This window comes from Typopeltis vanoorti, chromosome 24 (genome assembly GCF_054136105.1).
Source record: "Typopeltis vanoorti isolate ZY-2024b chromosome 24, IOZ_Tvanoo_1.0, whole genome shotgun sequence".
NCBI lineage: Eukaryota > Metazoa > Arthropoda > Arachnida > Uropygi > Thelyphonidae > Typopeltis > Typopeltis vanoorti.
The window spans coordinates 64,670,975-64,815,153 of NC_143572.1; the positions used below are offsets into that span (position 1 = coordinate 64,670,975).

At 36.4% G+C, this 144,179-nt stretch overlaps 1 protein-coding gene across 1 annotated transcript; it reads right to left on the reverse strand.

The window, feature by feature from the left end:
- Positions 1–10,617: 10,617 nt before the first annotated feature.
- Positions 10,618–116,622, reverse strand: LOC150093330 (uncharacterized). Its single transcript, XM_090413598.1, has 9 exons — positions 115,374–116,622; positions 95,142–95,235; positions 72,658–74,213; positions 59,423–59,601; positions 56,557–56,684; positions 39,850–39,981; positions 26,538–28,060; positions 16,163–16,341; positions 10,618–10,758 (listed from the first exon to the last, which is right to left on the reverse strand). The coding sequence occupies exons 3-9, from the start codon at positions 74,163–74,165 to the stop codon at positions 10,700–10,702; spliced, it is 3,708 nt and encodes a 1,235-aa protein (XP_090269724.1). The 5' UTR covers positions 74,166–74,213; positions 95,142–95,235; positions 115,374–116,622; the 3' UTR covers positions 10,618–10,699.
- Positions 116,623–144,179: the final 27,557 nt, after the last annotated feature.

Here is a 144,179-nt window from a genome sequence, read left to right on the forward strand (position 1 = left end):
ACTTGTCATTCTGGCACTATAAATGACGAATAATAAGAGGGGTTAAATGAACAACAATATAATATTTTTGGTTTACAGATAAGTGTTGATCAGTTTTATTAACTTAACCAACTAGTTTCGCCAAACTTTAACTGTTGACGTCTTCAGGGCACTTACATATAGGCTGAAACAATCGCACAATTATGTGTAACTATAAAACTGACTAGAATCATTTCTTGTCATGTTTGAAGTGAACATGTGTTATCCACATTTCAACCAACTGCTTGTTATTTATTGATTTTTATTATTGAAGGTTTTCCTTCTTCAACCAAGGCTCAGTATACCTTCAGAAGTGCTAATGATACTTGGACGAATTGTGTCGTGAGTTAACCCTAGTAGTTATATATTTATAATTTTTTCGGAAATCTTTTTTAATAATGGAAAAGTGTCTTAGAACTAGGACTTTGAAAAGAAGAGCAAATGAAACAGGTGATGCTGACCCTAATTGTGATACACGTTTTGTAACGGCGAGTAAATCTGATACTATTAAAGTAGAAGAAACAAGCAGTTCAAAGAAAAAGTATAGAAGGAAATATAAACAGTTCATATTTGGAATTCGTGTTTACTTGGTGTGGAGATGAAAGTGAACAGAAACCTCAATGTGTTTTGTGTTATGAAGTGTTGTCGAATGAGTGCATGAAACTCATTTAGAAACTAAACATTGTGATGTGAAAAATAAGCAAATTGAAGAAAAAGGCAATTTCAGCGATGCATAGAGACATTAAATAATGGGAAAGATGTAGTTTCGGTCATGAGTCCGATTAATAACAAGGCACTGGAAGCATCCTACCACTTAACTTTGCGCTTAGCAAAAACAGGGAAACCTCATTCTATCGGGGAAAATTTACTACTTCCAGATATAAAAGATGTGGAAAAACTATGTTTGGCAACAAGTTACTAAAAGATGTTGATTTGATTCCTCTTTCAATGACACTGTCGGTCGCAGAATTAATGATATGGAGGGTAACGTAGAATCTCAGTTAATCGAAAGAGTTAAGAAGAGCCCTTATTATGCCCTACAAATAGACGAGACTACTGATGTCACAAATGATGTGCAGGTAATATGCTATGTATGATATACGCGTGATAATAACATTCATGAAGATATTCTGTTTTGTAGAACTTTGTCTTCCCGAACAACTGGAGAAGAAATATTTCACACTCTCAATAATTGCAAAATACACAAAGGGATCCAATGGAAAAAATGTATGAACTTCTGTTCGGACGGAGCTCGCGCCCATACAGCAGGCATAGTTGGGGATTGTTTCTATGGTCAAGAAAGGAGCTTTGGATAAGAATTGGGTATATTGTTTCATACATAGGGAAAAGCTGGCCTCCAAAGGAATTCCACCAGAATTTAAAACTGTGATATACAACACTGTAAAGCTAGTTAATTTTATTAAGGCTCCACCGTTAAATAACAGGCTATTTTCAGTACTCTGCGATGAAATGGGCAGTGAATACATACAACGTTTGCTTCATTCAGAAATTCGCTGGCTTTCCAGGGGAAAAGTACTATCAAGATCATTTCAATTAAGGCACGAAATTTTACTGTTTTTAAATGAATAATTCTAATTTTGCATAACTCCTTGTTGACAAAGCATGGTTATCAACACTATCCTATCTTTTGAGACATTTTTTTCGAAATTAAATGAACTAAATCTCTCCCTTCAGGGAAATTCTTTAACTGATCTTGATGCCTACGACAAAATAAAGGCATTCGAGGGAAAAAAAGAAAACAAAATGGTGTTGTGCATTAGTTATATAAAGAACAGATAATCTGCACCTTTTCCAACATTGGAATCCTTTTTAGTGGAAAATTATCTTTTTGTTGATTGAGTTTCTGAAAGGGTTTGTGACCACCTCAAAACTGTGAAACAGAATTTTGAAACATATTTTTAGAATAACTTGTATAAGAAATTTCTGTGGGTTCCAGATCTATTTCGGGCTTACAGTCACAAGAACGACCTTTCATTATTGAAAAAAAAAAAAAAAAAAACAGTTAATTGAGCTTTCAAGTGACAGTGGGCTTAAAATGCAATTCTTATTTTGGTTTGGCTCTATTCTGGATCGCGCCTTCAGTGAGAAGTGAATTTCTTGAATTGTCTGAAGAAGCATTGAAAATATTCATGCAGTTTTCTACTACCTATCTTTGAGAGAAAGGATTTTCATCGCCCCTTCAAATAGAAACAAAATACAGAAATCGTCTTAGTGTACGTGCCGATATTTGATTGAAGTTGACCAATATTGAGGCAGATATTCAGCAACTCTGCAAAGGCCGAGGAGCTGAACCATCTCATTAAAAGTAAGTAGTAACATAATTAATTATATCATATTATTTATTTGGACTACAGTTTCCGATTATTCTCGGTATTGGTTTTGGAAGTAATCCATTTCCAAAATCGGGGATGAAACGAAAGTTACGCAAAGTGATGTCACGGTGAGGCTCAGCCCTACTTGGCGAGGAGATAGCAGCCTGCATCCCGCTTAGGAAAGTTCCGTATCTCGCGGTCGCTTGCAGATATATGCGCCCGAACATGTGGACGGCAATTTGCGATTGACATTGTGGTCTGGACTGTTTATAGATATCGGGAAGGACCTCACATAACAGGATGTCTTAAATTTTTTTTGCTGGTCAGAAACTCGTGAGGAAAAAAAGGCGATTCGTATCAGCCGGATATGTGTGTGGGGGGGGGGGGAGCATTAATGGCTTTGGAATGTTCTGAGTAAATTTGGGTATATGAAGATGATGGTTTGGACAGGACAAGGGATGTCATCCATGATGGAATCCATGGATGCCAACTTCATATTGAGTATTATGATGAATGGAGCAAGATAAGAATAACATTTTTCCCTCGTCTCACAACGCACTTAGTGAATGGAACAGTTTACTGTGGGCAGATGAATGGAGATAACATATAAAATAATGAAGTTGCTGTGAGCAGATGAATTGGGATGTCAGCGTGACGGCGCTGACATACCCATTCATTTGACCACAGCAAATCGGAAACTGATATTTATTATTTGCTTAATAAAAATTAAAATTTTGTTCAGTGATGATACACTTTTAATCGTTTACTTTCAACTTAATTAATTATGTTTCCATACGTATTCAAAACATACTTTTAGATTTATTATGTTATAAAAGGCACAGTTTTTCCAAAATTTTGGTAAAAAAAAATTACATAACTTAGTGGTCTGTAGAATTGTTTTAGGCATTTTACTGGTCCTTGGGCTTAGAAAGGTTCAGAAACGTTGGAATAAAGGATATTTGGCTTAGTGCCACGGAAAAGCACTTAGCAATGATGTGCGTTCGCCTTTTATATCAAGGTTGTGTCCTCGTGGTTAAAGAGATTAAAATAATGGACTACGATATCAATATAACGACTACAAATTTTGAGAATAAACCAATTGATTTTGGATTAATCTAAAGTACTGTATTCGATCGATTATTATTACGAAAATTTTTGTTCGGTTGATTGGAATTACAGCAGAAGCAACTAATCATGAGGGTTCGGTGTATTATATCTGCCATTAGCTGTCATCACAGGTTAGTTTACGACTGCGGGATTAATTTTTTCTCCTAATGTTTTTGATATACGTGGCTTGCACACCGAAATGTGTTTTCTATTCGTTTGTCAATAGCTCACTTGAAAGATAATCTCTCATTTCTCTCAATTCAAGATTTCCATTTTAATTTAATTATGTCTCTCGATACATAAAAAATATTTCATAATCTCCCCTAAGAGATGTAAGAGACGTACGTACTTGTACATACTTGAGGAGAACCCATTCACTATGTCTGACGGAATCGACTGATTAATTCAATGACAAATGAGCATTTACAATGACCAGGATGAATTTGTGAGATAAATCCTATCCCCTTGTTGAGTGTTAGCGAATAAATTGGTTAATGATGGATGGATCATTTGGTAATTGCTGTCGTTAGTAATAGCGAAAAGCTGTTTAATCATAAGCGTTAATGTTGTGTTTGATTTCCATCCATAACACTAGGATGTGTTATGGAGGGGCAAAAGTGCTAATAATCACAGATTCGAAAGTGTTATTCAACCTACAGTAAATCAGTTTCATGATTGGGTGAAAAGTCACAGTGAATGGAAAACGTAATGACATTAGACTTCGTCATCATCACACGAACGGGCACGCTGCCCGTTGGTGTCCGATGCCTCCTTCACTATCTTCCTCCCTCTTTCTTTGTCCAGTGCACAGTGTCGCACTTTCTGTACACCCATTCCACATCAGTTCTTTATGTCGTCTATCCATTCTCTGTATGGTCTACTTCTTCCATTTACACCATCCATAATACCAAACACGAATGTCTTTATCTTCCAATCTTCGCTCATTCTGCAAATTTGTCCTAATAATTACTGCTCCAATTGTATAATCTTCTGCATTAGATCCTCCTTTGATTGCATCTTCCGACAGAACTGTATATTTTTGAATTTTTATAATCATTCTACTCTTAGAATATTTCTGTAACAAGTTCTTTCAAATGCCAAAATTCTTTTTCTTGATTCCTTATTTATTACCCACGTTTCAGATCCATACAGTACACCGCTGAAGATGCATGTTTCCAATACTCTTAGTTTTGTTTGCAGACTGATCCCTTTACTTTTCCAGATGTTATCCCTGGCCTTCAGATTTGTTCTTCCCTTTGCAATCCTGATCTTTATTTCTTTTTTACAGTCCAAATCATATGTCATTTTACTTCCCAAATATGTGAATTGTTCTGCATTTTCCATATCAATTCCATCCACTTGTATTTTTTGTTTCATGATCTTCTCACCAAATACCATTGTCTTCTTTTTCTCCAAGTTCATAACAAGTCCACATCTCTTCCCTTCCTCATTTAACAGTTTCAGCGTTTTTTGTAATTCTGTTTCGTCTTCTTCCCTAATAAGAATGTCATCTCAAAATCGCAGATTGTAAATTCTCATCTAATGCACTGATATTCTTTTTGCCCTTTCCTTCATTTTATCCATTGCTCTTTCTAAATATACGATGAAAAAGCTTTGAGATATTGGGTCCCGCTGTCTAGTACTTCTGCTTGTTCTCAACCGTTTCCCCAAATCCTCACCTATTCTAACTTCTGCCACTGCATTCTTGTAAACATCTTTTAACATAGTCATTAGTTTTCTGTCAATTACTGAGGATACTAGCACTGCCTTCTGTAAATCAACAAAGAAAGTATAAATGTTTTTGTTTTTTCTCCTAGTTTTCTCTGCTATTAACCGCATTGTCAAAATCTATTGAATTACTTCTATCTTTCTTAAATCCTGCTTGCTCATCTGCAAGGTATGCTTCCAATTGCGTTCTCACTCTTTCTGTCGATATCATTATAATCATCACTTTACCAAGGTGACTTGTCAAAGCAATTGTTCTATAATTTGTACATTCTAGCTGATTTCCTTTCTTGTATAATGTCACTAATATGGATTTCACCCACTTTTATCTTTATTCATCAATACTTTGCCTTTTTCGTCTTTAATTGTTATCTATTTTGGTTAGCATCTTCTATTAATGGTTCCAATCATTTTGTACACCTCCATAGTTTTGTGCTCTCCATAGTACTGTTCTATATTACTGCACTGGGCTTCTAACCATTTCATCTTATCCATTCTGACTGTTTATTTTAACCTGGTTACAATTTCTTCTATATTGCTGCTCTATTTATTCTGATGTATCCTTTCTTGTCTTTAACACTCTCTTCTCTTGTACTAACTTCAGTATTTCCTGTCTCATCTACGTGTTCTTGATCTCCTCTTCTTCTGTTATTGTTTCCTCGACTACGTCTTCTATCGCCTTCATTACTCTTTTCACTCTTAGATTCGAATTTTTTTCTTTAACCACACTTTTTAGTTTCTCCTCTAACACTGTTCTGTATTTTCCCCTATTTCTGTTTCACTTATTCTTGCTGTATCTCTTCGTTCCTGATGATGGAATTTATATTCTCTTTTTAATTTCAGCTTGATGTTTGCAATCACCAAGCTATGATCCGAATTTATATCCTCTCCTTGAAAAGTTAGACGCTGCTGTACCGATGTTCTCTTCTTTTAATTGTAATCGTATCCATCATGTTCTTGGTTTTCCCAAGATTTGATCGCCAGGTTCATTTTCTACACTTCTTTTGCTGGAATCTCGTGTTACAGACAATCATCTCGTGGTCCACAGCAAATTATAACATTTTTTCACCTTGTTCATTTCTTTCTCCGAAATCATATTTTCCCTTTCCCAAACATCATTTTCTATTCAAACTTTAGCATTTCAGTTTTCTTAAATAATTACCGAATTTACTCAAATATAACTCGCCCTCGCATATTTCTTGCACCTTTAATTTTATTTTACGATAATAAAAAGTTTCGCATACGAAAAAAGGTTAAAACTTTAAGAAAGAGACAGTGAATGTTGTTATGGCAGTTTCAGATATATTAGAATTCGGTTGAAGAAAATCAACATTTCAACTCAGCAATCGTTGGCTTGCCTTTTGTCGTTGAGTCCTCCCTCTTTTGTTGTTCTCCTCTACTGGAAGCAACCAGTAGGGGAAATGTGGGAATGAGAGTATTGACTTCTACTCTATCTTGAATTGCGCGCGGAGGATGGGAAGGGGGATTAAGATTAAGATACCATCATTAGAATTGTTGTGCAACTTAATTTTGAGAGATTGGAACACGATTTCACCAGAAATAATTAATTCAATTACAGTCATCAGATTGCAAGTTTAATTTTGCAATCACAAGTTTGCAAAAAAAACCTAACACACAAAGAATTCATTTTCACATTTAAGGTAAAGAACATATGGAAAACCTTTTCAGTTGATTGTGAACAGATTATTTAGATCATTTTAAGAATGAAATTAGAAATCAAAACCTCAGATTCATCAGATCCAACAGCAGATAATTGATCATTGTAAAATCTCTTATTTGCATGATTTACTGATTATATGAATATTAGTCTGTTGCCTAACATTGTGAAATTCATTCCAATGTCAGTAATGTGTAATTTTACCAATTTATTTATTTTTTTATTTTCGTGTGCATGAAAGGTTGCAAATTTATCTTAATACCATAGATGGGTCCGCGCGGTTAGCCTAGTGGCTGTGCGCTCCTTTGCAACCATATGCCTGGGGAAGGAGTGTCCTAGGTTAGATTCTCGTCGGAGACGTGAGGAGCTTAAGGATTTTCCTCAGCCATAGCCAAGTTAGGCGATCTTGGGAATGGACAGCAGAGTTTTTTCCCCAGAATACCATGGGATTAAGGAGCAACCAACCTATTCCGCTGGATTATTGGTTACGGAAGCTTACGCAGTAAAATGTGTAGGCCTGAGCTAAAGCGCAACATACGATGACGATGACCACGATGACCATAGATGGACTAAATGTTAGATGGTGATATCAAACCAGCAAACTGAACATTTCCCTAATTTTAATGATTTTTAAAAAATATAATGAAGAGTTAGTTAAAAAGAATTAACATGCAAATTGTACTGAACATATTGGCATTCTTACTAGTATTAAATTATGATTCAGTGTACTTTATAAAGAATTAACATAAAATACTAATTGTTCAGGAATTAAATAACTAAAATGGATTTTTTCATGTGCATCTCATTCACGAAAATATTGCAGATATAGACGCAACCATGCAGACTCTACATGTTAATCAAAGAGAAAACCAGTCATCCAAGTCAAAGAAGATTACAGATCATAAACATGATGCACCTTCATCAAACTGCTAAAACATAACTGATTTATGGAAGCTGTTTTCCAAACATTTATTCATTAGTGAAAAGTAAGTCATTACAGTCATGGCCTTTTTCTGAACAATAGACACAAGTGGTACCCATGAAAGAGGAGCAAGGCAAAAAAAAAGATATCCCAAATAATTTTACTCCAAAAGTAACTGGAACCGCATCATTCATATCATCCAAAAATAGGGGCGAAGGGGATGTTATACAAAAAGGTGGATATAAAATGACAACAAACTGAAAATAAAAATAAAAGTAATCACTTGGTTCCCATTGGGATATCGATATAATGAAAATAGCACAAAAAGCAATAACTACAATAATCTTAGTTTCTCCTCTTGAATGTTAGATATGAGGACTGTTTTTTTAAGCCATTTCGTTTGCCGAAACTTCCAGCCCATTCAAATCATTTTTGAATGGGCTGGAAGGGTTGCACACTTCCAGTTAGAAGTGTGCAACCCTTCCTAATGCTATTAAGATTGAACAACAATAGCCCAAGGACTTAACCCTCAGAAACAACACTTGTCACCTGAAATCTAGCACATTTATGGTGATCCGACCATATACCACTTTTTGATATGTCTCTCAACCATCCACTTATCTCAGTCAAGAGATTATATTCCAATCCCATATTCTCCAGTTTATGCAACACTTTTTTGTGGTATCCTATTAAATACCTTAGCAAAATCCAACGTTAACAGAGTGTATCCATTTCCTTTATCCAACTTGTCTACAACATTGTTATAAATTATGAGCAAACTGCTAAAATTCCTTCCTTTAGTAAACCTATGCTGCTCCTTGCAGAGTACAGATTGTCTACCCATTTCTGTATGCAACTTCTCTAAAACCTCTCAGAACAGCAATTAGATACACCAGTTTTTACACCTATTTTGTACAATGGAACTATCACACATTCCGTCCATTCCTATAGTAACATATCTGAGCCGAGATTCAAGTTATACAAAAACGTGAAAAGTCAAGCCAATTCTTATGAACATTCCTTTAGCAAATGCGCTGATATTTCATCTCTCTCTCTCTCTCTCTCTCTCTATGAATTAAAGATGCCGAGAAATGATATTCTTGGTTTAATCCTTTATCCACGGCCGTCGCCAGATTAGATCGCGCCCGGAGGCAAACAATTAAATATCGCCCCTGATGGATTATAAGACAAAAATATAAGAAAATCTACAACTTTTGTTTTCTTTTTATTACAAGAAAAACATTAATGCAAAACGATTGCCTAATAATATTAATTAAATGTTTGCTCTACGGAGGATATCGCACAATAAAACTATTTATAAGCTCTTCTAAATTTAAATTATAAGCGATGTCCCCCTCTATCAATGTAGTTGCACCAACCAATCTTTCTTGGGTCATTGCTGTTCGCAAATAATTTTCAATCTGATTAAGCTTGGAAAAACTTTCTGCACTTGCTACGCTAACAAGAATTATTAGCGTAGCGACGGCGCCTACCGCAATATGGCTGAACAAGCGTCCTTATCAAGCCGAGCCGTGAGGCAGGCTGCCTCTATGCTGCACTCTGTCGACGGTACTGCCTTTATCCAAGTGTAAACAAACAAAGTATGCACGAGAAGTCACTTCACAACTGGGCTACTTGTATATAGAGACTAATAACTTGACATCAATTGCCTTAGTATCCCATACTGCAAAGCACATATCGGTATGGACATATATAATGCTAAGCATTTTGGGAACGGCAACTACCCAGACTGGTTCTGTCCTTTGTTACCGTCTGGTTCCTTTTCTGGCCATTTCTGCCATCTGTCTGAAGTTCAATAATTGTGACCCTTTCTTCAAAGACTGTAGCTAAGTTCTTTTTGGTTTGCGTCTTGATCGTCTTCATCCAATGATTGCATTCAACACTATAGTTGGTAATGTGTAAAAGGACATTCTCTGAAGGTGTCCAAACCATCTCAATTACTGTTTAAGAATTATAGCTATGATATGTTCACTATAGTTTAATTCGTGTTTGATTTGCTCATTTGTTTTGTGTTCTGACCAATGAGTCTTATTTATTTTTCTTAAGCATTTCGTTTCGAATGCTCCTGTTGTCTGTATTTTCTTTCAGATTGAGTATCCATGTCTCTCCTCCATACGGTTTCTCAAACTAAAACTCCATGGAGTTTTAGTTTGAGGCTTTTGGAGATGCAGTTATTTTTCCTTTTTTATTTTTCTAGTTTAATCATATCAGACCATCTTTTGATAAGTCTGCCTTTTACTGTTTCTAGGTTGTGAGTAATGTAATTTACGTACGTAAATCTAAATTTACGTACATAAATTGATCTATTTGTATATTATAGATCTGGTCTAACAAGATGATGAACTTGTTAGACCAGATCTAACAAGTTCATCATCTTGATGAACTTGTTAGATCTGGTCAAACAAGTTCATCAAGACTCTTTACATAGATTATAATTCTATTTAACCAAGGAGAAATTATATATCTAAATAATGCTATGGTCATATACGGGAAAATGAATATGGCATTCCTTGAACCTCTAGAATAAATTTAAAAAAAATTACTTTTCAAGCGATAATTTAGAGAAACGTGAATTTTCGAAAACCGAGTGAAGACCACATGATGGCAGTGAAATGGTTGAATATTCAGTATCACCAAACATTCTCAGCGCATATATATAAAAAAAATCAGGTAAATTTACATTCAGTATAAGGATTGCTTTCTCAGTGATAAAAGTACTTTTAAACAACTGCTTAATTCTAAATACTGCAGGAAAACTAATTTCTTTATACACCCGTACAGTTTCATATTTAAAGCAATTGGTACAGAATTCATTTAATTTGGAAGACGTCTTTATTTCTAATTTCAACTGTACAAAAATAACACAAAGTTAAACTCAACTGCACAATAACATTTTTAAGGACTTGTCCAGACGGAATGCTTCGAATCTTTCTTTTCACAATGACTGTTGGTCTCTGAAATAAGAAATAACCAGACTTCGTGTATTTGCATAGTTTACTGATTTGTAAGAACAAAAATAAATTGTTATAAAATACCAGAAAAAATTAAAAATCATAATTAATTTGTTTCTTATTGTTTTCCTGCATTAATGTGTTTCTGTTGATAGACGACCCAGACGAATTCCATCATACCAACATTCCATTCTTCCTGCAATCGATGTTCCATTAACATAACGTCCTGCATGCAGAAATTGATTCATGGAAGTCTTTTACATAATTTATAGAATATGGGAAGGATTATAAACTACTAGCTTGGATAACAGAAGGGCTGACTTTCAGACATCAAAAAGTGAAGTTTGGGGATGTGAATGTGCAAGATTCAAGATAACCAGTGGTGTGACCAAGGATCAGTCACTGGTCCATTGCTTTTCGTTCTTCATTTAATACCAATGGAAAAAATCTGACAGAAGACATAGAGCAGTTTGGTGATGGTGGAATGATGGGCAGGATAATCCAGGCTTACTAACATTCTTCACTAGAAGAAAGATTTGAATAGTTAAATTTATGGACTAGACAAAATGGCTGTTCGGTTCAATGTGAATAACTTACATTATGCTCTTTGGCATAATGTGGCATATCCAATGCCGTATTATGTTGGCAAAACTATGCTAAAAGAAACTGATTGGGGCAGGAATCTTGGAGTGTTAATATATAGGAAGTTAAACTTCAGGGACCATATAGCAATGATTCCAAATGCAACTCAGATGATAATTGCAATGCAGAGACGAACCTTTACATGTAAAGAAATCGTTTTGCCTCATTACAAGGTCCCCCGATACTACTTCACCTCCTCTCTCTCTCTCTCTCTCTCTGTATATATATATATTTTTTGGGGGGGGGGGGGGAGTGAAGTCTAGCAAGACAAATGTAATCATCACGCTCCTGGTATTCAGACCTGGTGGTTAGAGATCATGTACGTTATCCTGGGCCAATCAAGGGCCTAAGCGCAAATAGTAGGATTGAATTCGAGAAAAGTTATGATATTCCATTTTATATCTCGTAATAATAATAATATCATTCGGGAGAAAACATTTTAGACACAACAATTATGGGAAAATGACACATTTACACAATTATGTAAACAGCATTAGTAATACTGTTTACAAATACCTTGTTTTTTTAATAAATATCAAAATATATCTTTTTTATGACAATGAAACCAAAACAAGATTGCACACCAAGTATCGCGAAAGGGCACAGGGCTAGAGCGATCTTGGAAAACTCTATTCTTGAAAAATAAAACTGTTTCTTTTTTAAGTATTGATGTAAAGGAGCCAATGTGAGTGTTTCATTACCTGTGGAATGAACACTTAACCATATTCGAAAAGGTAAAATATTTAGTTTGCTAAGCTAGTTATCAAACACGCTATGCATTAAATTCTCAGATTATTAAGGATTGAAGTCAGTACTAATGGTGTTTTGATACATTTTCACATCAATTTCCTCATTTACTAGTTTCGAATATAGTTAATTCGAATATTTACTAGTATACCGGATGACTTTCCTGTGAACATCGTACAATCATTCAGTTTGGACTTAACACAGGATAATTTTTGAACTGGTTGAAAGAACCGACATGGGAAATCCATCATCTCCTATTCTAGTAAAATCTTTATGTATTCCTTCAAAACTATATTTATGGATCTGGTACATCAATTAGATGTTTTCTTTTATTAATATGTAGCAATTGACCTGGAAGCATTTCTTCAATGGGTATTTTTTATCCTCGAAATAGAGGATATCCTTCTATTGGATTGTCCATCTTCAACGTGAAATAATTCTTTCTACATCAGTTTATCGGTACCCCAATTTTTTATGCTCTTTTGAACCGTGTATGTAATTCAACCGTATATTGTACGACATCTGTCTCCAATATATGGTTTGAATTAAGTACACCCAATTCTCCATTTACACGGTAGACTGGTTCCAGAAAAAAAAAATGAAAACCTAATACGAACAATAAGTAATTTTTAAATAAAGCATATGAAAATCATTGAATAAAAATATTTAAATTTAATGGAATATATTTTATTTTAAATACGAGGGCTGTTTGAATAGTTTGGTAAATTTCTGTTCTTTGATACCAGTGTCGGCACGTATCATTTTTTCATGATCCCTGACAAAATTTCAGCCACGTGTAATTCGTAGTTCTCGTTTGGCAAATATTTAAAATGAGCGTGTTCGCATTTTTCATAAGAATGAAGAAAAACGAGTTCCGTGCAGTGATAAAACACTTTTATTTGAAGAAGTGGACTGCCGCGTAGATCAAAGCCGACTTAGATTCAGTTCATGGGGACTCTGCACCAGCATTATAGAATATTTATTTTTTGATAAATTAGTTTATCCAAAAATCCAAAGTCACTTGGTCGGTTTTGAAAACTGACAGTTCAGCTCAGATGCGAATTTATAGTTTGAACCTGAAGCGGTAACTATGAGAGCACATAGTTATGAGGTGTGCAACTCGAATTTCCCGTTATTATGATTATTATGAAAGCATACATACTTTGCGTAAGACAATATTATCAAAAGCGTGTAAAAAAACAAAACGTTGTTTTCCCGTATTGTTTATTATTATTATAAATATATCTGTCATGATACCTGCTAGCAGACTAGTCGTTGTATAATTACGGATTCGGCATAATCAAATGACGCCAATAGTAGCTTCCATGGAGACCAGTATGCAGGCGCTGCATAGGAAATGTGCGAGACCCTTGCGGTCAAAGATATAGATAAACTATCATTTTGTTAGGTAAGGTTCCTCCCAAACCTTACATATCTATTTCACCAAAATACGTGGCCTAAATTCAACCTTAATGGTGTCCAGACTACCCTCAGTGTACCAAACCCGACCTACTCTTTCTGGCAGAAATTCAAATCTCACCTCACCTCCCCGACTTCCATACTCAACCTTACAAACTACATACTCTTTAACTCCTTTCTCCCCAAGAGTGGTCCCTGCACATATATCCTCTCCGACATACCTTGCAAGAGAGCACTCAACTCAGAGTTGCCCGACTTTCACCTTCTTTGGTTGAAAATATTCCCTTCCCAACTTAGCCAAATTAATTTGCTGTCTCTATCGCCTCCCACCTAATACAACCAACCACTCTGAGTTCTTTAATTTCCAATCCTTAAAAGTTAATTTTCTCCACTCTCACTTTCCCAACAGCGAAACCATCCTCCTAGAATAATGTAATGTCCAAAACCCCAGCCAGCATTCCTCTTCCAGCTGTACATATCTTACTGGAGAGATTCTGAAACATTTTCTGTCGCTAACGACCTTACATAATTTGTTCAGATGTCAACCAGAATGCCTGATAACCCAAACCACTCCCCCAAACATCCTAGATCTCTCCCTCACCAATGACCTTTCCAAATATGCAATGATTATAGTGGGTCCTAGAAAATTCTGACCATAATCTAGTGTTCATCTGCTTCCCCCCGCAACGACGCTTACACAGCCACTCCCATACAAGAGTAGTCTGGCATTATAACAGTGCAAAGTGGGGCAGCCTCCGCAACTTCTATGCCTCATTCCCATGGTTGGACTACTGCTCCTAGCCTTCAAACCCAAACATATGCACCGAACTTATATACAATTATATAACAATTGAAAAACCAAACATGCCATAACTGACTCAAATCAATAACTCGATCCTCCTTTAGAGCTTACACTCAAGCCAGAAATAGATGCAAAAAAAAGAAAAAAGAAATAATAAATAAATAAAATAAATGCTTCCAAAATAGAGTTCGAAAGACCAAAAAGCAAGAAAGTAGCAGCCTTTTCAAACGGCAGCCGAGACGTTTGGTCTCTCGCCAAAGCAATTGGTCGTGACCTCTTCCCAACAACACTCCCACCCCTATCATACCATGATAGCTCTATTTCATCATCACCTACAAAACGCCAGTCTCCTGGCCTCACACTTTGCTTCCGATGCATGTTGAAACAAATTGTTCCAAAATGCATAATTGACAATGGGAAATACCCCCAACCATTCCAGATGCCAAATATACAATGCCAATTACATCCTTCTCACAGAACGAGATCAGAAAAGTGGTCGAAATTAGATAGAAAAACGTCCTCGCCGTGATGACATTTTGCCAATTGTCCTGAAGGTTTTTCCACCAGAAGTGACTCCTATCCTATGTCGCCTGCATTTACTGTCTTATTCCACTGGTATTCAATCCCACGGCATGGAAATTAACCTATATTCAACCCATTCCCAAGAAGGGCGACACATTACTGGCATACAACTACCGCCCTATATCGCTGACAGTTCTGTCTAAAGTAATGGAAAAATTCAATTCCCAACTCCTACACTACCATGAATGCACTCACCTAATAAACGACCGCTAGTATAGATTACATCGCTACCGATCAACAGGAGATCTGCTCACTTATGTCACCCATCTTCGGACAAATGCCATGGAAAAGTTTGGCGAATCTCAAGCGGATGCACTTGATATCTCCAAGGTGTTTTAACGGGTCTGGCACAATGGCTTACAAAGCAAGCTGCTATCGTTCAGTCTCTCTCAAAACTTATGTAGTTGGATTACCAGCTTTCTGTCTGTACGCACACTATGTGTGGTGGTGGATGGCTCCTTATCCTCTTACCATTCAACTAATGCTGGGATTCCAGAGTGTTCTCTTCTTTCAGAACCGTATTCCATATATATCAATGACATATTTCAGCTGATCTTCAACCCAATACAGTTTTGCAGATGACACCACATTACACTCCTCCTTTCATTTGATAAACCTTACTCTACACAACACAGTTCAACCTAAAAAATCAACCACCAGAGCCATCAATTTTGATCTCCAAGCCATCCTCCGATGGAGTTCAGCTAACCTTGTCAATTTCAATGCTAACAAAAACCCAGTAAAGTCTTATTTCTCATAAAAGAGAACCATTTTTCTCGGTGTATTTTGACAAGCCTAAATTTCCAGACAGCTTGAGATTTGTCTTCATGTAACTATCCTGACATCAAGCCTCTCCAGGCATAAACACAACGCAAAGATGGCATCATCAGCTTCTATAAAATTAGGATTTCTCTTTTGCTAAAGACGTTACTTCATCCCTGAACAGCTATTAATCTTTGTGTATGGTTTCCGCATAAAAAACAAACAAACAAAAAAACATTAATTAAGTAATTAAGAAAAAACCGAACATTCTCGTGGATATAATTGCAAACAATTATTTTATGCTTCACATGCACTCACTATCTTAGCTTCATATGTAATTTCAGAGAAACGAAGATAAAAGTTCAGTAGCTTAATTCTCAATGAAAACGTAACTGAGATAACATCAAAAAAAATCAATTATAGCTCAAAACTAATAAGATTAAATATACAAACCTCTCCATTGTGTCAAGTAAGGGATATATCGTTGCCAAAAGGCACATTGCCTCGAACGAAGACCACGACCTACAGAACTAGACTCTGGCTTATCGAAGATTAAATATTCTTTACTTTCTGTTGTGTAGATAGGCCATTTTTGATTTTCCTCGGAGCCATCTGGGGATACATTTGGGTTGCTGAAATAAGCGAAAATTGCAGGAATTTAATTTAATTCAAAACAAAATCTTATCACACAACACGCACTATATTAATAAAAGCAAATTTCAATTTGAATATAGTTCTAACCTCAGTTTAATTTTCTTTGCTAAGATTGTGGAAGAGTGGGGAATGAAGAACGTTAAAATCTAAATTTTGGCACTGTAGAGGTTACTCTGTTACATAAAAAATAATGTGAAAAGCTAGAATTGAGGATTAAAGAGAAACTTGATAACTTGTAATTTATCGCTACGTAAGACATATCTTCCTATCTACTAAAAATACAAGATGCGTATCCTCATCAGTTTCTTCTAGCATAATCCCACCAATATAATACTACACAGTGGATATATAATCATTCTAAAATGAATGACTTTACCTTTACTGACATTAAACTGACATCCATTTTCCCGACCCCATATTTATAGGCTATTCAAATCATTCTGCAGCAACATTTCTGAGTACCTTAATTATCTTTGCGTCATCAGGTAATAGCAGTATGTCGCTTGTTAAATCCTTCCCAATATCATTAATGTACAGATTAAATAATAGTGGACTAAGCACTGATCCTTTTTCGATCTCTAGGGACAAATTCTAATATCGAATCATTTAAGTATTGTTTAAATGCTTCCCATTCATTGCAATATTTTTTCCATCCAGCAACCGATCCCATTCACATGAATTATTTTCATGTGAATGGGATCGTTTTATGACTAAGTTTATGAATGGAACATTCATAAACTGAAACATTCTTTAACTGAAACGCCTCTGAAACTATAATCAAATGAAACGCTTTTTGACCTCCAGTTTAGTCTGTCATTTGCTGATGGAGTTGTCTTGCAACTCTGACTAAATGCATTTTCATTCATCTTATGAGATTCTACTGCTACCCAATCAATATTTCGCTAATTAGAATCTTCCATTGCGATTACTTTTTTCGCACTCATTTTTTTATATTTGGTAATGTATTTCTTCATCACTAGCAACCGATCCACCAGGTCTGTAACAATACCACCACTAACTATTTTGCTTGTTCAACAGTTGGAAACGTTTATGTATAAAGCAAGCACGTGATTTCGCGTGTTGCTAACGAATTCGTATATTGCCTTATTCTTTTCTCCATTTCAACATGACTTGACTCTTCTTGGCACGTTGACAGCTGAGGGTACCTGTTCTGTGGTCGGACAGCATATATATATATATATATATATATGTATATATATTTACAGAATTCATTTTTACTCGGTTGGAATATTATGAAAAACCTTTAATGACTAATACTGAGAGATAAAAAGATGATGATATATTTGAAAAGATACTACTACTTTACTAGTTTCGTTGAATTGATCGACATCTTCAGGTATCACAATCAAAGAAGTATATAAAGAATTACAGAGATTAAAATCGAAATAACAGAACAAGTACAAAAAGCCAGCAGCGTGTTTGAAAACAAAATGCGAGCTTGAGTTCCAAACAAACGTATACTACGCGCTGTCGCGAGTGCGCCAGTACTGAACAGAGGCAACGTGTGCGTCAGAGAGATTAAAACTCAGGCTGTTGTTGATATGAGAGGAATCTAGAGAAATTTCCATAGATTCGACAATCTTTCTCTCGAGTTCATCATAGCACACATGGATGTTAGAAGTTTGAGTCCAGTTCACAATGTGTTGGCGGCCTTCGTCTGAGTTAGCTGAAAAGAGAACATGGCTAGAGAGAGCGCTAGCTCTAGTCCTGTTATAAGAGATGTCTCGACGATGCTCTTCCAAACGTAGAAGGATGGATTTAGCAGGCTGGCCATAGTATGGCTTTCCACAATCACATAAAATCTTGTACACTCCTGGAAACTAAGTTGGAAGATGTTTCTCTTCAGGTTTGCTAAGTATTGAACGAAGTTTTGGAAGCGTAGTGAAGCAAGATCCGAAGTTAAACTTCTTGAGAATCTTTGACAGTTTTGGTGAAATAGAACTAATGTAAGGCAAAGAGATGAAGGCTCTTGGGGAAGAGGGATCTTCAGAAGTAGTTGAATCACTGGGGGAAAGAAATTTGTCAATTTTCTTAGGAGAGAAACTATTATTAATAAAAGTTTTTTTTTAAGAAAAAGGAGTTCATTTTCAATTTCTGTTTCTTCTGTAAGTAATGATTTGGCTCGTTGAGCTAAGATGGAAATAATACCAAATTTTTGTGGGGGATAGTGATGGGAGGAAGCATGAAGGTATCTATCAGTATGAGTAGGATTTCTAAAATTTGAGATTTTAATGCTCTCAGCACATCTGGTAAGTTTCAGGTCTAAAAAGGGGAAGATCATCTGATTCCAGTTCGAAGGTAAAAGAGATTTTTTCATGGCACTTGTTGAGGTGGTCTAAAGATAAATTGAGGTTGTTGACACCATCTTCCCAGATGAGGAAAATATCATCAATATAGCGATACCAGAATTTTGGTTTAAGATGGAAGGAATTAATAGCTTTTTCTTCAAAATCGTTGAGAAATATATCCGCGAGAATCGGAGAGAGCGGGCTGCCCATTGCCAGACCTGAGTTTCGTAAGTAGATCTTATTGTCATATTTGAAGTATCCTGACTTTATGCAATGGGAGAGTAGAGCAAAGAGGTTTTTTGATAATTTGTTCTTGAGAAGATCGAGGTCATCTTGAGCAAGTACATTTGTAAAGAGAGAAACAATATCGAAACTAACCATTAAATCTGTTTTTTTAAGTTTGATATCCTTGCTTTTAGAAACAAAATCTGCAGAGTTTTTAATATGTGAAGAGGAAATTCCAGAAAGACTTCTTAGAAACCTCGCGAGATATTTGTAGAGGTTATCGGTAGGAGAGTGTATGCCCTCAACTATAGGTCTGAGTGGGCAGCTTGTTTTGTGAATCTTGGGGAGACCATACACTCGTGGGATTAAGGGATGAAGTGACCTAAGAGAAAGCCGAATGTTTCTTTGTAACTCCAAGGTGGTTTTAATAAATTATTAGTTCTATTAAGTAGTTCAATCGTAGGGTCACTATTAATTTCAGAATAAGTATCACTGTTTAAAACTTCCAAGATTTTATTATGGTGATCAGACTTGTGTAAGATGACAGTCGCATTCCCTTTGTCTGCCGGAAGAATAACGATGTTATTATTATCTTTTAAAGACTTGATAGCTGTTCTTTCAGTGTAAGAAATGCTGTCTGGTGGAGGGCTAGCTTTATTTATGGTGAAAATTGCTTCCATACTGAGGAGATTAGCTTCTTTGTTTGGTAATAAAGAAGCTGCCTTTTCTATCTTTGTTAAGAGATGTTCTTTAGGGATGGATGTAGGAGCAGTGACAAAGTTGAGACCTTTAGCAAGTATGCTTTCTTCTGCCAAAGATAGTTGATGGGAAGAATTATTGATAACAACTTTCTTTAAATAGGTAGAGTCAAAATGAGAAGTTTTGCTATCCTGATTATATTTAAGAGAATCATATGATTGATTCTCTCTTAAATATATACAGACAGCGCGTAAAATATATATATATATATATATATATATATATCATTACAGCCGAATGTCGACAGAAATCTATTTCCAGCATACTAGTAAATAATTATTTACTAGTATTATAGTAATCAAATTCAAATATATTTTGAAAAAAGTTTCAGAAAACATCAGAGCTAATAATAATGGGAAATAGTTGTTGAATTTCTGGACATGGGCTGGTTATTACTAACACAATATTCCAACATAAAAATGTGCACAAATTCACATGGAGAGAAGAGGCAAGGAATAAGAAAAGTCTCATTGACTGTGTTATTGTTGATAGTGATGTTTTCTCCCTAGTGAAGGACAACAGTGTACAGAGGATTTGAAATTGGAAGTGATCACTATCTAGTCTTGAGCAGGATAAAATTGAATTTCATATTTAAAAAAAGAACATATAAGAAAGTCTTAAAGTGAATAAAAGTTGAAGAAAAAATGAAAACGTTTGAGAACAAGAACGAAATCTGGGAGATTCAGTGGCTAACCCTGAAAAAACACTGATTAATTCAGCCATAGAGGCATGTGGTGAGGTTGTTTGCAAAGATAGAAAAATCAGAACTCCATGGTGGACACAGGAAATTAAAGAGGCAGTGAAGAAAAAGAAGAAAGCATATTAAAAGTTCCTGGCAAATAAGTCAGCTTGTGCTCTTTGAGAATACAGAGACAAATGTAAGAAAGCCATTATTGTGTAAGACTAGCTAAATAAAAGCCATGGGAGGACTTTTGTAGGACCATAGAAAATAAATATCAAGAAGGTGGCAAAATATTCTGGAGCTTGTTGAAGAAGCTTAGAAATGGAGGAAAGAGTGCTGTAAAAGGAGTTAGAGATGATAAAGGTGAAATGAAAACGGGAGAAAAATATATCCTTGAAGTATGGAGTAATTACTTTGAAAAACTGCTAAATGAAACAAGCAGTGATGATAGCACAGTGGAAAAAACACTCAACTGGCATACATTCAGGAATACACATCCATACTTGAATAGAAAAAGCCATCAAAAGCTTGAAATGTGGAAAGGCAGCAGGAATAGATGATATTCGACCAGAAATGCTCAAGTATAGAGGTATAAAAGTCTTACAGTCGCTGCACTGCATAGTTCAGAAGGCCTGGACAGAGGGAAGAATTCCGGATGATTGGAGTAGAGCTCTCATAGTACCCATATATAAAAAGGGAAATAAAACTGAATGTGAGAATTACAGAGTATTTCCCTACTATGTGTTCCTGGTACGATTTACGCAAATGTACTTGAGAAACGGTTGAGAAGAATTATGGAAGGAAAGCTTGGTGAAGAACAAGTTGGATTCAGGCCAAATAGATGCTGTGAGAATGAGATCTTCACTTTACCACAAATAGTTCAGAATTTCATGGGAATATAACAAAGATCTGTATTTAAGTTTTGTATATCTGGGAAAAGGCATATGACAAGGTGCTAAGATAGAATCTATTTAATAGGCTGCACTTATATGGTGTCAATGGGAAATTATATCAAGCAATATTTAGTCTTTATTTGAGTTTTAAGTCAGCAGTTAGAATTGAAGAAAGTACAGGAAGATGGCTTAATGTTAAATTTGGTGTCCCGACAATGATGTAAATTATTTCCTCTGTTATTCATTATCTATATGGATCCCATTTTCAAGGAAATAGGTATGAAACATGATATCAAAATTGGAGATGTTAATGTCAGCTCTTTGCTTTATGCGGATAATGCTATACTTCTAAATAAACCCACTATAGATCTGCAAGATTCCCTGACTAAATTGAATAACAGTTGTAATAGATATGGTATGATGGTCAGCAATAATAAGTCAATACAATAATAAGTCAGTACAAGTGAGGCCTTGATAAGACGTCACTTGTACTGTTGTGTACAGGTCTGGTCTCGTGGTTTCCGTTGTGATTCTGCTATAGTGGAGAGTACAAAGGAGAGTGTAAAAAATGATATCAGGTTTGTGGAATATTGATTATGAAGACAGATTGAGAATTTGTAGACTGAAGATACTAGCAAACAGGAGAAAGAGGGTTATATGATTGAGACTTACAAACTACTGAAAGGGTCATACAGGATTTCAATTGATGGAATTTTTGAATTTATGGAGGGTGGGGAAAGGACATCAAGGCATCCTCGGAAGCTAAGAATGTATGCCACTAAGAAGGGGGTGAGGGCTACATTTTTCTATCATAGAGTGGTGCATGATTCGAATGGTTTCCCATTGGATATTGTGAGTGCACGCAATATGAATGATTTCAAGAATAAATATGATATCTGGTGCGTGTAGCATATAGCCTCCCTCGATGAGTCCCTGAATACCTGGAGGTCTCTCTTAATAATAACAATAATAATAATATATTCTGAATATAGAACAAAAATGAAATTATCTTTCTATGTATATATATATATATATATATATACAGGGTGTTCGGGATAAATTTGACAGTTTCGTAAGGAAAAAGAAAATCTTCTTTGTATCTATTAAATTTAATGAATTGACAAAAAAACATTACAGGCAGAGTTAATTACAATACTATCAACAAGATTTACTCAAAATAACCACCATTAGCATCGATCACAGCTTCAATTCTGCTTCGGAACCTCGAACAAGCTGATGCTACAGTCTCCCTGGGAAGGGCCGCAAAAACTGTTTTAATTTTATCCATTAACTGGGCTTTTGTATTACTGGAAGTGCGATTGGTGTCTTTTTCAACTGCGCCCCTTACAAAATAATCCATGGGGTTAAGGTCTGGGGAGTTTGGAGGCCAAACATTTGGACTGGTGAAGTCGTAGAAATTTTCAGACAACCATTTTTGACTTTTCCCAGAGGTGTGGCAAGGGGCCGAATCCTGCTGCCATACATACGGCCTACCATTGGCTACCCTTGTTATCCAGGGCTTGACTACAGTTAGCAACTCCACGAACAAAGCCCGAATTCCAATGCCAGGGTTCTTCAACACCTGTTCCTGCAGATTTGCGAGGAATTCTGCTGTACGAACGCAATCAGATCGTCTGCTAGGGATCTTTCTTCTTGCTACATCCTCGTAGTCACCATTGCAAGTCTCTAGTTCATGCCTGATTGTTTTTACTGTATTCAGGGAGCATTGGGCAGCAGTCGTAATATCCTTATTTTGATGGCGGGCACGAATCATCATGATACAAGTTATTCTCTTCCATGATTCAGGTGGGTTCCAGCTATCCATCCTTTCTGACATCTTGTATATGAATGAAGAAGGGTCCAAACTTTTAAATGAAGAGAAGTGTGTGTTAATACATGTAACTTACGGAAAAATATAATTAATTATAAATATGTCAAATTTATCCCGAACACCCTGTATATATACATAGAATATAATATATATAAATTATATATATATATATATATATATATATATATATGTAGGAAGTATTTTACCTTGGGTATAAATATGTTAAAGATACCAAGTAATTTTAAACCTGGTTTACTCCATTTCCCAAGTAAGCAAACAGACTAAAAGTCAAGTTTGCGCCTGCAATTGATGCAAGTCTAACTGATCTCACAGGTAGTGCAGGACCAGGCAACTCGTGGCAAAGGTGGAACAAGCTCCGATCACTAATCTTAATATTTACCCTTAATGCCAAAACACATCTCCAAGAAGGGGATGTATGATGTTTTGTATTAAAGGCAAGGGGCCACTACCCAGACCGGTTTCGACCTTTATTGAGGTCTCGTCAGTGGGAGCTAGGCTAGAAATACCAAGATTTAGTCATACCGAGCTTGTAAGTATTTCGCCAAAACAAGTTACCATAAGGTGTTTTAACCTTATTAAATATAAAAATCTCTGGAGGAGATATAAATGTAGGAAGTATTTTACCTTGGGTATAAATATGTTAAAGATACCAAGTAATTTTAAACCTGGTTTACTCCATTTCCCAAGTAAGCAAACAGACTAAAAGTCAAGTTGCGCCTGCAATTGATGCAAGTCTAACTGTATATATATATATATATATATATATATATATTAAAAATACCAAGCAATTTTATATAAACTTGTAAGCAAACAGACAAGTAAGTATTGGTATCTTTAATACGTAATATAAAAAAGTTTCTACGTCTATCACTCATCCTGAGATATTATTTAATAAGGTCAAAGCACCTTGTGACAACTTGTTTAGGTAAAATTCATCAGCTCTGTATTACTTCAACCTTGGCATTTTTAGGTCTAGCTCCCACTGACGAGACCTCAATAAAGGTCGAAACCGGTCTGGGTAGTAACCCTTGCCTTTAATGCATACATCATACATTTCCGCAAGGGGAGATATGCTTTGCATTAGGCAAAAATTCTAAGGAAAGTGATCGAATCTTACTCCACCTTTACCACGAGTTGCCCCAGACTGGCACTACATTCACACGAGTTGCCTCAGACTTGCACTACGTTTAGGTGCAAACTTGACTTATTTGTCTGTTTGCTTACTTGGGAAATAGGATTAAAACCAAGTTTATATAAAATTACTTGGTATCTTTAATACATAATATACCCAAGTTAAAAAACTTTATATATATATATATATATATATATAACCACACCACCACGCAACATGCGCGGAGAAAGCACATGTTGTGTGGTGGTTACGTAAGATATAATCAATAAGAGTGTGCAGCGTGTGTTCTGTGAGGTGTACAAATGCAAAGCACCCGACCCGAATAGGTCGGAGGAAATGAAATTTTCAAAAGACAGGAAATGTTTCCAAACAACATGGGGGAAGGAAGTGGCTAATAACGGAAGAAAAGGTACAGAGAATTCGCGAGACGTTTGCGCAAAGCCCGACAAAATCCGTTAAGACAGCGTCACATGAAATGCAAAAACTCCGTTCCACTGTTCCCAAGGTCGTCCATCATAAGCTGTATCTGAAGTTTTAAAAATAAAGTGCAGGTTTTGCAGGAAACCAAGCAAAATGAGAAGCCACAACGGGTAATGTTTGCAGCTGAAATTCCGGAAAGTGTCGACGAGAATCCAGATTTTCTTTCCCCGATTTGCATTTTGGACGAAGCCACTTTTTATGTCAGCCGAAAAGTGAACAAGCACAATGTGAGGATATGGGGGAGTGAAAATCCAAACTATGTCATGGAACACGTGCATGACAATCCCGAGGATAACGACTGGTGTGGAGTAACGTGAAAAGCTATCATTGGCCCATTTTTTTCATGGAAAGCAATATCCACGGAATGATTTACCTCGGCATGCTGAAATATTTCATCTTTCCCCAACTCGAAGATTTGCAACCTCACATGCTCTTTCAACAGAATGATGCCCGGGCGCGCTGGCATTTGGAAATCCGTGCAACTCTTGACATGGTCTTACCTCAGCTGTGGATCGGACGTGGAATGACGATTCCCTGGTGACCACGATCACCGGATCTACCACCTCTTAATTTTTCTTGTGGAGAGTTATGTGAAAGACATAGTCTACGCAACTAAATTGGACAGGATAGGCTAGAGAACCTTAATCATCGCATTTATGCTGTTGTATCTTGCTTCACCTAACATGCTTCAGAGAACCTGATCGGAGATAAGATCGAATTGACACCGTTATTTATACTAAAGAGACAGACGTGGAAGTCTACTGATTCTTTCACAATATCTTGATGAGTGTTCCTTCTCATTTGTACAATTCCGACACAATGGTCCATACTTAATCTTGAACTTGTTGAAACCAGGGTTGTCAAATGTGAATACCCTGCATTGTAAACTCGCTGTGGGCTAATTGTTGGTTAATCGTGAAGCACTGATCCAGAGAACAAACAACGAAAAACTTTTCTAAGCAACTTCAGGACTCTAATATACATGGGGAATAGTTTTACCACGAACGATGATATTCTTCTACCACTTGAAGATATTTAAAGGCATTCACACCCTTCTGTGAGATTCAAAAACAAAGCGTCTTGATTGGAGAGCAAAAATAACTTCGTATTTGTTCGGTGGAGTCATTCGTCAATCGTCAACCACCTTAAATGGAGCTGATTAACATTCACATGCAGACGAGATCATCCTATGACCTGATTTAAAGCCTACGAAAAACTCCCACAAAATATACTTAAAATCAAAGAGAAATACTTGGAATATCTTTAAAGAGAAAATAATCCAGATAATCTTGAGCCCGGAATAATAATTGCAGCATAATCTCGAGAATCATGTTGGCATATAAAAGAGAAGTGCAGAAGGCTCTTATTCACATGGGATCCAATTCGTCTTAAAGATGGAAGATAACAGAAAGAGAATCTCTCGAGACCAAATATTTGAAAATAAATAAAATAGAATTCGAATATTCAGCGAAATAATCTATGACATGATTGACATCAAATAACCGAGGATACTTCGACCAGTTCCTCTTCATATACAAGCGTTGGAAACTCTTTTATCATTCATTTTCGATTGTTTTTGTTTCTGAAGATCGTACCAGCCAAGATAGTATTTAAACAGGAGGGCTTAAATGTCTGTTTATTTAGCCAACAATCCCAAGAAAAAAAGGAAAATCATGAAAAAAAATCCATACGTTTACTGGTAAGACAGAATGCTAATCACTTAATCACTTTTATGAATTAAGTGAATCAAATATCAAAATTTTAAAACAACACAAAACTGCTAACTATTCACTAATAAATATTCACTGAAAAATAAATACTTTTTCACTACATCAATCTTACCCTGTTCTGGCAAAATTTGCCCACAGTCGCATTAATCTCTTCGACAGTTCTATATCTTCTGATCTACTTTTGAATACTTCATTCAAATATAAGCCCATAACATACATATGCTCAGTACCATGTGGAACTCCCATCCACTTAGCAGAAAAACCTTTCAAAAGACTAGTTCCCTGATGCTGGAAACTGTACAGGTAGACATCATTTTTGGCATTTGCAAACCCCGCAGCAAACTGCTCCGTGGGACATACAAAGCAACGATCGCTAACTGATTTATCTACACCACCAATGAAATCCGATTCTGTCCAATCTGTATATTCCTGGATAATGGCTTCTTCAATTAATTCATCATTAAAAGGAGAAAATACCCTCAAAGCTTCTAGAAATTCTTCATGGGTGATAGTAAGTTCATCGACCATTTTGAAAATATGAGGAAGATGCATAGAGAGGAAGAAACTTCCTTCATTCAAAGAAGTTCCAAGAAGAATACTCGTATTTTTGAATTGCTTAGTTTCCAGTATCGTGTCTGGGTTTTCTTTAATAAATATTCCATCTACTACAGGAACAAATGAAAATTCAAGAATTCCGTGTAAATTAATTTCTTGTTCCACTAAATCTTTTGCTTCCTTCTTGCGTAAGCAATCCAGGACATTGTCAAGGGCATTCTTGTCATGGGGACAGTTAACTAATTTTGCTAGTTGAAGACCTTGTTCAATGGCATTTGCCCTGTCACGCACGGCCCAAGGGGATGTTGCAGTTCCACCCTGTATGATGGCCCGATTGAACAATTTTTGACTGAGGGGTGATAACAAATGAAAACTTACACTTGCACCTCCAGCACTTATTCCAAAAAGAGTAATGGATTCAGGATCCCCTCCAAATGCAGCAATATTCTCCTTTACCCAACGAATGGCTAATGTCTGGTCAAGCAACCCTGCGTTTCCTGGTACATCGGGACGCCCAAAATAAAGGAAACCTAAAGATGCAACTCTGTAATTCATTGACACTGCAATAACATTTTCTTCTGAAACTAAAATCTTGGGATCGTTAAAAAACGAGTCGGTAAATCCACCAACGAATGCTCCTCCATAAATGTAAATCATAACTGCAGCCTTCTTCGGCTGTGGGTGTGGGACAAGTATGTTTAGCTTCAGACAGTCTTCATTAGGATTCTTTGGAGCAAGCATAGCCATCTGTTTTTCCATAGCTTTATTCATTGGAATCTTTGCTTGCATGCATGCATCTGGTAACTCGATTGCCTCCAGTGTATCGGTCCATGGCTCGATAGGTTCTGGTGGACGGAAGCGTTTGTCACCTAGAGGAGGTTTGGCATATGGAATACCAAGAAAAGCTGTAACTGATTTCGCACCTGGTGTTGGTATATTTTTACCTTTTATTGGACCATATTTAGTGTTGACAATCAAGTCTTCAGATATTGCTTGGGTATGAGCACCATGCCAGAAATATGTGGCAATTCCAACAATAAACAAAATGCGACTTCTGATTATCATGGTTGGCAAACGTTTCTAATTTACTGTTAGCGTTTGCGTGGAAATAATCTGCAAGAAAAAAACAAAATCAGTTGAAATATAAGAATGGTTAGGTGAAAATTTTAAACTTATAGTTGCTGTAGCTTTAAGGTTTATGTGATCTGGCATGAATTCCGAACTATGTATACAATGTGTTTATATAAATATAAACTTTATTTTCGTTTTCGATGCAGCTTATTAGTTAGAAATAAAAAAATCCAGCAGACCATTTTATTCTTCAAAAGGAGGCAGGGACACTTGTGGACATGGATTGGTTTTCCACATTCATTGCGGAAGATGAATGCGATCAGCTTCATCTACCTCATCAGAATGTGGAAGATGATCGCATTCATCTTCCGCAATGAATTGTTGTGTACATGGTGTGGTTGTCCTCTCCACATTCTTTGCGACAGATGAATGCCATATCTAGACCTTATGGGGATCTGAAGGCTATAAGACTATGTAACACTGCAGCTACTTTACCTAATCCTAAATAACAGTTTCATTAAAAAGGATATTATATATTCAATTCAGTTTCTTAGTTAGATTAAAACCTTGACAGTTTATGAGAATATAACCTTTGGCAACCGAGTTGCCTAGATGTGCACTGTATAAAAGATAGGAACTCAGCCTTAAAGTTCTTATATTTGGCTATTTTATTAGTGAGTTTTGTTTCACTTGCCCGATATCTGTTTCGACTTGATTGGTCTTCATGTAGGCATGAATCTTAAGACGGCAAACTAACCGTAGATCATCTCATGTCAAAAGCTATCAGGAGTAGCACCGAAGTCAAAACTGAACTCTCAGTAGGTGCGTATAAAAATGGAATGCAAATGGATATACTGCCTAATAACCTTTATATAAATACTTACACTTCCGCTAGAATGAAGTCTTTCGGGCTCTTATTTTAGTGTTTCAATAAACAGTGTAGTGTTGTGTGCTTTTATGTTCGATTATTTTGAGTTCATAAGTTAAATATTCGAGTTCACGGATAGTGGGGTATCATGCTTTTTAATCTCAAATCACTAAATAGAAGAATACGTCAACCCCCTACACACACACACACACACACACACAGATCACTACTTATCCAAACACAGAGAACGATTTCAATCTCTGAGGTATCGGTATATTACCGGCAATATACTGATTTTAAAATCTTAGGCAAATACTTTTCATTATTACGCAGTTTCGTGCGAAATAATTTAAAGTCGCATAATTTTGAAATAAATATATTACTATGGGTAATACAAAATAAAATTAAACTCTGCTAGTGCGATAGCCAAGTTTAATTACAGTGTGTACTTTATTGTTTTGTTCTAACTTATACGGATGTGTCTGTGCTGGTTTTCACCAAAAAAAAAGAAAGGAAGAAAAAGGGGTGAACGTTTCCTGTTATCCTGTTCTGTTTAAACGATATGACATGATTTTTTTGTCATGTTGAAGGAACAACTATCGACAACCAATCCATTTTATTTACTTTTTTTGTGAATGTTTCCCTCTAGGCCTGTGTTTTTCAACCTGTGGTACGCGACGATGGGAGAGATGGTCGCAGGGAAACTTGAACTAATTAAATAAATATATATTTTTTAATTATCTGAACAAATTAAAATTGAATAAGTAAGTAAAAATTATTGAAATCAAATGGAGACTTAAAAAAACAACAACAAGAGTGTCAGAATGTTCAAAGACAGAAGCAATAAAACTATATTGTTGTTCACTTCACCTCTTCTTTTATTACTGGTCATTCTAATTTGTAGTGGCAGAATACGAATAAAAAAAGGTGTAGTGAACCACAATATAAGTTTTATTGCTTCCGCCTTCCCTTGCTGTTTTGTCCGATTTGAATTGAACATGTATTATCCATATTTCAAACAATTCCTTTTTGCATGTTGATTTTTATTACTGAAGGTTTTGCTCCTTCAACCAAGGCTCAGTATATATTCAGAGGTGCTAATGATACTTGGACAAAATGTGTTGCGAGTTATTTTTCCGAAACGTTTTTTAATAATGGAAAAGTGGCTTAGCGTTAGGACTTTCAAAAGAAGAGCAAATGAAACGGGTGGTGCTAACCCCAATTGTCATACACGTGTTGTAACGGCGAGTAAATCTGATACTATTAAAGTAGAAGAAACAAGCAGTTCAAAGAAAAATACAGTAGGAAATATAGCAGTTCATATTTGGAATTCGGGTTTACTTGGGCGTGGAGATGAAAGCGAACAGTAACTTCAATGTGTTTTGTGTTATGAAGTGTTGTCGTACAAGTGCATGAAACCTGCGAAACTCCGACATTTAGAAACTAAACATTGTGATGTGAAAAATAAACAAGTTGAAAGAAAAAAAAGCCAATTTCAGTGAGGCTTAGCGACAATAAATCATGGAAAAGGTGAACTTTCTGCCATGGGTTCGATTAACGGAATATTATCAGCACTACAAAAGGATTAAAACAAATTTTAATGCTTCCAATATTTCGTCTCATTCACAAAGACATCTTCAGTGATTACAAAATACTTTTTGTAACAACGTTGCAAATACAATACAACAGTGAGTGAAACTAAAGTCCTATCTAAGTGGTGCGCCCTCTATGAGCGTTCGCAGGTAGCCTAGGATGTAAAGAGGGATCTCTGATAATTAATGTTTCCCAAATTTCGGGAAGTTTTACGCAACCGTATTTGTTTGAATTAGGTTAATTCCTGAGTTCTTTCCCTTTGCTATCAATTCTGGTTATTTTTCTTGGAAGAACAAAATCTACAAACAGATAGAGGGAACTGCCATGGGTTCCTCCCTCTCACCTGCTCTTGCCAATTTTTTACATAGAAAATTTTGAAAAACGAGCCATAGACTTTTCCCCTCTAAAACCTATCTGGCTAAGAAATGTAGATGATGTGTTCTCTATTTGGCCTCATGGCCTAGACACGTTAGACTCCTACCTCAGTCACCTCAATAGTCTACATCCAAGAATCCAGTTTACGATGGAAAAGGAAAATAACAATAGTTTACCCTTCCTGGACACCTTAGTAACGCAACTTCCTAATGGTAACCTTCGTTTCTCTGTATATAGAAAACGTACTCATACAGGCAGATACATTCACAAACTCTCCCACCACAACCTCCTCAGCAATATGGCATTATTAAAACTCTAACCAATAGAGCTCACAATCTTTGTTCCAGTGAAACTGCCCTTTCAATCGAACTGAAACACATCCACAACACCTTCCTTTCCAATGGCTACAATAATTACATGATTTAAAAAATAATCAAGTCTTGCCCCATTCCCCGACCATCTCTTCAGAAGGACATCAGAAATGCCATCACCGTAACTTACATCCGTGGCTACATCAGAAAAAATACCCAGATCGTTAAAAAAGTTCAACCTCCATACAGCTTTTAAACCCTACCGTAAACATGCTATCCTTATCCGTTCCGCCAAAGATCAGCTCCCTCCTCTCTCAGTGCCTGGAGTATATAGAGTACCTTGTACCTGTAAACTGGCTTACTTTGGACAGACAGGCAGACCAGGAACTTTCTGATTAGAAGAACACATGACATACATCTGCAATCACAATTATGGTCAATCTGGCCTTGCAGACCATTTTTTGGATACAACCCATAGGATTTCCTGGAAAAAAACCACCATGATCCACAATAGTAAATTCAAAAAAGAAATATTCTTCTTTGAATCTGAATCTGCACTAAGGAATCAACCTAATTTAAACAAATACGGTTGCATAAAACTTCCCAATATTTGGGAAACCTTAATTATCAGGGATCCCTCTTTACATCCTAGACCACCTTCAAACGCCCATAGAGGGCGCACCACCTAGACAGGATTTTAGTTTCACTCGCTGTTGTATTGTATTTGTGTGTGTTGTTACAAAAAGTATTTTGTAATCCCTGAAGATATCTTTGTGACTGAGACGAAATATTGGAATCATTAAAATTTGTTTAAATCCTTTCTCAGTGCTGATAATATTCCATTAAACCTCCAACATGAATTCTTCACAGCACTTAAGTCTCAACACACGGGTTGGATTAATAGCAAGGCACAGTGAGCATCTATCTCTTGGTTTGCTCATAGCGAAAACAGGAAAATCTTCTTCTATTGGGGAAAATTTACTACATCCAGCAATAAAAGATGTGGAAAGAACTATGTTTGGCAACAAGTTTGACTCATCTTTCAATGACACTGTAGGTCGCAGAATTAATGATATGGCAGGTGACGTAGAATCTCAGTTAAGCGAAAGAGTTAAGAAAAGCCCTTATTATGCATTACAAATAGACGGGACTACTCATGTTGCAGATGATGCGCAGTTAATATGCTACGTAAGATATGCTCATGATAACAACATTCATGACGATATTCTGTTTTGTAGAACTTTGTCATCCCGAACAACTGGAGAAGAAATATTTCACACACTCAATAACTACATAATACACAAAGAGATCCGGTGGGAAAATGTGTGGGTTTCTGTTCGGATGGAGCTCGAGTCCTTATAGGCAGGCATAGTGGAGGGTTGTTTCTATGGTCAAATAAGTGTCTCCAGATATGAATCGGGTATATTGTTTCATACATAAGGAAACGTTGGCCTTCAAAGGAATACCACCAGAATTTAAAACCGTGCTATAGAACGCTGTAAAGCTAGTTAATTTTATTAAGGCTCCACCGTCAAATAACAGGTTATTTTCAGTACTCTGCGATGAAATGGACAGCGAATATATACAACTTTTGCTTCATTCTGAAATTAGCTGGCTTTCCAGGGGAAAAGTACTAACAAGCTTATTTCAGTTAAGGCACGATGTTTTATTGTTTGTAAATGGACGTAATTCTAATTTTGCATCATTCCTTGTTGACGAAGCATGGTTATCATCACAATCCTATCTTTTGAGACATTTTTTTCGAAATTAAATGAGCTAAATCTCTCCTTTCAGGGAAATTCTTTAACCGATCTTGATGCCTACGACAAAATAAACGCATTCGAGGAAAAAAAAGCAACAACTGGTGTTGTGCATTAGTTATGTAAAAGACAGATAATTTGCACCTTTTCCAATATTGGAATCTCTTTTGGTGGAAAATTATATTTTTGTTGATTCTGAGTTTCTGGAAACGGTTTGTGACCATCTCAAAACTCTGAAACAGAATTTTTAAACATATTTTCCGAATAACTTGTATAAGAAATTTCTGTGGGTTCGCGATCCATTTCAGGCTTATAGTCACGAGAACGACCTTTCGTTATTGAAAAACAACCAATTAATTGAGCTTTCAAGTGACAGTGGGCTTAAAATGCAATTCCGTGATCGTGGTTTGGCTCGATTCTGGATCTCGCCTTCCGTGAGAAGTGAATTTCCCGAATTATCTGAAGAAGCACTGAAAATCGTCATGCAGTTTTCTGCAACCTAATCTTTGTGAGTAAGGATTTTCATCGCTCCTTCAAATAAAATCAAAATACAGAAATCGTACTTAGTGTGTGTGCCAATCTTCGAATGAAGTTGACCAATATTGAGCCAGATATCCAGCAACTCTTGCAAAGGCCGAGAAGCTGAACAATCTCATTAAAAATAAGTAGTAACATAATTAATTATATCATATTATTTATTTGGACTACTGTTTCCGATTATTCTTGTTACTGGTTTTGGAATTAATCCATTTTCAAAATTGGAAAAAATCGGGGATGAAACGAAAGTTACGCAAAGTGACGTCACTAGGTGAGGCCTAGCTCTGCTGGCAGGGAGGATAGCTGCTGCGTTCCGTTTAGCGAAGTTCCGTATCTCGTATACGGAATATGCGGCCGAGCACACTGAATCTGTCACATGAAGATAACAACATCCGTACGGTCATGGATTTTACACACAAAAAAACCACACATCACAACATAATGAATACAAGCAGCACCCAGGACGGATATAAATAGAACCACCACACGATTGATGAATCTGCCAGATTGACAATGACCACTGTTGCGACTTTGGATAAAACAGGACGGATATAATGAAAACCACCTTGATAACACGATTAGTACGAATCACATGCGTACAGTATGTACAACATGCGGTCGCTGGCGAGAAAATGCGCCCGATCACGTGGGTGGCACTTTGCGACTGACATCGTGGGTTGGATTGTTTATAGATATCGGGAATGACCTCACATAACAGGATGTCTTAAATTTTTTTTCCTGGTCATGGGAAACTCCTCAGAGAAGTAAGGCGATTTTTATCGGCTGGAAGTGTGTGTGTGTGTGTGTGTGTGTGTGTGTGTGTGTGTGTGTGTGTGTGTGTGTGTGTGTGTGTGTGTGTGTGTGTGTGTGTGTGTGTGTGTGTGTGTGTGTGTGTGCGTGTGTGTGTGTGTGTGTGAATGTGGATGGGGGGCATTAATGGCTTTGGGATGTTCTGAGTGAAATATTTGGGTATGTGCAGGGAATGGTTTGGACAGGACAAGGGATGTCATCCATGATGGAATCCATGGATGTCAAGTTCGCATTCGGTATTATGATGAATGGAGTAAGATAAGAACAATATTTTTCCCTCGTCTCAAAACGCACTTAGCGAATAGAACAGTTTACATGTCGCAAGTCGAATCAGAGAGTGCGTGAAGATAAAAGTTATGAGGCTAGCTTCACGAGCATGGGCAGATGAATGGGGATTACATATAAAATAAAAAAGTTGCTGTGGGTGGATAAATGGGGATTAAAGGTAAACGTGGTTGGCAGATGAATGAAGGTATCAGTGGGATGGCGCTGACATTCTCCATTCATTTGCTCATGATAACATCGGCACTAAAAATGTTGTGGTGGGGTGAACTTAATGAGTGCAGGCACATGAATGGGGATTACATCTAAAATATAAAAGTTGTGTGGACAGATGAATGGGGGATTTCAGCGGGACGGCACATATTACCCATTCATTTGTCCACGGCAAATCGGAACTACTACCTTTATTTGTTTAATAAAAAATAAAAACTTTGTTCAGTGATGATACACTTTTAATCGTTTACTTCCCACTTAATTATGTTTCCATATGTATTTGTAAATGTTTATGTATAGGTAAAATGTATATGTAAATATAATATGTAAATATTGCATATAAATATGTAAATGTAATATGTATATAAATAAACATAAAAACTTATTCTGATTGTAAGACCATCGGTTTAATACAACTATGTACAAGAACGTCGACTAGTTTCACTAGCATGCTGTCTAGCTTTGTCAAGACTAAAAAGGTGAAAGAAAATAATAAATGCAAAAAAAAAAAAAAGAATACAGTAAACCGTTAACAACGGTTAGGCGACCAAATTTGACAGCTCGTATGACAATGTATGCATGAAGCGAGATGTTTCAGTCATTATTGTGAGTATGCGTTACATAGTTTTTCGTGTACTGTAGTTCTGCTATACTTCATGAAGTAATCAGATTTTTCCATGTAGCTTTCAATACTGCTCCTTGATTTCTCAGGTTATTACCTGTTCGTAGGACCACTGCTGCTTCTTTGAAAATTTGGCATCTCTAATCGTCTTCTATATATGGCATTGAGCTGTTTCCAGTTCATTGCGTGGTTAGAAGTTGAGAAGTGATGCGCTAAACCTGAGTTATCTGACCTCTTGTGATTTACATCTCCAACATGTTCTTTCTGTCTAATTTCCAGACTTCTTAAAGTTTGGCCTATGTAGGAAAGTGCACAAGTGCAGGGTATTCTATAAGCCCCTGCATATTTGAAAAAAGGAACGCTGTCTTTAGGGGATCTTAAAAACTGTCTGATGGTTGCAGTCGGTCTAAACACAACTCTGATGTTGCAAGGATTCAAAATTCCAGCAATTTTAGTGGATACTGAGCCAACATAGGGGATGACAAATGAAACGTACTGAGTTGCTATCCTTTGTTGATGGAGGTTATTTTTATAAAGTAATTTGTTGAGCATTTTTTTATAAAGACCAAATTTGAATAGTCTAAATGTAATATGTGTATGTTGTAAATGTATATGTAAATGTTTGAAATCCCCACATGTACATTAAAAAAAATTACATAACTTAGTGGTCCGTAGAATTGTTTTAGGCATTTTTCTGGTCCTTGGGCTTAAAAAAGTTGAGAAATGCTACTCTAGGCTGTTTAAAAAAAAAAGGTCACTCTAAATCTGTCTTTCATCTCCGAGTGGTTATCAAAAGATCTGCACCTTAAGTTCTTAAGTGGTTCTTAAGTTAATCTTCACCATTTTTTCTATTATTTTCATATCTTAGAAATAGTGATTATGAACTACCCTGATTTTTAAAACCCCTTTAGAAATTGATTTTTAAAGATACAAATTTTTATCATAATTACCACAGACGAAAACAAATAAGAAATATTACATAATTTATCATAAAAAATATACATTTTTAAAACTATTTACAAGAGATTTCAACTATTGGTATTATTTTTTGTTCGTTTGTTTTAAGTAATCATTCCCGCATAGATGGAACCACAAAAAATAGAAGAGAAAAAATTACACCACAGAAAAGCATAAAATATTCTTAAAATAAAACATATTTCTTAGACATAATTTTATTTACTTAAGTGATTCCCAAATTAGTGTCGGAGAGGATGTTTAAATAGATAAAGGCTACACCCATCGTTATTATTTTTAATTGTATGCACAGTAATGAGAAAATGGGTTCAAAAGCATAACACATTTTCAAAATATAAACATAAAAAACTTCCTTTGTATCAACTAATTACTAACAGAAATTCTAACAAAATTTAACGATATATAACTAATTCTAAACAGTTAAACATACGCGTCTACCAGGGTTACCATTCAGTGAACTATATACCGTATTTACTCGAAAATAATTCGCATGTTTTTCCTGAAAATTGTAGTTAAAAAATCGCGGAGCAAAATATATGCGGGAATTTTGGGAAACTAAAGAAGTGTTTCAGGAGAAATCTAAATTGACTTTTATAATTGAATATAGAGGATCTGCGGGCTCAGTCGGTATAGGCGATGTGTTTGGTCAGAAAGACCTGAGTTCGATTTCTGTCCAAGACGTGAGTAAGTTTTATCTGGTCTATTCCAACTAAAGATGAGTTAGCCTGTCTGATACGGACGTAGAGGGTTTTGTTCAGCAGGAAACTCTTTCGTCCCTCAGAACAGGCAAACTGACCTCGTCAAGATAACAAATTTACAGTCATAAAATACATATACTTAATCCCTCATTAACAAGTTTAACTTGTCCTAACGGACGGGGAATAAAGGGGGGGAATGAAAAATGAATGGCTCACATTATTTATAAAATGAATGCATTTATTAATATCAAAATTATTAACGTGATCGGCCGCTCACATTCATCACGCAATATATTTGAATCTTTAGCGACAAGGCTTCTGTAATTAAATTAAAACAAACAGTCTTGTTATTGCTTGTCCTTTTATCATTTCGGAATCATAAGAGCACCATGATTTTTTAAAAAAAAAACTGAAAATGGGTATGACTTGCCAAGAATGTCCTATTCGCTTTCGTTGCTTCCTGGATCGAGAGCAGTTTCCTCGTGTGCATTGCACCCAAACAGTGCCATCTTCGGTCAATCCAGACATGCCAGTGTTTTAAAAACAAAAACTCTTGGCAATTATTGCACAACGGTTGTAATGATGTGCTCTTAATCTTCCCTGCTGGAGTAAGATCATACCCGCCAGCTGTCGTCCATTCCATGTAGAAGTTTAGAACGGAGTCCTTGAACAGTTCGTTGACCAATACGTCCAAGAGCAGTAGACAAGGTGTAAGACCAACAGGAATAATGGCCACATCGTTCTTCACATACGATTTTTTTTTTTTTTTTTTTTGCTATTTCTGCCATAACAACATGCACTATCTATTTCTTAAAGTTTTAACCATTCTTCGCGTCGAGGTATATGCGAAACTTTTTAATTTGTTTTTTTTTCATAAAGTAAAATCAAAGGTGCGAGATATACGCGAAGGCGAGTTATATTCGAGTAAATACGGTATAGTTCGCCCACCGTTTGTAGGTTCCTGCTTCGCGTCTTTCCAAGAATAGTCGATTCATGCTCAAGGGGAGAAAGAAATGAAGGACGTCCGAACTGGTCCAACACGCGAAATCACGTGCTTTATAGTCACAATTTTCCAACTGATTATTGTAGTTAACATAGTTAACTACAATAATCATAAAAGAGAAGTTAATTTTCCGACCGGTAATAATAAACAACTCATCCCACTATACGGATTGATTACCCTATTATCGGAATGGATTCTTCTTTTTCTGAGATGCGCAGAAGTGTCGAAGGATCTCTAATCTGTGGGCGAACTATAATAGTCCAATGATGGATGAACTCTACGTGATATGTTTCTTACGTTAGTTTTTCAAACAAATAAAGAATGATTCCGATGTCTTATTTCAACACAGAACAGCTAATTTCTCTTCCATTTCAAATAAGAGCTACAACAAGCTTATTTCATTCTATAAAATCATTCGAATTCTCTTTTTCTCTCTAAATATGTAACGCATTTCTTTAAACAATCATGAAAAAAAAGAAAAGTGCCAACAACCAATCACTTACTATAAGTATTTACCTACCTCTGACCCTTGATCGTCTCTTAAAGTAGGCTGACTGAGAAGTAGGAGCGAGATTGTACGTACTTCAATGACTAGCACAAATGCAGAAGGCCAACTGTTATCATCGATGTTGAAAGAACCGGTTGTTATGAGGAAACATGTCACGTGATAATCTCAATTACAGCAAAGAAAATGACTGGTATTCGAATATGGGATATTTGTCTTTTTTGCCGCAGAAACGCACTTAAGGACAATTGACATCCAATATTTATAAAGCTTATGTGCTCATGAGTGAAGAAATTAAAATAATCCACTACGATATCAATGATAACTAGAAAAATTTGGGCAGAAACTTTTATTAATCTAAAGTAAAGTATTCCTTTATTACGAAAATTTCAGTTTGCTTGATTGGAATTAAAGCAGAAGCAACTAATCATGAGGATTCGGTGTATTATGTCTGTTATTAGATGTTGTCTCAGGTTACTTTACTGTTGAAGGATTATTATTTTCCCTAATGTTTTTGATATACGTGGCTTGCATACCGAGAAGTGTTTTCTATTCGTTTTTCAATACCTCACTTGAAAAATAATTTATCAAATTTATTTTGCAATAAAATCTGCTTTGGTTGTATCTTCCGATAGAGCTCTTCATTTGAGATTTTCTATACCCATCCTACTCTTAGAATCTTCCTGTAACAAGTTCTTTCAAATGCCAAAATTCTTTTCCTTGATTCCTTATTTATTACCCATGTTTCAGATCCATACAATACACCGCTAAAGATGGATGTTACTAGTTCTTTTAGTTTTGTTTGCAGGCTGATCACTTTACTTTTCCAGATGTTATCCATTGCCTTCAGATTTGTTCTTCCCTTTGCAATCCTGATCTTTATTTCTTTTTTTTAACAGTCCAAGTCATATGTCATTTTACTTCCCAAATATGTGAATTGTTCTACATTTTCTATATCAATTCCCCCAGAACTACCTTTTGTTTCGTGTTCTTCTCAACAAATACCACTGTCTTTGTTTTCTCCAAGTTCATAACAAGTCTAAATCTCTTCCTTATTTCCTTTCTTTTATGATGTCAGTAATATCAATTTCACCCACTCCTTTGGTATTTTTGTTTCCTTCCATGGCGCATTACATAGTTGACGCATTTCTGTAGCCATACTGTCGCCACCATGTTTAAAGATTTCTCTAGTGATTTTATTACGGGAACTCTTGTTGTATTTTAGCCATCCTATTGCTTTTCCTACCTGTCCTCTTAAAATGTCCATGTTATACTCATTATCTGGAGGTGATATCTGCTTCAATTCTTTAATTAGTTCTTCAACTCCATCGAAATCTAGTTTTTCTTCATATAGCTCACTACAGAATCTTGTCCGCCGCTGTGCAATTTTATCTTTATTCATCAACACTTTGCCTTTTTTTTCATCTTTTATTGTATTTATTTTGGTTACCACCTTCTGTTAATGGTTCCAATCATGTTGTACACCTCCCTAATTTTGTGCAACCCATAGTACTTTTCTATATTATTGCATTGAGTTTCTAATCTGTTCATTGTATCCATTCTGACTGCTTTTTTCACCTCATTACTCTTTCTTCTATATCGCTCCTCTATTTATTCTGATGTATCCTTCTTATGTTTAACACTCTCTTATCTTGTACTAACTTCAGTATTTCCTGTCTAATCTACATGTTCTTGATCTCCTCTTCTTCTGTAAGGTTTCATCAACTGCGTCTTCTATAGATCATTACTCCTGTCACTCTTAGATTCGATTTTTTGTACACTTTCTACACTCTTTTTGCTGGAATCTTGTGTTACAGACCATCATTTCGTAGTCCACTGCAAATTCTAACATTTTATCACCTCGTTCGCTTCTTTCTCCAAAACAGTATTTTCCCATGACGTTTTCTCAACCATTCTTTTCTATCCAAACTTTGGCACAGCAAAGGAGAAGAAACCTCCACTTCCATTGAGGTGCACACACACCTACATACTGATTCATTCCTATGCTTATTGCTTTACAAAAATATTTGGGTAAAAATAAGATTTCCTGCTTAGAACATTTAGGAAATGTACAGCTGTTATCGATTTTTATTTATTCATTATTTTTGTGCATGTATGTGTGCGCAGCTCAGTGGAAGTGGAGGTTTCATCCTCTGTGCCCGTGTCTCCCCCTCCTATCACAGACTCTAGCTTAAGTCTAGTCTTCGTCTACAGGAACTTGTTCTTAGATTTTCTGGAACCTGTTCTCAAGATAGTCGATTTTTTGCACAGGCAAACTGCTTTCTTCTCCCAGGAATCCGAATAAAATCCCAAAAATACTTTCTAGAGCTTGAGTCTGTGTTAGGAAAGGGGGGGGGGGAAGAGCACAAGATCAAACCTCCACTTCCACTGAGCTGCACGCACATATACAAAAATAATGAATAAATAAAAAACCGATAACAGCTATACATTTTTTAAACGTTCTAAGCAGGAAATCTTATTTTTTCCTAAATATTTTTGTAAATCAATACATAACGTTTCTCCATCGCTGAAGTTCAGTGCATTCCTATGGCACTGGATAAAATGCGATAATTCCTGAACCTTACCTAGCATTTATTTCTAGGGTTCATATGCCTTCTTCAAATTGCAGGGATAAAAACTAGGCAATTTTTCATTGAGAAATTGTTTTACTTATGTTTCCCCCAAAGATCGATTACTCAAAAATTTCTGAAAATCTATTACTTGACTAAAGTTAAACGCTTGGCGAGTATTTTTCTTCAGGAAACAGGACATCAAAGGTGGTACATGAGTTTGTTTTGTAACAGCAAAATTTTTATATGACTGTAGTTCACCATTTATGAGAAATATAATTTACTTCAGCTTCCTTTAAACATTTCAGGTGGGTATAACATTTGCAGTAGTGTGTGATTCGCATCTCACTGTGAGCCTGGATAGTTGTCATGGACATTGGGGGATGAATTGCAACATGCAATGCAAGACCGTTAGTTTTCTTATTAGAGGCCTGTAATAGCATGAACAGTTTCATATTTGGTTAGATGTAGTTTCCAGGTTATCCAATCATTATGTTCTAATGTACAATCATCCCTAAAGTATTTTGTAAACTTTCTATAAGCGTCCTTTCTTTCGCGTACTCTTCGAATTTGCAAATCAGCCTCTAAGGTTGCACTCTATTTTCAAACTTCATTATCCCACCCCATCATGTTTGCATATTTGAGTAAACAGATCAAATCTGGGTTGACGTCGATCCTTTTTGGAAATATTTCATTGGGATACTTATTATTTCCTATGCACCACGAAAAGGTGAGGACTGGACATTAGGTCAGAAGCCCTGGTTGGTTCTCCGCATTTCTTTAAAGGCTATGTGCATTTTAGTCTTCTCTCTTCTGATCTTTAAAATTGTTTTTGCCTATAAAGAATTGAAGTCAAGTTGAAATGCAAGTAATAATAATTTTATGATCCCCCCCCCCAAACACACACCAAGAAGTAATTTTTCTTCTAATACCTGGCTGCAATGGCGGAACCACAACGACAATGGAAGAAACTAGTTGATTATGGTCGTTTGAAAACTTAGCAGTTGGTAGTGATTATTCATAGCAGTGCTTCACAGTATCACCAACACTAACAGAACAAAATAAAGAGTTTATTAAGCTTATTTATATTTGACTATTTTTAACTATCTTCAGAGCACAAACTGCAGCTACTGTGAAACATACCACTCACTCAAGTAGATTGATAGAAGGAAACAGTTCAAATTAACTAAAAAGGAACTAATGTTCTGAGATGAAATGAAGTCAATTCAAAGCAATCAGGCTAAATGTGCTCTGCAAATCATTCTCTCCCAGATTTTTGGCAAATGGATTTAGCCAAACTCACTGAATTCGAAGAGTGTTTCATATCTGAGACAGATGTCAGTAATAGCCTACTCATCTGTGTTGAAGAATATCCACTATTTTACTTGACCCATGGAGCTACACTCTCTTCCTTCCATGTGTTGACATAAAAATGCTAAGTGGGGATATTAATCACTTTTATGTTTCATTTTCTGGTTGGATTGTGTTTAGTCTTATCCAAACATTTTCACTGAATCTTCTTCTTCTTTTCTTCTTCTTCTGCTGCAACTTCTCCCACTTAAGTAGGGGTCACTGTTGATGATGAGTCTCCTCCACATCCTACTATCTTGGGCTGTCACCACATCCAAGTTCTTCATCCTCAAGTCCTCTTCTACCAGCTTGCTCCATCTCTTCTTTGGCATTTTCACTGAATGCATAATAATAATCCATAATACATACATGCTCTTAAGGCCTGTGGCAGCACAGTGGTAAAAAACACTGATCAGGCATGAAATCAGGAATACATATCCATACTTGAAGTAGAAAAAAGCCATCAAAAGTCTGAAATGTGGAAATTAAGTGCGAGTAGATGATATTCGACCAGAAATGCTGAAGTATGGTGGTATAAAAGTCTCACAGTGGCTGCACTGCATAGTTCAGAAAGCCTGGACAGAGGGACGAATTCCCGATGATTGGAGTAGAGCTCTCATAGTACCCATATATAAAAACGGAAATAAAAACTGAATGTGAGAATTACAGAGGTATTTCCCTGCTATGTGTTCCTGGTAGGATTTATGCAGGTATACTTGAGAAACAGCTGAGAAGGATGGTGGAAGAGAAGCTTGGTAAAGAACAAGCTGGATTCACACATAGTGGCTATCATGATGGGATTTTCACTTTATGAAAAATTGTTGAGAAATCATGGGAATTTAACAAACATCTGTATTTAAGTCTTGTAGATCTGGAAAAGGCATATGACAAGGTGTGAAGAGAGAAGCTATTCAAAACGTTATGGCTGTATGGTATCAGTGGGGCATTATATCAAGCAAAAAAAATAATAATAAGTGAGCAGTTAGAATAGAAGGAAGTACAGGAAGATGGTTTAATGTTAAATCTGGTGTGAGACAAGGATGTACATTATCCCCTCTGTTATTCATTATCTATATGATCACATTATGAAGGAAAGTGACATTAAACGTGATATCAAAATCGGAGATTTAATCTCAGCTCTTTGCTTTATGCGGATGATGTTATACTTCTAAATAAATCCACTACAAATCTGCAAGTTTCCGTGACTAAATTGAATAACTGTTGTAATAGATATGGTACGAAGGTCAGCATAACAAGACAAAGACAATGAAAATAGGCAGAAGCATTGAAAATATCAACTGCATTGTGAATGGAGAAACTGTAGAACACAGTGGTGCACCCAAAGGGGGGAAGCGGTCCTGCCCCCCAATAAAAAGGAAAAAAACATTAGAAAAATTTCCAAAAATCTCTTCCCAATTAATAAAATTAATTAATTTTTTTTATGTTGTGTCGGGTCTTCTATTTCTATACTACTCATGAATTAGCAATCATTGCAGATGCTCACTATGCGATGCGTAGTGTGTATTCTCAAATCGTCTGCTCAACTCGTCCCCCCCCCCATCCAAGATTAAACCCTGAGTGCGCTACTGATAGAACAAGAAAAACATTTCGGCTACTTAGGTGCGATTTTTAGTGAAGATGGTAAATTAAATATGGAAATAGACAACAAAATCATCAAAGCTGGTATGGTACGAAGTCAACTGAATAAATGTATATGGAATAAGACAGCAATTAGCCAAAATACTAAATTAGCTGTATACAAGACAGTGTTCAAACCATATTTTAACTTATGAATCTGAGTGCTGGGTCAGAAGTAAAACACTTGACCAAAGAGTAGAGACCGCAGATATGAGAGTCCTGAGAAAGATTAGGGGTATGAATAGATGGCATCAATGGCAATATCATATTAAAAACGAGGATATCAGGAAAGAACTTGACATTGTCAGCATCCAGAAATGCGTTAGCAGAGTTAATCTCAGGTGGTATGGTCACTTAAACAGAATGGGAGAGGAAAAAGACTAGCAAAACAAGTGTTCTCTGCCAGGTTAGCAGGAAAAAGACCCAGAAGAAGACGAAGATATATGTAGATTTATACATAAAAAGTTCCGTAGAAGACAGAAATATAAAATCTGATAATGTTGGCGTCTTAACAGGTGACAGACTGATTTGGAGGAAAATCCTAGATAGGAAGTTAGAGGTGATGTACGTTTTTCATAGTACTGTCCATATCATGCACACGCGCCTTAGGTTAAATGTCAGGAATTTGATGATAATGATGTATATTTTTCATTGGTAGGGAATTTCAACAATCGTAGTAGTAGTAGTAAGTTGATCATATTAACTATATTTCTCAAATCTTTGGTTAACCCAGATATATGATACGTGTTGAGTGAATCAATGTTTTCTGAGAAGATACATCAAGTGTGCTTGAGAGATTTTGCCATTATTGTTAAAACAATCAATTTCATGACCTTAACTTAGAGGAAAAGGAAAGGAAACTTAATTGAACATTAAAGTTAGTTCATGGATAATATCTGAATTTCACTGCATTTGGTTGAGTCAGAGCATAACATAATCAAAACTTAGCAAAATCGCAAAGAATTCATTTTCACAGTTATGATGAAGAGCATATAGAAAAGCTTTTCAGTTGATTGTGAAGAGATTATTTAGATCATTTTAAGAATGAAATTAGAAATCAAAACTCAGACCCAACAGCAGAGAATTGATCATTGTAAAATCTGTTATGTGCATGTTTTACTGATTATTTGAATATCAATGGGCTGCATAACATTGTGAAATTCATTCTAATGTCAGTAATTTGTAATTTTATCAATTTATTTATTTTAATCTGCATAAAAGGTTGCAAGTTAATCTTAATACCATAGATGGACTAAGTGTTAGATACTGATACCAAATCAGCAAACTGAACATTAGCTAATTTTAATGCTTTTTATTAAATATAGTGAAGAGTTAGTTACAAATCATTAACATGCAAATGGTACTGAACATATTGGCATTCTTACTAATATTAAAGTATCATTTATTGTAGTTTAACATCAAAATTTATTTAAATTATAGGCAGATGATGATAAGGCACTTCTGTTGTACAATAATGTTCGCTGACTCAGCAGAAGTCAATTTTTAGAAAGATTTCTTGTATCAATTAACGATATAAAAATTTTATATGATGAAAAAGGAGATATTTATCCACAATTGAGTGATAAAAGATGGTTGTTATACACTTATCATTTTAGTAGATTTCTGTACGAAATTAAGCAATTTAAATTTAGAGTTACAAGGTAGAGATAAAAATTTAATTGACATGTTGAGTTCAATAAAAACTTTCCAACAATACTTACTTTTATTAAAGAAAAATATAAATGACCGCGAATTTAAACACCTCCCATATTTATTAAAATTTTTTGAACAAAATCGAGAAATGCTTCGCTATGATTTAAAAGAATTTATTCGTGAAATAGAATTAGTTGAGGAAGAAATAAATTCAAGATTTAAAGATTTTAATAAAACTGAAATTTTATTAAAATTTAATTTTAATAAAAATTTGATTATTGATAAATAATTGCATCTTTTATCAATAATCCATTTCAAGAAAACTTGAACATCACAGAAATTTCAAATAAAATTAGTGGGCTGTTTGGTATAAACCAAGCTGAAGTAGAACTTGAGATAATAATATTATAATAATAAACTTGAGATAATATTAACTATTGCGTGAAAAATTCTGTCGTGTTTCGGATCGACATACTTGTCAGAATCCGCTTTTTCAAATATGACGGTCATAAAAAATCAATTAAGAAACCAAATTACAAATGATCATTTGGATGATTGTCTGCGATTGGCCACTTCTTCATATCAACTTGACTCTGAAAGTATTGTGAGGTCCAAACAATGCCAAATTTCACATTAACGTTTTTTTTTTTTTTCTTAATCAGCCAGCATTTCCTGTAACTTGTGAGTTTGTAATCAATGTGTTGTTTTTTCTAACTTTGGTTTTCCAAAATAGAGAAATAAATATTTTATTCCAATATATTTGTTGTTGTTTTTTGTTGTATTAAAATATTTGTTATATTTTAATTTTAATTTTTAAATAATTACAAGTGAAAAATAAATTTTTAAATACACAAATAAAGTTTTTATTTGTGTTTTTTTTAGTTGTTTATTTGTGCATAATCAGATATCAGATTGGGGGAACGTGATCTATTTAAGAGAGTAGATCGCCGAATAACTTTTTATAGAAAAGTAACTCGCGTAGTAAAAAAAGGTTGAACACCGCTATCATAGTGTATCCATTTCCTTTATCCAACTTGGCTATATGTTATAAATTATGAGCAAACTGATAAAATACCTTCCTTTAGTAAGCCTATGCTGTTCGTTGCAGAGTATAGATTGTCTACCCATTTCTGTATGCAACTTCTCTAAAATCGCTAAGGACAGTAATTAGATACATCAGTTTTAACACCTCTTTTGTACAATGGAACAATCACACATTCCTTCCATTCCTACAGTAACATTCCTAAGCAGAGATTCAAGTTATACAAAAACGTGAAAACTCTAGCCGATCATATGAACATTCCTTTAGCAAATGTGCTGATATTCCATCTCTCTCTCTCTCTCTCTCTCTCTCTCTCTCTCTCTCTCTCTCTCTCTCTCTCTCTCTCTCTCTCTCTCTCTCTCTCTCTTTCTCTCTCTCTATAAATTAAAGATGCCAAGAAATTATATTCTTGGTTTAATCCTTTATCTAGGGCCATCGCCAGATTAGATCGCGCCCTGAGGCAAACGTTTAAATATCGCCTCTGATGGATTATAAGACAAAAATATAAGAACATCTCCAATATGCTATTTTGTTTTTATTATAAGAGAAGCATTAATGGAAAACGATTACATAATAATATTAATTAAATGTTTGCTCTACGGAGGCTATCGCACAATAAAACTGTATATAAGCTCTTGTAAATTAAAATTATAAGCTATGTCCGCCTCTATCGATATAGTTGCTAGACAAACCAACCTTTTTTGTGTCATTGCTGTTCGCAAATAATTTTTAATCAGTTTACGCTTGAAAAAACTTCTTTCCGCACTTGGTGCGCTAACAGGAATTGTTAGCGTAACGACGGAGCCTACTGCAATATGGCTGAACGAGAGCCCTTAAGCCGCGCCGTAAGGCAGGCTGCCTCTGTGCTACACCGTGTCGACAGTACTACCTTTATCCAGTGTAAACAAACAAAGTTTGCACGTGAAATCACTTCACAACTGGGCTACTTGTACTGTATATAGAGACTAATGACTTCACATCAATTGCCTTAGTATCCCATAATGCTAAGCACATATCCGTATGGACATGTACAATGCTAAGCATTATGAGAATGGCAACAACCCAGACTGGTTCTGTCCTTTATTGCCATGTGGTTCTTTTTCTGGCCATTTGTGTCATCTGTCTGAAGTTCAATAATTGTGACCCTTCCTTCAAAGACTGTAGCTAAGTTCTTTTTGGTTTGCGTCTTGATCGTCTTCATCTAATGATAGCATTCAATACTATAGTTGGCAATGTGTAAAAGGACATTCTCTGAAGGTGTCCAAACCATCTTAATTACTGTGTAAGAATTATAGCTATGATATGTTCACTATAGTTTAAATCGTGTTTGAATTGCTCATTTGTTTTGTGTTCTGACCAATGAGTCATTTATTTTTCTTAAGCATTTCGTTTCGAATGCTCCTGTTGGCTGTATTTTCTTTCAGATTGAGTATCCATGTCTCTCCTCCATAAGGTTTCTCAAACTAAAACTCCATGGAGTTTTAGTTTGAGGCTTTTGGAGATGCAGTTATTTTTCCTTTTTTATTTTTCTAGTTTAATCATCTCAGACCATCTTTTGCTAAGTCTGCCTTTTACTGTTTCTAGGTTGTGAGTAATGTAATTTAAGTACGTAAATCTAAATTTACGTACTTTAATCTATTTGTATATTATAGATCTGGTCTAATAACTTGATATACAGTACCTCTTTACAAAGATTACATTTATATTTAACCAAGGAGAAACTATTTATCTAAATCATGCTAGGACCATATATGGGAAATTGATTATGGCAATCCTTGAACCTTTCTCTAGAATAAATTAAAGAAACAAAAAAAGTAACCTTTTTCAAGCGGTAATGTAGAAAAACATGGGAGTTTTCCAAAACCGAGTGAAGACCAGATGAGAGCAGTTAAAAGATTGAATACTCAGTATCACCAAACATCCATAGCGCATAAAAAATAAATAAAAAAATCAGGTAAATTTACATCCAGTAAATTCACAAAAGTAATAATATAAAACACTTCAGGAAAACAAATTTCTTTATGTTTATTTTTTACTTTTAACTTAAAATGTATACAACCGTACATTTTCATGTTCAATACAATTGGCCAAGAATTCATTTAATTTGGAAGACGTCTTTATTTCTAATTTCAACTGTACAAAAATAGCACAAAGTTAAACTCAACTGTACAATAACATTTTTAAGGACTTGTCCAGACGGAATGTTTCGAATCTTTCTTTTCACAATGACTGTTGGTCTCTGAAATAAGAAATGTCACCATAACTTATAATATTCAGAAACTCTTTATATTCAAATAGTGATATCACTTCATTTCGCAAAGTGTTACATTATATATAATGAAATTCAACAAGAAGGATATCGATTTAGTCTAAACAGCTGGGTTTTTCTTCTTTTCTTTTCTTTTTTTTTCTTTTTTTTTTTTAATATTATATAATTTAAGAATGGATATTTTTTCCCCGGCACATTAAGATTTTTGGTGAGTACTTCAGTAAGATACTGTATTATGTTGAATTTTTGGTTTACAAATTGTTATTTAAGAGTAATAAACGTTTCAAAATTAATATAAATAATCAAAATTCATGTATTTGTATAGTATATTGATTTGTAATAAGAAAAAGAAATTGTTATAAAATACATGCAAAATTAAAAATCATAATAATTAATTTGTTTCCTGCTGTTTTCCCAGACGAATTCCATCACGCCAACATTCCATTCTTCCTGCTCTCTATGCCCTATTAACATAATGTCCCGCATAAAGGAATTGGTTCATGAAAGTCTCTTCCAATATTCTCTATAATTTAGAGAATATTGGAAGGATTATAAACTATTAGCTTGGATAACAGAAGGGCTGACTTTCAGATATCAAAAAGTGAAGTATGGGGATGTGAATGTGAATGTGCAAGATTCAAGATAACCAGTGGTGTGACCAAGGATCAGCTACTGGTACACTGCTTTTCATTCTTCATTTAATGCCAATGGGAAAGATCTGACAGGAGACAGAGAAGTTTGCTGATGGTGGAAAAATAGCAGAGTAATCCAGGCTTACTAACATTCTGCACGCGAAGAAATATCTGAATAGTCTAAATTTATGGGCTGGACAAAACGGCTGTTCAGTTCAATATGAATAACTTAAGTTATGCACTTTGGCATAATGTGTTATCCAATTTCGTATTTTATTGGCAGGATTATGGTAAAAGAAACTGATTGCGTTAGGAATCTTGGAGTTTTAATAGATAGAAAGATATTAGGTTACCAAGTAATTTTATAAGCTTGGTTATTTAACTCCTAATCCCAAGTAAGCAAACAATTAAGTTTGCGCCTGAAACATAGTTCAAATCTGAAGATGGTACAACACTAGGGCAACTCATTGTAAAGGTGGGTAAAGTTCTGATCACTATTCTTAGTATTTTCCCATAATGTAAAGCACACCTCACTAAAAGATGTATATACTGCAATATATTATGGGTTGGGTCACTACCCAGACCGGTTTCAACCTTTTTTTGAAGTCTCCTCAGTGAGTAGCTAGACCCTAAATACCAAGGTTTTAGTAATACAGAGCTTATCAACTTTACCTATGCAAGTTGCTACAAGGTGTTTTTATTTTTAATAAGAATATCTGGAAGAGATATAGATGTAATTAATTTTTTAACTTGAGGATACTGTATATTAGGGTTACCAAGTAATTTTATAAGCTTGGTTATTTAACTCCTAATCCCAAGTAAGCAAACAATTAAGTTTGCGCCTGAAACATAGTTCAAGTCTAAAGCTGGTACAAAATTAATTACACACACACACAAACATATATATATATATACAGGGTGTTCGGGATAAATTTGACATATTTATAATTAATTATATTTTTCTGTAAGTTACATGTATTAACACACACTTCTCTTCATTTAAAAGTTTGGACCCTTCTTCATTCATATACAAGATGTCAGAAAGGATGGATAGCTGGAACCCACCTGAATCATGGAAGAGAATAACTTGTATCATGATGATTCGTGCCCGCCATCAAAATAAGGATATTACGACTGCTGCCCAATGCTCCCTGAATACAGTAAAAACAATCAGGCATGAACTAGAGACTTGCAATGGTGACTACGAAGATGTAGCAAGAAGAAAGATCCCTAGCAGACGATCTGATTGCGTTCGTACAGCAGAATTCCTCGCAAATCTGCAGGAACAGGTGTTGAAGAACCCTGGCATTGGAATTCGGGCTTTGTTCGTGGAGTTGCTAACTGTAGTCAAGCCCTGGATAACAAGGGTAGCCAATGGTAGGCCGTATGTATGGCAGCAGGATTCGGCCCCTTGCCACACCTCTGGGAAAAGTCAAAAATGGTTGTCTGAAAATTTCTACGACTTCACCAGTCCAAATGTTTGGCCTCCAAACTCCCCAGACCTTAACCCCATGGATTATTTTGTATGGGGCGCAGTTGAAAAAGACACCAATCGCACTTCCAGTAATACAAAAGCCCAGTTAATGGATAAAATTAAAACAGTTTTTGCGGCCCTTCCCAGGGAGACTGTAGCATCAGCTTGTTCGAGGTTCCGAAGCAGAATTGAAGCTGTGATCGATGCTAATGGTGGTTATTTTGAGTAAATCTTGTTGATAGTATTGTAATTAACTCTGCCTGTAATGTTTTTTGTCAATTCATTAAATTTAATAGATACAAAGAAGATTTTCTTTTTCCTTACGAAACTGTCAAATTTATCCCGAACACCCTGTATATATGTAGAGAGAGAGAGAGAGAGAGAGAGAGAGAGAGAGAAATAGTGTATTGGGAATGAAGTCTGATAAAAAGAAATGATAGAGTTGTAGCTGTCATTTTTCTCGATGAGTTTCTGACTATCTGAGGATATCTGGTAATAATAATAATAATAATAATAATAATAATAATAATAATAATAATAATAATAATAATAATAGCATTCGGGGGGAAAATATTTTAGACACAAACATTAAGGAAAAATGCCAAAACTACACAATTATGTAAACAGAATTAGTAATACTGTTCATAAATACCTTGTGTTTTTAAATAAATATCAAAATAGATCTTTTTTATGACAATGAAACCAAAACAAGATTTCACGATACTTGGTGTTCAGAGGAATAGAGCGATCTGGGAACTCCATTCTTGAAAAAGAAAACTTTTTTTTTTGAAGTTTTGATGTAGAGGAGCCTGATTGTTTCATTACCTGTGGAATTAACACTTAACCACATTGAAAAGGTAAAATATTTAATTACCTAAGCTAGTTATCAAACACGCCGTGGATTGCTTTCTCAGAAATTAAGGATTCAAGTCAATGCTATTGGTGTCATACATTTTCATATCACTTTGCTTATTTACTAATATACCGGATGATTTTCGAATTTTCCTATGGACATCGTACAGTCATTCTGTTTAGCCTTAACACAGGATATATCATTTGAAAGGATAATATTTTGAATTGGTTCAAAAAGCCGCCATGGGAAATCCATTATCTCCTATTCTAGTAAAATCTTATGTATTCCTTCAAAACTATCTGGTACATCAATTAGGTGTTTTCTTTTGTTAATATATAGTAATAGACCTGGAAGCATTTCTTCAATTGGCATTTTTTTACCCTCGAAAAGGAATCCCAGAGGATATCCTTCTATTGGGTTGTTCATCTTCAACGTGAAATTGAATTCTCTTTCTACATCAGTTTATCGGTACCCCAATTTTTTTATGCTATTTTGAACCGTGTATGTCATTCAACCGTATATTGTACGACATCTGTCTCCAATATATGGTTTGAATTAAGTACACCCAATTCTCCATTTACACGGTAGTCTGGTTCCAGAAAACAAACCATGTAAAAAAGCTTACAGTGCATATGAAAAAAATAGAAGAATGGAAGAAGTTTTCCAATACGAGCAATAAGTTATTTTCAAAGAAAGCACATGAAAATCATCAAATAAAACTATTTAAATTTAATGGAATATTTTTCATTTTAAATACGAGGGTTGTTTGAATAGTTTGGTAAATTTCCAATAGAAAGCGGCACAGTTCGTGCATTGATATCAGTGTCGGCACGTGTCATCTTTTTCATGACCTCTGGGTAAATTTTAGTCAAGTGTGACGCGTAGTTCTCGTTTGGCAAACATTTAAAATGAGCGTGTTCGCATTTTTCATAAAAATGGCGAAAATAACGAATTTCATGCAGTGATAAAACACTTTTATTTGAAGAAGTGGACGGCTGCGTAGATCTCCGACTTAGATTCAGTTCATGGGGACTCTGCACCAGCATTAAAGACTATTTATTTTTGGATAAATGAGTTTAAACGTGGTCGTAAGTCCATCGAAGATGAAGCGTGCTCCGGACGCTCGACTGAGGTCACTATGAAGGAAATGATTGACAAAATCCATGGTATCATTATGTGCCTAGTGAAAGTGCGTGGGACTGCTGAGCTTGTAGACATCTCAACTGAACGGGTGTATAATATCTTGCAAGAAAAATTGCATATGAAAAAGTTGTGTGCGCCATTGTTGACTGTCGATCAAAAACGCATGCGAAAAGACAATTCAAGACAATTGCAATTAAATAGTTTGGCAATATTTAATTGCAATTCGCAGGATAATTTGCATCGATTCGTGACTGTAGACGAAACTTGGATCCACCACTACATACCTGAGTCCAAGCAGCAGTCAAAACAGAGGACAATGCCAGGTGAAAAAAGCAACGAAAAAAGCGAAGACCATTTTGCCAGCTGGGAAGGTGATGGCAACTGTTTTTTTAGCATTTCCAAGGAATTATCGTGATACACTATTTAGAAAAGGGTAAGACAATAACAGGAGTCCATTATGCGTCATCGTTGGACCATTTAAAAGAAGAACTGAAGAAAAAACGGCCAAGATTGGTGCACAAAAAAATGCTCTTTCATGAAGACAATGCACTGTCCCACACCTCCACCGTCGCAATGGCGAAACTGCACGAATTGATGTTCGTGGTTCAGCATCCACTGTATTCTCCTGACTTGGCCCGGTGTGACTTCTTCTTGTTCCCAAACTTAAATTTTATATGGCTCGATGGGAAAAAATTTTCTTCGAATGAGGATGCTATCAAGGCTGTCAATGACTATTTTGCACAATTTGACAAATCCTACTTTTTATATGGAATGAAAAAATTCGAAACTCGCTGGACCAAATGTTTAGACCTCGATAGAAACTATGTTGAGAAATAAAGGAGATTTTTTTTTGAAATGTGTATTACTTTTTTTACCAAGCTTTTCAAACAATCCTCGTACTTACTTAACGTATATACCTATGTATCTTTCTTAAAGAAAATACAGTAGTGTGTCACTAATAGAACAGAAATTCGAAAATTCCCAAATACACCCTCGCATATAGTTATTAGTTAAATTTTATTTGCCGTCAATTTCTGACGATACCGCATTCTTTTGTGTGAGACCTTGAATTAAATCACTTCCATCACTTGAAACATTTTGGCCGTTCTGTTGATAATGCAATGGCGAAACGTTTTCTTCAGTAAAAGGAACTAAATTAGCACTAATTTCAATAATTCTGATGGCTGATTTTTTTTTACCACGAACTCTGTAATTAATCGATGACATCCTGTTTTGATTAGATCTTTGTATAATTTTTCTTTCAGGCATAAGGTCATGAAAAACGGACTGATTCTCGGTAGTACTTCAAACTTATTTTTGAATTCAGTTCACGTTTAAACTGTACACCTCATTCAGTATTTGGATCATGTGTAAGAAATGACGTTGAAATTTACTAGCCATTTGAAGCTCTTTTTTTAATTAATCCTGCAGTGAGTGGAATCGTTTCTTCCTCATCATCATCCCTTTTTTTCTTTTTCATCGAGATTCTCAAGGACTGCTTCTATTATTTCGCCATCTCTAACAGCCTTGACAACCATCAATTCTTCAATATCTGCTTATGAAAAACCATCAAATCCTTCTCCGCCAACTGCATGTGCTAATCTGATGATCTTGGGATATTCAGTTGTATGCAAAAGAACGAGGTTTTTCCTATTTCACACATTCTAGCCAAGTAGCTTTCCAGCATGCATTAAAAGTTGATGGTTTCAATTCTGACAACGCCAACTTAGCAAGTGTGATGCAATCCAAAATAGAAAATTTCTTCCACACATCAATAACTGTCAGTAAATTATTCTTATCTAGAAAGTATTTTACCTTGGGTGTAATAAATGTTACAGATGCCAAGCTATTTTAAACCTGGTTTTACTCCATTTCCCAAGTACGCAAACAGAAAAATAAGTCAAGTTTGCGCCTGCACGTATTGCAAATCTAGCTGACCCTCAAAGTAGTGCAAGTCAAGGAAACTCATGGTAAAGGTAGAATAAGCTCTGATCACTAATCTTAGTATTTACCCTTACTGCACAGCCCATCTTCTTGAGGAGATATATGATGCTATGTATTAAAGGCAAGGGGCCACCACCCAGACCGGTTTCGACCTTTATTGAGATCTCATCAGTGGGAGCCAGGTTGCCTTTAATACATAGCATCATACATCTCCTCAAGAAGATGAGCTGTGCATTAAGGGTAAATATTAAGAATAGTCATCAGAGCTTATTCTACCTTTACCATGAGTTGCCTTGACTTGCACTACTTTGAGGGTCAGCTAGACTTGCAATACGTGCAGGCGCAAACTTGACTTATTTGTCTGTTTGCTTACTTGGGAAATGGAGTAAAACCAGGTTTAAAATAGCTTGGCATCTGTAACATTTATTCTTATCTAGTTTATCCAAAATGTATTGGAATGTTCTCTTATCTAGTACGTTTCGAAGGCAGCGATCATACCCTGGTCTAGTGGTTGTATTAAGGATGTTGTACTAGGTGGCAGAAAACAAAATTCCATATTCGGATGATCTAAAACAGGAAGCCCAGGCGCATTGTCTATAATCAATAAAACTTTAAAGTCCAGATTTTTTTTCAATCAAATAGCGTTTAACTTCTGGGCAAAAGCATTGATGGGACCATTCGTTAAAAATTTCTTGTGTAAGCCAACCTTTTCGGTTTGCCTTCCAGTGCACTGGTAACATGTTAAAATCCACACCTTGCATTGCCCGCGGTCTTAGGGATCGATTAATGAGTAATGGTTTTAATATACGATCTCCTGAAGCATTGGTGCAAAATGATAGAGTCACGCGATCCTTAGCTGCTTCAAAGACACCAACACTTTTTTGTAATTTCGCTGTATGAGTTCTACTAAATTTTTAAATAGTACATTTTTTTTCCAAAAAAGTCCAGTGTCATCTGCGTTCCAAACTTGATCAGGAGTGTAGCCACCATTTTCAATCATTTTAGACAGTTTTGAAAGAAATTCCCTAGCTGCCAGCTCATCTACAGATGCGTCTTCTCCTTTCATTTTTACATTGTGACGTGAGTATCTTTTGAGAAATTTTGTAAGCCAATGTCTGCTTGCAGAACAACAAAAACACAATTGTTGTTTGATGTTCTTGTTGGCTCCTTTTCTGATTCTGTTTGTACAATAATGCTTTCTCTTTGATGGCATTTCCGTCTAAAGGTATTCCATTTGGTGAGCAATCTTCTATCCACATCACTAGGGCCCTTTCAATCTTCATTTTTATAATGTCTCTCATATACGATGACGACTTGGCATCTAATTTTGTTCCATAAAAAACAAATTTTCTAATGGCCTCTTCATTTTTCTTAATCGTTCTCACAGTAGCTTCGTTCAATCCAAAATATTTCCCTAAGGATGTTGAATCTTCTCCAGCTGCTAAACGATCTAAATTTTGGATCTTAGTTTCTAAAGATATAGTTTTTGCTTTTCTTCTTTTAACTGAATTATCTGAGATTCAGTTAATTACGAATAACAAAATTAATCGTAACATTGCCCTCGTAATTAACGGGGGCAATGTTACGAAAATATATGAAAATAATCAATATTTAATTTAACTAATTTGATATTACGCGTAAAAACTTATATGCCGTTCTAGGAGTTTAAAATTATAATGGAAATACTCTTTTTAACGAAACTGAATTCAAACAGAAATTTTAAAAATAAGCGCCATTTTACCAGTGTTAAATCAAAACCTTTGTTTTAGAAAACAAAAGCAATTTTATAGAATTAAATTGCTTTTGTTTTCTAAACCGTATTATTCCAAAATCGCGTAAAAACAGAATTAGCTGTATTTGTTTATAAGAGCTCAATGTTTCTCTAAAGGACTTCTCATTTTTAACAGGAAACTCAAATATTAAGTAAACAGTATCCTTAGATTGTTACATCTTAAAAGTGACCCAAATAAACTATTGACCATTTCTCTTGTATCCCATAAGCCAAAGTACAATCCAAATTCCAGTTTCGTACATTAAAGATATTGCCCTCTCCTAAAGAACAGTTTGCTCCTTAGTCGCTATCAAGTGTAAATAAAGTCTCCTGCTCTGTAATTTATCCGGTTTTGAAAACTGACAGTTCAGCTGAGAAGCGAGAAGCTGAGAAAGCACAGTGTTAATATTATTCCATCCTATGGGATAAAGCGGAATTGCTTCATCAAAGTAGGTTGAAATATGAGCGAATGTTTATAGATGGCTCTCTGAGGATGCACATGAATCTTGATCCAATGAAGGACTTCTTCCTTAAGTTTGGAAAAACTGTTATTTTGTTTATTGCATAAAATATCTTTTTTGTTCTGTTTCTAACGTTTATAGCTTGGACCTAAAGTGGTAACTATGATAGCAAGTTGTCGTGAAGGCTGCAATTTGAATTTCTTATTATCATGAAAGCATTAGACGAATATCCAAGCATTCACTAAGACAATATTATCAAAAGCGTGTAAAAAAGCAAAAAAGATGTTTCCCATAATGTTTATTATTATTATAAATATACCCGTCATTATACCTGCTAGCAGACTAGTTATTTTATAATTATGGCACTCGGGATAATCAAATGACGCTACTAGTAGCTGCCATGGAGAACAGTATAAAGGAGCTGCATAGGAAATGTGCGAGACCCTTGCGGTCAAAGATATGGAGAAACTGTTATTTTGTTATGCAAGGTTCCTCCCAGAACCTTACTTATCTAATTCACCAAAATCCGTGGCCTAAACTCCGCCCTTAATGTTGTTCATACTATCATCTTCAGTGTACCAAACCCCCACTTACTCTTTCTAGCAGAAATTCAAATCTCACCTCACCCCCCCAGCCTTCAATACTCAACCTTTCAAATCACACACTCTTTAACTCCTTTCGCCCCAAGGGTAGCGACTGCACATACATTCTCTCCGACATACCTTGCAAGAGAGCACTCAACCTAGAATCGCACAACTTTGACCTTCTTTGGTTGAAAATATTCCCTTCCCCACATAGCCAAATTCATTTGCTGTTTCTATCGCCACCCCCACCTAATGCAACAAACCACTATGAGCTCTTTAATTTCCTCTCCTTAAAAGTTGATTTTCTGCAGTCGCACTTTCCCAACAACGAAACCATCCTCCTAGGAGATTATAAATGTCCAAAACATCAACCAACTTTCCTCCTCCAGCTGTACAGATCTTACAGACAGATATTCTGAAACATTTGCCGTCGTTAACGATCTTACAGACAGATATTCTGAAACATTTGCCGTCGCTAACGATCTTACACAATTTGTTCAGATGCCAACCAAGATGCTAACCCAAACCACTCTCCCAAACACCCTAGATCTCTTGCTCACCAAAGACCTTTCCAAACATGCAATGAATATACTGTGGCCCTGGGTAATTCTGATCATAATCTAGTGCTCATCTCCTTCCCCATGCAACAACGCTTACACAGCCAATCCCATACAATAGTAGTCTGGCATCATAGCAGTGCAAAGAGGGACAGCCTCCGCAACTTCTAGGTCTCATTTCCATGTTTGGACTACTGCTTCCAACCCAAACATATGCACCGAACTTATGTACAATTATTCAATTCAGAAGAGAGCAATTAGACATTAATGACCAATCTCTTACCAACTCACTTACCCACTTCGCACAGACTTCTGATTTCCGCAATCTGTATATTCTACAAATATTTCCATGGGAAATGTTCATGTGAAATAGCATCAATAATTACCTTACTTAGTACTGCACTCGTAGGAACACGTACAGCTGCTGTTCAACATCCCTTCACAATGCACCTTGAAACCCACAGAACTAGTTTTTTTTCCTCCTCCTTCATCCAGGCAACTGTGTGCTGTGTAACTATCTTCCCCTGTTGCGTTTCCCAAGGAATTCAATATACAGTCCTTCAAATCAAATGTAAGCAAGTTCCTCCGTTCCCAACAACTATCCATATACGGTAATAATGTAATATAGCTTGAAAAAACAATTTCTATTGTAGGATCTCCGCATTAAAAAAAATATTTAATAAAAAATGCAAAAATTATCGTGATTTAAATGCAAACAATTTTTTTATGCTTCACATGCACTCACTAGCTTAACTTCTTATGTAATTCCAGACAAACGAAGCTAAAAGTTCAGTAGCTTAATTCTCAATGAAAACGTAACTTAGATAACAATGAAAAATCAATTATAGCTCAAAACTAACAAGATTAAATATACAAACCTGTCCATTGGTTCAAGTAAGGGATATATCGTTGCCAAAAGGCACATTGCCTCGAACGAAGACCACGACCTACAGAGCTAGACTCTGGCTTATCGAAGATTAAATATTCTTTTCTTTCTGTTGTATAAACAGGCCATTTTTGACTTTCCTCAGAGCCATCTGGTGAAATATTTGGGTTGCTGAAATAAGCAAAAATTGCAGGAATTTAATATAACTCAAAACAAAATAAAAACCTAATCTTATCACACAACACGCACTATATTAATGAAAGCAAATTTTAATTATGAATATAATTCTAACCTCAGTTTAATTTTCTTTGCTAAGATTGGGGAAGGGGGGGTGTTAAGAACTTCTCATGTTAAAATCTAAATTTTGGCACTGTAGAGGTTACATAAAAACTAATGTGAAAAACCTAGAATTGAGGATTGAAGAATTTCATAACTTGTAATTTATCGCTAAGTAAGATATTTACTTTGTCAATGTCAGCAGAAGTGCAGTATCTCTCTCTCTCTCTCTCTCTCTCTCTCTCTCTTTTCTTTTAATTTTCATGTGTGGCAGTTGTTGTTGTTGTTGTTGTTGAAATATTGATCAAGGAACTAACCCTCTGAGCATGCGTATTACGTTTGTTAATCCCCTATGTTCTTCTGGCAGGTTGCCCACTTTGTGGAATGAAAAACTCGAATTTTTGAGAAGGGACAAATGCTGCCTCCTCTGGCTAATTCCCCTTCAGTTGAAAAGTCCTTATAACGAGGCTTGGTTGCATTCAAATCAATGTCTTTCCAACCTAAAGGCGTCGTTGATATCACCTGAGATAATATGATGATAGGGCAATGTCTTAAGAGTACCTATACTTTCTTCTGTTACATACATGCATAACCTTCTTTTTCACCAACAATAACAACAGCAACATTCAACAATGTTGCTAATGCCATCGTATAGAAGACAAATAAAAAAAAAAAAGTCATGTACCGAATCATGGTCCTCACCGCATAGTGAAAACAGTCTGATAAATAGGATATAAGCACGTGATGTCACGGTTGCTACTTAAATATTCAGAATTGAATTTATGTATAAGTTTAGTCAGAACAATTTAGCAACTTTCTAGCTTGGAGAATTCTAAAAGTTTTAAAAAATAAAAAAATAAAAAAGGGCTCTTTAAATCTTATTTTTTGGAAAATTGGTAGGACATGAGAGTGTTCTGAGGTTGTCGTTTTTTTCTCATATATATACATATACATATATATATATATATATATATATATATATATATATATAGATATATATATATATATATAGATATATATATATATATATATAGATATATATATATATCATTAATAATTATGCCATATCTCATGAATAAATCACTATTGAAAAAAATAATAATATTTTCTTATTAATAAGCTTTTGATAGTATTAAACTTTAAATGGTCAAGGTTGAAACGCTGTCAATGGCAAAGTGGGAATGCAAGAAATGTAAGCCTGTGATAAGATGGATAACTTGATATGGTTTATATATCGCAGCCTTCTCGGTATACCAGGGACAACCCGCTATCTTACTTGGCTGCAATGATATTGTTACTTGCCCATTTGACTCCTACTGAAGTTCTCATTGAAAGTCACACGGGACATTATCTTCACCCATTTCCAGCAGTCTATTCAATATGCTTAACGGTGACCTGCCAGGTGTTTTTAGCTACAAATTGATTTCCATATAGCGAAAGAATGTCTGTAAGATTTTGTACAATGGGCAAGATGGGTATTGATGCTCTGCATTAAAAGTAATGTGCCATACAGCAAAATACATTGGTATCCTAAGTCTAAGGAGACTTTATTTTTGTAGATTACAACTGCAAATTCCGACGAATCTGCTTGTCGCAATTTGTATAACTGACAATTTCGAGTAGAAAACAGATGGTAGCACTCAACAGAATAAAAGGCAAAATGGGTGCGCTTAGCACCAAGTGTTTGAAGGAAGCTCTCGTAAAGGGATAAAGTTGCACAGTTTGATGTCTTGTAATGTCTGAAAGACATCATCTACATTATTTCAAGGAGGGAAAAATTAGTGAAAAGTGTGAAGAAGACTACAAAATTACTGATATTGCAGGATGGTTTGGAATCTCACACAGCATTGTATCCAGACTCTGGCAGCATTTCAAACCAATGGATTGTAGGTTCCAGACGTTTGCTAAGAGGTCGATCTCGCTCTACCGCAGAGCATGAAGACAGGATTTTGGCTATAACGTCAAAACGAAATCGATGCACCATGGCAGGTCAGCTTACCAGTGGGCCCCATTTAAGCACAGCTAAGCGAATATCTCGCGAAACTGTGGCAAGACGTCCGTGAAAAGTAGGCCTATATGTTCGATGGCCTCTGCTCTGCATCCCCATCACTACAGTTCATTGTAGAGCTCATTTCCTCTTGTGTTGCATCTATGGAAATTAAAGAAACACGAATGGGCTCATGGGCTCATGGGCTCTTTAGATATAAGAATCGTTTAATCTTTCCTCTGATTATACACGATACGATCTGGCATAAAAGTTGAGCTGCTTACCATCGCAAGAATGTTCTTGCAAGGGATAGATATGGTGAGGCTGGGGTTATGGTGTGAGGAAGCTTTATATTTAATGGGAGGATTAAGCTACAATTGCCGGAAAATGGGACGATAACTGGTCAATCATATTGCAACGAAATTCTTCAATGTCATGTTCAATATCATGTTCATTGTGCTTTTAGCGAAGAATTCATTTCTATGGATGATATGGATGATGACAATACCACACACGGGCAATGGAGATACTTCTGGAGACAGAGGATATCAATCGAATCGAGTGGCCTACACGCCAGATCTCAATATTGCAACACGATTGGGATGCAATAAGGGGAAATTCCAGCAATGCGTCTCTAGAAAACAAACAAGGCTTATCGTTGCTCTGAAGGAGGAGTGGGCGAGTTTTCCTGAATCACTCCTGGCTAAGCATGGTACGACGTTGTGAGAGCTGCATCTCTGTTCGGGAAGAACATTTTCCTTACTAAAATGACCGCATAGTTTCCTGTAAGCATTGTACATTAATTCCTTAACTACGTCCGTATGAACTTGGTAACTTTTACCAAAAACATATTGCCATTTAATTTGTACAAAATTTATAACACATTTCTTGTGTAATATAATTTATTGATATGCTGGCAATAAATTTGTGTCGAAGAGTCAATTCATGTTGAAGGATAGAAAGGAATAAGGCAGTGCACGATTCGTTCACGTTTCACGTGCTTTATACGTAAAAGTTAACAACTCTTAACAAAAGAAAAAAAAAGTTAAAGAAATATATATATATATATATATATATATATATATATATATATATATATATATATATATATATATATATATATATATATATATATATATATATATATATAGAGAGAGAGAGAGAGAGAGAGAGAGAGAGAGAGAGAGAGAGAGAGAGAGAGAGAGAGAGAGAAAAGATATATATATCTTTTCTCACGAATTATTTCGTCTAGTATGGTTAAAAGATCTGACTAATATTCCCCGGTTATTGTTTTACCCTTTTCAAGATAATTAATAAACAAAATGCCTTTAGCATCCCAAAACACCGATGCCATGGCCTTTCCTGCTGAAGGAACCGAACTTTGTCTTCTTTGGCGCTGAACAACCGACTTCTGTCCACCGTTTTGATTGCTGTTTGGATTCTGGTGTATAATCGTGAATCCAAGTCTCATCCGCAGTAATACATCGACACAGAAAATCAGTTTTATTCTTGTTAAAACTTTCCAAGCACTGTTTAGAGATTTTCATGCGAGTGCGTTTTTGATCTGCTGTGAACAAGAGCAGCACCCATCTTGCAAAAAAGCTTTTTCATTTACAATTCTTCGTGCAAAATATATCCTACACATTGTTTTGAAATGCCTATAATCTCAGCAATTTCTCGCACTTGGACTCGCCGGTCATGCAATACTATATCGTGCACTGATCAATGATTTTTGATGTTGTTACACTTTTCGGATGTCCTTGACGTGGATCATCTTCAAGGCAGGTACGGCCCGTATAAACTCCGCAGTCCATTTCTTAATTGTCGAAAACGAAGGAGATGGGTGCCAATAAACGTTTATGAATTTTGAATGAATTTCTTTTGTCGTTAAACCTTCTTTTATAAAGAATTTTATAACCGTACGATACCAAATTTTATTCATTTCAAGGGATACAGACTACACTTTGGCTTCAGACAGCTGTATAAAACAAACTACTTGATAGAATGATTTGCAATTTCACACGGAAGCTTATGACAGATGTACTAACTTAGAGAAAAAAAAAATCTTGCCAATAATATGTTGCCATCTATGGTCGAGGCCGAGAACGTTTTGGACCACCCTCCTATATATATATATATATATATATCCTTAGATTTTTGAAGCCAGTGTACTTATCCCAGAGAGCAGTTTTTTTTTTTTTTTTTGTTGAGACCTTCGCTTGTATTATAGGTGCGTGGTTATTTGATTTAGAAAACAATAGATGAACATTTTGAAAAGAAAAAAAAATGCCAGTTTTCAAAGTCGCAACTAATAATTCTCTGTCCATCGCCTTACTATTTTAAGGTTTTCAGATCTGGAAGGGAAGTGACATCTTACATTTGAATCCAAAATTGTATATAGAAGAATAAGTATGCAGAAATGATTATACAGCAATAAATAACAATTATACAGAAACGATTACAAGATTATTCCATTAAAAATTTTCACTTTGGTAATTAGAATCGGAATTAATAAATGTTTATTGAAATAAGTGGAGTAAATCAAGTTGATTGATCGCGAGCTCCGGATTTCAGTTACTTGTGCCAACCAGGAAACCGTATTTTCTACTTTTGACTTTCTTCACTGGCACACACACACACCAAATGTTGAAGTCCCCGTTGGTTCCTGCGCTTTTATTAGTATCGGATTGAGGGTCTGCCACTCCGCAGCTTTACTTTCACACTTCAAGTGTGAGTTATAATTATTTTTAGGAAATTGTGAGTGCGGTTTTATTACTGCAATTTTTCAATTTTTATTTATATATTTATTATTTTTAGGCACTGCACTATACATTCCGAAAATACACGCAGTGATTGACGGCTTATGTTAGGTAATTATCTGTTCTTTAGCAAACAGGGCTGTCGTAGACAGCCCTGTTTGTTAAAGAACAGATAATTATGTTTGCTAAAGTGAGAGGAAAGAAATATCATTCCTCTCACTCCAAGAAACAAAAGCAGTATCTCCCAATTGTGACTTCAGTGATATGTTTATCAATCAGACGAGCTACACTCGATAAAATTGTTCTAAATGGAGGAATAGTGCCATCATCTTAACTCAAGTGCCATCTAAAGTGCACAAAAACGCACTTTAGATGGCACTTGAGTTAAATATGTTTCAGTTTTGGACGAAGCACTTTTTTCATGACCACTTTTCATTTAAAAATATTTGTACTGCGAAAAACATTTGATTATCTCATTTATATAGTGGCTGTTTGACCATTAATACTTCGCATTATTGCGAAGCTTTAATTTTTTTTTTTTCAAAACTGTAATTAGTAGCACTGATTCCTGTTTTATCACTGCAATTTCAAAGCTTTATTCTTGATCAACAGGCTGGCGAAAGTGCTCATGCGTTACTCAATTGAGAAGTGAGTAAGTTTTTGAATGTTCCATCCATAAACTTAGTCATAAAACAATTCCATTCATGTGAATAGGATCGGTTGCTGGATGGGAAAATCTTCGCAATGCATGGGAAGAATAAATAGGGTAGGAGTCAAATGGATGTGTAATCTTATTAAATAAGAAATTCGTAAGAAAATAATGACCTCGAAGGAATACCCTGTACATAAGGAGTACGAAACGAAACTGCCTCTGTCTGCTAAAGACAACCCACAAGAATTCTATGGATTTGCTGCAAGTAAAAGAAAGAATTCATATGAAAGAATAACTCTTCTAAATGCAGATAGCATGAGGGTTACAGATGCAGAAGAGGATGTTCAACTAATGAGTGCTCATTTTGTTAAAAGCTATAAATTGGTGTACACGACATTGAGCTCATTGCTACTTCTTCGCTGGATGAAGAAACTCAGGTGTATGAGGACGAGGTATTAGAGCTCTTACAAAAACTGAATAATAAGAATTCAGCAATATGGACTAATGGAATATCAGCACGTATGCTAAAAGAGTACTCAGCTGAACTGGTGGTGATGATTTTGGAAAAATCGTTTAGGCCTCTTATTCAGAAATGGGTTGACAGTGAATCTCTACTTTATAATGAGCAACATGGGTTTACAAAGTGAAGTTCATGTTTTAGCAACTTGCTCACATTCTATAACAATTTTACCATTGAACTATACGAGGGGAATGGATACCCCATGATACGTTTGGATTTTGATAAGGCCTTTGGCAAAATACAGCATGGTAAAATGTTGCATAAATTGAGAATATGGGTTTGGGTTATAGAATACTAGCTTGGATAACAGGATAGAAGACTGATAGATATGAAAAAGTGGTACGGGGGACGTGAGTCTGTAAGATTAATGTAACCAGTTATGTATCACAAGGATCAGTGCATAGTCCACTGTCATTCAATCTGTACATTAATGACATTTCGAAGGATTTGACAAGAGATATACAGCTATTTGTCGATGATGCAAAGATAGGTAGGGGAGTCAGGAATGCTGCTGATATGTAGTAATTGCAGAATGATTTGAATAGTAATTGTGGGCATAGGAAAATGGATGTCAGCTCAATGTCAGAAAATTTAAAGTCATGCACTTTGGCGTGATTAGATATCCAATGTCGTATTATGATGGTTAGATTATACTAGAAGAAACTGATGAGGCTAGGGATCTTGCAGTGTTAGTAGACAGGAAGTTGAAGTTTAGACGCCATGTAGCAAAGATTGCAAATACAATTCAAAACATGATTGCAATGCTGAAACGAACTTTCACAAGTAAAGATAAGGATATCATTTTGCCTCTTTACAATGCATTGATATGATCCTCTTGGACTATTGCTCGCAGGTCTGGTCGACTGGTTTCCGTTATGATTCTGATATTCTGGATAGAGTGCAAATGAGAGTTTAAAAATTATATCAGGATTGTGGAATACTGATTATGAAGACAGATTGAGAATTTCTAGACTGCAAACACTAACAAACAAGAGAAAGAGGGGTGCTATGATCGAGATTTACAAACTTCTGAAGGGTTCATATAGGACTTCAATTGATGGAATTTTTCAATTTAAGGATGGTGGGGAAAGGACATGAGGGCATCTTCGGAAGCTGAGAATGCATGCCACTAAGAAGGGGGTGAGCTAGATTTTTCTCTCATAGAGTGGTGTGTGATTGGAATGGTTTCCCATTGGATGTACTGAGTGCAAGCAATGTGAATGAATTCAAGAATAAATATGCTGTCTGGTTTTTTGGATGTCATTTTGGATGGCCTTCCTCGATGAGCCCATGAATTTCTGGAGGTCTCTCTTAATAATAATAATAATAAGAAGAAGAATATATTCTAAATATAGAAAGAAAATGAAATAATATATCTATCTATTTTTTCTCATCCGTCTAGGATGGGTTGAGTCCCTTGTGCTTCACAACCATATGCCTGGGAAAGGAGTGTCCCAGGTTCGATTCTCGTCGGAGACGTGAGAAGCTTAAGGATCTTCCTCAGCCATAGCCAAGTTCACCACTCTTGGGCGTGGAAGCAGGGTTTTTTCCTTCCCAGTTTTTCATCTGGGGTTTTTCATCCCGCAAGCAGGCAAACTGGCCCCATGAACACACACGGATACAGTCAGGAATATCGCCCTTAGGGGATGCAGCAGAGGAGTGGCAAACCGGTTGCATCAATACGCCAGAAATAATATATATATATATATACCAGGTGATCCAAAAGTCATAGAAAAAATAAAAATTCAATAATCCGAAAAGTATAGACAGTAGCACGATGTGGTTTTCACAGAAATGCACAGAAAGACAATGGATTTTTTTTAATAACGAAAAATTTTATTGCCAGAATAGTTACATTTGTCACCGACAGGTGGCGCTGTAGCGTTCCCGGTGCTGCTACCTGTCACTATTTAAATCGTGAGGTACGTAAATTTCAGATGTAGTGAATACTAAAGTTAAACTTTCAGCATTTAACGTTTATTACTGAAGTTAAACGTTCTGCCAAGGTGAGGCATGTCATCGTTACGAAATAAAGCACTTTTAGTTAAGTTGTATTATCAGAACTCCGAATGTGCAAGAGAGGCAAGCGCTCCATAGTGTAACATTCATGCAGGATGGAGCACCTCTGCACATCACAGGTCCTGTCCAGCACCTACTGCGATCGACATTTGGTGATGACTGTGTCCTCAGTCGCGTTTTCCCACACGAATGGCCACCAAGATCTCCAGACCTTCTGACTTTTGAGTATGGGGCTACTACTTGAAGTCACAGGTATACAGAGGTCGGCCGACGTCATTGGCCATGTTGAAAGAAATTCGCCTTCATGTGACAAGAATTACAGCTAAAACCCTCTTCGATGCTGTGCAGGGTGTCGTTCCACGTCTGACGTCCATTCTCATGAATGACGGCCGTCATATTGAACATTTGTAATCCTAGTTGCGTTGCGAACTGTGCTGCGTCACTGCACAAACTACTGACACAACTTGAGCGCCACCTGTCGGTGGCAAATGTAACTATTCTGGTAACAACATTTTTCGTTATTAAAAAAAAATCCCATGTCTTTCTGTGCATTTGTGTGAAAACCGCATCGTTTTACTGTCTATACTTATCGAATTATTGAATTTTTACTTTTTCTGTTACTTTTGGATCACCTGATATATGTTAAAGATACCAAGCTATTTTAAACCTGGTTTTACTCCATATCCCAAGTAAGCAAACAGACAAGTAAGTCAAATATGCTCATGCAAGTCGTGCAAGTCTGGGTGACCCACAAAGTAGTGCAAGTCTAGGCAACTCGTGGTAAAGGTGGAATAAGCTCTGATCACTATTCTTAATATTTACCCTTAATGTAAAGCACATCTCCTTGAGGAGATATATGAAGCTATGCATTGAAGGCAAGGGACCACTACCCAGACTGGTTTTTCGACCTTTATTGAGGTCTCATCAGTGGAAGCCAGGCTTAGAAATACCAAGGTTTAAGTAATACAGAGCTTATAAGTATTTTACAAAAACAAGTTACCATAAGGTGTTTTGACTTTATTAAATAAAAATTTCAGGATGAGAGATAGATCTAGAAAATTTTTTACCTTGGGTATAATATATGTTAAAGATACCAAGCTATTTTAAACTTGGTTTTACTCCATTTCCCAAGTAAGCAAAGCTCTGTATTACTTAAATCTTGGTATTTCTAAGCCTGGCTCCCACTGATGAGACCTCAATAAAGGTCGAAACCGGTCTGAGTAGTGGCCCCTTGCCTTCAATGCATAGCTTCATACATCTCCTCAAGGAGATGTGCTTTGCATTAAGGATAAATATCAAGAAACGTGATCAGATCTTATTCCACCTTTACCACGAGTTGCCTAGACTTGCACTACTTTGCGGGTTACCCAGACTTGTAGGACTTGCAGGCGCAAATTTGACTGACTTGTCTGTTTGCTTACTTGGGAAATGGAGTAAAAACCAGGTTTAAAATAGCTTGGCATCTTTAACATATATTATACCCAAGGTAAAAAACTTACACACACACACACACACACACACACACACACACACACACACACACACACACACACACACACACACACACACACACACATGTGTGTGTGTGTGTGTGTGCAACCACAAAATATAGGGTGTCTGCATTGGTCCTCCTTTGTTTCAAAGAACAATAAAAAATCGAAATGCGGAAATATGTAAACTTTGGGTTGTTCAAACGTTACAGAGACTCTACAAGTATTATCCAGAATTTCTCCCTGCCTCGCGATGAGGTGGCGCTACTAGAGAGGTCTGTCGTAGTTTTGAACATCCGTCATGGAAGGAGAAAGCACATGTTGTGTGGTGGTAAGCTAAGATATAATCAAAGTGGTGCAACATAAGTTCCATCAGGTGTACAAAAAGGCATTATCCGACCCCAAGAGTATCTGTTTGTAGAAAGGAAATTTTCTAACGACAGGAAACGTTTCAAAATAACATGTAAGAAGGAAGCAGCCAATAACGGGAGGAATAGTACAGAGAATTCGCGAGACGTTTGAGCGATGCCCGACAAAATCTGTTACGGCAGTGTCACATGAACCTCAAATATACACTGATCCACCGTTCACAAGGTCACCCATCATAAGTTGTGTCTGCAAGCGTACGAAGTACGGATGTTGTAGGAAATCAAGCAAAATGAGAAGCCACAACGGGTAATGTTTGCAGATGAAATTCTGGAACGTGTCAACAAGCATCCAGATTTTCTTTCCCAGATTTGCATTTCGGACGAAACCACTTTTTATGTCAGCCGAAAAGTGAATAAGAACAATGTGAGGATATGGGGGGAGGGAAAGTCCTCACTGTGTGTGTCATGGTGTCCGTGCGTGACAATCGCAATGTAATGGTCTAGTGTGGAGTAATGTGAAACGCTATCATTAGCCTTTTTTTTTTTTTTCGTGGAAAGAAATATCGACGGAATGATTTACCTCGACATGCTGGAAAATTTTGTCTTTCCCCAACTCGGAAATTTGCGATCGCTCATGCTCTTTCAACAGAATGGTGCCCTGACACGTTGGCATTGGAAGTCTATGTAACTCTTCACATGGTCTTCCCTCAGCTGTGGATCGAACGTGTAGTGCCGATTCCCTGGTGACCACGATTACCGGATATCCCCCCCACTTGATTTTTCCTTGTGGAGGGTTATGTGAAAGACAGTCTACGCAACTAAATTGGTCAGACTAGAGAACTTTAAACATCGCATTTATGTTGTTGTGTCCTCCATCACCTTGACATGCTTCAAAGAACCTGGTCGGAGATAAGACTATGGAACTGACATCTTGCCTGCTGCTAAAGGGACAGACGTGGAAGTCTACTGATTTTTTTACAAAATCTTCCTGAGTGTTCCTTCTCATTTGTACAATTTCGACAGTTCCATGAAAATTCATCCGAAAAAAAGCAGTTAATCGAAAGACAGTTCATCGAAAAGGTAATTCATCGAATGAACAATTCATCGAACGAAAACTCGTCAAAAATGCAATTCATTGAAATAGCAATTCATCGAAAATTTTAATTAAAATTTAATTAATTGATCCAGCCAATGCGGAATTGCTAATATCATTTCGATTTTTTTTTTTCAAAATGTTATGATAAAAGTGATCCATTTAGAACAAAAACTGAACCGTGCAGACAGCTTCTTGTACCGACAACTTTTACTAATTCAGCTGACTCAGAGAGTTATTGTAATAAATAATTTGGACACGTTAGTTCTTTGTTGCCCCGAATATAGCTGAACTGAAAACTGGAACGATTCGACAATTTCTTGTAAAAGTTTCAAATAGCGAATCCGAATCAGATTCGCTATTTGAAACTTTTATTCATCCCATAATAATTCAAATAGAATTATTATGAAGAATATTATCCCATATATTAAGAATATATGAGATGAATAAAATTCATTCCATAATAATTTTCTGTATTGAAGTCGCATATTACTACTAGTAACGATAACAATAATGGAGCCTGCGTAGGCTGGGCTTTTCCTCCCAGAAACAGGCAAATCAGTCCCATGAACTGAGATGAAACAGTTATCGGACAAGTTAGACAATAAGAAACCATATTGTTCTATAATTATTCCCTATTAAAATAGCATTGCTATCTCACTCTGCACAGTTCAGTTTATGTTCTACATGGATCACTTTTATCATAACATTTTCTAAAAGTTAAAATTTTCGGTGAATTCTTTTTTCTGTGAATTGCATTTTCGACGAATTGTCGTTCGATGAATTGTTCATTCGATTAATTGCCTTTTCGATGAACTCTCCGGATACTAATTTCGACAGCATGGTTCATACATTTAATCTTGAACAAGCTGAAACTAGGGTGGTCCAATGTGAACACCTGTATTGTAAACCCGTTGAATATTAGCAGAACAGATGGGCTAATTATTAGCAACTCAAGAAACACTGTTCCTGAGACTAAACATCGAAAAACCTCTTTTTTGAAGCAACTTCAGGACTCTATTAAACATGAGAATAGTTTTACAACGAACGATGGTATTCTCCAAGAAGAATACTCGTATTTTTGAACTTTGTTTCTGTTCAGCGGAGTCATTCTTCATCCGTCAACCTTTGACCTTAAATGAAGTTGATTAACACTTGCAGACGAGATTATCCTTAATCACGAGTTGCAGACGAGATCATCCAACGAACTGATTTAAAGCCGACGATATACTACCGCAACATATTCTAAAAAATGAATAGAAATAAAGAGCCAAGAGGCTATTTTTCTGGCGACATAAATTAAGTTAAGGGGATAAAAAAAAAACCTTACTATTTTAGAAATGGGTACGAAACTCGAAGATCGAAATCCATCGAAATCGATGGATGGATTTCGATGGATTTCGATCTCCGAGTTTCGTATCGGCTGTAAAATAATACGGGATTCACTATCCCCCTTAACTTAATGAAGAGAAATAGTTGGATGATCTTCAAAGAGAAAATAATCCAGCTAATCTTGAGTCTGGTATAATAATTTGAGCATAATCTCGAGAATCATGTTGGAATATGAAGGAGCTTGCTTTGGACAGAGAACAGAGGTAGGCTCTTATCCACATGGGTCTCAAACTGTCTTCAGGATCGAAACAGAAAGAGAATCTCGAAACCAAATATTCGGTGATAAATAAAATAGAATTCGAATATTCAGCGAAATAAACTACGACATGATTTACATATATCACCGAGGAAACTTTGGACCAGTTCCTCTCCATATGCAAGCGTTGGAAACTTTTTTCCTTCCATTCCGGTTCTTTTTGTTTCTGAACATCGTATCAGACAAGATAGTATTTAAACTGGAGTGCAGACTGTGTTTGTTTCTTCAACCCTCCCAAGAAAAAAAAAAAGAAAAACTATGAAAAAACTCAGTACGTTTACTGATAAGACAGCATGCGAATCACTTTTATGAATTAAGTGAATCAAAATACCAAAATTTTAAAATAACACGAAGCTATTAACTATTCAATAACAAATATTCACTAAAAATAAATACTTTTTCATATCAATCTTACCCTGTTCTGGCAAAATTTGCCCACACTCGCATTACTCTCTTCGACAGTTGTATATCTTCTGATCTACTTTTCAATACTTCATTCAAATATAAGCCCATCACATACATATGGTCTGTAGCATGTGGAACTCCCATCCACTTCGCAGAAAAAGCTTTAAAAAGACTAGGTCCATGATACTGGAAACTATACAGATAGACATCATTTCCGGCATTTGCAAACCCCGTAGCAAACTGCTCCGTAGGACACACAAAGCAACGATCGCTAACTGATTTATCTACACCACCAATGAAATCCAATTCTGTCCAATCAGTATATTCCTGGATAATGGCTTCTTCAATTAATTCATCATTGAAAGGAGAAAATACCCTCAAAGCTTCTAAGAATTCTTCATGTGTGATAGTAAGGTCATCGACCATTTTGAAAATATCAGGAAGATGATTAGAGAGGAACATACTTCCTTCATTCAAAGTAGTTCCAAGAAGAATACTCGTATTTTTGAATTGCTTAGTTTTCAGTGTCGTTTCTGGGTTTTCGTTAATAAATATTCCATCTACTACAGGAACAAATGAAAATACAAGAATTCCATGTAAATTAATTTCTTGTGCCACTAAATCTTTTGCTTCCTTCTTGCGTAGGCAATCCAGGACATTGTCAAGGTCATTCTTGTCATGGGGACAGTTAACCAATTTCGCTAGTTGGAGACCTTGTTCAATGGCATTTGTCGTCTCACGTACGGCCCAAGGGGATGTTGCAGCTCCACCCTCTATGATAGCCCGATTGAACAGTTTTTGACTGAGGGGTGATAACAAATGAAAACTTACACTTGCACCTCCAGCACTTATTCCAAAAAGAGTAATGGATTCAGGATCCCCTCCAAAGGCAGCAATATTCTCCTTAACCCAGCGAATGGCCAATGTCTGGTCCAGCAACCCTACGTTTCCTGGTGCATCGGGACGCCCAAAATAAAGGAAACCTAAAGATGCAACTCTGTAATTCATCGACACTGCAATAACATTTTCTTCTGAAACTAAAACCTTTGGATCGTTAAAAAACGCGTCGGTAGATCCAAGAACGAATGCTCCTCCATAAATGTAAATCATAACTGCAGCCTTCTTCGGCTGTGGGTGTGGGACCCATACGTTTAGCTTCAGACAGTCTTCATTAGGATTCTTTGGAGCAAGCATAGCCAATTGTTTTTCCACAGCTTTATTGATTTGAATTTTTGCTTGCATGCATGCATCTGGTAACTCGATTGCTTCGAGTGTATCGGTCCATGGCTCGATAGGTTCTGGTGGACGGAAGCGTTTGTCACCTAAAGGAGGTTTGGCATATGGAATACCAAGAAAAGCTGTAACTGATTTCTCACCTGGTGTTGGTACATTTTTACCTTTTATTGGACCGTATTTAGTGTTGACAATCAAATCTTCAGATGTTGCTTGGGTATCGGCACCATGCCAGTAATATGTGGCAAGTCCAACAATAAACAATAGGCTGCCTCTACTTATCATAGTTAGCAAACTTTTTTAATTTATTTTTAGCGTTAGCTTGGAAATAATCTGCAAGAGAAAAACAAAATCAGGTGAAATATAGGAATGGTTTTGTGAGAAATGGATATACAGTACTGTATAATATAATATCCTTTATATAAATACTTACTTACGCTAGAATGAAGCCTTTCGGGCTCTTATTTTCATGTTTTAAACATTGTGCGTTTTTATTTTCGATTATTTAGAGTTGATGACTTTAATATTCCAGTTCCAAGGATGGGGGTACCCCCCCCCCACACACACACAAACAGAGAGAGAGAGAGAGAGAGATTACTACTTCTTATCGAAGCACAGAGAATGCCCTCAGTCTCTGAAGAATCAGCATATTACCGGCAACATACCGATTTTAAAATCTTAGGCAAATACTTTTCATTCTTACGCAGTTTCGTGCGAAGTAAGATAAAGTCGCATAATTTTGAAATAAATATAGTACTATGGAGTAATGCAAGATAAAATTAAACTCTGCTAGTGAGACAACCAAGTTTAATTACAGTGTGTACTTTATTGTTTGGTTCTAACTTATATGGATGTTTTTCTTCCGGTTGTCACCAGGAAAAAAAAAAAAAAAGTGGTGAACATTGCCTGTTATCGTGTTCTTAAACGATAAGACATGATTTTTTTTAATTATTGTATGTCTAATAAAAGAACAGTACATGGTGTCAGGATGAAGGAACAACTTTTGACAACCAATCTATTATTTTATTTCCTTTTTTTTTTTTTTAATGCTACACTCTTATGCTATTTAAAAACAGGTCACTCTAAATCTGTCTTTCATCTACGAGTGGTTATCAAACGGTCTGCACCTCAAGTTCTTAAGTGGTTTTTAAGGTCTCGGGACAGCATTTAGTTCACGAAGATAAAGTATGCTATCTTACTTACATTTTTTTTTTCTTTCTGTTCTTTTCATATCTTAGAAATAGTGATTATCAACTACTGGCCTGAGAGTCCTCCTTTCAAGAACATTATTTTAAAAAACCCCTTTCGAAATTGATTTTTAAAGATACAGATTTTTGTCACGATTACCAAAGATGAAAACAAACCACCAATATTATATAATTTATCATAAAAAGTATAATTTTTTTAAACTATTTTCAAGAGATTTCATATATTAGCATAGATAGATCCACAAGAAATAGAAGACAAAAATTTACACCAAGGAAATGCATAAAATATTCTTAAAATAAAACATATTTCTTAGACATAATTTTATTTACGTAAACTGTCCCCAAATCCGCGCGGAGGGGGGGGGGATTCAATAGATAAACGTTATCCCCTAATTGTTTTTATTTTTAATTATATACACATTAATGCGAAAATAGGTTCAAAAGCATAACGCATTTCGCATTTTCAAAATATAAACAAAAAAAAAAAAAAATTCCCTCTGTATCAACAAATTATTAACAAAACTTTAATGATTTATAACTAATTCTAAACATTTAAACATGTGCATCTACCTGGATTACCATTCAGTGCAAGTGAAAGTATACTATATACGGTATTTTTTCGAAAACAATCCGCACGTTTGTCCCCAAAATTGAAGTTAAAAAATCGTGGTGCGAGATATATGCAGGAATTTTCGGAAACAAAACTTTTTCAGTAGAAAATTAAATTGAAGTTATAATTAAATCCTCAGTATTCATTATAATTTTAATTGTTCATATTGAGCCTCTGCAGCTAAGTCGGTATAGATGAAGCTGTTTGGCAGGAAAGACCTGAGTTCGATTCCCGTCCAAGATGTAAAAAACCTTTGTCAGGTCTCTTTCAACTAAAGGTGAGTTAGCTGTTCTCATACGCATGTGCACAGTTTTTCACTCGGAAATTCGGGTGTTTTGTCCCTCAGCACAGGCCAACCGGTCCCGTAAACACACACAAATTTTACAGTCATAAAATACATATACTTAATCCCTCATTAAGTGGGCTCAACCGGTTCTAACTGACGGAAGAAAAGGGAGGAACCCCATACGAGTGGATAAAATTGCTCACATTATTTATAAAATGAATGCGTTTAACTTTTATTTATCAACGTTATTGACGCGATAGGCCGCTCATCTTCATCACGCAATATTTTGAATCTTCAGCGAAAAGGCTTCTGTAATTAAATTCAAACAAACAGTTTCATTATTGCTTGTCCTTTCATCATTTCGGAATCATAAGATCACCATGATTTAAAAATAAAAAAAAAAATAAATAAATAACTGAAAATGGGTATGACTTGCCAAGAATCTCCCATTCGCTATCGCTACTTCCTGTATCTAGAACAGTTTCCTCGTGTACCCATACCGGTTTTTTAAAAAACTCTTGGCAAATATTTCTGGCGAAATCATACCCAAGCTCTCAAAATCTAGTTGCACAACAGTTCTAACGATGATCTCTTAATCTTCTGCCGAAGTCAGGTCGTAACCCCAGCTGCCATCCACACCATGTAGAATTTTTGAAGGTTGGCCTTCAATGGTTTGTCGACCGATAATTTTAATTGGAGTATTACCGTAAATACGGTAATAGTCCAATGACGGATGAACTCTACGTGATATGTTTCTTACGTTAGTTTTTCAAACAAAAAGAATGATTCCGATATCTTATTCTTATTTCAACACAGAACAGCTAATTTCTCTTCCATTTCAAATAAGGGCTAAAACAAGCTTATTTCATTCTATAAAATCATCCGAATTCTCTTTTTCTCTCTAAATATGTAACGCATTTTTTTAAACAATCACGAAAAAAAGAAAAGTGCTACCAACAAACAATAACTTACTGTAGTTACCTACCTCTGACCGTTAATCGTCTCTTAAAGTAGGCTTACTGCGAAGTAAAAGCGAGATTGTACGTATTTGGATGACTAGCACAAATGCAGGAAGCTAACTGTTATCATCGATGTTGAAAGATCGTTATAAGGAAACATGTCACGTGATAATCTCAATTACAGCAAAGAAAATTACTGTTATTCGAATAGGGGAATTTTTAATGCGTTTCCGTGGCTTTGTGCCACGGAAACGCACTTAACGATGATTGACATCCACCATATTTCAAGCTTATGTACACATGATTAAGAAATTAAAATAATTGACTACGATATCAACGACAATTGGAAATTTTGAGAGCGAACTTTTATTAATGTAAAGTACAAATAGTGTTCCTTTATTACCAAAATTTTAGTTCGCTTGCAATTACAGCAGAAGCAACTAATCAATTAATGAGAGTTCCGTGTATCTTATCTGTCAACACCCGTCGTCTCAGGTCAGTTTACGGTAGCGGAATGATTCCCACGCCCCCTAATGTTTTTGATGTATGGGGCTTCCGTACGAAAAAGTGTTTTCTCTTCGTTTTTTAATACTTAAACTTCAAAAATAATCGCTTAGAATTTCTCTCAATTTAAGATTTCCATTTTATTTTAATTCTCTCTCTCTCTCTCTCTCTCTCGACACAGATTTTTTTTTTTTTTTCGTAATGATAACGAGAAGTAATTTTAAATTAAGACTGTGTCATTTCTGAAATGGATATAAAGTTGTTTTTTTTTTTTTTCATTTAACTTCATGTATGAAAGGCTTTGAAAGACAGCAAGGGATTCTTTGGGACCCATTAGGATTATTTAGGAATGACCGCGGAAAGAGTTATGACCATAATTTAAGCCTAGAATGTTTTTTTTTTGTTTTTTTTTTATCGTTTGGTTACAAAGTACTGTAGTCATCAATAGTCACATTATGAAAGCGTAGACAGAACAGCAGAAAATCACACAGCAGTGTAGTAAATAAAAAAATCGTTGATGTTAGTTATTATATAATTAGAACTCCTTTTATTTGATAATGTAAAACAATTTTATCTTCAGTAAAACATGTGAACATGCTAATCAACTGTGCCTAATCCCATGAAAAAGTTCAACAAAATGATCTTATAAAAGCATCAGAAATTGTTATTATCATAATTCAGGTATATCAATTGAGTCAGAACACTTATTACGGGTGGGGGGGGGATCCATTATTCACACGATACCTGTAATGCCTCTTGTTAAACATGAAACCCTCGAAACTACCTCTGGAAACTAATTCCACACATTGTCTTGTCTTAAGCTTTTCATGAACAATTGAAGTTCTTTAGCTGTAAACTTCACAACCGCAACCGTCTCGAAGAAAAGCCGAGTTTCCTGGTGAACCCCCCCCCCCCCCGTGTGAGACCGCTTAACTCACTTTAGTCAAAAGAGACTAAATAAAGGTTCCTCGCGTCTTGGACGGGAATCGAACCCAGGTTTTTTTTTTCGATTAAAAGGCTTCTTCTATACTGACTGAGGTAAGGAGGCTCTAATTCGACACATTATCCGAACAAAAAAAATTTACTCCTAACACTTGCCAATCACACTATTACACAATTTTCATTAATGAGCTCTTTCTTCCTGATATGCATCGAAAAAAGTGTCAATCCTATAAAACGCGTTTAATAACTTATACGCTTCTATCATGCCTCCTCTTTTTCGACTATAGGCAGTCAATCTATCCTCATGAAGAGCATTCCATAGAACTGCCACAATCTTTGTCTCTCGAAGTGGAACCTCTAAACCACTTCCGCCTCCTCACAAAATCTAGATACAAGGTCTATGCGCAGTAGTCCAGATATATCCTTATTAATGTCATACAGGGGGAACACTGACCTATCTATCCCTGCTTAGTGTGTTCTTCACCAAGGCAACATAGTACACACCGTGAGATTTGCTCTTCACAAAGAGTACCATCTAACACTTGGCCACAGTAAACTGCCAACCATTTATTTTTGCCGATACTGGTAGTCGATTTTAGTCTCCCACCAGTTCTCTATCTCACCTTAATTTGCCATTGCACTTCCGAGTTTAGAATCACCAGTAAACTAGATATTTTCTGATCACTGATATGCAAACTAAACAACAGAGGACCAATTACTAAGACCTGTGGCACACTACTGGTCATTTGCCTTCCCCTGGACTCGACATCTCTGTAAACCAGTCTATGATATCTGTCCATTAGCTTCACTCTAATCCAAAGCACCAGGTTCACATTCACCCCATTTGCTCCAATGAGTGATAGTCCTTTTCAAATTCTAACCACATCACAGAGTAGCCATTTCCCTTATTTAACTCAATTGTCAGTTTAATGTCAAAAGTAATAAAAAGTACTAAGGCAAGACTTACCCTTCACAAAACCATGTAGTCCCTAATGCAGTATCATATTCCTATCCACTCAGTCCTGAATTTGCCTTTCACCAATTTCTCCAATACATTAGCCACCACTCCTGAAATACTGACTGTCCTATTAATTTCAACTTCAGTTTTGGAGCCTCTTTTATACAATAGGACTATTGTGGCCTTTTTTCACTCCAACGACACCTTTCCAGTAATGAAGCTTAAATTAAACAGTTTGGTCAGAGTGACTTACAAATCCCTTGGACATTCTTGTAATACAAGTACTGATATGACATTTAGTCCCATGGCTGCGTTCACATTCAAGATCTGGAATATTTTAAGTCCCCTCCATTTCTTCAACCTCTATTCTCCCATCAGTCAATGTCAGATCTCACATTACAACGTCACCACCTATATGGGGCAACTCTGCAAAATTCTCACTGAGTAGTTCAACTATTTGATTTGGTTCTTTTACCTACCTCCCGTTAGCAGTTTTTAAAGTCGTCGTAGCTACCACCAATCAGATATTTCGTGTGGTCTTACACTAGAGCCAGAAACGAACTGTCCTCTGAATCCCCGTCTCTTTTGATTTACTTCCATTTTTGGTTTCAATCCTTCTGCCCATCATGTTCTCTCTGAAGACAAAATATCCCTCGTATTCTATTCGGTCAAACTATTCCAGCAATTGCCCATAACATTTGCCACGTTGAACTAACGATACAAAAAATTGCTTATTCTAAATACTTCTGACAATAGCGTCGATATCCCTTCTTCCAACCTTCTCAACTTTAGCTCACTAAAGTTGAGAACCTGGGGCACTACATTTAGCATCATGCGATCATTCTTCCGCTTACCGCCTCTTACCTGCATCCTCCCCGTTAAATATTCCAATTTCACTGGCTTCAGTTCCGATCAATCACTGAACACTTTATCAAGACTTCTGACATCAAATTCAAGCCATCCACATTATAAATTTTCTTCCTTCTATTACTTACTCCACCACACCCTCGCCCTGCACAATCTGCACACTGACTCTTTCACAATCAGATTTCTGTCTCAGCTCACCTCTATCACACCATGACAGCATAATCGCCAGTTTTACCTTCTCTCCTTTTATTGCATGCATTAGCAACACTTTGGTCTTATCGCACATACGTATCACTTGCTAAATCGTTTAGACCAGCCAAAATAAATATCTTTCACTTTCTCCCGTAGCATCAGAACAGCTTCATTAACATCCTTAATCTTAGCATCAGGAAAACACGATTTCGTCACACTCTCATCAATGAATCATCACACAAAACCCGATCCTTATTCTTACCCTTTCGCTTTTTGATACTAAGCTTTCTCTTCCCTTTTCTTTCGGTTTTGTGTCATAGTGTTCGCGAAGCGTTACGCCACCCACCCAAACTGACATTTTCTGTGGATCTACAGGAAGCTATCAGAATTAAAAAAAAAAAAAAAAAAAAACTTATAAACAATGAAAACCCCATAGAAAAGTTTAGAATTATCAGAATCTGCTAAATAAAATCTTTAATCCTCATGAGGTCAAAGACAAAATAGTGAACAGACTCGACACGAGTATCTTCACATCAAAAAAATTAATAAATTATGGCAGTGGACATGTCATGTGCACTATCCACCAATAATTGTCCCGACACTTTAGCAAATTATAATTGATACTAGCTGGCGAACCTTAAAATCGGTATGTCTACCTTTGGGTTGGATCACCTACTCCACTCCTTGGTTTTGGATCATCTACTGCACCTACTACACATTGGTGGAAAGCCTTACCTACTGAGTAAGGCTTTCCACCAATGTGCAGAGATATTAGGTGGAATATGTCTCCATTTCTCCATCAAACCAGCACTGAGTTCAGTGACAGATCTAGGATGTGCTGCACTGAAACTCAATCGCAGCCTCAATTCTTCCCATAGGTGTTCGACAGGGTTGAGTTCTAGACTCTGCACAGTCCAGGGCAGTCGTTTACCACCTATTTCTTCATGCCATTCCATAACAACTTCAGTTTTATGGCACGGTGTTCCACAAACCTCCAGTGTAGCAGCACCAGAATGTCAAAGTACTGAGCTGCCTTCATGGAACCACAGACGACCAGTGGTCCCACTTTAAATCACCTAAATGCACCTCACACCATTACTTCACTACCACAAACTTTACTGTGGGTACAACACTTTGTGGTAAAAAGCGTCCAACAGGCTGTCTCCACACTCACACCCTGCCATCAGACTGAGCATGGATTCATCGCTACAGAGTATCGTTTTCATCTGGTCAATTGTCCAGTTCGCTCACTCTTTGCACCAGGCTAGACGAGCCGCCATGTTTGTTGTTGTGAAGTTCGGCTGGTGTGCGCTGCTCTTCCGTGGAATCCCAATAAATGGAGTTCTTTTTTGTACCTGGCACTCTAGAATTCATTACGGATGAATTACATTGCGTGTCAACCGTTTTAACACCCTCTTGTCCCTATCAGCGATTTTCAGCGGCCGCCCTGGGTGTTTTCCTACACCAGTGATGCCAGAACATCTCCATTTGTTGATCATATTGCCATTGATTTTGAATGCTCGTTAAGAGACATTGTCACATGGGCAGGCCATCAATGTGACAGCCCACAATGACACCTGGCTTGAAGTCAGTGAGTACGTCGTGTTGCCATACCACCTGTATTCAACTGCTACGATGAAATAATGCTTCCTACTACCTACACTGATTTTTATGTTATTAACAAACCTGGAATGTTCCATAACTTCAAATAACAGGGGTGTCGGGATAATTATTGATAAATAGTGTAAGTAAAATAGGTGGAACAAAAAATATAACGTATATTTATTAATAATAATAATCTTCGTCATTTAACAAGATTTACCTAGATTAACTTTTGTAACTATCTTAGGATAAGCTAGTTCGCATAAGTATGGGTTCTTGTGTGAAATTGTGTATGCTGTAGTTTGCCTGCTGTGGGGTGAAAAATTCCAGTTTCAAAGATATAAAAAAAAACACCTCTTAGTTCACCTTCAGTTGAAAAACGGAAAAGGTTCACGCCATAGCCTAAATTCTAACCCACATCTTTTCAACCAAAGTCTTCGTCAAAACTGATAGTTATGGATTCTAACACTCTGTAAAATGTACAAATCGAATAAAGAGAACTGTGTATGAATTAGATTATATGAAACTGAATAGCAGTCTTGGAGTACAGCAAATATAATATATACAGTGCAGCAAAAAGAAAGTGATGAAACTGAAATAAAATAAACCACAGAAGAGATGAGCATGTTTATAGACTTGCTTCCAAAACAATACATGAAGGATTGAATTCATTTAGAACAGGGTTAATATAATCATTGGAGCATTAAAAGGTCATTTCTTGACCTTTTAATTGAATGACACCTTGTGGTTTCATTCAATTTTGGATTAGACTTCTTTTGATTGTCATTAATAGGCTGCGAATTCGATGTTTAGTTTCAATTTCAGATTAATAAATACACTTGAAAAGGAGCCAACTCAGAAAAGTGGATAACTGAAAATTGCAACTTTTTTTGGCAGAATTAAAAAACAAATCAGCTAACGCCTATTTGTTCCCGTATAGGGAGTAGGCGGCGCCTTTTGCCATATCTAACGTTTGGAGACTGATGGGCAGTTCAATCTCCACTGGTAGCCAATCAGAGAGATAGCTGGCCCAAGGCTATCACTGATTCATCGGTATGCAGTGAAGAAGGCGACAAGCTAGTGCCGCCATCTCGTGGTCCCTAACACAATATTTTTAATGTCTGAAAATAGTATGGGCTCGATGGTCGATTTTCTTGAGTTTACGGGAGAAAAAACCCGCTACCCCGTGCCAGAGATCGACTAACTCGGGAACCAGTCGAAAAAGGCTGAGAAAAATTTCCTCTAGTTGGCGACTAGATTTGAACCACCAAATCCTTTCTTCATATGGTCAAGCACCTTAAGAGTGCAAACACCACTTCTACTGAGCTACACAAGCAGAATTAAATATATTAATAATCAACTAACGCCTATATTACCTTATAGTGAGTAGGTGAGGTATTTGAACCCTATCTAGCTTTTGGAGACTTAGTGGGCAGTTCAATCTCCACAGGTAACTAATCAGAAATAGCTTGCCCATCACCATCACTAATTATAAGCTGCAACCGATGAAGACACGGACAAACATGTTTTGCTATCTGTAGGTACAAATTTCAACAATCTCTGATGAGATATATTTTATTACTGAAGCACACTCATTGATAGGAATTATATTATCATTGGATATCATACTGTGATTAAGTTGTGCATTTTGTGTATTGGTTATTTCTAGGCCATCCCTATATCTTGAAAAAGCATAAATCAGCGATATGTTCGCGCGTGCGTGCGTGCAATAACAAGATTCAAAATAATACTTCGAAGGTAAAAACCAGAAGTAAATATATTTATTATCAACGCATTGTAATTTATGTTAATTATATTCTCAATGGATTTTCATCTTGTCATTAAATTGTGTATCGGTTATTTCTGCGCAATCTCTACCATGCTGAAAACGTATAAATAAATAAATGGGTTTGAAATGACTAAAATACCAGTACAGAATTTATAAAAACAGGTATAGATAGAAATATGTTCTAGATATAAACGCAGATTACAGTGTGTGTGTGTGCATGACTGATATGCAACAGAGCATGCTTCAATTAAGGCAGAACTGGCCTTAACTAATTTTGGAAATCAGTAGGTAGCCTGTCTTTCTCCTAATTTTTCACATTGAATTCGTGACTTTTAATGACTTCCAGAGATCAGAAACGAAGTAAAGCAGACAACTAGCACTAGTAGTGTCAGTTCGATCATCAATTTTTCTGTTAATTAGTGAATTACCGACTTACAACAGCCATTCCATTAACATATTCACCAAATGCCAACTCACTCCCACAACCCATGCTTTTGCTCAACTATTGTTGCTAGTGAGGGTGAGAATGATGCAAATTGCATTTGCTTGCTAAAGAGCAATTCATAGAGAAAATAAAAAAAGGAACTACACACACCGAGTTGATGTAATGCACAAATTTTTAAGAAGCCCATGCCTGTTATTACCTCACCTTTAAAGATGGGCTTAGACCTTCAAGTTTCGCATTTGGTGAGTCATCCTACGAATGTGATGTTGCAATCCCAGCATTTAAAGAATGGTTTTGATGATCTTTCCTTGTTCTCATGTTACCATTCAGTGAAGTCCTACGGCTTGGCATCATTCAGTTCATGGTCTAGTACACCTCTCTACACTGCTGAAAATAACTTATCCCTTGCATCTGCTGCAGATTCTGACAGAAGATAAAGCAAAACAATATTTCTGCTGTAGTTTCTAGTCTTGTGGAAAATGAAGACTGAAATCCCTTTCATGTTCAATCCAACATGCGAGTTTTCAAAATCTTTGTGCAGATAAGGCGGTATATACTTTCCACTTAAATGACGTCAATAATATAGCTGGCGCTTTGAACAAGATCAAGATGTAGATAAGGAAAAATGACATCATTGTCTGATTACATGAGTGACGTCATTGAGCGTATGTTGATAAGTAACGTCATGAGTATGGAATCCTTGGAATTTCCCTGGGAGACACATCTCTCTGTGACGTCACGTTGTGCCTTTTGATTCACGTATGGAATTCTGGGTGATGGTTAGAGATAAACGGATATTTCGCTGCTTAACTACTCGTTCGATTAGATACATGTCTTCCGGAAGTACATTGGGTATATCAGCCTTTTGCAGTTGGAGTTCATAGAAAGTTCCCTTCGCTATCTCTCCATCCTGACCGCGAACTCTATAGACTACTGGGTTTCTTTTAATAACCTGCGCAATAGTGAACAATTGTCTTGTTCAGTTACTCCAAAACCCTTTTCTAAATTTGTGGGTATCATCGCTTAAAACCACACTATCGTCTAAGTGAAATTTTGGTTTCCGTACAAATATTTCCAAACACTATCCTCGTTGTGAACGTTAACTTCCGAAGGAGCCATACCGATCGTGCAGTGCGGAGTGAGGTTAAAAGTACGTACAAGTGTCGGCAATAATTTCGCATAACTTTCAGTATAATCATCCATTTGTAGATCTTCGTTTTCAATGTTCTGATAAATCTTTCTGCAACAGGTGCTTTCATTTCGCTCCTGGTCCTGTAGAAATGAATATTAAGGTTCTTAAATAATGCATGAACTTTTTTGTTGCAAAACTCCTTTCCTTGATCAGTGTTTATGTAACATGGCACTTCTTTAAAAATAGATTCGAATGCATTAACAACAGCATCTGCTGATTTATTCTTCAGTGTTCGAACCCACGTAAATCGGGAAAAACAATCAATGCAAACAAGAAGGAAACACACGCCCCATTCTCTTTTGCATGGGATGACATCTGCCAAATCGCATTGAAATGAATGTGTAAAAGTGTCAGGACTTTGATTTGACTGCGTTTAAAATTTCTTCTAATAGGTTCATGTCTCATATAAGTAGGCTGTGTTGTTAACGAATTTTTCACAGTTTCATAGGGTAATTTTGTATGTTTCTGTAAAGCTTTGATACTGCCAAAACTACCTACTGTATTTGGATTATAGTAATCTTCTAACTTTACTATCACTAACAATATTTTTTTTTCCTTTTCTTTTCACCAACCATCAAGTTGGTGGTTGGTGAAATCAACAACCATCACTAAAACGCAAGCTGATTGTTTTTATGGCACTACTGATCATGTTAGTGTGCAGTGAAATATGTATTCTCGTATGGGAAGCCGCATCAAAAACAACCAACAGGGCATGTCTCATCTGTAAAATGTTACAACAAGAAAAACCATAGGTAGTGGTTTGTCAGAAAAAATCCTATTTCTGTATGTTAGATTCAGAAAAATACAATATTGTAAATAACATTTCAGTCAAATAAAATGTGTCTTTGTAAACTAATGAAGAAGTTCTGGTGTCGTTTGATGTGTTCTCCATATTTAAGTAAAACCAGGCCTAATTTTGAAGTCAGTGAATTCACACACTTTGTTTTATTAAGTTATTCTGGGTAGAATTTGTAAAGTTCAATATTTAATTAGAAAAAAAAGTAATGAACATTTTAAGATCTCAAACATGACATAGAAGCAGTTGATTATAGACAAGAGTTATGTACATATATATGTATAAAAGATTATTGAAAACATACCTATTTCTAGTTAATTATGCATGCAAAAACGGGAAAACAGATATTCCAGTAATTAATTATTTTAGAAAAATGTCTACTGCTATCTATTCACAAGAAAACGTGAAAACAAACATCTAAGTGTATGTGTTTTTTTTTTTTGGGGGGGGGGGAGAATACCATTGGTATCCAGTAATTATTTTTGAAAATGTCTAATTGCTCCCCAATGACAAGAAACGTGAATGTAAAGAACACAAAAAAACACTGCTGGTGCCATCTTTTGACTGTAAACTAAAAATTCCCAGTCAATATTAGGAACGAAATAACACACACTTATATTGGAAAAGCGTGCTGACACCTAAAGACAAATATTCTTCCATGGTTCCGCAATCGAGCCAAAGACCCTAACACTTGACAAAATATCCTCCCAGAATTCCAATCTCTAATCATTACCCATAATGCCACACTCTAAACAAAGGCTCACCTCACATCACTGAGAGATGGCGGCACATCCCAGAATTCCACGCTCTGACTATTCAATGCCCGAACCAAAAGAAACGTGACATCTTCAACAACAGACCATCACCCAGAATCCACCTCTGCAAACAAATCAATAACGTCACTTATCCTTATCTTATCTCTATCACTCAGAATTCCATAAGCAAACCAAAAGACAATATGTCACAGAGAGATGCGTCACACCCAGGGAAATTCCAGGGATTCCATACTCATGACGTCACTGATCTAATCGGACAATGACATCACTTCTCCTTATCTACATCATGGGCATGGATGCTTGTGATTGTGAAAATACTATTGGTGGGCAGTAGATGGTGTTGGTGTAGATGATGCAGTTGGTAGATTGAAGGTTGTAGATTGGAGCCCTCCATTGATGAGTCTTTGGACTCCTTGTAGGCGTCACGTAATAATATCTACTGGACATACTGTGTAATTTCATCCCTTAGTTCAAGATTTGAAGGCAGTCATGTGGAATACCCATTCCTTCAACATACTCCACATGACGGCATCAAGTGATGTGATTAGATTAGAACACAAAGGGTACTGAAATTCTGTGAACCTCGAAATGAGCCTCCTGGGGAATCATTATGATAAATATGGTCTCTAGAACCTATTGCTTATCGCTTGGGGTATGCTTGCAGAGACTAACAAACTGCTCACAAACATGTTGTAGGACTGGACCACTTGCTCTACCAACCCCATATGAACGAAAATAATGATAAATAATAGTAGTCTTTTCTTCCAGCATCAACATCATTGCTACAGCTATATGTAATGGCATAGAAACTCCACATGTTCTATTAATATGCATCCAGTCAAACGTCTCACCTCATAGTCTGTGCAGTACAGTAACGAGGGTATGAAGTGCCTGTGGCAAGTGTCTACTTGCGCCCCCTACCAAAAAATGACAAAAATTTTGAAAAATTTAAATGCAACAAGTTAAATTTTACTAAATGCAATATGTTAAATACTTACTATTAACCACCATCAAAATGAGTTGCAGAATTTGTGTGTCTAAAGCGGCATACTGCCGAAATTTAAAAGAGCAATATAAAATAGCGGACTTTTATATCTATATATTTATTTTTATTTTTTACATTTTTTTACGTTTTGCGCCCCAAGCCTAGTTGCTCCCGTGGCGGGCGCCTCTTTCTCCACGCTCTCGTTACGGCACTCAGTGTGTGTACTGAAGGGAGGGTGTCACAGTTCAGTTTTGTGTGTGTGCCATACAAGTATCCTAGTTGTGAAAATACCTCAAACGTAAACTTGTGGGACTGGACTAAAATTATAACTAAGCGAAAAAAAAACAACAAAACTAAATAATTCATCATCTCAGCTCCTATATATTATAAGAGTACCTTCGGAACTGCGATGGAATCCACTCACCTGTAGCAGACCAATCCTCAGGGCTGCATTTATACTTTTGGACCCTAGGCGCAACATCATTATGAGGTCTCAAAAGAACAAGTCTATTTCAGTTAATCAAATTCATACACCTTTTTTTTAGTTTATTGAAAATAAGTTGGCATTTCCATAATAACTCATTTTAATAAAATAAAAATTACACACTGGTATACATATATTTGCATTGAAAAATAATAATAATAGATCAGTTCAAATTTAAATTTAAAAAAAATAACTAAAAATTTTTTTTTTTTTTTTGGCTTTGGTTTTAAGCAAATATATTTATGTCATCATAATTAGTCCATTACATCTGACTCAATGCATAATAACGACAGGTCACTTGTTTTATTTTGGTGCAAGTTGCTTCTTAAATATTTTGTTATTCCTTTCAACACTGAAAATGACCGTTCAGCACTTGCATTTGAAATAGGCATCGTCAAAAATATTTTTAAGATTGTTTCTACGTTCGGAAAAGTAGACCTTAACCCATCGTTTATAAATTTGTACATATTTTTAATTGAAGAATTTTCTTCCTTTATCATGATTAAACATTGCTTAACTTCAATAAATTTTTCTGAGTCAATATTAGTCCCTTAAGTTTGTAAAATTTTGTTCATACTAGTCTTGTACCTGTCTATGTTTCTTCAGAAAAATGTCAAACATTATTATTATTATTATTATTATCTGAGACCTCCAGGGAGTCAAGGACTCATTGAGGGAGGCTGTAAATTACCCAAACCCCTCCTCTGCCTATCGACCAATTTCTGCAACCCACAAATCTTCAATCTATTCTCATAAGGTTCATTCCACAGACCGGCTATAATCTTGGTCACTCGTCTCTGGATCCTCTCCACTTCCTCCCCATCACGAAGAAACCCTGGTGCCCATAACTGGGCACAGTAGTCCAGATGGGGTCTTATTAAGGCTCAATACAGAGGAACAACAACTTGTTTGTCTCTGCATGTTAAAGTATTTTTCAGAAGCCAAGTGATTTGATGAGCTGATTTAGCCACTTTTGCAATGTGCCCCCTAAACTTCAATTCCCTATCCACCAACACTCCCAAATCCCTGGCCTCATCAATCTCCTGGAGTACGGTTCTACCAATGTGATATACTGCTGCTATTCTTTTTATGCCAAAGTGCACAACCTTACACTTTGCCACATTAAATTGACATCTATTTTTCCTAGACCAGTCCTCCAAACTATCCAAATCATCCTGTAAAATTCTGACATCCTGTGCACTCACAGTTGCTCTACCCAACTTTGCGTCATCAGCAAACAAGTGAACACTTCCTCTCAGATCCATGCCTATATCAATGATGAACAAATTGAAAAGCAGTGGTCCAAGAACAGAGCCCTGCGGCACACCACTAGTCACAAGCTGTCTTTTAGACTCCACTCCTGAATAAACCACTCTCTGGTATCTCTCCATCAACCACCCTCCTATCCATCTCACCAACCCTATATCCATCCCACCTGCTCCAGTTTACTGATTAGAGTTCCATGTGGTATCCTGTCAAAGGCCTTGGCAAGGTCCAGTAGTATCACTGTAAACCCATTATCCATATCCAGTTCAGCCGTCAGTTATAAAACGTGAGCAAGTTACTGAGGCATGATCTACCCTTCACAAAACCATGTTGTCCCCCATACAATATCCCATTTTCATCTATCGACTCCTGTATTCTTTTCTTGACTAATTTCTCTAAGACCTTGCAATGATTCCTAATGTGCTAATCGGTTGGTAATTTACAACAGCAGTCTTGGAACCAGTTTACTGATTAGAGTTCCATGTGGTATCCTGTCAAAGGCCTTGGCAAGGTCCAGTAGTATCACTGTAAACCCATTACCCATATCCAGTTCAGCCGTCACTGTTATAAAACGTGAGCAAGTTACTGAGGCATGATCTACCCTTCACAAAACCATGTTGTCCTCCATACAATATCCCATTTTCATCTATCCAATCCTGTATTCTTTTCTTGACTAATTTCTCTAAGACCTTGCAATGATTCCTGATGTGCTAATCGGTCGGTAATTTACAACAGCAGTCTTGGAACCACCTTTATGCAGTGGAACCATTTTCCCCTCTTTCCACCCCCTCGGGACTAACCCAGACTCGAGATTCAAATTAAACAAAATGGTCAAGGGTACTGACAATTCTTTAGCTGCTTCTCGTACGACACAATCTGGTATACCATCCAATCCCACAGATTTATTGACATTGAGGTTATGCAATAGACTACTCACCTCCACTTCATTCACTACAATTCCCATATAATCTACTGGTTCATTCGTTTCTGCAATGTCACCACCTGGATGATATATTCTTGCAAAGTGCTCACTCAGTAACTCAACTATATCAACTGATTCAGTTACCTCCTTACCATCAGTATTCTTTAAAATCAATCTGCCATATACATTTTTCCTTTTACTTGCAACATATTGAAAAAACTATTTAGGATTCTCTTTAGCCTGCATGGCCAATGTTCTTTCGTAATCCTTTTTTGCTTATCTTACCACACTTCTGGCCTGCGCTTTATAACATTCATGTGCCTGCCGGTCACCTTTCTCCTTAAATTCCCTCCATAGTTGTTTCTTTTTTTGCAGCTCAACTTAATGGTGTTATTCAGCCATTTAATCCCTACTTGATTTATTATTTGGACTCTAGGTATAGTCAGCCATTGCTTCATGCAAACACTTCTTAACTGCCTCCCATGCACTATCAACTTCTAGTCCTTGCAGTTGTACATGCCATGGCACTAAACCAATCAAACTCCTAAGCTTGTCCTACTATCCAGCCCGATAATTCCACATGTACCCTGTCTTAATTGTAAATTCCACACCTTTAGCCACCTCCCAAGTCAAGACCCTATGATCACTCTCACCAATTGGTGGCAATGTGGTCATATTTGTTACAGCCAATGACTCACAATTTTTAACGATAATTGTAGTGTAATCCAACCAAGGCCAAGAGCACAGGATCAAAGGAAGTTGCCGCAAGCATATCGTGTGCACACAGCACATGATGAGTAGGCAGAAAAGAAGAAATCCTCTACTGAGAGATATTGTGTTGAGCGCTGTCGATGAGTCGGGGGGGATTACGGAAGGTGCCGATAGGGTGCGGAGATATAAAAGAGGACCCCTACGTGGTTTTCTTCCTGGTGGTTTTGGTTTTGATGTGTGAACTTGTCGAGTGGAGGGACAGTTCCAGAGCACGAGGGCGAATCTCTGCACTGATGCCCGGCAGAAGGAAACGGAAGACGGGGCGTATCAATGGGAAAGGTTATGCGTCACAAGGTCCGAGGTGAATCACATTACTCCAGAAGAAAAGGGTAGTCTGCGAAGAGGCCTGAGAATCTAGATAAAAAGGCAACGGGTGCAAAAGAGTAACTTTGCCCTAAGAATCCTACTGAAAAGAAGGCATGACTGACTGAAACGAATGGGCCTGCATATGATCGAGGAATCTCAGATAGCTACCTCAGCATGAAGAAATTAATTTGAGGGTCCAAGGATGGGTAAAGAGAGGAAAAAGCACAGGAGATAACCATAATATGGTATCGTGAAATTTTATTGTTAAATAGTGTAAATGAATGATATGTGAATCAAGATCTAAGGACTTAACAAAGATAAAATTTAGGACTGTAGCAAATTATAATTTGTGAAAGTAGACAAGTGTAATTTAAAGTGATAACCTTAGGATGTGTGAATACAAGGTGATAATGTATGTTTACTAGGTTTTAATTAAGAGTGTTATGTGTGAAGTAATATAGAACAGCTCTTTTGTTAATCCTATGTGAGTTATAAGAATTTATTGTTCGTATTTGACAATTATGATAGCACATAAATTTGTAGTTTAGAAATGATCTTTCCCAGACTTCCATGAACTGTATATATGTTAGTATGTTAAATAAATCTTTTGTTTACTTTGATATGGTTGTTTGTTAGTACTATCCGATGCACCACGTGCTAAATATGCGAACCTAAGCGGGAGATTTGAGTAGCGTATCTACGGTCACGATTGCACGGTTGTTAGTCACTGAGGTACAGCTGGGTATTCACTTCTTGTTTAAGATTTTCTCCTTTAAACTAATTGTCCTAAGTGGTGCAGCGATAACAAATAAATGTCTTAGGATTTTATAAGAAGAACCTCAGAAGCTTTGTTGCATTTGGATTTTGGCTCTACCCCAGGGCAATTCCCTTTGTACTTAGATAGTACCACATGACACCAAGGGGCGAATAAACGTAGAGAGCATAGATATCAAAGTTATTAAGAAAAGGTGACACAACACTTGAAACGTGTGGTCACAAGTAAGATCAATGAGATGTAATGCAGCCTGGCACACCGTGTGTGTGATGTCACATTTTTGAAATGTGATACAACCTGCTTTGCCGATACTTTGCACTTAGCTTTATATTGAATATGAGACCGGTGATACTCAACTCTAATCAAGGTGTTCCTTTAAAATTTCAGGATTTGTGAAGTGTTCTGTCATAGGAAAAATTTGGGAAACGCTGCAATATACTATCAAATGTAAACTCCAGCAGTATCATCAAGCAGCCATTTCTTTTATCCAACTAAATTCATTTTATTATAAAAAGGAAAGTAAATTATTAAAGCAAGATCTGCCCTTCAAAAAACTGAAGGGGAGATAGAGTATCATTCATATCCATCCACTGATGAATTTTGCTTTTGACCACTTTTCACTGCCTTAATTACTATTTCACAGATACAGATTGACCTACAATTTGCTGCCCCTGCCTTGGGGTGTTTATGCAACAGAACTATTTGTTCTCTTTCTATTCTCTTAGGATCAGACCACAGGCTAGATTTAAATTAAACAGCATTTCTTTCTACATAACTAATATCTGTTGTCAAAATGACAACAGAAGTTAGTTATGTAGAAAACATTATGAAAGTAATGTACGTGATAATTCATGTGAAAAAAAAAAATTGCTTTTTATACACTAAATAAATACTTCCTCCCCTCCCATCTGAAATTTGTAATTGATTTTTATTTTTTCCTGAAATTTGTATACATACATTTTTATTTATATTTTTGAAACACTGTGCATAATGACTTTATAATTAGATAAAGGATTTCCTGTTTGCATACTAAAATTTAACATGTGCATTGAGATTTTAAGATTTTGGAAATGATTTTCCATAAATGTAGCAGCAACAAAAATGTTTCTCTTGAAGTGAACTGATAAAAAAAATTTTGCCAATGAAAAAGTTGCTGGTTACAGGCATATAAGTTCTTTTGTCTATTTATATGGATAATTTGGGGAGCTTTTCACACTATCATTCACAAATTTGCTTGTACTTTACTTGCATGAACTTTTCTTGTGTACATCGAGATTTGATAATTGTGAAAAATTACTTTTCACAGGTTTCACAGGTAAAGGGTTTCAGATTTTTGCAAGTTCTTTTAAGCTTCTTCATATATGATGGGTTAAAAAATGATTTACTACAAATGTGACATACACAAGGTTTTTCCTTTGCATGAATTTTTCTATGCTTTAGGAGATTAGATACATGAGAAAATGTCTTTGCACATATTTCACATAAAAAAGGTCTCTCTTGTGTATGCACTGTCATATGTGATTTCAAATTATGTGTATCTGAAAATGACTTGCCACATGCTTCACAAGTACAAGGTCTCTCATTTGTGTGAGTTTTTTTATGCCTGTTTCTATCTGATGATTTGGAAAATGACTTGCCACACATTTGACATATGTAAGGTTTTTCATTTGTGTGAATCCTTTTGTGAATAGTGAGATTTGATGACTGTGAAAATGACTTTGAACATATATCACAAACAAAAGGTTTCTCATTTGTATGAATTCTTTGATGTCTTGTCATATCAGACAATTTGATGAAAGAAGCACCACATATTTCACATGTAAAAGGTCTCTCCTTTGTGTGGATCCTTCTATGTACTTTGAGATGTGATATGAACTTAAATGACTTACCACATATCTCGCAAATAAAAGTCCTTATTTTAATATGTTTTGTATGTTCTTCTAAATGTGATGGTGAACATTTCTCTGATATTTCAGCAGCCAAAGACTTCTTCTCTTTGTTGTCAGTAGCTATGTGCAAGTTTTCATTGTGGTTCAATGACTGCAAGATACTTTTGTTAACACCAATTATGGCTTTATCCATTATGCAGGATTTCAACTCTTCAAATATTTATGGGAATCAGTTATTATTTTTAATATAATGCAAAACTTATTTTCTGCAACAATGTCTAAGGTTGAGGAGAGGCTGTTCCATAAATAACTGCGAGTTCAACCCTTCCACATTAGACTTCATCACAAGGGAGGAACAGTATAACAAAAAATTTTTAAATTCCAAAATTCAGATTATCTGGCAATAAATGAATTAAAATTCCTGGCTGTTCTGTGTAGAAAGAATCTAAGTTTGAAATGTTCATATGATGTGTAAAAATTCCATTCCTTTTTCCCCTTTAGGGAAATGAGATACATCATGTGAACTGTTAATGCTTCCCTGTTAAATTTTAGATTTTAATTAAATAGAAATTATAACATGCCTAAACCATTTACTATACAAATGAAAATGAGAAAGCATAAACAAGTCAAAAAATCAGTAGTATGTTTCTAGAATAGAATGTCATTCAGTGCTTTCCTTCAAAAGTACACTTGCATAAATGATAATATTCTTCTTTTTCTCTCTGATGGATACCTACCATTATGTGTATATACTCTCAATAACTTAGCTTCTCTCTCTCTTTATGAATGCCAGATCATCTGCTGTTGCTTAGTAAATACCTGCATTATCACCTGTAATAAAAATATAAAAAAATATATTCATTCATCAGTAAAGACGAATTTAAAGTTATCAGCAATACTTTCCTAAAAAATAGTTACAGCCAAAACAATATTAACAAAATTCTCTACAAGACCTCAATAAAAAACAAAGATAAACCAGACTGCAATAAAACTATAACCATTCCTTACATTAAAGGGACATCAGATAAAATAAACAGACTACTACAGAAATACAACCTCAAAGCCACCTTTAAACCTCCTGCAAAATTAAAAAGCTTATTCAACTCATCCAAAGACCCACTCCCTCTGCTGGCCCACCCTGGAGTACACTGTATATATTGCACCTGTAATCTACCATATATAGGGGAAACAGGAAGCACAATTCATATCAGACAAAAAGAACATAAACGACACATTAAATATAATAACTATGTTGGCCTTTCTGATCATGCCCTGAACACTTTACATAGAATTGACTGGAAAAGCACCAGTTGTTTACATCAAAACATAAACATGGTACGAACGTAAATTTAAGGAAGCCTGTGAGATTCTTATCAACCACCCTAATCTGAACAATAGATAATCCAGAATCTTAAATGTAATATAACAATTGTCATACTAAATTAGGACATCATTGTTACTGTAAGAAAACTATTTATATGAAAGAATGTTTTTCTTATGTTATCTTAAACAGAATTTAGTTTTGATGTAGATTCTAAATAATTAACAAATTTTCTATGTTTTTTTTTTAAATTATATATATATATATATATATATATATACATATATATATATACATACACATATAATTTTTTTATTATTATATTTTAACTAGATGTCATGCCAGTAGAATAACTGTTGATCTCAAATCATTGTCTCTTTAGCATACTGTGTGAAATGTAACTCAGCTTGTCCTTGATATGAAGGTAGAAACTTCAGGAAATTAAAAATAGTTATTTATAACACGGTTGTAAAGTCCATAATTTCTAAAATGAATGCTGATCACCATGTAACATGGAAAAGAAAAGAAAGGATATTTTGTATTATGATCATATAAAGAAAAGGCAGATAAAGAAAGGTTGTGGTGGAAGTATAAAGAAAAAGGAGATGAGTGTTCCCATGAGCAGTACAAGGTACAGGCAAAGAGAGTAACCTGTATGGTAAAGAAAGCCAAAGCTAATTATGAGAGGAAGCAAGCTGATGAGTCCAAAAGAAACCCTAAGGAGTTCTTTCGCTATGTGGCAAGTAAAAGGAAGAATAACCATGGAAAGATGACTTTAAAAAGTGGTGATGGTAGGAACATTATAGAAGCAAATCAAATAGTTGAATTGCTTAGTGATCATTTTGCAAAAGTGTACCATCTTGGTTGTCATATTGCAGTGCCAAATGTGTCATTGACTGATGAGAGTCTAGAGATAGACGAAATAGAGGTGCTCAGTATGTTACAGAACTTTAATGCTAACACTGCCATTGGATTAGATGGCATATCAGCCCATGTGTTACGAGAATGTGCAAGAGAATTAGCATCTCCTCTAACCAGGCTGTTTAATTTAAGCCTCAGTTCTCGTAAAGTACCAATAGAGTGGAAAGAGAGGAAAATAATTCCACTGCATAAGGGAGGCTCCAAAACAGATGTTGCAAATTACAGACCAATCAACATATCTGGAGTGGTGGCTAAGGTTTTGGAGAAATTGGTAAAAATTAGAATTCAGGACTGGGTGGACAGCAATATAATATTTTATAAGGGGCAACATATTTTGTGAAGGGTAGGTCTTGCCTCAATAACTTGCTTACTTTCTATAATAAAGTAATAGTGGAATTGGATAAAAGAAATCCTTACTCAGTGATATAGGTGGACTTTGCAAAGGCATTGACAGGATTTCACATGAAACACAGTTGCATAAATTAGAGCAAATGGGTATGGATCTGAAGCTGGTGACTTGGATTAAAGTGTGGCTGGTGGATAGATATCAAAGAGTGGTTTATGGAGGAGCTGAGTCCAGGAGAAGGCAGGTGTACCTCAGAGCTCAGTGCTTGGTCCTCTATTGTTTAATTTATACATTAATGATATCGGGGAATAATTTGAAAGGAAATATCCACTTGTTTGCTGATGATGCAAAATTAGGAAGAGCGATAGTCAATTCAAATGAAGTAGATATCTTGCAGGATGACTTAAATAGGCTGACAGTATGGGTTAAGGTAAATGGCTGTCAGTTTAACATGGCTAAGTGTAAGGTGATGCACTTAGGGAGGATGAGATCATATGCTGTTTATTATATTAATGGAACTGAACTGCAAGAAATTGACGAGGCAAGGGAGTTGGGAGTTATTGTGTTTAAGTTTTAAAGGGCATATTGCAAAGGTTGCCTAAACATCACATCAAATTACATGGTTGTTGAAGAACACCCTGACAAGCAGGGATAAGGAAGTTATTGTTCTACTTTCAGGATTCAATCTTGGAGGGGGCCGAGCAACTCAAGATTTGATCTGGGGGGGTGGCGAGTTGAGTAGACGATTTGAGAATACACGCTATGCATTGCATATGAGCTATGACCGGTGATCTCCTCGGGCAAACGAAGTAGCGCTTGAGCATTACTTCGTTTGCCTTGCGTTCACAGTGGGCAGGATTCCCGAGAGCTATAGGGTATTTCCACCTTATGTGACCGCTAATTCATAAGTAGCATAGAAATAGAAGCCACGACACAACATAAATTAAAAAAAAAAAAAAAGAATTTTAATTAGGAAAATATTTTTGGAAATTTTTCTAGTGTTTTTTCCTTTTTCTTTAAGGGGGGCATGCCCCTTGGCCCCCCTCCCTGGGTGCACCAATGCATTAGTAAGACCACATTTAGACTATTGCATACAGATCTGGTTACCTGGATTTCTTAGTGATGAAGAAATTGTGGAGAGGACTCAGAGGTAGGTTACAAAGATTGTTGCAGGTCTGTGGGATGTTCCCTACGAGGATAGATTGAAGATCTGTGGGCTCCAAAAACTAGCTGATAGACGTAGGAGAGGCGATATGATAGAGGCATATAAATTATTAAAGTGATTTTAAGGATTGATACTGATGACTTTTTTAAGACCAGTGCAGGAAGAGAGAGAACAAGGGGCCATCCCTGAAGATTGTGTAAGAGTGTGGTTAACAAGGGTGTTAGGACTAGATTTTTTGCTTGGAGGGTTTTGAATGGGTGGAATGAATTGCCAAACAGGTTGTGAACAGCTTTAAATACATTTTTAACATGAATCTTAGATTATGCCATGACCCAAATGAATGGAAAGATGACAAATTGTTACACTTCATAAAAGGAGGTGATACAGTGGTGTACTTGGATTCTGCAAAGGCTTTTGATAGACTGCCACATAACAAGCTTTTAAATAAATTGAAACAGATGGGATTAGATAACAGACTTTTCTGTGTTGGATCAGTGACTGGCTGTCAGATAGGTATCAGAAAGTTGTATATGGGTTGCAGTATCTCGAAAGAGAAAGTTCACCAGTGGTGTGCCACAAGGGTCGGTTTTGGGGACATTGTTGTTCAATTTGTATGTTAATGATATTGGGTTGGGTATGTTACTAGTGATATCCAGCTGTTTGCAGATGATGCAATGGGGAGAGCAATGCACAGTCAGGCTGATGTTAATGCCTTACAAGAGGATTTGAATAGATTGCATGAATGGGCAGGTAAGTGGAACTGTCAGTTCAATGTTGCCAAGTGTAAGATTTTGAGATTTGGTAAGGAACGATGGGATGCAAAGTATACACTTGGTGGGGAAACTTTAACAGAAGTAGAGGAGATGAGAGATCTAGGAGTGATGGTGGACAAGGACCTGAAATTCAGGGTCTGCATTGCACAAGTTGTGAAGACATCACATCAAATAATGGCAATGATGTGGAGAACCCTGACATGCAGAAATAGAGGTTATGATTCCATTGTATAATGCCTTGATCACATATCATTTATATGTGATCGCCTCATATGGATTATTATGCACAGATTTGGTCGCCGGACTTTCATGGTGACGAGGATATGTTGCAAAGGGTACAGAGAAGATTCACAAAGGTAGTCAGTGGTCTTTGGAATGTGGAGTACAAGGACAGATTGAGAGAATGTAAGTTGCAGAGCCTCGTGAATAGGAGGAAGAGGGGGGGGATATGATTGAGACATATAAACTGGGCAGGGATTGTTATCAGGTAGACATGGAAGAGATTTTTCATAGAATTGGAGAGGAGAGTAGAACAAAAGGCCATTGCTGGAAAATGTATAAGGAGGGTGTGACCAAAGGAGTGAGAAGCAAGTTCTTTGCATGGAGGATGGTTGGTGAGTGGAATGCACTGCCTGAGTGTGTTATGGACACATTGAATCAGTTTAAGTCGCGGTTGGATGAGCATTGCATACAATAGTGAGTACCTCCCATGATGAGTCTCTGACTCCATGGAGGTTGGGTGTTGATAATAATAATAATGATGATGATGATAATAAGACTAATGCATCAAATTATAGGCATTGGCCTATAATTCTGGAGTTGAGGTCAAGGTGTTGGAGAAGCTATGAGGACGAAGATTTAGAACTGGGTAGACAGCAGAAGAATTTTCTTTAATGGACAGCATGGATTTGCTAAAGGAACATCATATTTTAGGAATCTGTTTACTTATTATAACAAGGTGACGAATACATTGGATGAGGAGGATGCATATACAATGATATATCTAGATTTTGCAAAGGATTTTTATTGATTGCCACATGACAAACTAGTAGTTATATCGGAACAGATGGGGTTGGATAGCAGATTAGTGGATTGAAGACTGATTGTCTGGTAGGTATCAACTGTTTGCTAAAATTCTCAGGGAGTGATATCCCAGAAGAGGAAAGTCAATAGTGGCATGCCCCAGGGGGCTGTTTTGGGACCATTGTTGTTTAATTTGAATGTAAATGATGGAAAAGGCTTAAATGGTGATATAAAGTTGTTTGCAGAAGACGCCAAGTTGAAGAGAGTTATGAGAAGTAGAGCAGATGTAGCTTTGCAAGAGGACCTAAATAGACTGAATGGGCGAGTATGTGGGGATATCAGTTTAATGGTGCAAAGTGTAAGGTTTTAAAATTTGGGAAGCAAAGATGGGATTGCAGAGTATAAGATTGTTGAGGATATTTTAAAGGAGATGGTGGTGGAGAAGAAGGATTTGGGGTTATGGTGGATTGGGACTGGAAATTTCGTGGACATTTTGCTAAAATTGTGAGGACAACGCAGTAGATTATGGCAATGAAGCAGAGAACACTACTTCATTGCTTAATTGATAAATAAGGATGCCTTAATTCCACTGTACAAGACACTTTGAACAGGTGGCATATGGATTGTTGTAGAGGGTTCAAAGACAATTGATTAAGTTGGTTTCTGATCTCTGGAATGTGAGGACAGACTGAGAGAATGCAAATTACAGAGCCTAGTGGACAGAAGGAAGAAAGGAGACATTATTGAGACATATAAGTTGGTTTATTTATTCATTCATATGGAGTTTCCTCCTTTTCTCCCCAGTCCCTATTGGGGGCGAGTTAAGCCCCCTCATGGGGGATTAAGTATTTATATTTATGACTATAGATCCATGTGTGTTCACAAGGCGGCCTGTTTGCAAGATGAAAAACCCCACATAAACTGGTGGAGCAGATGTAAAAAACCCTGCTGTCCATGCTCAAGACCGGCTAACTTGCCTATGGCTGAGGAAGATCCTTAAGCTCCTCATGTCACCAACAGGAATCGAACCTAAGACACTCCATCCCCAGGCATATGGTTTCAAACTGCAAAGCCACTAGTATCCAATGTAAATCTGGATTTTGAAGTATTAGTATTTCCAATCTTTTGGAAAGTTCCATGCATTCATATTTATTCAGATTAGGCTGATTTCTGAAAGTAGCTGTAGATTCTTAAAACAGTCTTTCTTGTCTAAACTTGCTACAGTGCAGCATGGTAGTTCTTTTCCCAACTGCTTCTAAGAATAGGATTTAAAGCCTGGGCTGCAAGACCTGACTGACCAGTCATGCTTGCCAAGTCCTTAGTGGAAACAAAAACCTGTTAGGAGATTGTCTTTCTCACGGAAAAACAAAATTTACGAACAGACATCAGGAACCACTATGTGGTATCCCTTCAAACCTAACATGAAACCAAATAAGAGAACATATATGTTCTCTTATTTGGCTTCATGGCTAAAGTATAGGCACGTTACTCTTTACTTTATCCACAGAACAGTGTAGATCCTAGAATCCGATTTATGATGGAAAAGGGAACAAACAATAGTCTAGCCTGCCAAACAGTATGCAGGAAACCAATTCATACAGGCAGATAATATTCACAAAGTTTCTCATCATCTCCCTCACAACAATATGGTATCAAAAAATAACCAACAGAACCTACAATCTTTGTTCCAATGAGGCATCTCTTACAACACAATTCATCACTCATACATACACACACACACCACAGCTTACTATCTAATGGCTACAATTGCTACAGAATAAAAATAAAGACTCAATCCTTCACCACCACTCAAAAAAATCCACGACCTTCCCTTCACAGGATTTCATTAATGCTATCATCATTCCCTAGGTCTGAAGCACATTAGAAAAAATAGCCTGAATTTTTAAGAAATGCAACCTCTGCAGAGATTTCAAGTCCTACTTGAAACCGGCACCCATATCCATTCCACCAAGAATCAACTCCCTCCTCTCTCGATTGCTGGTATATAGTTTCTTGTTCTGGAAAGTTGACTTACTATGGACAAATGGGAAGATCAGCCACCATGTGCACAGAACATAAAAAAACATATGCAATCATGACTATGGCCAACCAGTCCTGCAGACTATGTTTTAGATACAACTCATAAAATCAATTAGAAAAAAAACACCATGCTCCTTCATCACAGAAAGTTTAGAAAAGACACTGTCATTATAATCTTCAACTACCCTCAGAAATCAGTGTAATCTGAATATGGGTGCATGAAATACTTCCCAAAATATTTTGCAACCAATCATTTGGAATCCCAGTTTACAACAGAGGCTTTCAGCCAAAGAGGGTAACCCACCTAGTTGGGACTAGCATTTTGTCTGCATGCTTCACTTAGTTCAATGTTGCCTGTGTGTGTGTGTGTTGCAGATTTATATTTTACTCCCTGAAGACATAAGAGATGAAATAATGAAAGAATTAAATAGTGTCTTTGATCCTTTCCTATGCTGTTCTACTTCATCAAGCCTCCAACAAGAGTAGAAAGGTAGTGGAGATCAGGGGTGGCTCGTACATAGGCACTGCAGAACTGCAGCACCCCCAATTTTTCTTGATATATAAATATATTTATTAATTTATTTAAATTTGCTTGTAATATTTAATATTATCATCAACAATCCTATACAATTATCTTATTTTGTAAAAAAAAAAAAATAATAATCCATCTTGTAGCACTTGGAGGGCGAAGGACGATAGCAGCACTGTGTTTTCACACAGTGTCATATTGCTACGCGCACAAGCATATGCACATAATAGTGAGGTGCGAGCTATTAGTGTAATGCGGCACTGTCCGTCATGCAGTTCCATTGTTGTTTATATGCAGTATGCACCAGTAGTAGAGTGTTTGTAGTGCTTATTGTGCTTACTCCATCTCTTTAAATATCTGGACATTACAATTAAAGATATAACATTTGTTATAGTAATTTTTAAGTAATTTCTCATTATATTAAACCGTATAATTTTATCGATAATAAAGAATATTTTTTCATGAAAAAACAAGAAGAATATTTTGTTTTCAGGTACTTTTGAATTATACCAAACTGTATAATTTTATCGATAATAAACAATATTTTTTCTTGTTTAAGTTTTTTTTTTTAATTTTTACCATAATTTTGATATTTTATCCAAACCTGTATACACTGTACTTACAGTGTGTATGTATATTTCGAAAGTTGCAGCACCCCCCCATGATTTCAAGCCATGAGTCGCGACTGCTGGTGATAGCAGTTGAATTGCAGTTAAAAGAGTAGGAGACAGGGGTGTGGGTAGCAGTTCAATTAAGACAATCTAGGATGATATTATCGCCGGTGATTTGAATTTGTGGAATATTATTCAGTGCACTACATGCGAAATTTATGCGTCAAGAAAATTGAAGAATATGTAGGAGGAAATTGAAATTGGAGAGAAAATATGTATTAAGTGCTTTAAAAGTGAGTGTCTGTTCGGTGAAAAAAATGCAACAAATACCAATGATAAGATGGAAAATGATGTTAACAATGTCGAACATGCAGCCATGGAAAAAGAGAAGAACGAAATGGATATCGATAAAGAAATAGTGCACTTAAATGTTATCCTTCATAGGACAAAGCATGAAATTGAAAAAAATGCAGAAGTGGCAAGAGTTAAGCAGGGCTGAAGAAAGAAAGAAGCAGGTGATCTGAAAGAATAATAAAGACTGACTGAACAAACAAACAAACAAAACGTTAAGGAGAAAATTATGTATGGAGACTCAATAATCAGGGGAATACTTAATGAAGGTATGACAAAATCATGTTTCCCTAGAGCAAAAATTCATGATATTAGCCATGCTATCTGGATGCAAAAAGGTAAGTAGAAGGAAATGATTGTCTTGGTTGGTACCAATGATTTGAGAGACGACAAGTATTCTATGAGAAAGGATGTAAAGGAGTTGTTAGAAGAGACAAAAACTGAAGAGCGAGAAGGTGAAGATTGTAAGTCTCCTACCATGCTATGATAGAGGTGAACTGAGGAGGAGGGTATTGATAGCCAGTGAGTCTATGTGTAGATTGTGCAAAAGGAATGATGTGAATTTGTGGATCTGTGGTCTCTGTTGTACAATGCAGATGGACTGCATCTGAATGGTTTTGGTGTTAGGCGTCTGGAAGAGAGCTTTGTTCACCGAGCATGCTGATGTGCAAATTCAGGGAAACTTAAGCAATTAGGGTGGAAGCAAATGAGTTTGTGTCAAGACACCTATGAAGCAAGTGAGTGTGAGAATGACCAAGTGAGGAATCTAATCTCCCAAGAAAAATTATTGAATAGGATAATCAATTCAAGAAGTAAAGGTGGGTGGGGGAATAAAAGGATGTTGGTGTTTCTGTATACTAATGCCAGAAGTATCAGGAACAAGATGGAGGAGTTTTTGGCATCAGTGCAACCTCGCCAAAAGTTATAGGAGTATAGTGAGACTTGACTAACAGTAGATGATGTAGTTAAAGGGAATGTATGTGAAAGGTTTAATATTTTCGGGGAAGATAGAGAAGATAGGATGGGGGAAGAGTACTGATGATTATAGCAAATGAATTGCAACCAAAAAGAACAGGAGACAGGCAGGAGGGTGGCTGTTCATTTGAAGCAATCTGGTGCGAGATTAAGACCAGTAAGACAAAATATACAGTTGGTTGTTGCTACAAGCCAGGGAGTTCCACAGATGATCTGAAAGACATGCATTGCCAAATTAGGCAGAAAGGAAATAGAATTTATACACCTGCTCAGAGATAATTACTTAAGGCAGCATGTGATGGAGGGGAATAGGGGTGGGAGAGTATTGGACCAGGTCAAAAGATAAGAAGAGCTATGCATAACCAAGTTGACATCGCCTCCAATTGGTGAAAGTGACCATGCCATCTTGACTTGGGAAATTGTAAAACATGAAACATAAGAATATTCTATCAAGCAGTAGTGCACTCAGAGAGAAGGTCAAGGGGCCCTAGCCCCCCCCCAAAGAAAAAGAAAAAAAAAAACACTAGAAAAATTTCCAAAAATCTTTTCCTAATTAAAATTCTTTTTTTTTTTTTTTTATTTATGTTGTCTCACATCTTCTATTTGTATACTACTTACAAATTAGCAATCATTGCAGATGCTCAGTTGTAGGTCATATGTGATGCATAGTGTGTATTCTCAAATCGTCGACCCCCACCAAGATTAAATCTTGAGTGCGCTACTACTATCAAGAAGGGATATTTGTGGAACTATAAGGCAGGTGATTATGACATGCTTAGGAAGAAGCTTAAATCTGTACAATGGCATAAAACACTGAAAGTTAAGAATTTTAGTAGTGCATGGGATATAGTTAAGGATCACCTAGAACAGGGGTCAGTAAACTTTTGAGACGGAAGAGCCAAACCTGTTCCTCACAACAATTTAAAAATTATTCGAGAGCCATAAATATATTTTTACAAATAAGGAAAATTTAAAGTAATATTATAGTAAATTTATAGTAATATATAACAAGTTATAATATTAATTATATCTTTATTAAATGAAGAATGGTTTTAATCAGTGTGAGCAATGAGCTTGCATTTCCTTACAAAGTTTTTGTATGTCCAGTTTGTAACTATTCGTTTTTAATTTAAGGCATGAATCCAAGTTGGCATCAGTAATATGGCTTCTCAATTTACATTTAATGAAATCCATGTTAGAAAACAATTGCTCACATAAATATGTAGACCTGAAGATACTGAGAACACCAAATGCAAATTTTTTTCAACTCATGATATGATATGAGTCTGGAAAACTATTCAAAGTATTGAAAATCATTGAGTCTGCCTTCTGTAGTTTAGTTCTTTTATTGCAGCCTGCTTGCACTGTGAAATCAGACTGCATTTTTCTTTTTCCAGTTCTTCTATTTCAGTACCAAACTTCGTGGCATCTTAGTGCCACGAAGTTTTGCGAGCCCTATAAAACAAATGAAATCACCATTATGTGAATAAAATCCTTTAAAAATTTTATAAATGAAACTAAAATAGTTTATTAATTATATGAAGAGCCAAAGGCTTCAATTCGGCAACATGAACTTATTTAACGTAAGGGATATTGCATCCCATATTGTTTCTTAGCCGAATAAGAAACTCAAAGAGTATCATGCTGAAAATAGAAACTATATAAAGTTCGGCGATTCCAAGCATAAGCAAATACCTGGATAGCAGCACCTGACCCATTTGGTGTTGCAAACTGAGGCAACTCATAGAAAGGGTGGAGCAAGCTCCGATCACTATTCTTGGTATTTACCCATAATGTGAACTTAGCTCCTAGGAGCTGCATTACTGTTCTACATTATGAGAGAAGGCCACTACCCAGACCGGTTTCAACCTTTATTGAGGTCTCATCAGTGAGCAGGTAGACCTAGTTAATACCAAGTTTGAAGCGAACAGAACCTTCTAGGAGCTAAGTTCACATTACGGGTAAATACCAAGAATAGTGATCGAAGCTTGCTCCACCCTTTCTATGAGTTGCCTCAGTTTGCACTACCAAATGGGTCAGGTGCTACTATCCAGGTATTTGCTTACACTTGGAATTGCCGAACTTTATACAGTTTCTATATTTGGCATGAAACTCTTTGAGTTTCTTATTCGGCTAAGAAACAATATGGGATGCAATATCCCTTAACTAAAATAGTTTTATTTTCATTTTCCCTTCAGAGCCACATGTACGTACCCAAAGAGCCGCAGGTGGCTCGCGAGCCGCAGTTTGCTGACCCCTGACCTAGAGGAAGTAGTATTAAATTGTGTACCTAGAGCAGTGTTTCCCAACCTTTTTAAAGTGCAGACTCCCTGTAGCGAATGTTAATTCACTGCTGCCCACATAAAATCCAAAATGGAAATTTTTTATATTTTACATATCATAAAGTTGAAGTAATAAATTACAATTATACAACACTAAATGTGTCATTTATGACAATGCAATACTGTTATAAATGGAGATATTCGGAAGAATATGAACATATCAATTAGGCCAGGTGTGAACAACATGATAAGATAAAGTTTAATGAAAAAAAACTATCCCACAGGTTGGGAAACACTGACCTAGAGTAAGGACGGTTAATCAGGTAGGAGTTAGATGGATGAGTAATATCATTAAGCATGAGCTGCACAAGAAGAAAATGCGAAAATGCTAGGGAGGATATATAAAAAGAAAGGTGACCAGTAAATTCATGAACAGTACAAATCTCAGGCAAGAAAGGTGACAAGCATGGCAAAGAAGGCAAAATCAGATAATGTGAAGAATTTAGCCGAACAGGCGAAAGGAAATCCTAAACACTTCTTTCATTATGTGGCAAATAAGAGGAAGAATGACTATAGAAGATTAACCTTAATGAGTGATGATGGCCATGAGGAGGCAGAAGCACATAAAATAGTCGAGTTACTGAGTGACCACTTCGCAAGCATATATCTTCCTAGTGAGGTTATTGGTTTAACCTATGTGACAGACACTAATGTGGGAGGTGGATAAATTGGTGGTTCTTAGGATATTGCAGAATCTCAATGTAAATAGAGCTGTGGGATTAGATGGAATATCAGCTAAGGTTTGCAAGAATGTGCAAGGGAACTGGAAATGCCTTTGACTAAACTGTTTAATTTCAGCCTCAGCTCTGTTAGAGTTCCAAGGAAGTGGAAAAAAGGCAAAATTATTCCTTTGTATAAGGAATAATTTTGTTCTAAGGCAGGTTCTAAGACTACAGTAGCAAATTATAGACCAATCAGCAACACAGGCATGGTGGTAAAAGTACTAGAAAAATTGGTAAAAAAAGAGAATTCAAGAATGGGTAGATAAAAATATTTATTTATTTATTTATTCGTATGGTATGAATATCAAAACATGCAGTACAATACACTTTAATAATATATAAAATTAAAAGTCAAAAGTCATTTTAAAAACCAATAAAATTAAAAGGTTACATCCATATTGGTCAGATAGTTCATAGCTTCGGGTGTAGCACTTAAAAAGTCCAATTTGTCTCCTGAATATGCTCTGAGATAACACTGAGTCACAATATGGTTCACAGTTTGTCTCTAACCTCCACAATCACAATGCGGGGATGGTCGTTTACCCCATTTAAAAAGCATATCCTCACATACACCATGATCAGTTCGTATTCTTTTAAGCTGAGTCCAGGATTTTCGTGGGAGGTGTGAGCAAGCATCAAAACTTTCTTGTAATTCATTGAGATAAAATTTTGTGATGTCATCTGTATGGCTCTCCCACTGTTCTTGCCACTTTTGCTTCAAGTCAAAGTTAGAATGTAGTAGTAGTTGGGCTAATTGTAGTGGTGGATGTCTTGATCTCAATCGTCGTACACTTAAGTCTGGGAAATCTAAATGTATTGGTAGGGTTGTGTTCTCCAAGATTTTCTTATACTCCTGTAAGAGAGCCTTAGTCCTGCGCAGATTCAGTGGAACAATGTTACTAAGAGCTGGAAGCCAGTGTGTGGGCACATTGATTTAATTGTGCCAGAAATCAGTCTCATTTTATTATTTAGTTGGCTACCAACAAGTTTAACATGTGTGCTATTTAGCCACACTGGTGAGCAATATTCGGCTACAGAGAAAACTAGACCAAGAGCAGTAATCCGCAGATTATCGGCTGTTGCTCCCCATGTCGTGCCTATTAGTTTTTGTATTATGTTGTTATAGGTTCTTAACTTAGCAAAAACGTTTGTTAGGTGTTGCTTGTAAGAGAGCGTGCGGTCCAGGGTAACGCCCAAGTACTTTGGAAACTTATTGTGTCGTAGTCAATATCCTTCAAAGAAGATATGTAAAGTGATATCTGCCATGTGATTATTAAGGTGAAAGCTTGATACTTCTGTTTTGTCTGGATAGAGCTGGAGCCTCCATTATTTATAATATTCACCTATAGTTTTCAGATCTTTTGTAAGTACGTCTTCAGCCTGACTCATGTTTTTGTGTCGAATGGCAATTACAGTGTCATCAGCATAACAGAACTTGCGTGGGATGGTAGCAGGCAAGTCATATGTATATAGGTTATAAAGTAAGGGTGCCAATACTGGCCATTATTAAGTTTTCGTTGTCGGGACATTTTATTTCCTAATATAACTTGAAAGAAACGTTCAGAGATCATGGAGGAAATTAAGTGTGCAGTCCGTTTACATGGGACAATGCTAAGAATTTGTATATAAGACCTTCACGCCATACTGTATCATAGGATGCTGTTAGGTCCAAGAAGACAGCTGATGTTTTATCTTACTTCTGAAATCCAGCTTCTATGTATGATGTTAAAGCGAGCAATTGATCACAGCAACCACGTTTTTCTCTAAAACCAGCTTGTTCAACCGGGACATGCTGCATAATTGGTGTGGACAATCTGTTGTACAGAAGGCGTCCTAACATTTTATAGGTGCAACTCAATAAAGCAATAGGTCTGTAACTTTTTGCCTCCTGGGGTGGTTTTCCAGGTTTAAGAATAGCAACTATTTTTGACTTCATAAACTATCTAGGTAGTTGGCCTGTCAATAATATATCAGAAAAGAATTCACAGAGCCATTTTATAGTATTTGGCCCTCTATTAATCAGAAATTCAGGATGGACACCATCGAAGCCTGGGGCCTTGCCTGCTTTGATATCGTTTATGATGGCTTTTGCTTCATCTATAGTGAAGATTGAGGCATATTGTGAGAAAGCAGGGGCATTTATTTTTAAAGCTCTAAGTTCTTTCTTAACTTTCTTGGTATGTTCATGGTCCCTAGGTGCCCTTGATATATTAACGATTTTATTAGCTATTTTCTCAGGGGAGATGATTGTGCTTTTTCTTTTAGGTAGATTAGTTGTGGATAATTGTTGGAGAAGATTCCAAGCTTTTCTACTTGATCGTTTGAAGTCAAGGTTTTCAACCGTATCAATACATTTTGTTTTCGAGATGAGTTCAGGCTATGTAGTAATTCATCTGCTATTTCAGGATCTTCACTTTTCAGGAACTCTCTGTAGAGATGTTCACTCTCTTCATTCCATCCAGAGATGGAATGACTGCTCCTACAAATCTCTTGTACTCTGCAACTCTAACAGGTATCCACAGAACACATTTATCCAATTCATTCGCAAAATTTCTCCAATTTGCTTTTTTAAAATTCCAACACGGTCGTGGAAAGGATCTTGCTATAGGTAGTGTCATACCAATTTCCAGTAACACCGGTCGATGTTGACTGTGTGGGAAGTTAGAAAGTACATATCGTTTTGCTGGTAATGTTTGCCCTTCTGTGTTTATTGAAACAAAACATAAGTCTGGATTAGACTCTGTTTGCCATGCTGATCATCTAAAGGTGTTTCTATCTTTGGCATCAAATACAAGGTGTATATTATTTATTTCTGCCCATTGAACAAGGGTAGTCCCGCAGTCATTGTTATCATGGTACTTCCATTCTTCATGATGGCTATTAAAATCACCAATCCATACTGTTGGATGTTGATAAGTAGGTATCACATCTATAGACCATGATGTTAAAGGTTTATAGACATTGACTATTGTTATGTTGTGAATTTTCACACTCACAAGATGGGTATCGTGATCACATCTCATTGTCAGGATAGAAGCATTTTCTATATCATCCTTGATATATGTTGTAATGCCATAATTCCGGTGGTATGTAGCACCAATCAGAGTGTAACCAGTTATTTTTCCTCTTCTATTAAGGTCGTCTTTGTTTTCAGCATGTGTTTCTTGAAGAAGCATAACGTCAATGTTATTTTCTTGTAGTATTTTGCAGAGATAGTCACATTTTGCTCTGTTAATTCCCTCGATATTCAGTTGACATATCTTAAGGCTAAATCCCAGTTTTTTGTCAGCATCATCAATAAAATTAGAAAAATCAGTATTGTTTGACTGCATGCCTGAGCCAAGAGAACTAAGTGTTAGACTGGCTGCCAAATCGCTCTAGCTCAATTAGCATTACCCAGGGTGCACCACGAGGAGGCGAGTTAGATTACACCCCTATTATGATAAAAATATGATACTGTATGAGAGTCAACATGACTTCATGAAGGGTCAGTCATGACTCAGTAATTTACTGACTTTTTATAATAGAGTAACACTGAATTGAATAAAGGAAATGGCTACATGATGATTTTGATGAATTTTGTGAAGGCATTTAGAATACCAAATGGAACACTGTTATGCAAATTAGAACAAATAGGGATGGATAAGTGGGTGGCAGCTGGACAGATATCAAAAAGTAGTATATGGACGTGCCAAATCGATGTGAAAACAGGTGAGTAGTGGTGTGCCACAAGGTATAGTGCTGGGACCACTGCTGTTTAATTTGTACATAAATTATTATTATCATCATTATTCATGCCACCATGGAGTCAAAAGACTCGTGGGAGGTCCTTTCTAAGAAACACAAAGTCTATCATACCACTCCTTAAATGCATTGACCGTTCTTGCTCTCACCACTCCATCAGGCAATGCATTCCATGGTTCAACCACCTTCCATGCAAAGAAACCACTCCGCACCCTCTTTCTCACAGTTTCCTTTCATAAATTTCCATAACTTCCAGGGATGGCCCCTTGTCATGACTCCTTCCCACTGTTCAACCAAGCTAAAGAACTTGCCACTGTCAACCCTGTAACCACTTCTCAATAGTTTAAAAGTCTCAATCATATCACCCCTCCTTCTATCCACTAAACTCTGCAGTCCACACTCTCTCAGCCAATCCTCATAACGAACATTGTACAGTCCCGACACCATCTTTGTTATCTGCCTTTGTACCCTTTCCACAGTTAATTTATCCCCTTAAATCCTGGGGACCAGATCTGAGAACAGTTCTAAGTGTGGTCTGATCAGTCTTATACAACAGAATGATAACCATTTTATCTTTGCAGGTCAGTGTCCTTCTCATTATTGCAGCAATCCTCTGTGTTACCTTCACTACCTTTGCAATATGTCCCCTAAATTTCAGGTTTCTATCAATCATCAAACCCAGATCTCTTGTCTCTCCTACTTCCTCCAGTTTAACTCCTCAAATAGAGTATGCACTGTCCCAAACCTCAAGACCTTACATTTTGCTGCATTAAATTGACACCCCATTCATTTGCCCATCTATCTAGCTTATTCAAATCCTCTTGCAAGGCTACCACATCTGCACTATTACTAATAACCTTCCCAGCTTCCATCATCCGAAAACAAATGAATATCCCCTTGCAATCCACAGACAATGTCATAGGAAATAAATGATATAGGAAATAACCTGAAAGAAAATATCAGTTGTTTGCTGATGATGTGAAATTAGGAAGAGTAATAGTTAATCAAGGGAATGTGAAGAGCTTGCAAGACAATTTAAATAGGGCTGGCAGTATGTACAAAATTTAATGCGTTTCAGTTTAATGTCGAGAAATATAAAGTTATGCATTATGGATAAACAGATTACAAGCCATGTATCACATTGATGGCACTGTACTCCAGGAAATAGATGAAAGTAGAGATTTAGGAGTGGTGGTAAACAGAGGGTAAAAATTTTGAGGCCATATTGCTAAGGTAGCCCATAAGATTACTTGGCTAGTGAAGAACACATTAACAAGTAGAGATAAGGAAGTTGTAATTCCTCTTTATAAGGCCTTGATACACTCACATCTGGATTACTGTGCTCAAGTCTGGTCCTCCTGGGTTTCTTGGTGACGAGGAAGCTGTGGAGAGGATTCAGAGGCGAGTGGCCTGTGGAGTATTACCTACGAGGATAGACTGAAGGTGTGTAGATTGCAGAAGTTGGTTGATAGGAGAAAAAGAGGGGATATAATAGAAACATTTAAGTTTCCTAAAGGAATTTATAGGATAGATGCAGGGGATATATTTCAGCACTTGGCTAGAGGGACCAGAACAAGGGTCATCCCTATAAGTTGAATAAAAGTTTGGTCAGTAAGGGTGTGTGATGACTAGATTTTTTGCATGGAGAGTGGTGAATGAGTGGAATGGGTTGCACAGTCATTCATTTCAGACAATTATTTAGACTACAACCATGTTAGAAATAATTATTTTAATTTCCCAATGTTTCGATCTTCATATTAAGGTATCATCTGCAAAATAACCATTGATCAAATCATTGTCTCTTTAGCATACTATGTGAAATGTAATATAGTTTGTCTCTGTATATATATATATATGTTGTATACCCCGATGATGATCTTATTATGAAGCTCAAAACATTGGGAAATTAAAATAATTATTTCTAACACGGTTGTAGTCTGTAATTTGTGTGAAATTAATGCTGATCACCATGTAACACTAAAGGAAAAGGTTGCCACAGTCAGTTGTGAGTGCTTTGTCTGTTAATGGGTTCAAGGAAAGGTATGATAGATTGGATCTCCCACAATGATTCTTCGGATTCCATGGAGGTGCCCTTATTATAATAATAATCATAATAATAATATATGCCAGCGATGATGTAGGAGACATATCAGCAAATTAACACAATGAGTACAGATCGAATTATGGTGGAATGTGATCACATGGTAGGAAAGAAATGTTATTCATACACCTAAATGATAATTGCTTCAAAGAGCATATAACAGATTTGAATTGGGTATGAGTGTTGGGTCTGGTCATGAGATCTGTCCATAACAAGATTACTACGTTGTCTCTGGTTGGAAAGAGTGTTCATGCAGTTTTGACTTGGGAGGTTATGAAATGTGGAATCTTCAGTTAAGAAAGGGTGTATGTGGAACTACGAGGAAAGTCATCATCATAAATTTCCCAATACAAACCCCGAAGGTGTGTTCATGTCAGTATGACAGCACTACATCATTAAGTTTACATTATTAATCTCATATCAGCAACCTTTCTTCACCCATTTTATTTAAGTGGCCATACCACCTTAAATTAGCTCTGCTAACGCATTCTTGAACGCTAATAATGTCAAGTTCCTTTCTAATATCTTCATTTTTAATATAATTCTGCAATTGATGCCAACAGCTCACCCCCTAATTTTTCTCAGAACCCTCATCTGTGGTCTCTAGTCTATGATCAAGTGCTTCATTTCTAACCCAACTCTCAAATCCATAACATAATACTGGTTTAAACATTGTCTTGTATACTGCTAGGTTGATGTTTTGACTAATTTCTCTCTTATTCCATATAAATTTATTCAGCTGGCTACCCAACATACTAGCTTTGCTTATTCTATTGTCTATTTCCAGATTTAACCTGCTATCTTCACTAAAAACTGTGCCTAAGCTCAAATATTTTACTTATTATATAGGATCTCCATTCAGAATGCAGCTGAAGTTTTCTATGCCCTTTCCTATTTGCATAGTTTTGGTCTTTTTATTGCTGATTTTCATGCAAAATTTGTTACAGCTGTTATTCAATTTAGTTAGTGAATCCTGGAGACTTGCACTAGATGTCTTTAGGACAACAACATCATCTATATAAAGCAAAGAGCAAGTTTGACATCAGATATGAATAGAGATCTTAAAGTTGGCCAACTGGATATATAGAATACAAGTCTATATACAAAAAGGCATGTAGATAAGTATACATATGAATGCCAGGAGTATCAGAAACAAAAGGGTAGTGTTCGTTAATACCTACAATTTGAGGCATAACATAATCACTAAGGCAACAAACACTGCTATTGGATGCAGATATAAAAACTGGTATTGAGTGTAAAGGGTACAGTACTTTTAGGAATAATAAACAGGATAGGAGAAGAGGTGTGCTACAAATGATATTAAATTATTTGGATCTTATTATGGTAGAACATAAGAACATCTAAACTTCAAACACAGTCTTTCTATCCACTCCCCATTTGTGTTCCTTCTCTCTCATTCTCTTCACAAGCTCTCCTATCCTACTTTCCTGCTGTTCCAGGTCATCTCTACTAATCCTTGCTTCCTCAAATCTTACATTCACTTCCTTACTTTCTCTCTCTCCCTTGTAGCAACAGTTTTTTCAGTCAACTCGCACCAAAGCAATTTGAATGTAGCCCAACTCTTTTATGCAACTCTATCCATCACACACATTTCACAAGATGGGTGCCACAAATAAATAATGTTAAGTACCAACTACATTTCTGTTTGGGATATGGCATCTTCATTAAAATTCACTTAAATTCACTTGTCTTTACCTTGACTAAAAAAAATTGACAAAAATTTATGTTAATAAAATAATTTTAAGTTAAGGATGTTTTAATGTTTAAAATTCCAAGAATCCTTGTAATTTTGTTAATTTGTAACTAAGCATGTTATGCAATACAGCCAAACTTCAGTAGTGTTTAATAATAGAGCCAGAACATTAAGCAGAAGGAATTTGATAGCTTTTAAATTTCAAAAACTACACCAATTTCATTTCGGATATCAAGAAATTGTTATCTTTTATTTTGACAAATCAAAAGCTGTATAATCAAGTATTCTTACCTAAAAAATTATTTAACATGCTCTTTGCGTATGCACGCGCTTGGTAACAGGCTATTGGTTGAACTTAAGTACCTCGTAAAAGTTGAATTTTTTTTGGTCGTAGTAAAGAAAACATTCACCTGAAAATTTCAAATCTTCGATAAAGTCATTCGTTACCTCTGAATTATGAAAGGTTCACATAATTTTTTAGGTTTCCGGCATTTTTTAATAATAATTCAGGCTCCGAAGACTGCACTCTTTTAGGTGTTGGTTAGACATGAAATTTTTGGAAGAAGGCGCCCACAACGAGGAGATGAAATTTGTTGTTCAGCTTGATGGAAAATGTGAATGCATGCAACGAATTCCCTTTCTTTGGGAATGGACAATCTACAGAGCTAGGTTAAAGCTATTGTTTGAACATACCTTTATCCGGGTAATACGAAAGTAACTTCACGCTTTACAGTTTTCCTTTACCTATAAATATCTTGTCCAACTAAACATAACTGCACGCTTCACATTTTCCATGAATGCAACAGCAAATTTAAACGCGCTGGCGATTTTGCAGTTCAAATATAATTTCATGGTTCATCAACACTTAAAAGAGTGCAGTTTTCATAGTTCGATATTTTTACAAAAACCACCAGGAGGTGAAAATGTTTTGTGGTTCTTTGCATAGTCCAGAGGTAATGAATGCCAGCAAAGGTAGGTCGATTGGTAGAGCCTCACAGTCCGTTTGGACTCTGATCAGTGCAGACGTGTTTTGTTGAGCTCCGCGTTCTTAGTGCTTTGTATAGGAACTGGGTGCGGCGTAAGCCGATTATATGTGCTGACGCCCGCGATCGCTAATTGCTGCCTTCCCGTAAAGATGCTTACTGTCGCGGGAACACCAGCAAGTAACTCTAGCGTACGTAGTATGGCTGTTGCTAAGGAGAATTCCAGCAAAAGAAACGGATGTAAGAAAAATTTATTGGAAAAAACTACAAGTTCTTCCATGGAAACCAACGTAGATATCATGTCATCAATAAACCTGCCTGAGGAACTGGACTGAACTAAAGCCTGCATTCTACATTGCGACCCGGCTGGCGCCTCATACACAGAGGAAGACATAATAGAAAGCCTCAAATCTAAGGTAAGAGGATCAGATGTCTGGCGCCTCGGTGTCCTCAAATATAATTATATTTTCCTTTATTAGCTTTAAGACACTTGCTGTGAAAGAATCATTTGTAAATTTTAAAGAATTAAATGTATGTAAACTAAAATGCAAATCCAAAAATCGTAAACTTGATATTATTATACACTGGTTACCCTGCCAAATCCCAAACAGGCTTGTGGCAGTGCACTTCGAAAAATTCGGAAAGATAGAATGCATTGAACACGTCACCTATAACACGAGGGACAAAGAGTGGGCATATGTCCTTTCTAACAAAAGAAAAGTAACCATTACATTGAATGAAGGCACCAAAACTGAAGAAATACCGTATGTTATAAAAGTACAAAAAATGACTGAATTAGTCATCAACCTAGGACATCCCCCTACATGCTTTTTATGTAGGAAGATTGGCCATTTAACACGTTAATTGCCAATCACGCGATATCGTGTGATGCGAGTCCTCACCTGTCGGCTGATCACGCGTTATCGCGTGGACGTCGCTTTCGAGTTTCTGAGCGGAATAGTATAGCGGCCACAGCGAAACGGGGCGTAATACGTAATATTTATATTCGCCACTAGGGAAGGGATAGACTTTCGTGGAGTGGGGATGGCCGCCAGCCATTGTCTATCGTTTATGTTAGCCAGTGCGGATAGTGGCGGCGTTCGGACGACGCGACGATTATGTTTAGTTATTCGTTGATTTAGTGTGCTTGAAGTTTGGTTTTTATTTATTTTGAGTATTGTTTTTGTTTTTTTTTTAATATGAGTGACCAACCAGGACCCTCGAAAAGACTCAGTGCAATGCTGGATCATGCAAAAAAACGTCTAAAAAGTATAGAGGTGGAAGAGTTATTACTGGATTCGGACGACGACTTTTATACAGGGAGTGATATCGATGATATAAACTATGAATTTGTTGATAGTGAAAGTGACTCGGAATCCGAAGAAGACGAAGCTTCGCAGTTGCAGGTGAAACAAAATAATGAGGTTGTAAATGAAGAACAAATATCCTTCAATCGAATTTCAGTTCGTCCCGTTTTTCCTTCTAGTTCTGCGACGCCATTTGCAATAACTGCGTCACCGCGTGCAGTTTCCAAGACATGGAGTACCGACTTCAGTTCTATGAGGGAAATTCCCTTTACTCGGACAAATGCACTACTAGTGCCAGCGCCGAATAATCCGAGGGATTATTTTGATTTATTTGTCAGTGAAGATTATTTACAAAAAATAGTCGATTGCTCAAATAGATACGCAGAAAACTTGAAAAATTCATCTAATCAGGTTCAGTCTCGAATTACACAATGGAAGTCGCTCACTCTGGAAGAACTGAAAATCTTTATTGGGTTACTATTACACACTAGTACAGCAAAAATGAATCGCGTTGTTGATTACTGGAAAATTCACCGTTTATATAAATCAGTTTTCCATCAGTATATGTCGAAAAATAGATTTCAAATAATTCTAAGATGCCTTCATTTTGTTGATGAACAAAATAATTCCGATCGCATGGATAAATGCAAATTAGTAATAGACAATTTCAATAATGTTATGGAGTGTATTTATTACCCCGGTAAAAATTTGTCTTTAGACGAATCGATGATTTTATGGCGTGGTGAACTTATTTTCCGCCAGCACATCAAGGGAAAAAGACATAAATATGGAATCAAGTTGCATGTACTTGCGGAACCAAATGGTATCATCCTAAAAGTGCATGTTTTTGCCAGTACGTTAGATGTAACTGCTGTGAAAGGCCACACAGAAAAAATAGTGGAAAAGTTATTAGAGGGAAAATTGAATGCTGGCCATGCAGTGTTCATGGACAATTTTTCTAACAGCTACGGTTTAGCTGCCAAACTATTGGAGCAAAATACATATTGCACTGGCACATTGAACAAGAAACATAAAGATAACCCAAGCAGCATAATTACAAAAAAACTAAAAAAAGGCGAAAACGTATCACAGTGTCGTAATGGTGTCCATATAGGGAAATGGAAGGACAAAAGGGAGATAAATTACATATCTACTGAATTTCCTGACGAAATGCAAGAAGTGACCACCAGACATGGCACTGTGGCAACGAAACCTGCAGCCATCATAAATTACAACAAAAACATGTCCGGTGTTGATCTACAAGATCAAATGCTCAGTTACTACCCATGCGAAAGGAACACTTTACGTTGGTATATGAAAATTTTTATACATACTTTGATGATGAGTCTGATAAATGCCCGGGTACTTTATAACAAATATTCTAATCAGAAGAGCATGACACTTTATGATTTCAGGGAAAATATTATTGAATCCTATTTGCCAGAAATAACATCTGACCCACAAACGACACGTGGAGACCGAGACCAACACAAGCTAACTAAAATTAAAAAAGCCAAACCGCGATGTCTCAGCACTGGCAAAACAGTAAATGCAACGTCTAGAAAGGATTGCAGAAATTGTTATAAAAATAAAAAAAGGGTAAACACCACCACGGAATGCCAACAATGTCCAGGTTCTCCCCCATTATGTTTTGACTGTTTTTTTGAATTGCATGATTGCACTGCTAAATAATTTTATATTTTGTACCCCTTTTTTATTTTTTGAATATGTAAGTGATTTACAATTTAGAGTAAGTTCAGTAGTTATATAAGTTTTTTAGTGATATTATAATATGTGCAATTACGAAACCAAAACTAGTAAGTTCCCTATAAATGTTGATTTTTGATAATTATTTTTTTCTATTTGTACATTATTTTTAAAAATTCTATGTGATTTTAAAAGACTGATAATTAAAGTGATAATCACAGGCAATGACAATCAAGGAAAAGAAGGAGTAGCCATAGTATTCAACACAAAATACGAGGCTAATCTTCTTGAATGGCAGTCAGTCTCAAGTAGGGTAATGTGGGCAAATATGAGAATGGGGAACTGGACAATGAGACTTATTTGTGCCTATGGTCCCACAGAAGGTTCTACTAAGGTAGAAGTGGAGAATTTTTTGAGGCTTTAGAAAAAGCAACTGACACAATGAAAAATGAAAAGGTGGTCCTTGTTCGGGATCTAAATAGCAGAGTAGGAAATGATTGTCAGACATACAAAAATATTTTGGAAAAATTTGGAGAAAAGAGCAAAGCTAATCTTCTTCTTCTTCGCGTTATTCCTGCTTCCTATGCAGGGTCCGCGTGTTACTTAGATGCGACTACTTGTTAGTACTACTCCCAACCAACCCGTCGCCTGGTCTGCCGCTGGGGGGGGGATATATATATATATTTTTGACTGTAGAGGTGTATGTTCACGGGGCCTGTTTGAGGGATGAAAAACGCCAGATAAACTGGCGGAAAAAACCCTACTGACTACGCCCAAGACCGGCAAACTTGGCTATGCCTGAAGAAGATCCTCAAATTCCTCACGTCTACAACGGGAATCGAACTTGGGACACTCCTTCCCCAGTCATATGGTTGCGAAGCGCAAAGCCACTAGGCTAACCGCGCGGTCAGAAAAGAGCAAAGCTAATAATAATGGCAAATACCTGTTGGATTTCTGCTCAGGACATGGACTGGTAATTACTAACACCATGTTCCAAAATAAAAATGTGCACAAATTCACATGGAGAGAAGAGGCTAGGAATAAGAAAAGTCTATGTTATTGTTGATAGTGATGTTTTCTCCCTGGTGCAGGACACCAGAGTGTACAGAGGATTTGAAATTGGAAGTGATCACTATTTAGTCTTGAGCAGGATAAAATTGAATTTCATATTGAAAAGAATAACATGTAAGAAAGTTTTAAAGCGAATAAAAGTTGAGCAGCTCTCAGATGTGAACTGTAGACTAAAATACACAAAGATTATTGAAGTAAAATGAAAGAGTTTGGGAACAGGAATCAAATCTTGGAGCTTCAGTGGCAAACTCTGAAGAAAACATTGATTGATTCTGCTAGAGAGGCATGTGGTGAGGTTGTCTGTAAGGATAAAAAAATCAGAACCCCCCCTGGTGGACACAGGAAGTTAAAGAGGCAGTGAAGGAAAAGAAGAAAGCATACCAAAAGTTCCTGTCAAATAAGTCAGCTTGTGCTCTTAGAGAATATAGAGACAAATGCAAGAATGCTAAACACTGTGTAAAACTAGCTAAACAAAAGTCATGGGAGGACTTTGGCAAGAATATAGAAAATAAATATCAAGAAGGTGGCAAAATATTCTGGTGGTTGTTGAAGAAGCTTAAGAATGGAGGAAAGAGTGCCGTAAAAAGAATTAGAGATGATAAAAGTGACATGAAAACAGGAGAAAAAGATATCCTTGAAGTATAGAGTAATTACTTTGAAAAACTGCTAAATGAAACAAGCAGTGATGATAGCACAGTGGTAAAAAACACTGACCAGGCATGCAGTCAGGAATACTTATCCATACTTGAAGTAGAAAAAGCTATCAAAGGCTTGAAATGTGGAAAGGCAGCAGGAGTAGATGATATATGACCAGAAATGCTGAAGTATGGTGGTATAAGAGTCTTACAGTGGCTGCACTGCATAGTTCAGAGAGCCTGGACAGAGGGACGAATTCCTGATGATTGGAGTAGAGCTCACATAGTACCCATGAATGTGAGAATTACAGAGATATTTCCCTACTGAGTGTGCCTGGCAAGATCTATGCAAGTATACTTGAGAAACGGTTGAGAAGAATTGTGGAAGAAAAGCTTGGTGAAGAACAAGCTGGATTCAGGCCAAATAGAGGCTGTCAGGATCAGATCTTCACTTTACGACAAATAGTCGAGAAAGCATGGAAATAGAACAAAGATCTGTATTTAAGTTTTGTCGATTTGGAAAAGGCATATGACAAGGTGCCAAGAGAGAAGCTATTCAATACGCTGCAGTTATATGGTGTCAATGGGGCATTATACAACTCAAATAAAGACAAAGTATTGCTTTGTCTTTATTTGAGTTGTAAGTCAGCAGTTAGAATTGAAGGAAGTACATGAAGATGGTTTAATGTTAAATCTGGTGTGAGACAAGGATGTACATTATCCCCTCTGTTATTCATTATCTATATGGATCACATTATGAAGGAAAGTGGTATTAAACATATCAAAATTGGAGATGTTAATGTCAGCTCTTTGCTTTATGCGGATGATGTTATACTTCTAAATAAATCCGCTACAAGTCTGCAAGATTCTCTGACTAAATTGAATAGCTGTTGTAATAGTTATGGTATGAAGGTCAGCAATAAGACAATGAAAATAGGCAGATATATTGAAAATGTCAACTGTGTTGTGAATGGAGAACCTGTGGAACAAGTAAAACATTTCGGCTATTTAGGCATGATTTTTACTGAAGATGGTAAATTAAATATAGAAATAGACAACAGAATCAGCAAAGCTGGTATGGTGGGAAGTCAATTGAATAAATTCATATGGAATAAGAGAGAAATTAGTTGGAACACTAAATTAGCTGTATACAAGACAGTGTCCAAACCAGTTTTAATCTGAGAGCTGGGTCAGAAGTAAAATACTTGACCAAAGACTAGAGACCACAGATATGAGAGTCCTGAGAAAGATTATAGGCATGAACAGATGGCATCAATGGCAATATCATATTAAAAACCAGGATATTAGGAAAGAACTTGACATTGTCAGCATCCAGGAATGCGTTAGCAGCTAATTTCAGGTGGTATGGTCACTTAAACAGAATGGGCGAGGAAAGATTAGCAAAACAAGTGTTCTCTGCCAGGTTGGCACCAAAACGACCCAGAGGAAGACCAAGATATAGGTGGATTGATACGGTACAAAGTGCTTTAGACGATAGAAATATAAGATCTGATAATGTTGGAGTGTTGACAAGTAACAGACTGATTTGGAGGAAAATTGTAGATAGGAAATTAATAATGATATAAATTTTTCATGTAGTACAATCATATCCTGTACACCCCTTGAGGGTACATGGCAGGAATTTGATGATGATAAATAATGTTATAATTATTATATTTAAATGTTTTTTATTTGTAAAATATATAACTTATTTGACTGAATTACATATCACGCGATATCGCGTAATAGATATTTAGAGTATATAAATCCTATGTACATGATAATAAAAGCATATAAATAATATATGAACTTATTTTGAGCACAATAAAAACAAAATAAAAAAAATTTGGCCACCACATGAAATTCCAATTTTCAGCTTGGCAATGAACGTGTTAAGAAAAGATTGCACTGCACCGAAATGTGAGCAGTGTAATCAAATCAGTCACAACATGAAAGAATGTCCTGGGAAGACATACGTGTCTATGTTAGTCAAACAAACGGCAGTAGACCAGCCAAGTACCAATGAGCTAGAAAAAGCAGACAATGTTCAAGATAACAACTTAGAAGAAATGCAACTGTACGAAGAAAATACACCCGAAAATATTAGCCAAAAAATACCACTAAAATCAAATAAGATGCAAGAAGAGGGAACACCCTCTGTTACTTCTGAAGAAGATAGATGTAGAGAGGACATTACAGAAGAAAAGGAAAATGCCGGAAAGGATGAACAATAACTGCATGAAGAGGAAACACTCTGCATAACCTCTAAGGAACAAAACTGTAGAGAGGACAATGCTGAAAAAAAAATATATCAGGAAGAATGATGAAGAAAAGCATAAAAGTCCTGAAAAACTGGAGGGAAAAAAAAAAAAAAAAAAAACTCAAATGCATTCACCCCAATTAGAAGGAACAAAATTAAATTTACACCTAATGTAAAAGCAAAAAGAGATAAAGATAAAGTAAAAACTCAGAGAGGAAAGAACTGCGAATTCCAAAAATTATGAAGAAACCATTAATATAGTGAGTATTAATTGCAATGGGTTAAACAGCCAGCAGTCATAGAAATTATTAAGAAACACGATACATCAGAACCACACAGGCATTGTAATGCTACAAGACACAAGAATACACACACTCAGAAACCAAAAAAAAACTTCACTGACGCCTGCAATATCATTATCACATTGTTGGCGACCTAGCCCAAGGTAATGGCATTACAGGCTTCTTAACACTTATAAGAAAAAGAAGCAACATACAAATAATATCCCACAGCACCATAATAGAACACAGAGCGCTCGAGGTTGAAGTGGTCTGGGGAGATCAAATAGTGTCGTTAATCAACATCTATGGCCCTACTGATCACAACAACAAAAAATACTTCTAGAAAACACTTGAAAATAGAATGATAAACATAAAAAATATCATAGCAGCCGGGGACATGAACTTTACTGAAAACAACAACATAGACAAGGAAATTAAAAACACTTGAACAAAGAACCACTTCACACACATAATACAGCGATGTCATATAAAGGACACATTTTGCATACTATATCATTCACGGAGGGCATACACACACTTTTCCCCCAGCAATGCCTCACGGCTAGACAGAATATACATAAGCCAGCATCTAAAGTCCACTGTTAAGAAAGGTTGCCATACTTCCCTAACCTTTATTGACCACCATTTGGTCAAGGCTAAACTGTCCCTTGAGACCTTAGACAGCAACACATACACTAACAGAAACTACCCGCTATGGAAACTAAATAACAGCATTATTAACACAGACCAGTTTGCATCAGAAATTAAACAAATACTAGACAATATAAAAAAAATAATAAACGCAATGGAGCATGGAACAACTTTAAAATACAAGTAAAAAAAAGCCGCCATCAAAATAGGGAAACAAAAAATGCAACACAAACAAAGAAAAAGTAAACATAATTAAAGAATTAATGCAGAAGTACAACACACAGAACACTACCAGAAAATAAAATAGCCATCAACGCACTCAAAGCAAAACTAACACAAATTGAAATAAAAGAGGCTGAAGGAGCCTGGGTTTGTTCTAAAATCAAAACAGTGGAACAAGATGAAGGAAGGACCAAAACTGCTTAGCTCTTTGAACAACAACAACAACAAAAAAAAAAAAAAAAAAAAAGCGATTTTTAATAAAATAAAACACGAGGGGACAAATCGAGGGTGATGCAAATCTCTGATTCTTCCACTCACAGTACACCAATATGTTCTCTGAAAAAGAAAATGGCAAAACAGAAACACAACTTCTTGAAACAACTACCAACACTGGCAGACAAGGAAGCAGAAGACATTGACTCACCAATCACACCAACTGAATGCAAGAAAATTATAAAATCTCTATCACTATACAAATCCCCAGGACTCGACAGCCTCACCGTGGAGTTTTTAAAAGCGTACTACCCCTGTTTGAGATACTATTTGTGAAAAAGCCATCTGAAATGCACAATTTGGAGGGCACCCCAGAACATTTCAACCTTGGCTACATAGCATTAATACCAAAAAAGAAAGACAACGAAGAGACACAATGGAGAGGAATCACACTCCTCAATACAGACCAAAAAATTTTAACTAAATTTATTTCTGAAAGAGTACAGAAACACATAACCCAGATCATATCCAAATCCCAAACCTGCGGAATAAGAGGCCAAAAAATAGAGGACAATATCCTGCAAGTTCGATGTATATACAAGCACTACCAGGCGACACAACAACCATGCTTACTGGACATTGAAAAGGCCTTTAACTCAGTGAATCATCATTACCTAAATGAAGTCATCAAAGCTGCAGGTTTTGGGAAAAAATTTCAGAATCTGATTTCAAATATTTACACCACAGCAGAGTCGTGCCTAATTATAAACCAGAAACTGTCTGCACTGGTCAAAATTAAATGCTCGGTCAGACAGGGAGACAGCCACTCTATGATCCTCTTTGCTCTCGCCTTAGAGCCAGTGATACAAGAAATATCAAAACATCCTGGCATAGCGGGCACTCACATAGGAGGCGAAGGAAAAACAAAAGCGCTTGCATATGTCGACGATGTAACATTAACTGTAACTACAGCTCAGTCCTTCACACTCGCATACAACATATTCAAAAAATTTGAAAAGCATCAGCACTCAAAGTAAACCTGCACAAGTGCCATGAGATGTTCGTCGGCAGCTGGGTAAAAAGGCCTACCATGTTGAATGACATAAAAATAAACAAACACCTATCACTTCTGTGTATGTAAACAAATCCAACACAACACACAATGGGAGCTTGCACATACAAATATAACCAAGAAAATTATACAGACAACTATCACTAACAAGTAAAGCTAAAATGTGCAATCAATACTTACTGTCTAAGATATGGTACCTCATGGACATTACTAACTATAATGGTCAAGAAGTAAACAGAATACACAGAGAGTGCGCAAAATTCATCTGGGGTTCCAAATACGAACCCATCAGAACCACAATATTCCATGACATTGAGGCGAAAGGACTTGTCTTAATAAACATACACCTAAAAACTCTTAAGTATGAGAGCAAAAATCATAGAGAGAGCTTACACAGAGGAAAAAGCGTGGAGCGCATATATATTATATTATATGCAGAAGATAATGCCCAACAAAGTAATATGTTCCCTTCCGCATTTGATTGGCAAAACACCAAGAATGTTCCACGAGATTGCGGAAGGTTACAACTTTATTAACAAATACATAGGAATAAACGAATTCTTGACAATGAGACCTAAAGCAGCACACATCAAACTCACGTGCACAGTTATACCACCACCACAACACCTGGAGATTGAAAGAGGGACATTAAGACTATCAAACGCACTTAAAAAAAGCTTTCGATCTGCCCATAAATCCAAAATTAAAAACCTTCTATTACAAAGTACACCCTCTTGTTTGCCCACCAAAATATGGTGCACAGCAAAAGGGATCCCTCACACCTCCCAAATATGGAACACGGTTCAAACATTCACAAGACACAAAAAACTCTTAACAGAACACACATTATACTGGTTAAACGAAGGTAACATTAACACAACTAAAGCAATCATCATAACAACAATGTACTCAATTTGGATATACAGATGCGACAAAATCTACGGAAGGGAAACAGGACCAGACATACTCAGAAACATTCACTGATAACAGAAACAAAATAACAAAACACCAATGGCGGAAAATAGGTCTCATCTCAAAATTCGAACAACTGCAAATCATAGAAATAAAGGACCAACCATAAATAAATATATAAACAAACCCATACACGACTTTTTGTAGAACGCGAAAGGATAAAATAGATATACATACACGAATGAAAAACATATAGTATGCGTTTTCATTAAGCTGTATAACCAATTGTACATTGATTGCTTTATACTATAATTAGTTGTATTTTTGTGCATAATATTGGTCAACTGTAGAGGTTGCAGTTTAGTTTTATGTATCAAAAATGTCAATGATAGTCTATATAGTGGAAGAATGTGACGACACTCTACTGATCCGCTGGGTAATTTCAACTCTCTACCAAAATGTAGCCCTCTCTTTTATGTTAAAGCAACACTGCATATGTATATACAGAGTTGCAATCCAAAAGAGATGATAATGGCAGAATAAACCATATAAAGATGTACTGCAAAAACAAATTTTAAAGTAATTATATGTAAAGAATATGTAAAGTAACTACCCAAAGAATGGTAAAGTAGTCTAGGTGGAAATAGACACTGAGCATGTTATAGTGTTGTATATGAAAATAAAATATCAATGTAAAACCATTGTGTATAGAAAATAGCAATTTATTTCCTTAGATAAGATAATAGCATTGTATCAAATCAATATGTAAGTTATGCTATATGAAAAAAAATTACTGCTGAAAGAGGTGGAAATAGACTCTGAGCATGTTATAATGTTGTACATGAAAATTAAATACCAATGTAAAAATTGTATAGGGAAGCAAACATCGTATGTATGTAGATAGCAACTTATTTCTTAAGATAAGATAATAGCATTGTATCAAATCAACATGTAATTTATGCGATATGACAAAAAATGACTGCTCAAAGAAATGAAAAGGACTTTAGGTGGAAATAGACTCTGAACTTGTCATAATGTTGTACATGAATATGAAATACCAATATAAAACAATTGTATATGGAACAAACATCGCATATATGTAAATAGCAACTTATTTATAAAGATAAGTAACAGCATTGTATTAAATGAATTTGTAACTTATGCTTTGAAACGACTACTGAAAGTATTGTAAAGGACTTTAGGCGGAAATATCCTCTGAGCATGTTATAGTGTTGTACATGAAAATGAATATCGATGTAAAACTTTTCCTTTGAAAAGCATGCTATGTACATATTGTATATATCTGTAAATAGTTGTATATCTATTCTAAATGTATATACTGTATTTTCCAGTGTATAAGACGCACCTTTTTACATTAAAAATTCATCTTAAAAATGGGGTGCATATTATATAATGAAGGTAAAGATTGTTTCCTCTTTTCAAAGTCATACGCACTCCCTTTTATGTTCCAAGATCTTCGTAGGCGGTTAATGGTGCAATCAAATTGATACGTGACTTCTAGCGCGTCATTGGCTAAGAACGGGGAGTCTCTTTTCAAGTTTCATATTTCATATACCGATGTTTATCAGTATTGAGTTGACGTGTTGAGATATTTTGTGTTCAGTTTGATATTTCCCCGTAGATTTTAGTGATGGAGAAAAACAGGCGACATTCATATACTTCAAGTTACAAATTGCAGGTTGTAAAATATGCGGAAGAACACGGGAATAGGGAAGCTGAAAGATGTTTTGGACCTCTGCCTACAGAAAAAATGATTAGAACTTGGCGTGGTCAGAAGGAGATTTTGTACAATTTGCATAATGAAAAGCGTGCGGAACGTGGAAAAATTGTGAAGTGGCCAGAACTAGAAACCTAAGTTTTGAAATGGGTGCAAAAAAATCGGCAAAATGGCATTGCATTTCAACAAAAAAATGATTCGTACACATGCAGTCAAAGTAGCCTGTGAGCGTAACATTGAAGATTTTAAAGGTGGTGCATCATGGTATTACCGTTTCATGAAACGCAGTGGACTTTGTATGCGTACAAAAACAAAAATCAGTCAAAAAATGCCAAAAGAATATGAAGACAAAATTATTTCTTTTCATAAATATGTGATTCCACATCGAAAAAATTACAATTTTGAAATGGGACAGATAGCCAATATGGATGAAACGCCCCTAATCTCTGATGTTCCATCAAATAGAACTGTAGCTGAGAAAGGTGAGAAAAGCATTGCAATCAAAACCAGTGGACACGAAAAAACACACTACACTGTAGTTCTTGCATGTTGTGCTGATGGTACGAAGCTGCCGCCAATGATAATTTTTAAGCGGAAGACTGCCTACAGAAAAAGTACCAATAGGACTGATTGTACATGTGCATGAAAAAGGTTGAATGCATGAAAGTGTGGATAGATAAAGTATGGAAAAGAAGGAATGGCACACTACTAAAGAAGAAAGCTCTTCTTGTATTTGATCAGTTCCGGGCTCATCTGAAGAATTCCAAGAGTGCAATACTGAATTGGGCTCATACCAGGAGAACTTACAACTGCAGCCACTTGATGTATCTTTAAACAAACCCTTTCAAGTCTTTATGAGGGAAGAGTGGAACAAGTGGATGATGAATGCAGGTGTACATCAGCTAACACCAAAAGGTGCCCCCTGAAACGGCCATCAATCTCTCAAGTGTGTGAGTGGATTAAGACATCTTGGTCAAAAATGAATGAACAAACTATTGTTAAATCTTTCTTGAAATGTGGAATTAGCAACACCCTTGATGGAAGTGAAGATCATTTCTTATATGAAGATGATGATGAAGAACAAGACGAAGAAGAAAGAGAAGAAATTAATGATGATAGAGAAGAGTCAGATGACAGTGACATGGGTTTTGCAGGTTTCTGAAAGGTCAGTTTACTATAAAAATTATCTATTATTTTATCCATTTTTTTTTATAATCATACTTTAAAGTTTAGGTTTTTTCCAGAAAATTGTATTAAATTTCTTGGGTGCATCATATACACCGGAAAATACGATAGATGCTTTGGATTAATAAATATCTATTGGTAGAGCCTCTGCTACTAATGATTCAGCAAAAAGTTAAGCAAGTTTGAGCGCAGTTAGTAGTTGGAAGGGTTCAGTCGTTCGATGCTGTTGTCACACTCTCCCTCGAGTGGAATTCCTGGAGGTGTCCCATAATAAATAGAATCGCTTTATCAATTTTTTTAAAAAAATTTTGAGCTGGCGAATGTTTTCTGCACTAATACCATCTTTTGATTCCATATGTTACTAATTGTACATATATGTCGACATAAGTAATATTAAACTGCGTGATAAAACTCCAGAGAGTGACTGAAAAGAAAATATCGGTTCTCATTGATAATTCTCTATAACTGGGTGCATTCCACGTTTTCCTTTTGAAGTCGCATATCACCAAGCCAAAATAAGTTGTTATTATTACTATTACATGACACCTCCAAGGAGTCCAAAGACTCACTGAGGGAGGGCACCTACAACCAGTGGCAGACTGGGTCTAAAATTATTGGTTGCCAGGAGACAGGGGGCCCATTCACAACTATAAGGCTATCATTTAATTTTTATAAGAAATAACTAAAAATTTTAAAAATTGCATAAGTGGGAAAAAAAGGTACCATTAAAGTTTTTGCAAAATAAATGTATATTTTTCTAGTAATTACAGTGTACATACTCATATATATTGTACACATTGGCAGTATACAGTAGATACTAAATATTGATAACATTCACAGCAAGGCATTCAATTATAAAAATATGTATAAATACAGATTGTTATAATTGAATTTTTAATTTTAAATAAATGGTGGATATTTTTAAATAGTTTGCTTGTACTGAACATTTTGCACATTAACAGGTAGTTCAAAAACATATTTCATGCAGTCCACTATATTAAGAGCAATCGTTTGAATTCACTAGATGATTGCGATTATGTCCATAATTGCTTATACATCCAATTCATCTAACAATTCCTTTTCAATGGATTGCAACATGTATGATTCCAAGTTCTCATCAGACAGTGAATTTCTTAGTCTTGTCTTTAGCTTTGAAAATGTCCTCTCACGTTGGACTTGAGTAACTGATAGTGTGCACACGATGGGCAAATGCTACAAATTTTACACTTGTTGCAACTGGAATCCATATTCTCACCATCATTAAGCAATAGCTTTAATACATCAAAGTTCGAAGCAAAACAAAACAGTTCCAATATTACTTGATCTTTGCTGATTTGTGGAGACAGCTTAATAATACCTTCCAGTGCTTCATCTTCAAGACCCTTCTCTGCAATAGTTTTAAACTTTGCTGGGCTCAAGGAGGATAAATCTTTGCACAACTTTTTGTGTTGTACAAAGCATGAATCTAGTGACTGGACAATGCGGTCCATTATTAGGTTAAACACATTTACTTGAAAATCAACTAGAGAATTTGAGGAATTCCCTTCATCATCTATAAGTTCATCTGCCATTCTTTTCTTCTTCCTCTGCTTCTTAGCTGGCAATGCTGTTTCCAAAGAATCAGTTTCCAGTGTTTGATTTTCATCCATATTCAACTGTGAAATCTTGTCATTACATTTATTTAGATTCCAATGCCTTGCTGTGAACATTATCAAATGTTCTTTTCTGATACTTCAACTTTCTTGTAGCTGAATCTATTAAAGTCTATGCATTAAACATATCTAAACCACTTGTCTGTAAATAAATTGATAACGGGGCTATAATTTCAAATATATACAAGTAAATGATGTCAATATTGTTTCAAACTTTAGAATACTTTGAAGTAAAACATTAGCTTGTTTTGTTTTTGCATCAAACTTGTCTGAATCTTGTATCATTGATAAGCATGTCAATAGATTTACAAAAGTACTGACAGCGGCATCATCAAAACGTCCAAATATAGTTGTTGCTGCATTTGATTTTCCTGACCATCTTGTCTCACCAAATAGCTTTAATCATTTCATTTTTTCTTGTCCTAGATGTTTTCCAACAACTTCTATCCATACAGCCATTCTTGTGTATGATGTTTTCACAAAAATTGTTAAATGCAAATTGAAAAAAGAAACTGCAGGCATGCAACATTTTGATGTTTCAGTTATCACCAAATTCAACACATGGGCATAGCACCATATATGAACATGTTGATCAGCCACATCACTAATTTTAATTTGTAAACCATTACACTGGCCATGGTAGCTTACAGCTCCATCTGTACTATCAGATAAACATTTTTTGGGATCAATTTTAAGATGCTGTAATGTTTCAGTCAATATATCAAAAATATATCCCTCTCCTGTACCATCATTACTTGGCACAACAAAGTAGTCGCTCACAGATAGCATATTTAAGCACATACCGAATAATAATGCTAAACTGATTGATGGATGAATTATCTTGTGTTGAATCAACTTGAATAGAATGATATTTTGCTTGAGAAACTTCACGACTAATTCTTTCTTTTATCATATTCTCCATAATTTGGATTAACATGTTAATAGTTGTTTTACTTAGGTGTGTAACAAGTCCACCACGGCCTTTACTTTGAACCTTTCCATGTTGTTCTAATCGTTTAATTCTTTGTGTAGACTTGTTTTGTACTGCAGAATGAGCTGCCATAATGGGGTCATATTTTGCCATCAACTGCACTGTAGCTAAAAATTGCAATGATTCGGAACCTCATTATCTAGAGTGTAGGCCGATTCATTTCTGTGACCTCGAAAAGGAATTGCTTGCTTGCCTAACAGCTTTATGATAATACTGTTCTGCTTCAACACTTCTTTATTTTTAATTAGTGAAGATGCAAAATAAATTATCTAAGGTGCCATCATTAAGCACACTGATAAATATCTGAACATTTCTGATATGTTTTGTTGTCGATTCGTGTAAAGCCAAGCTCTGGCTAATATGCCTGTAGTCACTAAAGTCACCTACAAAGGATGACACATTACACGTGTTGGGCGATTCAATGGCCAAGTAGTATGAACAATATAAGCATTTTCTTTGTTATATGTTAGCCATTTTCTTGGGATTGAGTCGTGGCAGAAATATATGTTCAACAAAAAAAACTTTCAAATTTGCTCGTGATGGATATTGAAAGATTCCAGCAGTTGATCTTTCATTTTCTTGTGTAGGTTCATTTATAGCATGTTCTTCAGAAACCATGTCATTTATGCCTGAAGGTATATCTGATTCCCTGTAACTAGTTGAAGCTATGTGTTCAGATGTTGCAACTACAGGTAAAGATACCAGAACAACGAAGCCAGAAGAAGTACTGGGCCGGGGTTGGTGAGTAAAATATGCTATTGTATTTGCTCTACATTCAAAGTACACCCTCTGTCCAAAAAGAAACCGAACTTTTCGAAAATAGAAGAAACTAGTGGCACTACCTGTTGTATCTCTTTATTGTCGAAAGCGGCAAACTTCATTAGTGTTGTGTCAACTGTTTATGACATTTGTTTCATTAGAAGCAGAGTTATAGTGCCAAGAGTGACTGTGTTTTGACGAACGGTCGGTCGTCACGATATTCATGCCGTACGCGACAAATTCTCACTATCAATCGCTTCAAAACTTCGAGATAAAACCACCACTCAGCACTCTGGTGCTTTGTTTCGGGCTCATACTCAAAAAACCAGTAACGATCGTTTCAAGGATGTTTGAGGCCTTACGAGCGGTTTTTAATGAGGTCCTTGCAGTGTTCAAATCGATACATTTTTTGGTAGTCGGTCAACTTGTGGGGAACAAATCGCGAATTCACTTTATGAAAGGTCAAAATGTGCACAGTTGATTTTGGAATCCCCAATTCATCTTCAACAATCTCACGGACGATTTCGGGTTTTCTTTGATGAAATCATGCACTTTTTGGATGTTGACTTTGCTGAGTCCAGTTTTTAGATGGTCAGGCTTTACGTCGTCCTCAAGTGTCTCAGGACCACTTTGAAATCACTTAAACCACTCGTAAACTTGAATATGGGATAAGCATTTGATGTGTTTCGGTAAAACGTTTACCAAGTTTAATGCAAAAAGTCAATCGCAGCTCTGTTTGAAACTCATTTTCTGACCGTTTTATTGCCGCTTTCGACAACAAAAAGATACAACAGATGGCGCCTCTAGTTTCTTCTATTTTCGAAAGTTCGGTTTCTTTTTGTACAGGGGGTGTTGTTCTTTCCTGTTCTTGTAACAACAAATCATTGCATCATCACCACGAGTATTGTTTCTTGATTATTTGTTGCAGAACTCTGCATTGATGTGGTGTGATAAAATCTGTAATAGACCAGCATCGCTTAGCTGATTCCTGCCTTTCTGCTTCTTGTTGCTCTTTGCATTTCAGTGATCCAGATTTACGCCTTTTCTTTTCCATGCTGGTAGGGGTAATATTCCTGAAATCAAAACTTAATTAAAAATAATCCGCGTTGGGAAAAATAAACATCTACAATTACAATTACACCTCAAGAACACATCAACGGAAATATGCTTTATGGATGCAATAACATTAACAATAATTTTATCTGTAGAGTAAATAAAAGGTATTGTTTATTGAACTTGCATTATGCATATATATTATTTGAGACTGCAGCTTAAATATATTTACTACCTAGTATTTTTATACAATGAAAGAAAAAAGATTATATTTAAATTAAAGGGCATAGGGCCTCAGTATATAAAAAATATTAATTAAATACATTTTATAAAACAAAGCAAGCACGAGGTAAAGAGCTGACGAGGCACACTCAAACTGAGGCCTACGCAATGAAAAATACTTGCTGTCTTTGCAATGTATGCAATAGCTCGATACAAAGTTGACTCCGGCTGTGCGTCACGGTTCCAGGCTGGGATTCCCAGCTAAGCTTCATTGCGCAGTCACAGTATTAAAGATCCGAGCCTATATAACGTATGCGTCGGCCTCACATAACCCAAATCAGAATTATTTTTTCAGGGTTATTTATTATATAAGGCTTTGATAAGACCACACTTGGATTACTGCGCAGATTTGGTCTCCCAGGTTTCAAGGGAATAAAGAAGCTGTGGAAAGGGTGCAAAGAAGAGTTACAAAGATTATATCCGGATTATGGGATTTAGATTATGAGGACAGATTGCGAGTATGTGGATTACAGACTGGTTAACAGGAGAAAGAGAGGTGATATGAGAGGTCTATAAACTTTTGAATGGGTGTTATAGTGCCTTCCTTATAACAAAATGATGAAATGTTTCATTATATGGAAGGCTGGGAGAGAACACTGAGGCATCCATGGAAGTTAAGGTTGTTCTCAGTCAAGAAAGGGGTAAGAGCTAGGTTTTTCTCTCAGAGAGCAGTGAGTGAGTGGAATAATTTGTCCTTAGGGGTAGTGAGTGCATCTAGTGTAAATGAATTTAAGGGAAGGTATGATAGTGGGGTTGGGTAATTTAGAGCCTCCCTCGAGGTTTCAGAAAATAATAATAATCTTAAATATAAAGTATCCTCGAAAAATTATTTTATTAATTTTTTTATTAAAATAGTAATACAATGCAAATTTTAGTTACATACAGTAATAATATTGAAACCGCTATTGTAATTTTAAGCTACTAAAAGGTCATTAACATTTTTAATATATTGTCTAATGTTTAAGGGGGTCCACTTGCTATCGGGCTAGCTGACACTCTGGTCAGTTGACCACTGCTTACAACCCTACAACTTCCGTCTCCACCAACTACAACGAACAGCATCACATCTACACCAGGGCTGTCCAAAGCACTGCCTGCAGGCCGGATGCGGTGTGATTTTGTGTGGCTCGCCTGTGTGTTTTGATTTTCACGAGCAAAACAATGTGTATTAGATATTTTAATCGATAATCTTAATCACTAACGATAATCTCATTGCTGGTAATTTTATTTGGTGTTTTCATATTACTATATACCCATATATTTTTCAAATATCAGATGTGGCAAAGAAGCGTTCTTACATTTTTATTCCAACACGCATGCTCCAGGCACTTACGAGGAACGTGAGCATGCGATTAGTGTTGTTCGTTTGTTCGGCGAGGTTGTGCCACTAATGCTCACTGAATTACTAAATACGCATTGTGATGTGACCCTCAGATTACCTAAGGTTGGATAGCGCTGATCTACACCAACTGCCTGACTCCACCACCACTAGTATTTTCACAGACAATTACAAACATCCATATCCACAATGGGATTTGAACCCACGGCCTTTTGGCTGGGGAGCAGATATGCTAACCACATGGCCAACCAAGCTGGCAAAAGATCATAAAAATTCCTCTCGTCACGACGAGAAACGAACTCGAACTCTAGTCTTTTTTCAAGTCTAAGGGCGCCATATCCCGTTGTTCTTTCAGTTGCATTTTGGAAGCGTTTAAACTTATTATTTTATTTTTATTATTTCATGACATCTCCAAGGAGTCCGAACTCTAGGAGGACACCTACTCTACAACTCTCCATCCACCAACTACACGGAATCTCTACTACCATCATCATCAACTGCCCACCACTTGTATTTTTGTCTGTAAATTGCATGTTCTGAAGGGGCGATTTGTCTATATGCAAAATGAAAAATCCGAGTTTCTGGGGGGAAAACCTTGTTAACCCTGTATAAAATCGGCTAACCCACCTTATGTTTACTAATTTTTTATTTTATTTTTTGTAAATAAAAAATCTTGAAAAAAAAAAAAAAATATATATATATATATATATATATATATAAAACTTACCAGGCAAGAAGTACAGAAAATTTCTCTTCTATCTTCTGTAGATGAGCATGTGAGAGGAATCGCGTGCGCCATCTATAAGAACAGTCCTGATGTCCTTGCGATATACCCATCATTACTCTAGCCATTATTCACATAATGCCTATTATACGGCCTGTATGGCCAAGTGGTTAGCGTATCTGCTCTCCAGCCAAAAGGCTGCGGGTTCGAATCCTGCTGTGGGCATGGATGTTTGTGATTAGCTGTGAAAATCTAGTGGTGCTGGTAGGTGGTAGATGATAATGGTAGCTGTGGTTGATGGAGACAGAGTTGTAGAGTAGGTGCCTTCCTATGATGAGTTTTTGGACTACCTGGAGGTGTCATGTAATCATAATACCTCTCCTTAAACTCATTCACTGTGTGAAATATCAAAGAAACAGTGTGGTGGATAAGATTTGCGTTTCGGAGACATTTTTTTTGCTACCTTTTGAATGGGAAATAACCATTCAGTGTAAAGGAAAATAAGCAACCAAATCATCAAATAAAAATTACACTAGAAATAGCTTACTCAGAACATGTTATAAAAGGACAACAATAGAAAACACGGGTAAAGATCCTTTGCTTAAAAATAAATAAAAAGTAAACACATACATAGCTTACATTTTTCATCTCCAGTACAAAATTCCATTTGCTGTTCAAATTCTCTCTTTGCCATTTTAGCAGAGAATATCGAAATAATTTTTAGAGGCAAGCCTTTGGACAGTTTCAATATCAATGCTGACAGTCAACTTTACTTTTTGAATTTGATTAAACTAGTGGAATTCTGCCATTTAGCGAGAGCTCATGTTGGATAGAGAAGTCCGTGAATACAGATGGTGTACAATACAAACTACTTACATAGATTTAGGGCTTCCCTCGTTCGGAATCCATGGAGATGCCCCTGTAACATTATCATTGTGCAAGTGCAGTGAGATATCCAATAATAATAATATTTTTTCGATTTTCTTAATTTTAAGGGAAGAAAATCCGAGTTTCTTCTGGGAGAAAATCTGCTTAACCATGTCAGATATTGACTAACTCGGGAACCGGTCGAAAAAATGCTTAGAAAAGCTCCTCTAGTTGGCGACAAGAGTTGAATTTCAATCTATCTTCGAGTGGTTTAGCGCTGAGTAATAAAAACACAACTTTCACTGAGCTACACAGGTTCATATTATTATTATTATTTGGTAAGTTAAATGAGATGACAATTGCAATAATAACATTATTACATTCGATTTGCAAACTCATGAAAGAGAGGCTTCACAAAATAACCAATACAAAATATCTCTCATACTTCTCTTTGAACTTGCTGATTCACCAACTAGACATCTACAACAGATTCTGACAACCCATTCCACTCCTCTTACACCATTCTACAAGCAGAAAATTCAGTTCTCATACCCTTGCTAGCCAAACTCTTGTCCTTCTAGGAAATGACCTCTAGTTCTCTCTCTCGCTTCATCTCGATCTACTAGTCATATACTAAACTTCATCTGTATTAATCGCATTAATATCTTTAAGTAACTTGTTTATCTCTAACATATCTTTTCTTTTTCAAATGTCAATTTCTGTAAGTTACAAATCTTCATCCTAACCTCCAAAGGAGCATTCCATAGAATGTTACAGTGAATAGCAGGTGTATGGTCCAGATGTGAGCCTTATCAAAGCTCTATAGATATATAACAATGTCATTATTTCTGCTTATCAGAGTGTTCTTCAATAACCAGGTAAGCCATAAGTCATTTTAGCAACTAATGCAGTATGCTTCTGAAGTTTAACAATCTATCCACAAACACCTGTCCCCCTAACTGCTGTTCATTTTAATTCACAAATTATATTTACAGTTTATTTTTTCTTAACAGTATGGAGTGCTGAATGGGTTTACTTCACTTTTTTAACATTGCTATTTATTTTGAATAAATAATAAAAATATAATAATTTTACTTGTTTGGGTGGTATTTCTGCTTTCTTCCTCAAAGCTTCTGCAGAGCTTATCTTAAGAAGATAATAAATGGCGGTGGTTTCGTTTCAATACCTGTCGCAAGCCAGGTGTTGGTGTAACAGTTATGTGCTTGTGCTTGGAAACATCTATCTTATCACCCAGCTGGAAGAATTAAGAACCGTTCTGGCAGGAAAAAGAGGAAGAAAAACCACCAATCTCAGGAAAAGAATATATTACCTAATCAACGGGCTTCAATCCCAGCGGCAGCATAACTATCCATAAAGGAAGTGAGGATTACCGCACCAAAAAAAAAAAAAAAACTAAACCATAGGCTGGTCCTGCAGCATATCCTTGCCCACCAGCCAGAAATAGTTATGCTGCAGGAAACTAACTTCATTGCAACAGCAAAGCTTCAGATCAACACTGGCAGAACTGGCCATATACCATGCACCACTGTCCTGCCATACAACTTCATGGATCAGGAGTCATCATTAGAATTCACCAAAACAGCACCCTAAAATTAGGGATAATCGATACCTTTCCTGGGTGTGCAATATATGCCCTCATTACAACTCAGACAGGAAAGAAAATACATATAATTAATATATACATGCCACAAAGCGAACAGCTTGCAGTGCAGGTACTGGAGTTCGTCCAAAACCACCTCAACAAGGTCAATGACCACATCATACTGGCAGGGAACGTCAACTGCACTCTGGATCCTGCAATGGACAGAAACCAATGCCAAGAACATCAACACTCACTAGCTCAGCTTCTGCAGGATGTAATAAATGACTACGAGCTGACTGACACCTTCAGACACTTGCACCCACATTAGAAAGTATTCTCCTGGAGGGCCAAAGGTGGTCCCACCAGTGTCATATATGCACACAATACCCTATTTAATGAGAGTCACATACCATTCATCTCATGCATCGGACCATGATAACAGCCTACTACAGGATACAGAATATCTCAGAACCTCAAAAAACTATATCGAAACTCTCATCAGAGTTATACCTACTTCCCAATCAATTTCCGAGTGGTGGTCACTTTTTTTTTTGGGGGGGGGTAAGTACCCTAACTTTAGTCACCAGAGGAATTCGAATAAGCATTCAGTCCTTAAAAATCTACGACAGCAATTATATCATCCGGAATCTGAGCAATACCAGTCCTTAGAAGTCGCCATATGCTCACACCTAGGGCACTCTGCAAGAGAAGCACTAATAAGAGCATGACGCAAACACATTAACTTCATAGATGCACCCATAAAATATTTCTTCTCACTAGAAAAACGCCAACAAGAGTGCACCACTTTATCTGCTATAACAACAGATAGGAGAAACATCATAGAAAATCACGATGAAATCCTCCTTACATACCTTGCAGTACTACAAAAATGTATACCAAGCAAACAACATCTATTGATGCCACGAATATAATTCTCTCCGATGTGAAAAGACTCACCAGCAACTAGGTGTAACACAGAACTTCCCATCACGCTACACGATTTGACAACTGCCTGCACCTCCTTACCTAAAGATAAATCTCCTGGCATAGATGGGCTCACCATTGAATTTTACCAGTCCTCTGGGAACAGCTTGGACCTATCCTCTACAGAGTATATGTCGACGCGAAAACCAATGGCTTCCCACTCAATATGACATCTGTTATCAAACTCATTCCAAAGAAAAGAGACGCGACGAAATTAGAAAACCGTGACCCATCTCTATCATAAACACAGACTGCAAAATTATATCAAAAGCCATTGCCAACAAACTTAAGCCCGCTCTGAACGAAATAATAAATAGGCATCAGAGCTATTCCATCCCTGGACGATCTATTCACGAAAACTTACATCTCGTAAGGGATCTCATAAACATAGCCAACAGCAACAATGAAACAATGGGTCTTGTAACACGACCAAGAAAAAGCTTTCGACCGCATTGAACACATATACCTATTCAGGTGCTTGAAAGCCTTCAGCTTTGGCTAAGGCATCATTTATTCTATTAAGATGTTGTATGTCAAAGCACACTTCTGTATGAAAATAAACAACCGACTTATCATAACTGTACCATACAGCAGAGGTATTAAAGAAGGCTATCCACTTTGTGGTCCTCTTTGCACAATTGCCATTGAGCCTTTTTTGTGTAGACTAAGGATGCTGCTTAGGGCATCCCATCCTAAAGTTTCCTACCAAACCATAACCCTAACAGCATATGCTGATGATGTTACAATTATCGCCCGGAAAGAAGAGGATTCCCATAACATACAAACAGTATACCAACAATACCAAGCAGCCTCAGGAGCCAAACTAAACGCACATAGAACCACAGGATTGTGGTGTGGCAAATGCAAAAACCGAACCGATACCCCAATGCCTGGTCCATAGAGGGAAACAAATACCTGGGGATTTACCTAGGAAATACCCTCTTATGTGGATAAGAACTGGGAAACACTAAATAAACGGTTCAAGCAGGTACTAGGAAAGTGGGCAGCAATACGAGCCTCTGCCTCCACAAGAATGAGAACAATAATTGTCAACCAAATAGCCACCAGTGTCCTTTGACATACACTAAAGATTCTCATGCCACCAGTGAATTCATCAAAGAAATAAAGTCAACCATCTATCGATTCATATGGAACAAAACAAACTAATTTCCTACTCCAAGCTATGTATTTCTCTCAAAGATGGAGGAAAAAACTTGACCTCCATTGACAACAGGATAACAACGTTCCGCACTCGATTTCTCCCTAATGCCCTATAACAGGAAATAGCACACAAATGCACCACTGAATATATTTTCACCTCTGCTACTAGCGGTCTCTCTCTCTCTCTCCACAATCTTTAGAATGGCAACAGCGCACGTGCCAGTGCATTTAACAAACTTCTACAAAGATGCCCTTCGAAGATGGAAGAAGCTAATTTCAGCACACAGTGAGGACAGCATCCCTTCCTGAAATCCTCATGGAACCCACCTTCTACAACACGATGGTGAGGAACCCGACCACCCAGAAAGAGATTTTCTTTCCTCCATGGAGCTGGTGAGGCATGGGGATCTTGGGTGACATTCTTTCTCCGATCCTCAGCTGGCGCATTCTAAAATCGCTCGAAAACCTGGAATGCGGGAATCAGACTGAGCATATACACACTGTAAAGGCCGTTTTGCCTGATAGAATAACCGAAGTGGGGCTTAGCCCTCCAAACTCAGAAGATTCGGTGCCTATCTTTCTGATAAAAACTAATAATTCATTCCAGAAACTTACACTAACAAAATCTACAGCACCCTAATACAACAGTCGAACCAAAGTAAATCCTGCATCATCACACCAAACACCATTTCAATGGGACATACCGTATCGCACAAGAGCCATCAAACCCGACGTAGATATTCAGTTGAGAATGTGTTACAATGTATTACCCCACTCCAAATATATTACGAAAATTTAACTTAGATGTCTCAGATAACTGCCTGTTCTGCTACCGATCAGGAACAGTCCGGCAAATCTACTTACTTGGAATGCCCAGTCAGTACCCAATTAATCAGTTTGTCTCGGGAAATGGCAGCACTCACCTGTGGTAGTCTTTATACCAGTGGCGTAGATTGGGGGGGGGGGGGGAGGACAGTCCGCCCCAGGCGGTACTTTGAACCTTTTTCAACTTTTGCAGTTAATTCTAAAATACAGTCTCCAGAACTCAGTTCCAAAATTGTAATACTACTGCGAATTTTCCTCACAATTGCTGTAAGTGTTGCTAGTTGTGAGAGGAGGTTTTCTAAATAAAATTTGATTAAGAATTACCTATATTACTATGAAATAGACCAATGTCATCGACGATTCTGCTAACAGAAAAGCAAGAAAAATAACATTTTAAAATGTTGAAATTAAAGTTTTACTTCAAAAATAAAGAGTGTTTTAATTTATTTCCCTATACGTCGTTTTGACTTTTTGTAGTATTTTTGGTGTGTGTTGAGAGGGGCGGCAAACTCAAGAACCATCCCGGGCGACAACAGCTCTAGCTACGCCACTGCTTCATAGAGAAGAGGAGTATTTCAATCTCGTCTATGCGGAGTCAAATAATCATTCATTCTGCAATTAACTCTTCATCACTGCTAAAGCAGTAATATACAGCTTCTACCTTAGACATACAAGACCAGACAGCTCAGCAACTTCACAGAGAGAGGCAACTGGCCAACTCCTTGCAGCCTTCAAACAAAAGGTGAGAAATCGGATCCTACACGAGCATCACCACCACAAGCAAAACAACACCTTAGATCTTTTCTACCAAGACTGGAATCCAGAATCGACTCCTGGTTGAGCAGGGCGCCTGCATGATAGTCCACTTTCCCGCATAGAAGTGACATCATCCCCCCCCCCAAAAAAAAAGAAAGGAGGAAGAAAGATTTTTGTGCTTAACAGTGCGAATATTAATCAGCTGTCACCCCCATGTAAACAGTAATATTGTCCTATAGTAACTTATGTTATTCCACATGCATGTCAGATCTTATGTTCTTATACAGCATCATGTCAAAATGACTGTTAATGGTTTTTAATTTAAAAAAAAAAAATGTAATTCACCTTATAACTGATATTTCGATGTAATATACCTCAACAAGGGTAAGAGCATGTAACTCTTCCTAACTGCAGAGAACCAAAAACCAAATTGTATGTTTACAATTAATAAATAAATAATATATATATATATACAGTCCAGTAACTGAGACGCCTGTGGCAAGTTTCTAACTTACGTCCCCCCCCCCCCCAGGGCCGGTCTTCTCTATAAAGGGCCCGAGTGCAAGAAACCTTTCGGGGCCCTAAAATATTTTTCAAAGGTAAAAATTAAAGGATTCGAAATAAACGTATTGTAAGACCTCTTACCTGCAAATAATTTTGGCGCAGGAAAACAAAAAAAAAACACATTCGAAATATAATACGTTTCGGCAAATGTGTACCGACTGTGCCCACTCGATCGTGGGGCCCGGATGCATTGAACCCCCGAGATGGCCGGCCCTGCTCCCCCCTAACCCAACGCAAGTGTCTAACTGGCGCCATGCTCCCTTACCCAAAAATGACAAAAATTTTGAAAAATTTAAATGTAACAAGTTAATAAGTTATTGTATTTTACTAAATGCAATATGTTAAATACTTACTATTAACCCCATCAAAATGAGTTGCAGTGTTTTGCAGAATTTGCGTGTCTAAAGCGGCGTATTGCTGAAATTTAAAAATATAATATAAAATAGCAGACTTTTATATTTATTTATTTATTTTTATTTTTAAATTTTTTGTTTTGCGCCCCAAATCTAGTTGCGCCCGTGGCGGGCGCCTCTTTCGCCACGCCCTCGTTACAGCACTGTATATATAAACACACCTAAACCTCTTTTTATGCGATTTTTTTTTACGCGATTTTTATTCACTTTTACGCGACCAACCTAAAGTCTAAGTTAGGAAAAAATCCGTAATTAAAGAAAATTCTGAGAATTTTGTAGAATTACATTCTCGTTTGAATTAAGAAAATTCTAAATTCTTACGAATTTCATTTATTGGGAATTCCCCGAATTACATAACTGACTGCGCATAAAAAAGCAGTTCTTAGCAGTTTGAATTTGGTATTTGAGTAGACAACACAGTTACCGCATTTTTTGCATTTGCATTTTTTAAGTGAAATCAAAATAAAAACTGCGTTATAAAATTAATAATTTTGCCAAGAAATAATAAATGATAAGCTATATGTAATTTTCAAACTTTCATTTCATTAACCGAAGATTTTAATCCAGCCCTCACACGATGTTGACGATAACCAAAAAAAAAAAAAAGAAAAAAAAATGAAAGCCGTTTCCTTTGATATAAAAATTCAAATTTTACATCGTCTTCAAACTGGAGAAGGTGGGACAGCTGTGGGTAATCATTTTGGAGTCCGTGAGTCAACTGTCAGATCCATAAAGAAAAACGAAGAGGGCTATTAGAAAAGCGATATGTTTTGGTACAAAATCGAGTGCGAAATTATCATCATACACAAGAAATGTTGTTCTAGAAAATGCGCGAAAAAACTTTAGTGATGTGGATAGAAGATAACGTACAAAAAAGAATGCCAGTT

Bases quoted from the DNA above. Each gene is read 5' to 3' on its own strand.
- LOC150093330 (XM_090413598.1), bottom strand. From the start codon at position 74,165: ATGATAAGTAGAGGCAGCCTATTGTTTATTGTTGGACTTGCCACATAT. The intron at 16,342-26,537 runs GTAAGATTGATG...CGCTTATTTCAG, and splicing joins GCAAATTTTGCCAGAACAGG to CAACCCAAATGTATCCCCAG. The intron at 10,759-16,162 runs GTTTGTATATTT...TTCTTATTTCAG, and splicing joins TTACTTGACACAATGGAGAG to AGACCAACAGTCATTGTGAA.